This window comes from Lygodium microphyllum, chromosome 20 (genome assembly GCF_053477565.2).
Source record: "Lygodium microphyllum isolate KBCC chromosome 20, Lygodium_microphyllum_v1.1.10, whole genome shotgun sequence".
NCBI classification, from domain to species: domain Eukaryota; kingdom Viridiplantae; phylum Streptophyta; class Polypodiopsida; order Schizaeales; family Lygodiaceae; genus Lygodium; species Lygodium microphyllum.
This window is the reverse complement of record NC_141154.1, coordinates 74369797-74491692: the sequence shown is the minus strand read 5'-3', so window position 1 is coordinate 74491692 and position 121896 is coordinate 74369797. Positions and strand designations below refer to the sequence as shown.

General features: G+C 40.9%; 1 protein-coding gene across 3 annotated transcripts; it reads left to right on the top strand.

The window, feature by feature from the left end:
• Positions 1-6628: 6628 nt before the first annotated feature.
• Positions 6629-68796, top strand: LOC148019023 (uncharacterized). 3 transcript variants are annotated; one of them, XM_087701566.1, is made up of 10 exons: positions 6629-6958; positions 9788-9870; positions 61945-62811; positions 62961-63084; positions 63182-63340; positions 63422-64201; positions 64345-67306; positions 67420-67655; positions 67735-67830; positions 68052-68796. In XM_087701566.1, exons 1-10 carry the CDS (start codon positions 6868-6870, stop codon positions 68471-68473), a joined length of 5820 nt encoding a protein of 1939 aa, XP_087557692.1. In that variant the 5' UTR covers positions 6629-6867; the 3' UTR covers positions 68474-68796. The 3 variants fall into 3 exon arrangements, with proteins under 3 accessions (XP_087557692.1, XP_087557691.1, XP_087557690.1); XM_087701565.1 differs by having other exon boundaries at positions 62961-63090; positions 63425-64201; XM_087701564.1 differs by having other exon boundaries at positions 62961-63090.
• The last annotated feature ends 53100 nt before the right edge of the window (positions 68797-121896 follow it).

Below are 121896 nucleotides of genomic sequence, written 5' to 3'. Positions count from 1 at the left end.
TTAACTAATGCACCACCCACATTCAGTCGTATGATGAGTCGCATATTTTTGAAACATTAGCATTGTGTCATTGTTTTCTTTGATGACATATTAGTTTTCAGTAAAAATGAGAATGAGCATTATGAACATTTGTCTTTAGTTTTTAAATTATTAAAAGATAATCATTATGTGTTAATCGAGAAAAGAGTGAATTTTTCCGAACAGAAATTGAATATTTAGGACATATTATTTCATCAAAAGGTATTAAAGTCGACCCTAAAAAAATAGAAGCAATTTTAAATTGGCCGATACCCACAAATGTGCATGAATTACGTTCTTTCCTAGGTCTTGCTAGCTTTTACAGAAAAATTGTGAGGAATTTCTCATTACTTGCATTACCTTTAACAAAACTATTAAAGAAAGGTATCGTGTATAATTGGTCTGACAATCAACAAAAATCCTTTGATTTGCTGAAACATGCTTTAACTCATGCTCCTGTATTACAATTACCTAACTTCAATAGACCATTTTTCTTAGTAGTTACTGATGCTAGTGGATCTGGAATAGGAGCAGTCCTTATGCAAGATTCTCATCCCATAGCCTACTCTAGCTGCAAACTCAAAACAACTGAACTTAAGTATTCTACCTATGACAAGGAATTGCTAGCTGTAGTATAAACCTTACGTCAATGGAAACATTATTTAATGGGATTTGAATTCATGATCAAAACTAACCAACAAAGCATTAGACATCTCCTTAGTCAACCACAAATATCTGACCGACACATTAAATGGGCTGCTTTTATTCAAAGTTTTCATCCCCTTATATAATATCAACCTAGAAAAGAGAATGTTGTTGCTGATACTTTGAGTAGAAGACCGACAATTCACAATATTTCTGTGATATCATTTGATTCCCTTATCCCAATGAAAGATACTTATCACCAAGATCCTACTTTTCAAGCTGATTGGAATAAACTAGTTGCAAATAATTGGATTCTTATTGATTCATTGTCTTACACTAATGGATTTATGTTTTATGAAGAAAGATTATTGTGTGACTGTTTCATTTCGATCATTTGTTTTGCATGAAATTCATTATCCCCCATACCAAGGTCATAGAGGAATTATATCTACTTTGCGTACATTGATTGAAGATTTTTATTGGCCACACATGGACACTGATATATCTAATTTTGTATCTGAATGCCTAATTTGTCAAAGAGTTAAAAGACACCATGGTAAATAATATGGTTTACTAATGCCCTTATCCATTCCATCACGACCATGAGAACTGATTTCAATGGATTTTATCACTAATTTACCTAATACTAAAGCTAATCATGATATGATTTGGACTATTGTAGATAGGTTTAGCAAACAAGCATATTTTATTCCATGCAAGAAAACCTTAACTGCATCTCAAGCTGCTCAATTGTTCTCGAAAACTGTTTTCACTAACCATGGTTTACCAAAAGTCATTATTTCTTATCGTGATTCTAGATTATGCAATAATTTTTGGATTACTTTGTTTGCTAACTTAGGAACAAAGATTGATTTTTCATCTGTATTTCATCCTGAAACAAATAGATAAACAAAAGCTACTAACAGTACCATTTTAGATCTTTTGCGTGTCTACACAATTTCAAAACCGCACACATGGGATACATATCTACATTTACTTGAGTTTGCATATAATAACACACCACATACAGCTACAAAGAAAGCACCATTTGAAATTATTTATGGATATCGATTGCCTACACCTGTTACATCATTGTCAAACAAAGTTCAAACTGCTGATGATATTGCTAACATGCATGCTACTATTTTTTATGAAGTTAAAGATATGATTGCCAAAGCCCAGCAATCATACACAAAACAAGCAAACAAGAAAAGAAAAGCTATGAGTTTTAAAGTTAATGATTATGTTTGGTTAGGAATTGAAAAGCGAAGATTACAAAGTGTTGATAAACACCCCGTTGTAAAATTAGCACCTAAATTTTATGGACCATTCAAGATCATACACAAAATCAATGACAATGCATTTAAACTAGAATTACCACAACATTGAAAATTCCACAACACCTTTCATATCGATTTATTACAACCTTTTAGAGGACAACTACCTGTACACCCTATCTATGAAAACCCTCCTTTGCTAGACTAAGAAATTGAAATTCTTGAGCCTGAAACTATTATATGACTTTATAACCACTAGAATTGGCCGTAGATATTCTAGATATTTGGTTAAGTTTAGAAATTATCCTGTTGAAGAGGCCCAATGGATGCACGCTAGAGACCTAAGTGCTTTTCCCACACTGCTAGCTCCACATTGAGCTAATAGCAATTGAGGACAATTACTATCCCACCCCGGGGGTATGATACCAAGAGGCATATTTCACGGTGGATTCTGTGAGGTTTTGCGATGGATTCCGTAAAATTTTATTGCCGGGGCTCATACACAAGGTGGATTCTTTGTGCGAAAAGTCAATGGGGACGCCTATCCTTTTCAGGCGTCTTGTTAATTTAATGTGTAAGTGGGTGATTCCGCAAAATACATATTTAAATTAATAAACGTTTATGAGTTTAGAGTGCGCACTCGTAATAAATTAAGGTTAGGATTGAGTTCTAACCAATTTATTTATTTTGTAGCTGAAGACTGCTAGGTATTCACTTTTGTCGGTTTAATTGTATTATTTTTCTAACAATTGTGAATGCTTCAGTTGATGTGTAAAGCAAGCAGTGGTGGCATTGGGAAGCATTGGAGCATAGCGTGTATTCAAATTATTATCATTTTTTTATGGGCACGCATCTTAGGCATGACACCAATATTTTGACGCGCTTATTTATTAAAGTGCTTGATATTTATTTATTACTTTTGTATGCGCATGGGCGCATGATTTAAATATTTGTATTGGACATTGTATTTGGGTACCGCCTGACTCCTTGGGCGCCCAATAGCTTTAATTCTTTAGTGGCACAAAAGCAAACACAAAAGCTAAAGCGTGCTAATTGTAAATTGGGCTATTTTTTGAGCTTGAAGATGAATAATATATAAAATACATGCTTTGTGGAGCACTCACACAAGGCATGGGGGGAAATTTACCCAATTAGTCTCTTGCTTCATGTCATGCAAGCTTTTTTCCTTGTTTTTGGTGCAAAAGTAGAGTTTTTTTGTTCTTGGGGACCTTCCAACGCTCACTACGCACGCATACAGTGTCCAATCTATGCACTATTAAGTAGGAGGTTGTTGGGATAAAGGCCAATGGCCTACAATTGGCCATTGTATAAGTACACATTGTACAATCAAACATGAGTGGAGATTACAAAGAATAAGGGCACCATGCACTTTGTACCCACATAACTCTCTCAATCCTCTTGTACTCCATAGCTTCTATCTCACATTCCAACATTGCTTCCTCACAGTAGATGGAGAAAAAAAGGAGAGACACAAACGTTACATTTGTACAAGATGAGATAATATTAATGCTGAATATAGCTCTAATCAAATCTTGTCAACTAAATATCAAATGCACTATAGACACTCATTACTATTAGAGATGAAACTATTACTTTAAATGCAAATGTACAAAATGAAAGCGAACCTTGGCCAATTACTTCATGGCCTATAGCTCCTTACTCTTAGGCTTAGTTACATGAAAATATTATAAATAATTTGATTTATCTTAAAATAATTGCATTATGCGCATTGCAAATGCTTGCTTGAAACTTTGTATCCCAACTTCTCCCATGTCCATATAAGTTGAGAACCATTCCTAGTTCCCTAGATTGTGAAAGCAATAACATATGACATAAATATATTCTATTTTGTAACTATAACCAACTTTGCCACTATATATATATACATGATCATGCTAACATTTACCCATCCGTCCATGTAGTGATCTATTGGTAGATAGTACACACAATATTTAACCCAAAAAAATGGAGAGTCGAAATGCTACAAGCAAAGTTGTTATAGATTGATCATGCAAGCTTAGATGTTGTGATAATCACATCCAGATCTTGCAATGATAAAGTGAATCCAAGGATCTAATCACAAGTATTTGATTATGTTGGAACTTGTGCTCAACCATGCTTAGGTGTATTGGTATTTTCTTGTATAAAGATGTAATTAGTAAGGAAAAGGGAGCACATTAAGTAGGTTGCATAGCAAGCATATATTGGAAATGTTGATCTTAGGTATATTGGGTCTTTTTCATACAAAGATGCAATTATTTGAAATCTTAGTTGGTGAAGAAAAGGGAGTACATTGCACAAGCTGCATAGCAATCATATATCTGAAATGTTGATCTCAAAGAAAAAAGGGGAATGAAAGGCTTGAAGAAGAGAGAGAGAAAAAAGTAAATTATGGTTGATTGATTTATAGAAATTAAAAAAAACGAAGCCTATCCTAATGATTCATATATATGACATATGACTTCAAATAAACTTAGGAGACTTAGATACTTGTTACCCGACGTGCCCGAAAAGGGGGGAGAAAAAGGAAAAAGAAAAAAAACTTTCTACAAGCCAATTGGGGGGGAGAGGGAATGTGGTGCAAGGTAGTTGGGTATAACGAGAACAATATTGAGTAGGAGGAGCATGGGGATGGTGGGGGGAGGTCATGCATGGGGCTCCCACCATTATTGGGATGCTCTTCACGCGTATCTTGATCCTTTTAAAAACATCCACTGAATGCTTGAAAGATATATGGGACCAAAAGATGACACATCACAATCATTTTACAATCCACGTCAGGGTGCACTCACATACAAGCAAACAATTTGTGAATACAACATGCCATTGGCACATAGTATTGCTAGTCAATTGGGTTTAGACTTACGAAAGTCTTTAATTATTGTTCTCCCCTCAGGACAGATAACTCACTTTTTGGATTGGGGGGCTACTTTGACTTTTACATGTTATACATTGTTGTTTTCAAGTTGTAGAGGGGTGAGTTCATTACCTACCCAAAGGTTGGTACCATATATGGACTAGAATTGTTGGAGAACTTGGACCTTGTCCTACATCTTATGTTACTATGCAATGGCATCCTTCCTGTTCTTAACAATTATCCATGGTTTGCCTATATCAATGGGTGGGGGAAAAGCCTTATTGAGTCTCCTCATAATCTATGTGTCTAAGATGGACTCTTCATTGATTTTGGTTTGCCCTCTTGCTTGTCCCAAACCTTTTGGGAGTCCACTTACTTGGAGATCCCAACAGTGCTTTCTTGGAGTTGTTATTCATTGATGGTTGACATGATTTCTGTAATAGAATGTAGCTCCATACCTTCTTGTGCTTTATGAAATTTGCTTTGCCTATAAGCACCTACTCTTGAACTAGATTAGGCTTGCCCTTGAGGGAGGCAAGACTAGTCTCGACTATAGTGAGGTGATCCTTTAGCTTAATATTCTCCTCTCATAGCTTGTGAATCTTTGGTACAAGGAACACCTCCCATGAACTTGACCTTTCACTCATTAGTGGGTCAATTGATGTTATAAGAGCATAAAGCATAATACTTATATAAACATCATGGATGAAGGCAAGATAGTGGATGTTAGGGCTAAGACCACTCGTACCATACACATTTGGATCTAACATTGGGTGGGTTCTTAATCTAAAGATAATTGCAATGGCTTGGTAGTGGCATGCACTAGGCTTGGCAGTGTGTCAACACATGGGTTAGGGGCAGAGAGAGAGAGAGAGAGAGAGAGAGAGAGAGAGAGAGAGAGAGAGAGAGAGAGAGAGAGAGAGAGAGAGAGAGAGAGAGAGAGAGAGAGAGAGCAATGCTAAAAGTACTAAACATAAGGCTAGGTTCACAAGAGACAACATAAGAAATTCAAGCAAGGGCGTCTTGTTTATGTGGAAGCATGTGATTAGCTAAAGGATAACATGAATTGCCTTTAGATCCACTTGAGAATGAGTGGCCTCCCCTCCTTGGAAGAAAAGTATTTTTGAGTGTGTGTGTGTGTGTGTGACACACACACACACCGAGGGAGGGATGGTGTGTGTGCACAATGCTAGTACTAAACATAAGACTGGGTTCACAAGAGTGGTTGGAAGATATTGGAGCAAGGGCATATTGTTTGTGCGAAAGTATGTGATTAACCAAAGGAAAATATGGATTGCCTTGAGATTCACTTGAAAATGATTGGCCTCCCCTCCTTGGAAGAAAAATATTTTAGCTCGAAAAAGGTAGGCCCAAGGGCATTGAGCCTATCACATAGCAAATAAAGTCTATTTATACCTGCACTAACCATGTGAGACTTTCACTTTTTTGTGCATTGCCTTCAGCTTGTGTGAACAAGCATGGGTCAGTGGGGCAGCTCTAAAACATGAGTACTTTCTCATGCCACTGAAGTTTGAAGCCACCCTAACATATAAATCTAAGAAAAATAAATCAAGCATCAAGATCAATTGTCCAATGGCAATGCCAATAATAACCAACAAATATTAAAATTACTTACGATAAATAAACGGATAATAAATGATTGATAGATCGAAACAAGCTAGTAATTAACAATTAAAAAAAATCCGAAAATTGGTGGGAAGATTTTCCAATTGTTAATAAAGTCACGGGAAAATTGGTCGGGAAAATGTTTTTATTTGAAATTCACCCAAAAATTTTACAACCTTTCCATGTTCTGCTTCAAAGCTGGGCTGCAAGTTAACTGGTCGCCACAGACACACCCACGAACATACGCACAGAGAGAGCAAGACAGACACAGACAGACAGAGAGAGAGCGCGCGAGACAGAGAGAGGCGGTAGACGAAGAAGAAGAAGGAGCAGAGAAAGGAACGCGCAGGTCACCGACCTCCGTATCGCCATTTCCGAGCAGTCCATCCGGCGCTCTCTGTCGATCTGGCCCCCCCTCTCCCAATGGCGGACTACAAGGGTGACTCCTCTCGCGACGCTAGCTCCGCTGCTGGGTTCGTCACCCCCTCCCGCCTCGAACCTTGGAGCTCGCGAGGTAAAATATCTATGGCTTTCTTACTGTCTGTCCATGGCTTCCCTACCCGCCCGCCCCCCTCCGTAGCCTCCCATGTTTGTCAGATGCTGGTCAATGTGGCGCATTCATGTGTTCTTTTATTTTGGCGCGCTCCAGTATCCCTGTCGAATATTGAGGGTCCTCGATGGCACTCTTGCCAGGGCTTGGCTTGTATCTGCCTAGGGTTTGTTCGATCATGCATGCCCTGCCGTTGTATTTGCTTTGTTCGGAGAACGATGCCGCATTTCTGGAGAGCTTGTTTAGCCATAACGCCATTTTGCAGGATCTTAGTTTCACCTTTTTAGAACTTCCATTCCTGTCTGATCTTGCTTAGCTCATTGCAAAATTAGGGTTGCGTTTTATCTCAGTTGTCGACAAAAATGTTTTTGCACAAACAGATTTTTCATTCTTAGTAGTAACTTGCACTGCTCGGCAAGGCTTTAGTCAAAGGAGGAGGTAAACATGCTCATAGGAGTTGAATATTGAGTGTGGACATAATTCTATTATATATCTTAATGAATTGGAGCTGTGGACTAAACTAGTACGTAGATAGATGCATGGTAGCATATGATAGACTGAACAAGTGACATGCACACGTGTACAATGAGGTGACCAATGGATATGTGGTTGACCAGGTCTCACTGATTGAGCTGTGGACTAAACTAGTACAGATGGATACGTGGTTGTTAATATGATAGGCTGAATGAGTACTAAGTAATGTGCACGCAAGTATAATAGGTGACCAACGTATGGCGCATTGTGACCAATTTCGCTAAAGTTGATGGAGGGAGGATTTACAAGTGAGGAATGATTGTGTGCTGTTTGGCTATGATGTGGTATGGAGGGCTGGGAGATGTAGTGTGGAGATACGGCGAGTGAGTCATGAAGCCGAAGGCATGTTTATCTAGGCTAGAAAAAGAAGTAGCTATCCATGGTCATCGCTCAGGTGTGTTTATTCCCCATGCGGGATTGCTATTTAAACTCAAGGGTATATGAGTTAATGGTTTGCATTTAGTGGATGTGAGTTTACTCAAAGGAGTTGTGGAGGTAACACACACCAAGCAAAGAACTTCCACAATGAAAGGGTAGGAAAAATTATTTGGTCTAGTGGATTAGAGTGTAGAATAATCCAACATGGATTTGGATTGTATGCATAGATATATGGTTTCATTCAAGTACTTGAAGAGCAGAGGCTGCTTGACCATAAGCTAGATGGATTATGTAAGGATCTAAAAGGAGTTATAGGTGCTATAGAGTGGTCATTGACATGTCTATGCTCAACGGGATTAGGCACTAAAGCAAAGGATTGAGTGTGAAGGAGCCTAACGGATAAGTGGTTGCATGAAGACCATGCAAGATGCTAGACTATTGAGTGTTTTCTTTGCAAAAAAGATGTGACATGTTGGATGGAATGAGTGGCTTGGGTTGTATCTAGGTGGAAGAATTGGCTTTTTGCACAATGAAGTTATGTTAAACAGGTGTGGGCTAAGACAAGGTGATTTGCAATACAAAAGCTTTTGTCCCCTTGCTCCTACATTTACTTTCTATCTTTGTTAGTAACGTACAAATGATAGAGGTCATTGTTTGTGTCCTTGATTTTCCCCTTGCAAACTCAAGGGGCTGCTTCCCTTGAGCAAAATTGGAATTTGGTGTCAATGTTTTGAGCCTAAAGGTTGTCTAGTGTACTTAGCAAGCACCTCTTGATTCAAAGCTTAGAGGCTAAAATTTCTAGCCAAACTTGCTCCCCGTGAGTTATGGTAGATTGGGCATCCAAGTATCATTCAACTCGAGGCAAGAGTGCAAATGGGTTAATGTGAGTTACAAATCCCTTGGTGACATTAGGGTTGGCCAATGCTAGGAGGGTAAGGCTGAAGTCCATGCCAACTTCCAAGTCTTCATTTACTATTGTGATGTGAATTATGCATGATACTAAAGTGTGAGGATGAGGAGCTTTCTTTTAAGCCAAGTCTTGCATCTTCCAACAAAATCTAGATTCCCTCTTGAAAGTCTCTTTTTGTAACATGCTACTTCTCTCACATGTGTAGTGATGGGCACATCTTTGCAAGCGTTCAAAAGAGATCAATGGTTCCGTGTATTCATGCTTTAAGTGTACTAGTGCTCCTTCAGGTCCACATTTTAGAAGAGGTCTGTTTGATTGAATTTGTGCCAAGCACAGTCACATCAGTTTACGCATGTGGAAAGAGGTATCACATCGTAAAACTTCTAGGCAGGTTGCTTTTATATGTGTTTTTCCCTAGGTACTACATTCTTAGGGGGGATCATGACATCTGGTGCTCTATGCTGATGCTTCAAGGTAAAAGTGGAAACCAAAAGAGTTCAAGTGTAAGCTTCTGCATTGTAAAATACCAAAGTGCTGCATCAGCAAGCCATTTTGAGCTGTACCGGATTGCATAATGATTTAGTTTTAGAGGAAGAATTGTGTGTTTTCATGCATAACTCGGGAGCTAAAGCCTTATGAGGTCCATTGCCCATTGATCTTGATGTGCTTGAGGTTGAGGAGACCTGCAAGTTAGGATGCCAAGCTATTTGACAATCAACTGATAACCATAATGTGCAACATATAGAGCCTCTGATTGGTTTGCTGAGAGCTATTCATCTGTTTGAGATTACTGTGAAGAGTTCTGAGATATTTATCTGCTCAAGCATACTGTGAAGAATTATCCAGTATGAGGGAGTCAATGTGTTGCTAACAACAGCTGCTTCCTCTTGTCTCTTATCTTTTCCAAGTCTGTTTTTTGTTCTCGTTGAACTATTCCGTTGATGACAATGGTTCTTTTGTCCTGTCTGCAGATACATCTGAAAATGAGATTCCTCTTTCCCCTCAATGGCTTTTTCCAAAGCATGGAGATGCCAAATCTTCTGGTATGACTGGGGTATGGTCTCAAAACCTGTCAGCACATTAGTCTTACAGCTCTTATTGGAGTCAGGTCTCTGATTGCATGTTTGCATGTTTGTTTGTGTTGCAGAATTATTTTGTACACTTCAAAGTTTTTCCAGATTATTGTTTTGCATCATAAGTTATATTCATCCCCAGATTATTTCTGGGGTGTATCCTAGGATTTGAACATAAAAGACCAATATTCATTAGGTGAAATGGACTTCTTCTGATTTGACATTGTGTATGTATGTCTACCCAAATCTTCCTGTTGGTTTCTCAGTCCTCCCCTGGCAAGGATACTGTGCTAGCATGGTCATGACCTGCTTTGAGTTTGTTTCCATCTTGCGATGTACATGTTGACTTTTAAAAATAGGGTCATACCCATAGGTGTGTAGCCAATCATGGAGCATGAAGCTTTTCAATTGCCATTAAGATAGGATAGGTTGAAAGATGCAACTGACTTGCATCTCTTTGGTGCTATTGAGACTTCTTCCCCATGCTATCCAGCTAGTTTTGTAGTTACCAAAGGTCGGGTTCAACATTGGAGCATTTCAACATTCATTCTAGAAAGGGGGGTTTGACTCTCCGAAAACCAAGCAGATCTTTGAGGGCTAACTTAATAATACCCAGCAGCAGCAATTTATTTTGATATACATTTCTTGTGCCATGTATCTTCTTCAACATTGGCTATAATTCCTTCATTAAGTCGACTCAATGGACATAATAAACCAGAAAATTAATGTGGCCTATCATTAGAGTTGTGGTGTTTCTTACATGTCTAGCCTCATAATTATTATTTTTCATTCTTGACCTCTCAAATTGGTACTGATTAGAACACTTAACCTGGTGGTTGATGGTTGTGGATGTTGCAAGTTGACCAGCTTGAGTTGCGTCAAATCTGCCATTAGAACTTGACATTCATGTTCTACAGTTCAAAGACTTGTCCAAGGCCATTGTATGGCTTGTTTCTTACATGTTCTAGCCTCATAACCACTTTATTTCATTCTAGCTCCATAATTGCTTTAGTTCATTCTCGTTTGGGTTTTGATCTCCCAATATGATGTTGATTAGAACATTGACTTGGTTGTTCATGGTTGTTAGTGTTACTAGTTGATTGGCTTGAGTTGCGTCATGAGGACTTGGAAGTTGGCATTCACATTTTGTGGTTCAAAACTTGTCCATGGCCATTGTGTGGCTTGGTGGTAGGCTTCATGTGTGCATGCATTGACTTGTACACTAAGCAATGACGTAGCATAAAATAGGACTCCATGATGCGGTGAGCATGATATGTGGTGATAGTGGTAGACAAGGTAGATAAGGGTAGGCAAAGCAAGTAAAGATCCATGTGTCCATGTGGCTAGTGGGAGTCGATAGGTTGGAGAATCTACTTGATTAACATTTGATGGTGCAAGTTCTTAGATCTTCCATCACAAGCCTTTTCAAAAAGACTTTGCATGTCAGTAAATAAGTGTGCACACACATACAATAAACACAAGGAGAAGACGGCCAACGCCTAAGAGATATTCTAGCTTGCGTAGTCATGTTGCTAATGGGAGTCTATTGCTCATAGGATCCAATTGATTAACGTTTAATGATGGAAGACCCTAGAACATCAATTACAAACCTTCTCAAAAGATTTGGCATGCCAATACATACATGTATGTGCGTGCACACATGACCCACAAAAAGGAAAGACAACAAGTGTGCCTAAGAGATCTTTAATCTCTTTGCACATTCTGTAGTAGGTGTATGCAATAGTAGGGAGAAAGGAGATACCAATAGGAGCATGCAGTGGGGGACCTATGCTTGGGATCATAGTCAATTGGGGTGGATTTTGGGAATGGTGATGTGAATGGGAATTGCTATTCCTTGCCATGATGACTCATGAGAGGGGGCTTTAACATGGGGATGGGGTTGGGATGGTACAACGATGGGATGGCACTAGACTGGGAAGCTAGAAAATGGCCATCCCATATGGGGGAAGCTTGTTGTTGATAGCATATAACAAGCCATCCCCATAAGAGGTCTATTTTTCCTCTCAACCACACCATTTTACTAAGAGTGTATATGATGTAGTGCATTGGTGGACAACACCCCCTCTTAGCTATGAAAGCATTCAATTCTCATGATATATTTATTGCCCTTAATGAATACAAAGTGTGATAGTTTGTGTGCACTAGCATTTTTGTCCACAACCAACAAACTTTTTTAGCATGTGAGTATCTTTGACTTGTGCTTCAATGGAGACAATCAACAATAATGTGTCATATTGTCAATGAATTTTTCAAAGTATTAAGTATCCCTCAATGGATGGGGTATGTATGGGACTACACATTGCGATGCACAAGTTGTAATTCTAATCAACATGCATAGATTCTTTTTTAGAAAAAGAAAGACGATGCATTTTTCCCAAAATATACCTCAAAGAAGAGAGACCTTTGAAATGAATGAATGAATGCTATAAATGAAGAAAGAATATACAAAATAGTCAAGGGTAGAAATTTATTGCTTTGGGGCTGTTTTAAAGAGCTAACTAGTGGATAATGAATTTTTAGCTCAACACTTTGTTGCTATGAGAGTCAAAAGGATGGGCTGCCTTGCCTTTTCTGCCAGGGCCAGATTGCTGCCATGGTTTTCTCTTGCCTTTATGGCTGGCTGCAAATGCTTGATTGTCCATGACCATGCTCAAGTAGTTAAACTTGAGATTGCACTTCTTGCAACAACAAAGAGACCAACTTATCAAATCCAACTCATCAAATGAATATAGATTTACATTATTCTTTGCTAATAAACAAAGAGCAGTGGCAAAATTATGGTAAGACCTTGACAAACAAGCCAATATAGTGGACACAAGTAATGCATCAAGAATGATCTCATTGATATTATCAAGATGTTCCATGAGATCCTTTATATTTCTATCGATTGAATCACCCTTAGTTGTCTACTTAATCTCAAGCTGCTTATGCAAATAGCGAACATGTCTCATTATGCACTTAATAGACAGAGGCAAGGGTCTCCGATAGTATCCCAAAATTGTATTTTGGACCCCTAATGCCATTTTCGAAATGTTAAAACTCAAAAACGCATTTGGAGATTCCTTTTTTTTGGTTGATTTATTGAAAAAAGAATTTTGTTTAGGGGGGAGAGGCATTGAAGTTTATCCACATGTATCTCAATTTTGGGCTAATAGGCAATGTGCTTTAATTCTCAACTTTGAATTCGAGTCTTTAAAAAACACTTTTATTGCATGCGTTTATATGGTATCTCTCTTCATTAGAGCCATATAGAGTGAAAGGATGGAAGCAGTTGCACGAGGATTTACATAACTAAGAAAGCAGTACTAATTCTCAACTCTTGCTAGCAATCAATAGCTACTAAATAGTGACACGAAGGCTTAAAATGCTCAATGTGTCGCGAATTTTTTGATATAAGAGATGAAGACAAGATGAGACAAGCACATGTGACATGAAGGCTTGGAGTTTAGTGTAAAATTTGAGTAAGTGTTGCCATGAAGGCTTGGAGTTTAGTGTAAAATTTGAGTAAGTGCTGCCATGTGTAATGATTTATTAAAGACCTATGTATAGATTTAATGCTAAAATTTGAAACTCCTCACCACGTTTCCAAAATTGGCTGAAATTTCGAAACTCTTCATTTTTTGTTGTCTTTGTTTTCCTCGTTTTTGAAACTTTCTTGTTTTATAGGGTCTCCCATACTTGTTTGTGAGTTTTGTACAACTAAATATGGAGAAAAACATATTTTTTGCACAATAGTGCAATCTAAGTATATGATTGAGTATCCCTCCTATCCCATCTCAATTGATTAGTAGTGGAAGCAGTAGGAGCTTGTGTAGCCCATCTCACATACTATGTGTTTGTAACATGTCCTCTTAGTATCATCCAGGACACGTCTTAGCAGTCCATTGGAAAGGATGTCTAGAAAGCTCCGCTCGGCACTCCCATGGAATGTTACGGGATTTGCGATCTAGGTCTTCCCGCGTCTGCCACGTAGCGAAAGTATCCTGGCCGTTCCCACTTAGGATCGACCGGAATTAGGGCTTTCCTGACCGGTCATTAACTAACAGCAACTAGCGTTGGACCCAAGCGAACTACTTTACGCAGAAAGGCCAGGTCCGAAGCGGATTCACGCTGCACTTGGTTCAAGGAGAATGGGAAACGAGAGGGATGCAAAGCTCAACCTCTCTGCCATAAGGCATAGTCCCATTCCGTTCCCCTAAAACAACGTAAATCAAGTAAGACATAACTCTAGGTCATCGCTTTTACTATTCGTTTTGACGATCATCCCGCTGTTCTTCGAGATTTTTGAGAAAAGTTCCCGGCTAACCGGGACCACCCAATCGTAGGACGGACCCATGGCCCATTCTCCGCACTTTCCTCGGTTTGTTTTAGTTATGTAATTATCTAACACATTAATTTGACACGTAACAATTAGTTTCTTTAATTAATCCGTTAAGCACTGGCTCCTTCACGTAATCTTATCACGTGACATAGAAAAACAATATCAAACAAGTTCTTTATTAACATATCATCATTTTTATCTTTGAAATACAAGGAGTTTCGCCCGTAGGCTTGTCCATAATCTGTCCGAAGGCTATCCAGTAATCCACAGTGATCACTATTTCAAGCTTTTGCCCGTAGACTAGTATGCGGGCCTCGAGATCCAATCCCGAGTCACGTTAGCCTCTTGTGCAGGACTCGGAAGGCGAGGGATTTACGGCCAGAGCCCCCCCTGGCACCCAAGCGTCCTCCTGCTCCAAGTAGAGCTCAACGGAGAGACCTCTCGCGGCGGGTTCGGTCCACGTTCCCGGCGCGGTCAACAACCCCCTTGGTTAGGGTCAGGCAAGCAGTCGTGGGTAACTGAAACTGCCTCTCCCTTCAGGCTTTCAACTTGAAGTATAGATATTCATTTAATTTGTAATTCATAAATCAAACAGTGCTCTAAAATCTCTAGCAAGCACAAACATTTCCATTAATCGACCATGTTGTTTGGTAAACTGCTAAAGAATTATTCTTTCCTTTTGAGTGTATCAGCACTCGTTCCAAGGTGTCTTGCAACTTGGCGAGATTCTTTATATTCTTGGTTAGGGCGTACTTTATTAACCCAACTTGGTCAACCCTAAAGTTCATTAGATACTTTAGTTTCCGGTTTATAACTTTCCTTATTTAGAAGGATAACCAAGAATACGTCCTTTTGCAAGATAACTTGCGTAAGGATCTGCCATCCTTGTTGAGGGTATTTACCCTTTCTTATTGTGAATCAATCACAAGACTATATGACTTCGTACTTGCTACGCAAGTCCTGTGATGAAATAATCTGTTTTAGATTCTTTAAGCTGACGTATGTCGGACCTAGGGTCTCTTTTTCAGAACCTTAGAGACAACCCTATTTCTTTTACCTTACGAATTTATTGACCCTACAATCAAGGAAGGTAGTCAAGTGCTTAAGGTATAAATGTTTCTTTGGTCTTTAAATCATTTCCAAGGCATATTTTGCAGCATGGTATTTCTAAGTTTAGATTGATTTGGTTATCTTTTGGAAGGTAATATTGAGATCACCTCGGCACGATTTGTATTTTTTGTGACAATTGATTTTTCAGTCCTAAACTTTAATGCTTTGAGGTAGGTAAATTCAATTTAATCTTTCTTTTTCCTTGCAAACGAAACTCATGCCAAATAACAATCTTTTCCTTGCTAAGATATGCAATTAGCAATGATAATTTCCTAGTAATTCGAGCAACGTAAAAAAAAAACCTTTCATGAATTTCATGATAATTCGTTGCAAAAAAAGAATAGGGTTAATGGTGCAAGATGCAGTTTTTATACCTTCCGGATTTAACTGAAATATACTACTATAGTAAGTAGATAATCTTGTTCGTAATTCGTTATAATGCGTGATGCTATTCGAAGGAAACTAGGTCCTATACATTGTCATTTATTCAATTAAACTAAACTCCTTCATTGTAAATAACTCGCAAAAAATATATCCTATCCCGAACAATTCATCTTTGCATGATTGACTTAAAATCGATAAAAAACCAAGAAGGAAAAACTTGGTTTTGGGGTGAAATATCCACATGGATACCGAGAGATGACCCTCCCGTAGCTACTCCTTGGACTTTCTTAGGCGGCATTGCAATTGTAACCCTTCGGATGTGAAGGCAGCTTTTACTCTCCTTTTCGGATTTCCACCGTCTCTCTTTCGAGGCAAGGAGTCGTTCAAAAAGTTGACCACGAGAAGGGATAATAAGACCTCTAAAATCTTAGCTTCTTCGAAGAGGGAAAGATTTATAAAGCTTAAGAGAAAAAGGGTCTATAGGATATAATCACGGTGGAAAAAGTTATGTGTGAATGTGGCTTCACAACATCTATGAAAGCCCTTGGGAGATCTTTGGCACTGGAGTGAAAGGACTTAGGGGTTTTTCAAACCCAAAGGAAAATTTGAAAGATAATATAAGGATTTACAGTACGGGGAAAAATGCGTGTAACTAGAAAGGGGACACGGGGTTAAAAAAAAAGCTTAGGGGTGTATGAAGTAAAGAAATATGAGGGGTAAAACTCGGGGTTTCAAAGAAAGATGGGACTTATGGATTTCGGCACGGGGATTAAGGGTTTTTGGAGGTCAAGGGAATTTGGGCTAAGGTGGCTTTCGAGGGATGCTAGGGGGGCAAAGGGTTTCTAAAGGTTAGAACTGGGAGGGAATGAAAAAGCACAGGAAGGGATATGAGGGGGTGAATGGGGAATTGATTGGGGGCCCTTAGGAAGCTTCTACAAGGAAGCTTCCTTTATCATGTGGCAGGGGAGGGGGGGGGGGGGGGGGGAGACAATATGGCGGGGAAAATGAGAAGTCTGATGGTGGCGTTGTGGAGAGGGAAGCTGGAGGCGATAGGCGGCAGCGGCGGCTGGTGGCGGCAGCATCAGGCGGCAGTAATCGAGCAGGGCGGCGGCATATATTCTTCTCCTCTTCCTCCCCCTTCAACCGTGTGGCCCTCCCTCTTTAAATTGAGGAGGGGAGGGAATCCTCCCCCCCTTGCCTGTCAGCTCGCATAGTGAAGGAGACGAGCAAGCTCCAGCGAGGAGCTTGCTGGCTCCTCCATTCCCCCTCTCACGCTCCAGCTCGACACGCCGCCGTGAAGGCGATTTTTTTTTTCTTTTATATATTTAATATATTACAGTGTTGATGCCCTTATTAGATCCATGATTTGAGCTCCTTGGGCATTTAAATTGTGTTAAATGCAATTGTTGCCCCTAGTGTCCTAGGCACTAAGCAACACTAGTGACACTAGTGTTAGGGACTCACTTTGGGTTTCAGTAGCAACATTTATTTACAAAACTAAGAAATGCAAATTAACTCACAATCTTGGACAATGGACACCATGTTGGCTCCAAAATTGGTGCCTCTTTCAGTATATCTCTAACTTAATTGAAGAAGAAGTTGATGTACAATGGGATTTTCCAAATTCCTTTCTATATTCCAACTCCCCTTGCTGTCCAAAATGACCAGTAAGTCTTCAATCTGATTCGCTCCTTGATTTAGGCAGTCAATTGGCCTTCACCCACTTTGATGGAGTTGGAAAATGTCCCAAATTCATTGATTTGCTGGTCCCTTCACTTGAATTTGATTGAAAACAGCTTCAGCCCTGTTGAATCCAAGTTTTGGAGCTTCGAATTTTTGGCATGCTGTGTGAGGTTGTTGCTAAACCCTAATTTTTGCTGTAGATCAGGGTTTATAGTAGAGAAATCTAAAATTTCTTAGCCTCTAGTGATCTCAATGTTGTAATCTTCGTAGCAAGGTTGTAGAATGCTTGGGAGATGAGAGAGAATGCTGAGGAGAGAAAATTCGGACTTCTTTGCGAAGAACTGAAGAAAATCAGTCATTTATTGTTGCTGCCCTGTCTCAATAGCTTGCACAGTCACGTTTTTTCTCTTCTTCAGCCTCTCATGAGCCTTCATGGCCAAGTTTGTCAAATGGTAGCATTAGGAAATGGGTTTTTCCAGCATTATCCATAATTAAATATTATTTTTCAGTCTTTAAATACTGAAAATTAATCTAATAATTATTTTTGTGCCCAAAAGAATAATCCAAGTGGCTAATAATTAAATTGGCTAGGCAACTTTCATTCTGGAGTGTCTGTGTGTCATCTTTGACCATCAGATTGGCGTTAGGTACCATTAAACACTTCTTCTCTAGTTTCACTAACTAACAGTTATGACCAAATGAAGTACCTAACCCAACAATTGGCACTAGATATCAGCAAGTACCAGTGCGGCATAACTTATAGCAACTTTTATCTTTGACATCCCGTGATTTTCTTTTGTCACGAGCTCGTAAATTTACTCTAATTTGAGTTACAACTCACATGTGCAATATTTATTGAAGCATGTGATTAAAAGCCAATCTATGTTAAGTAAGGTTTAAAAAATACATGTCCTCATGATAGCTTAAAATCCTTGCAATTGTCTTTGCTTGCATTGCCAGATGCATCAAAAGCAAAATAGTGGATTGGAATTTTTACAAGGCATCATAGTTAACACAACATTGTGCTCTGCTGCTCAACCATTCTATATCCCCAATACATGCTAAAAATTACCAGCCAACATCACATAACATAACATAACATAAGACCCACAAAAAATCGCAATGTTTACCCGCAAAGAATCTCAAAAATATTGCTAGATTATCATGTGACATGTCTATTTCTTGTGAGCTCAACTCATCTAGTAAAACCAAACCATAGGATAGCCTAAACCAAGCATAAACCATGGCTAAAACATTAATGGCATCATAACAGATGTGTTGTCCACAAAACCAGCTGAATACCAGTGAATATTAATGATCCTACATTGAAAACCAGCATTCGTTAATCAGTCCCCAATGATCATTAATCAATGCAAATGTATGGTTTCAAAGCTGCAGCGAAAACCATACCCATTTGCATACCAAACATAGTGACTAGTACATTGAGTAGTGATCTACTGGCAAACATATTGTTAGCTATAGTACCTTGAATGTATGCTGAAAACATCCGAGATCCACTACATCTAGAAGTGTCCATCAGTGAGGAGCAGAGGTGCTAGCTCCCTCACATAATACTCTCGATCCTTGCTTTGCGTAATTGGAAAGTATCAAGGTAAGGCTGCAACAATTGAGCATGGTCTGCCAAGTCATCCTTCTCCATCCATTCGCATCCATTGGTGAATAATTGTGAAACTTTACCAGTAGCTTTTGGAAGTCTTACCCTTGATCTTCCGTTCTTTGTGTGCCAAAATCTGCTATGGTACGAATATTTCATTGAGCTCCTCAACCTCAAGCTGAATTTCAGCAGATACATCTTTTGGCATTGTGTATGTGCCAGTATGGAAGCAATTTCAGCCTATAGCATGCATTAGTGATCCTCCCCAACACTTAAAATGGTCCATAGTATCTCATAGATAATGTAACCAGCCTTCCTTCCGTGGATGGGTGGTAAATCCTTGATTACAACTTAATTACAACAGCAAACAATAAATGCGAATATGGAAATGCAAGTTTATCTACTGATGTTGGACAATGCACACTTGATTGGCCCCAGAATTGGTGAAGGAATCGATTAGGCACGGAGATTGAGATAGACAATCATTACGTGCAGTGAGAGAGACAAGGAGAGTGCGAGAGAGCAGAGTATAGAGTGAACACGTTTTTGGGTATAATCACGAGTGTACCACTTTAGGTTTTAGATAGATATATGCATGAAAGTACAATGTGCCTAAGGGTGTGTTCACACCCGTGCACATATAAAAGGCACGATGGCCCTTTATTCCCAACAACCTCCCACCTAAAGGCAATGTGCCTTAAGAGGAGAAAAAGAATCAGCTAAGTCTAAGTAAGTACAAAGCTGAAATAAATATATCTATCCAACTTTCATCATCTGTCGGCAATGAGCAAACCGCTTTGTTGGAAGACCCTTCGTGAGAAGGTCTGCAGGATTATCATCTGTATGCACTTTGATAAGCTCAATGCTCTTGCTATCAAGTACATCTCTAATGAAGTGTTACTTCACTTGTATGTGCTTTGTCTTTGCATGAAAGACAGGATTCCGTGCTAGCATGATAGCACTCTGACTATCACAATGGAGAACAGGTAACTCCGTGATTCCAAGCTCTCCCACCAGACGTGAAAGCCATAAAGCCTCCTTGCATGCCTCAATGGCAGTCACATACTCTGCCTCTGTAGTAGACAATGCAACACACTTTTGTAGCCTGGAGATCCAAGAGACCGCTCCTCCTGTGAAAGTAAACACATACCTAGAAGTGGACTTCTTGCAGTCCGCATGACCAGCATAGTCTGTATCCGTAAAGCCAACAACAGATGCTTTCTGCTTTCCAAAGCAGATGCACAACTCCTTTGTGCCTTTGAGGTATCTCATAATACTTTTTTTTGTATCCCAATGCTTCTTGCTAGGGGTTGCCATGTATCTGCTAACCACTCCCACTGCAAAGGCAATATCAGGACATGTAGCAACCATACTATATATCAAATTGCCAACAGCTGAAGCATATGGTATCTTGGCGATTTCAGCCTTCTCATCATCAGATGTAGGGCTGTCCTCTGCACTGAGTTTCACTTATGGAGGCAATGGAACTCCAATTGTTTTCCCCCCCTCCATATTGAAACGCTGCAAAACTTTGGAGATATACTCCTGTTGAGATAGATAGAGTAAACCTTTAGATCTATCTCTGAGTATTCGCATGCCAAGAATGTGATTTGCATCACCCAGATCCTTCATGTCAAAGCTGCCATGAAGACTTTGATTCAATGAATCCAAGGCATGAGTATCCCTGCCAGCAATTAGCATGTCATCAACATACAAAACCAAGATAATCAGGGTGCCATCTGCTGCCTTCTTGGTGTACAAGCGGTGATCCACTTGACTTCTATGAAAGCCTTGGGATTGCATGAATGTATCAAACTTATGATACCATTCCCTTGGTGCTTGTTTCAGCCCATACAAACTTCTTTTGAGTTTACATACCATTTGTTCTCTCCCTTGTTTAACAAACCCTTCAGGCTGCTGCATATATATGTCTTCATGCAGATCACCATGTGAAAATGCAGTCTTTACATCCATCTATATGAGCTCCATATCCTCAACTGCAACCAAGCCCAAAATGGTTCTCAATGTAGTCATCTTGACTACAGGAGAGAAAATCTCATCAAAGTCAATTTCATGCTCCTGCTTGTACCCCTTTGCAACCAATCTCACTTTGTACTTTGGTGAGGAACTAGAAGTGACTTTCATTTTGTAAACCCATTTGCATGGAAGGGTTTTCTGCCCTTTAGGCAACTGCACCAAGTTCCAAGTGCCATTTTTTTCAAGAGATTCTATCTCTGACAGCTTGGCTTTATACCATTTCTTGTTGTCCTGTCTGTCCATTGCTTCCTTGAAGCAAGACGGTTCACCACAGTCTGTCAACATGACATACTCAGCCACATTAATTGCACCAGGAATAAATCTTTCAGGTTGTCTAGTAGCCCTAGACGATCTCCTAACCCAATGGTCATTGTTTGCTGGTTGTTCCTGCAAATTTTCATTTTCAGCATGCTGTCTTGGCATTCCAGCCTGCAAATCAGCATTTACAGCTTGCTGTCCTGGCTGTTTTTGCACATGTAATAGCTCATTTTCATGGTGTCAGGTGACGACCTTAACAGACGGCTATGTAGAAGATGAAGACCAGAGGAAAGCAGTTCGAAGAGAAAAGAGCACGAGCTATCCGTTTCACCTCCCAGCCTTGCCTAGTTCATTGCTTGCCACCCTCATCGTGATCCGATTGCCAGCCGTCAAACCTTGGTGAGTCCTACTATTCTTGGACTCTCTTTGGTTCTAGGCTCCCCTAAACCCCGTTCGGGCGCCCAAGTCCCCGGACGGTCATCCTCGTGCATGTTTCCCTTAATTTACCTTTTAATGTAACATTTTCTTCCCTTAAGAATCGGTTTTGTCCTCGAAAACGATACTTGGAAGGTCTAACTGTAAATTGGGAAACCTTTTCTTTAAAGTACTTACTCGCTCCCATGTTGAGCTTTCTATTGAACAATCTTTCCACTTAACCAAACATTCTTGATAAATAGTATTCCTTGTTCGTCTATTACGAACATTTAATATTCTTTCTGGCTCATGTGGATTAGATTGGTCATTTAATAGCTCCTCAATGTTATCATTTAAGATTAGTTTATCCAAATCACCCCGCTTCTTTCTTAATTTACTTACATGAAAAACTGGATGTATTTTACTACCAGCAGGTAGTTGGAGCTTGTAAGCCAGTTCTCGCACCTTTTTAAGTATTATGAAAGGACCACAATACCTCGGTGAAAGCTTTGGACATTGTCCCTTTTTCATAGTTTTAGTTTGTTCAGGCACCTTAAGATAGACCAATTCTCCTTCTTTAAAGGAGATGTCTCTTCGGTGAAGATCTGCATATGCTCTAGCTCGATTTTGAGCTTTTTTAATATTTTCTTGAGCAAATTTTAACATATTATTCATTTCCTCCAAAAAATCCTTAGCTGCCTAAACCTTTTCCTTATGCAGTCCTAGTTATGCAGTAGGACTGCATAAGGAGCTCTGGGCTGAAACCCATACATTAACATAAATGAACTATATCCAGTGGAAGAGTGCTTGGCGCTATTATATGCAAACTCTACTATCGGTAGATACTCTTCCCAATTAGTTTGCATCTTACTTACATATGCCCTAAGCATATCTTCAAGGATTTGGTTAACCCTTTCAGTTTGCCCATCAGTTTGCGGGTGATCCGCCGTACTCATGCTAAGTTTAGTATCCAATTTCCTAAATACCGCATGCCAAAATTGACTATCAATTTTTTTATCCCGATCAGAAACTATATTTGCCGGAAGGCCATACAATCAGTATATGTTCTCTATGAACAATCTAGCCAATTCTGGTGTTTTAACATCAGTTGAAGTTGGAATGAACCTAGCCATTTTGGTTAACCTATCAACAATCACCCACACAGAGTCGTGCCCCCTCTGTGTTCTGGGTAAAGCAACAATAAAATCCATGGAGATACTCTCCCATTTTCCCGAAGGAATCTCTAGTGGATGGAGAAGTCCTCCCATTTTCAATCTTTCAGTTTTATTAACCTGGCATTTATTACATTTGACCACATAGTCAAGGACGTCCTTATTCATTCCAGGCCAATAGAACTACCTTTTAATAAGACTATAAGTCTTATTAACTCCTAGATGTCCCGCGCTAGGGGTATCATGACACTCAAAGAGTATCTGGCGCCTTATTTCTGTATCTTTCGGGACACATACCCTACCCTTGTAGAGTAAATAACCATTATCAATGGTAAAATTCTTCCACTTGAATCCGGTTTGAGCAACCCCTAATGCTCCATTTCCTTGTTGAACATCCTTAGATATTCCTTCCTCAGTAGAAGCACTTTCATTTGGATCCCCATTTTTTATTGCTTCCCATACGTTGGAATATGCCGGATCAAACTGGCATTTCCCTTTTAAAGATTCAAGCAAGTTGGAAGTGAACTGAGTAAAACTCAATTCATTAATGATGGGCATTCTGTTGAGTGCATTAGCTACTATATTATACTTTCCTTTTCTATATCTTATCTCATAGTCGAACTCTTGGAGGAGTTCGGCCCATCTGGCTTTACGCCCGTATAAATCTGGTTGATCATTAAGCCACTTAATGCTTTCATGATCCGATAAAATCAAAAGTTTGGCACCGTACAAATAGTGCCTCCATTTCTTCATTGCATGTACTATTGCATATAGCTCCCTCTCATAAACAGAATAATTCTGTTTTGCACGGTCTAATTTCTTACTTTCAAAAGCAATTGGTCGATCTTCTTGTAATAAGACCGCGCCTATCGCCTTGTCACTGGCATCAGCTTCAACCACAAATGGTTTATTGAGATCCACAATTAATAATACTGGAGCTGTAGCAATAGCTAACTTAAGTTTTTGAAAACTTTCATTTTGGTCTATTCCCCAATTAAAACTTTTCCCTTTCCCTTTAAGTTGGTCTGTCATTGGAACAACTATTTTGGCATAATCTCGAATGAATCTACGATAAAACCCAGATAAACCTAGGAAGATCTGCAGCTCTTCCAGGTTCCTTGGAGATGGCCGTTGAATAATTGCCCTTACTTTTTCTGGATCCATGTTGATTCCCTCTTTCGAGATAATATGCCCTAAATATTTGACCTCTTGTGCAAAGAATTCACATTTAGTTTTCTTCGCATAAAGAGAATGTGTTCTTAACAGTTGAAATATTAATTGTAAGTGTTCCAAACGTTCTTCTTTTGATTTACTAAAGATCAAGATATCATCCAAGAAGACTACTAGAAAATGTCCTAGATAGGGCCGTAAAACACTATTCATCAGCTTCATAAAGGTGGCTGGTGCATTAGTGAGGCCAAAAGGCATCACCAAAAAATCATAATGCCCGTATCTAGTACGAAATGCTGTCTTGGGAACATCTTGTGCCTTAATTCTTACTTGGTGATAGCCTGATCTTAAATCTATCTTTGTGAAGAATTTTGCCCCTTGTAATTGATAAAAAAGATCTTCCATTCTGGGCATAGGAAATTTATTCTTCACTGTTATTTTATTAAGTGCTCTATAGTCAACACAAAGTCGCATAGAACCATCTTTTTTCTTTACTAATAAAATTGGTGAAGCCCAAGGTGAATTACTGGGTTGTATAAACCCTTTATCAAGGTAATCCTTAATTTGTCTTTCAACTTCTTGATGCTGTGTTTCACTTAACTTATACGGTGGTTTAGAAATAGGGTGTGTATCTTTATTTGTGTCAATTGGGTGATTTATATCACCCCTATCTGGTGGAAGGCCAATAGGTAAATCAGAAGGAAACACATCTTTAAATTCATCTAACAAACTACTTAATTCATTATTTACGTTCAACTCACAAACATAAGAAAATTTTTGCTTTGTATTACAGAAAGTAAAAGTGTTTTGTACAGAAAGAGACCATAACATATATACCTCACAAGCTTCCTTCTTTATCAGCTTTTGAACCTCAGTGGAACGCAACAAAGGATTATCAGATACTTCATGTTCACCTTGAATGACAAAAGTTTTACCATCCCTTTCAAATTCTAGTGTATTATGATGGTAACTACGTTTTAAAGATGGTTCCAATCCCCATAGCCACTCCCTCCCTAGAGCAATATCAGCTCTTTCCATGTTCATAATTTGGAAATCAAGTTTATCTTTATATATTGAATCTTAATTTCCAAATTGGATACCATTGTATTCCATATTTTATTATCTTGACCTTGCATCATACAAACAACATATTGATGCCCACTCTTTTGTTTGTTGGGGAAGTTTTAATTTTTTGACAAGTGCATAATTTATAAAATTATGTGTAGCAGAGTCATCAATCATGACTCTAACTCTCTTTCCAGCTATCAATCCATGCACTCTAACTAAATCATGTGGCCCAAAGGTAGGCTGTCACATAGAAGTTGACATACAACACTTGTGTTGTACATCCGTGTGCAAGGCCTCTAAAGATTTATACCTTTCATGCCCCTTTAATTCTAAGGTCTGCACTACATGGATTTGTTTTTCTTTTCCCTTGCCCTTGTCCTTATCCTTTCCTTTGTCTTCCCTCTTTTTCTTTTGAGGGCAATTCCAAGCAGCATGGTTAGGGGATAGGCATTTGAAACACAATTTCTCTTTTTTGGCCTTATCAAAGTCGTTTGGACTTAACTTTGGCCTTACATATTGTTTCTTTTCAAAAGGTTGTTTTTAACCCTTAAAAATGGCATTTTCCTTTTAAATTTGCCCCCAAATTTTGAGGTTTCCAATTCCTTAGACTTGGGCTCCGTATCAATGAGACTAGTGAGTGTACTTGGACGCATACTATCTTCATTAATTAATGCAAATTTAATTGTCTCTTCCAACGTCTTAGGTGAACTCCTTTTTACTTCTTTTTTACAGGCTTTATCTAGTCCCCTAATGAATCCTCTTGTCTTTTGAAATTCATCTCTTCCTTCCAATTTGAGGATTATCTCACGATATTCCTCCAGATATGTCAGCAGGGGTCTTCCCTTTTGTCTGACATAATCCCAATCTTCCCAATTTCTTTCCATTTCATTTTCAGGAAGGAATTCTTTCAAAAAGACGGATTCAAATTGAGCCCAAGTTTCAGGTATTTTATTTGTCTCCTTTAAAGTTCGCCACCATTTATATGCTTTGGGCCCCAAAGTTAAACTAGCCTCCAGTGCTTGGAGATGTGGTGGAGTATTTTTAAGTTTATGTAAATCTTCCCATTTTTGGAGGAAATTAAAGATTGTATCCTTATTTCTATCTTTTTCCTCCCCATGAAACTGAGGGGGTTTCATATATTTTAGAACTGGATTATCCCTCAACTTGTGATGGGGTTCCTTAGGATCTCGCATAGTCACATCTAAAGCTTTTGATGAAGATGGGACATCCGAGGTTTTTATCTTTTTATCTCTTTCTAACAATAAAGTTAATTGAGATTTTATTTCAGTGAGTGTTTGAGTTAAAAATTCCATTTGAACCCCTTGAGCTTGCACACAAGCAGTAAGATCATCAAATTGTTCTCGGGTAGCAAAAAATTCTTCTCATTGTTCTTCTTGCATCTCTGATTCATGGGGATTTACCATAGGGTGGTTCCCGGAACTAGAACCTTCCATTACTCCCTCTTTTCCTTTTTTTGCCATTAATACACTGGAATTGGAAAGCAAAAATAAGAAATTTGCATACAAAGTAAAGTACTTCCTTGATTTTAATGGCAGGCAACTGTTGCTGGTTTTGTAAATAAACCCGAAGAGTAAGGAACAAATTTTGCCTTTCCGGACTAAAGCAGTGAACCAGTCATGTTGGAAATGAAGTTTTGTGGTAGAAACGGAAGAATCATGGGGACAACCGGTATATCTTCTATGTAAAAAAAAAACGGGTCTGATTGACTTCAGTCAGCCGATAGCGATCTGACTCCTGACTTCAGTCGTGTATCATTTGACGTTTTTCCGTCCGTCTCACGGCAGTCGCCTCACGCTTTTCATCACGGCTGCAATGTGTCACATTTTCGTGACGTGTCACGATCAACGTTTCCAACTTCGTATGATAACCTTCAATGACTGACTGACGGATTGACGGACGACGGGTGACTGACAGACGACTGGCTCTGATACCAATGTCAGGTGACGACCTTAACAGACGGCTATGTAGAAGATGATGAAGACCAGTGGAAAGCAGTTCGATGAGAAAAGAGCACAAGCTATCCATTTCACCTCCCAGCCTTGCCTAGTTCATTGCTGGCCACCCTCATCGTGATTCGATTGCCAGCCGTCAAACCTTGGTGAGTCCTACTATTCTTGGACTCTCTTTGGTTCTAGGCTCCCCTAAACCCCGTTCGGACGCCCAAGACCCCCGGACGGTCATCCTCGTGCATGTTTCCCTTAATTTACCTTATAATGTAACACATGGGCAATAGCTGGCTGATCATTTCCAGCATCATTTCCTGCATTTACAGGTTCATTTACAGCAAGTATTTGCTGTTGTACAGCGGGCACATTTTGATGTCCAAAAGGTATTTCTTTCCGGAATACAACCCTACGGACCTCCTCAGTCTTTTCGGGTTGTTTGTGCATGTGATCTTCTCGGAAGATAACGTCATTGCTGCGTACTATTTTTCTTTTCTCGGGATTCCACAATTTATACCCCATTTCACCCTCATCACCATATCCTAGGAAAATGCATTTACAGGACTTTGGCTCAAGTTTGCTGCGTTTTTCTTTACTAATGTGCACAAAAGCCTCGCAGCCAAACACTTTCAAATGAGCATATGATGGTGGCTTGCTCGACCACGCTTCCTCTTCCAAAGACCTGTTTGGTGACCGATTAATCAAGTGAACGGTTGTTATAACAGCCTCTGCCCAAAAACCATGGGGTAATGCAGTATGAGATAGCATCGTACGGTCCTTATCTTGGATTGTCCAATTCATATGCTTTGCAACTCCATTTTGGGGTGGATTATGAGGGGCAGTTAGCTCCCTCTTTATTCCTTTGCTGTCACAAAATGCCTGAAAGGCTTTGGACATATATTCCCCACCATTGTCAGAGCGAAGACACTTAAGTGTCTTATCTTTTTGATTTTCAGTCAATGCCAAGAATTTTTTAAACTTGTCAAGCACTTCATCCTTGCTACAAATAGGGTAAACCCATACTTTCCCTGTAGCATCATCGATAAAGGTGACAAAATATTTCTTTTCCCCTAAAGATAATCCTGGCATTTGACATACATCTGAGTGTACTAACTCTAGAGGAGAAGATTTCAAAGAAAGAGACTTTTTGTGAGAAGTTTGTGCATGTTTGCCATAAATACAATGATCACAGTGCTCAAAATCATCATAACGAAGACAAGGCAAGTAACCCAAATGAGAAAGCACTTTCATTCCTTTTTGACTCATGTGTCCCAACCGGCCATGCCACAAAGAAATACTTGGCTACTCGGTCACGGCAACAACATGGTCACGCACACTAGATACATGGAGTGGATACAACTTATACTCTTTCAACCTCTGGCAATAACCCTAGATCCCTTACAGATCTTCCATTTTCCATCACCAAAGGTGGTATGAAAACCATCATCATCTAGCTGCCCTGTGCTGATCAAACTCTTCTTGAGCTGAGGTACATGCCGTACATGCTGAAGTGTAAAGATAGAGCCATGCTGAAACTGTAACTGCACATTGCCAATACCTGCAATCTCACATGCATAGTTGTCTCCAAGATGGACAACACCATGTCGACCCCCTGTATATGTGGAAAACCACTCACGATGAGGGGTGACATAAAATGAAGCACCTGAATCAAGAATCCAGGTATGCATGTCATCATCTGTATCTGCAAGTAGAGCATGTGTACCAAAATGTGAAGAGACAAAGAGTACATCACTCCCATTGTCACTGTCATGAGTCTGCATTCACCTCTTCAATTTTTACACTGCTAGTATCTGCAAGTAGAGCATGTGTACCAAAATGTGAAGAGACAAAGAGTACATCACTCCCATTGTCACTGTCATGAGTCTGCATTCACCTCTTCAATTTTTACACTGCTTTTCTTAGGCTGAATGTTCTTTTTCTCTTCCTTGCAATCATCTGTCTTCTTGCCTTTTCCTTTCTCTTTCTTCAATTTGTAGCAGTCACGTTGAAAGTGACCCTTCTTGCCACAATGATGGCATTCAACATCTTTGCCACGTGATTTACTGCGTCCCTTGCCATGATATTTGCCCTTTTGCTGTGATCTGCCCCTAGTATGCAAAGCACTGGAAGACTTGCTGGATGCATTGTTCTGTTGATTCATCTCTTCCATAAGTAGAGCACTCTCTACATCAGCATACAAAAGGATCACATTAGAATTAGTCATAGCAGTCCTGGATGTATCCCAACTCTCTGGTAGAGTGCAAAGCAAGAAAGTAGCCTTAAATTCCTCAGCAATCATAAATTTCAAGGCAACCAGCTGGCTGAAAATGGAGTTAAACTCACTCAAGTGAGTAGACATTGCTGTACTTTCTTTCATATGCAAATCCATAAGCTTTTTCAGCCAATACACTTTACTTGCAACGCTCTTCTGTGCATACAGTTCTTCCAGTCTAGTCCATATAGCATATGCAGAATCCAAACCTTCAATGTTGAAAAGCAAGGCATCAGAAATCAATAGCTCTATGGTTGAGGGTGCAAGCTCATTCAACTCATTCCAATTGTCCTGATCCATGTCCGCAGGCTTTGCCCCTTTGGTTTTGATCGGCTTTGCCTCCTTTTGTAACAAGATATTGTAACACTATTTTTGCCACACTGCTTTATATGCATCAAATTACTGCTGTCATTGCTGCCAGCCATGGTTTTCAGCTCAAAAGTGACAAAAAAAAAACAGTAAATGCAGGCCCAAATTATCACCCAAGTGACCAAGGTACAAACAAGTACCAATCAGCAATAAATGACCACGCAGAAGTACAGATTTCAGATCTGTAATTCAGTTTTCTGAAGCACCAAACCAAGTGCTACAGCATTATCCAACTGATTACAGCTGTTCCAAAAGGCATGTTCATCACTTTACATGAGAAATCCCAAAATTTCAGCTGCAAATTCTGTTGAACGTGTACCCACGGGCATAAATTTTGACACGAACGGTCAAAAGCCCCAAAATTTTGTGCTCACAATCGTCAAACATACATCTGTATTTCCTCTGTCATGCATAGGACTGTTCAATTTTGCTAAAATAAAGCAATTTCAGCAAAACCCCCAAATTTTACCCAAGTGTTGATGTCCAAATTGCGCGGAATTCAACCTACATGTATAAAAAATGACCAAATGTTGCACAAATTTTGCCCAAATTGCAAAAGCCTCAAATTGCATGGGGTCCAATGTGCCTCAATGTCGAGAAATTGGGTCAATTTCAGCCCAATTTGTGCATGTGCATGAAAAGCCCTAAATGTCGGGGACAAAATGTCACCAATTCTTGCAATTTTTTGAGACAAATATCACTGTTGCATCTTGCGCGCATGAAATTTGAACAAATCCCCAAATTTTCCAAGTCCTGCATGCACTAATTTCAGTGAAATTGAAATAAATTCACTAAAAATGTAAAAAAATCCCAAAATTTCCGGGCAGATGTGCACCGACTTTGCAATTTTTGAGTGAGATTGTCCACTTCTGTGTTGAGATCCCTAGATTCGAGAAAAGGCCTAAATTTCTAAGTCAATTTTGCACAGATCTGAAGTCTTGTGCTTACGCGCGTGAAGCCCCGTCAGTGGGGAAAGCAATTTTCAGAGAGAAAAGAGTTGAATTTTTGGGAAAGAAAAAAAAATCTGACGAGTCAACGAACCCATCAGCCGTGCAATTTGACGCACGTCCGTTGGACACGGGGCCCGATCGCCGTCCAGTGACCTCGTCATTGGTGTGGTCTCTCGCCCGCATATCCTCCTTCTGTGACGCTTGGTCGCTAGTGTGTCCTCTTGTCCGCGTGCTCTCCATCTGTGACGCGTGCGTGCTCTCCGTCTGTGACGCTTGGTCCACGCTTGCCGCAGTGTCATTGCCTGTAGCTTACACCTGTGACTCTCTTGCTCGCCTTTGAGCTCTCGCTCAGCCTGACGACCGTTAGTAGCACCTTACGCTCTGATACAAGTTTGAAGGAATCGATTAGGCATGGAGATTGAGATAGACAGTCATTACGCGCAGTGAGAGAAACAAGGAGAGTGCGAGAGAGCAGAGTATAGAGTGAACACGTTTTTGGGTACAATCACGAGTGTACCACTTTAGGTTTTAGATAGATATATGTATGAAAGTACAATGTGCCTAAGGGTGTGTTCATACCTATCCACATATAAAAGACACGATAGCCCTTTATTCCCAACAATTGGTGCCCCTTTTGGTATTTCTTTAGCTTTATTGAAGAAGAAGTTGATTTACAATGGGATTTTTTTGATACCCTTAGCAATCCCAAACTCCCCTTGCTGTCCAAAGTGACTAGCAAGTCTTCAATCTGATTTGCGCCTTGATTTGGGCACTTGATTGGCCTTCATCCATTTCATAGACGATGGAAATGCCCCAAATTCAATGGCTGGCTAGTCCTCCACTTGAATTTAGCTGAAATTCACATTCAACCTTGAAAAATCCAAGTCTTTGAGCTTCTAATTTTTGGCTCACTTTTTGAGGCTGCTGCTAAATCTTAATTTTTGCTGTAAATTAGGGTTTACAGTAGAGAAATCTGAAATTTCATAACCTCTAGTGATCTCAATGCTGTAATCTTTGGAGCAAGGTTGGAAGATGAGAGAGAACGTTGATGAGATAGGAAATTTAGATTTTCTTTGCGAAGAATTAAAGAAAATCTGTCATTTACTGCTATTGGCCTATCTCAACAACTTGTAGATGCAAAGAACTAAAGAAAATTAGTCATTTATTGTTGCTGCCCTGTCTCAACAGTCTGTAGATGTTGTCACTTGCCGTTGATTGGTCTTCTTCTATCCTTGGCTGCCTCAAAAGGTCCTCCAATGGTTGCAAATCAGACCAGCAGTATCTCCTCTCTCTCTTGCAGGCATTTTTCAGACTTGCATGGGCATTTTTGACAAGTGGTAGCTTTCCCAGATGGTTTTTTCAGCATTATCCATAATTAAATATTAATTTTCAGTCTTTAAATACAGAAAATTAATCTAATAATTAATTTCAATGCCTTGAAAAATAATGTGAATGACCAATAATTAAATTGACTAGGCAACTTTCATTCTTGAGTGTCTTTGTGTCATCTTTGACCACATCAGATTGGCGTTAGGTATCATTAAACGCCACTTCTCCAGTGTCACCAACTAACACATGGCCAAATGAATGACACAGGCTAACAACTGGCACCAGATACCATCTAGTACTTGTGCGACATAACTTATTGTAACTTTTGTCTTTGACATCCAGTGATTTCCTTGGGTCTTGGGCTTGTAAATTTACTGTAACCCTAGTTACACCTCACATGTGCAACATTTATTTAACCATGTGATTAAAAATTAATCCACATGTTAAGTGAGGTTTTCAAAAATATATGTCCTCATGACGGACAACTTTGGATATAATCGCTCTTTACCTTTTATTTTTTTCAATCGTGCCTTTTTAAAACACAACGATATATAAGCGCCCTCTGCAAAGTGCAAAGCATGCCCGTGCCAATCAGTTACTCTCTTTTGCTTATTGTGAGATCTTTGAAGTGCATGCTTAATCTTTTGATGAGTTACATCCATGCTTTTCTACATAGCGATCTGTCTTCACGATCTTATCTTTTGTGTGTAAAATAGGAGGTGCATTCTGTCATGAGGACATGTATTTTTGAAACCTCACTTAACATATGGATTAATTTTTAATCACATGGTTAAGTAAATGTTGCACATGTGAGGTGTAATTGGGGTTAGAGTAAATTTATGAGCTCAAGACTCGAGAAAATCATGGGATGTCAAAGGCAAAAGTTGCTACAAGCTATGCCGCATAAGCACTTTGTGGTATTTGGTGTCAGTTGTTGGCCTAGGTTATTCATTTGGCCATAAGTGTCATTTGGTGATACTAGAAAGTGGCGTTTAATGGCACTTAATATCAATTTGATGATCAAAGATGGTGCAGAGACACTCGAGAATGAAAGTCGACTAGTCAATTTAATTATTGGTCAGTCACATTATTTTTTAGGGTATCGAAATAATTATTAGATTAATTTTTAATATTGAAAGATTGAAAATTAATATTTAATTATGAATAATGCTGGAAAATCCATTTGAAAAGGTTGCTACTTGTCAAAAATGCCCATGCAAGACTGAAAACGTCTTTAGAGGTTGGAGAGACATTTTTAGTGTATTCAGCTTGCAAGATAGAGAGAGGAGATGCTGCTGGTTTGATTTGCAATTATTGGAGGATCTTTTGAGGTAGCCAAGGGTAGGAGAAGACCAATCAAGAGGAGGTGACAGTATCTATAGGTTGTTGAGATAGGGCAGCAACAGTAAATGGCTGATTTTCTTTAGCTCTTTGCATCTACAAGTTGTTGAGATAGGGCAACAATAGTAAATGGTAGATTTTCTTCAGTTCTTTGTGAAGAAAGTCTAAATTTTCTCTCTCCTCAACGTTCTCTCATTTTTCAGCCTTTTTATAGCCTTGCTCCAAAGATTATAGTATTGAGATCACTAGAGGTTGAGAAATTTTAGATTTCTTTGCTTTAAACTCTAATTTGCAGCAAAAATTAGGGATTAGCAGCAGCCTTGGGAAGCATGCCAGAAATTGGAAGCTCCAAGACTTGGATTCAACAGGGTGAAAGCTATTTTTAGGCTATTAAAGTGGAGGGACCGGCAAATTATTGAATTTGGGGCATTTTCAATCTCTATCAAAGTGGGTGAAGGCCAATTGATTGCTTGAATCAAGAGGAAAATCAGATTGAAGACTTGTTGGTCATTTTGGATAGCAAGGGGAGTTGGAATACCGAAAGGGATTGGGAGAATCCCATTGTACATCAACTTCTTCTTCAATTAAGTAAAATAAATACCGAAAGGGGTATCAGTTTTGGGGCCAACAGGGTGTCTAATGTCCAAGATTATATGGTAAAGTGTGTATTTTATTTTTGTGAATTTATTAATTACTGTAAATAGTGCTTAATCAAGTTATTTACCACCCTATCCGAGGAGAAAGATTGGTTTCACTTTCTTATTACCCTCTACCACTTCAAAAGGAGCCTTACTAGTGGAACTATGCACCGTGTTGTTATATGCAAACTCAACTAATGGCAATTACTGTTTCCACTGCACCTTGTGGTTTGATACATAGCACTTCAAAAGATCTAACACTTTGGAATTAGCCTCCTTAGATTGACCATTAGTTTGTGGATGGAAGGATGAAGAGAATTTCAATGTTATATCCATGTTTTCAGACAATCTTTTCCAAAACAAACTTGTCATCTGTGGATTACAATCACTAATGATTGACTCTGGTATACCATGATACTTAAACACATGTTGCATAAAAAGATGTGCCCTATGATCAACTGTGATCTTGTTCCATAAAAGATTGAAGTGGGCTTGCTTATTGAACTTGCATATGATAGTCCATATTCCATTATTTCTTGTAAGTGTGTATGGAAGGCCTTGACCATAGTAATGCTTTGCCAAGGCCTATCAGGAATATGTAAGGGTTGTAATAAACCCGACATCTTTTGCCTATCATACTTAACTTTTTGGCACACTATGCATGTCTTGACAAACTACTCAATATCATGTCTCAAGGTTGGCCAATAAAAGAAGTGTTTAATTGCCTTAACTGTGGCGTCAATACCTCAATGACCTGCATAAGAAAGAGCATGACTCTTAGTCATTACTTTGGCCCTCAGCTGCTTTGTGACACATAATGTTCCATGCATCATCAGAAAGCTCTCTCCAAGTACGAAATGATCATGCCTCTGGCTATTGCAAAGATGATCAAATACATTTCCAAAGTCAGAATCAATAGCATATTAATTCTTCATGGCTTGCGACTCAGTGTGATAAACCATATTGACAGTCAATAATTGAGTCTTATGTGACAATGGATCAGCCATTATATTATTATTTGCCATCTATGTGCACGATCTGAAAGTGAAACATAGACAAAAAGTTTGCCCACCGTATATGCCTCTCAGATAACTTTGTCCGAGTAAAAAAGTATCGCAAAGTCTAGTGGTCTATTTGCACTTGAAATCAACTCTTGAAAGTTAATGTTTCCATGTAGAGAGTGCATGAATTACAACCAAGAGTTCTTTCTCAGAGACTTGCAAATTTCTCTCTGCACCATGGAGAACACAAGTCTCATAAGCAACCACATAGCCATGTTGCATTAAAACAGTCCCAATGTTGTTTCCACATGCATCACATTGTACAACAAATGACTTCTTGAGATTAGGCAACACAAGCACATGATTCATAGTCATCTTTTCTTTTAATTGCTGAAATTTGCATTGTTGTCTATTTGAATGGCATATTCTTCTTTTGCAAAGCATACAATGAAGAAGCAATTTCAGCAAAAGTTTCGTATATACTTCTTGTAGTAGGAACCGTAGTATGGGGGAGTTTTGGAATTGGGGAAAATGAAAATGAGAAAAACCGGTGTTTCTGAGTTTCAACTAAATTTTGAAAATGGGGAATCGGCTTTCGGATTGTATACTAAAATAAATATAGTATTATGTGGGCATGTAAATATATCAATGCCTACAACAACATGTACCCAAATTTTATACAAAACTTCGAGTCTTCATGTTATATGATTGAAATCATGATTCATTATACATGTCACGACTCACGAGGGAAGATTAAAGACTCAAGAATCAAGACTCAATGGTTGAAACTTAAGACAACTTAATACGATTAAGACTCAATTTTTAAAACTTAAGGCAATAAAATGAATTATAATTTATGACTCATGGATCATTTGTGATCTAAAGAGGAGTGAAGTATGACATCAAGAACAGTGGAGATTGACATAAAGAACAATGGAACAATAATAAAGATGTATAATAAGTGAAATCAAGATACAATGATTATGTAACTACATCATGTGAATAATCTGTTAAAACTCCAAAGTCTAGTGAGCACCAAGGATTGTGTACTAGTCTCTAGACTCTAGTAACAACTGAGTAATAAGTATCTACTATCAAGATCAATGAACAACTGGCAATTGTAGTTTGGACTTTGCAATGCTAAACAGACTCTTGTATATTATGAGTCATGACTCATGACTCATCCGGACTTTGAGGATCTGTGCATTATCTCCTCGTTCAACTCCGAAGACCCTGATTGAGAGGTTGATGAAGCAGCCTCAGCCTAGCCTCAAACTCTAGCTCTGACTTTGCTTGTGATGCACGACCACGTGTGGCTCTTGCTCTAATCCTCCTCTGTGCACGAGTCTCATGCATTGGCGATGATAGCTCCTCATAGAGCATGGAGTAGATATCCTGTTCCTCCTATAGTATCTGTAGGATGTTACACACCTTCTCTATATTAATCTTATCAACATTTGCTTGTAAAGGTAAATGAGACAAATTTATATCATAAGAGAGAAGATTCAACATGTTCAATGTTTATACATATCACAGTTTACAATCCAACTTCTAAGAAATGTGAAGTGTCAAGGTTAAAAAGTTAATTATACATAGTGCTAATCATTACTAATTTACTTGTGAAGGCTTAGGAGACAGAGTAGTCCTCTCAAGAAGCTGGAGATTGCAATGACAAAACTTGCTACCTAGGTTGCATAATGCATTAGATAATCGAGATCCAAAATATAAAGATCATCGATTACATACCAAAGTAGGAGCACAATTGTCGTATTTTTTCCACCAAGAGATAGGTTGAAGTTGTGTCTCTTAAAGCCTAGTTGTGGGTTGGCCAAAATGGAGAGAATGATTGCGGAATGCTAGCAAATCATGCTGTACTCTCCTCATCATATCTATATCATCTTCAGTGAGGTGCCTCATGTACTCCATGAAGCTCTCCTCTTAACTCCTCGCTAGTGTATTGCTTCTCTCTGCACCAAAGGGGATGCAAAATATGTGCGACAACATGGATTGGTTTATGAAATCAATCCCATTGTGCATTCCATATTGCACGAATCTCATCAACCCTTCAGATTGAAGGATGATGGATTATAAATAAAATAAGTTAAAAACTTAGAAGTTAGAATAATGATCAATCATCAAGGAGTCGTTAACGCCAAATAATTATATGCGTAAAAGCTAAACAAGAACTTACTTGTCTTGGAGCAAAAAGTTGTTGCAAAGCAGAGCCTCACTAGTTTTATCCATATATTCATGTGGAAGGCCCGAAGTACTCCCCTTCATATCAGTGATACGCAATACAATGTAAATAGGAGTGAGACTTTTCACCAATGCGTCAATCTCAATCCACCAACTCTCATTTAAAATATTGCATCTAAAAGCAAGAGCCTTTGGAGAGACTTTCTCTCTCCATGTGAGCCATTCTTGGCGTATGATGGTCTGTATCAAATTTGAAAGGACTCGTATCAACCTCTCCAATACAATAAACATATAAGCAAATCTAGTGGTAGAGGGCCTCAATAGCTCAAGTGTGCCATTGGCTCGAAACATTCTTGTGACGGATGGTTTCTTCTTCACAAATCTTACCATGCTTGTCACCGTCTTGAAAATGACATCCACCTAAGATATTTGCCCAACATCTTCAGTAAGCAAGTCAAGGCAATGGGATGCACATGGAGTCCACACTATGCTAGGAAACTCCTCCTCAAGCATACGTCCCATAGACATATAATTGCTTTCATTATTTGCCACCACTTGCACCACATTTTGGACTCCTACGTCCATGATGACTTGTCGCATGTGCTCCCAAATGAAAGCTTCTGTGATGGCCTGACCCGAGACAGAGGTATCAATGACCTTAATAAACATGGTGCTTTTACATGAAGACACCAAAACATTGTAAACATTCCTTTGGCGCATATCTGACCATCCATTGCATAATATTGTGCATCCATATTTTACCCATGTCTTCTTCAAGGGCTCCAATGCTTTCTTCTTTTGAAGCTCTTGTGTGCGTAATGCATCCGCAGATGTGCCTTCTCACTCACACCCTATGCGGCTCATTGCCTTGATTTAAGATTATCTTCTTCCATTGATGTGTAGTGGCCACATTGAAAGGGGTAGCACACCGAATAAATAAGGGTGTGAGCTCTCTAGTGGCCTTCACAATTACTTGCCTTTGAAGTCTTGCATGGACACTTGTATCATGTAAGAAGCCCTTTTGCCCACCACCACTAGAAGATTGCAATGGGGTCCTTTTTGCACTTGGGACTCTATACGGATATGGATGCACTTCTTTTTAATGGGCGATCAAGACCTCGAATTTGGTTAGTGCTACTAGACCTCCTAGCCTCTCCTTTCTCCACTTCTGCTTCATTAGCTCGATATGGTGTTGGATGAGAGGATTCATCCTCTTCTAGCTCAATACCCATACACTTTCGGCACCAAAGATGGAGACTTACCATTACTTCTACCGGCACATTTGCGCAAGGCCCAATGTCTTTGTTGGGAACGTATGCCAAGTGGTCTTTTCATGTGCGTTACGCTCCCTAATTTCTCCAATCCACAATAGTTGCACCGCCACGTATTTGATCTGTGAGAGCCCTTGTATCCCTTGATTGGAGTGACGTGCCTCCAATATGAATCCGGTGCCATGATATGATGATTAGCCTTTATGTAATGGATTATGGAAATAAGAAGAGAAGAAGAAGAGGAGAAGAAGGAGGCGGCGGTGGAGGCGAGAGTTGGAGTGCTGAGTGCAGCCTGCAAGATTGGGAACGCGATTCTAATGTGCCTTGCATAATGCGTTTTCTACCTCGGATAATCCTGAAACTTTATGGATGCTGAAACGCCGGTTTACGTTTTCGTTTCGAGATACTATAGGAACATAGATCCATAAAGTTGCGGATCTCATGAACATTTCGAAGATGTGGCCATGAACGAATTGCCTCAACCTTAGCAAGATCCATATGAATGCCACAGCCGATACAATGTGGCTCAAAAAGTGAAACTCGTGCAAAAAGAATTCACTTTTCTTGTCATTAATCAACAGCTAATGCTTGCGCATCTCATTGAATATTATTGCCAAATGCTTACGATGCTCGGTCTCATTCTTCGAAAAGACAATCGCGTCATCAAAGAAAGTGCTTACAAATTCTCTATGTTGTCGAAAGATGCGATCGATCATTCTATTGAATGTGGCAGGAGCATTTGTAAGCCCAAATGGCATGACAAGAAACTCATACGAACTAAAAGATGTTCGGAAGGTTGTCTTTAATACATCCTCACTCCTAATCTGAATTTGATAAGTAACCAACTTTCAAATCTATACGGTTGAAGATGGCTGCCCCTTGCAATCTATCCAAGATATCATCGATCATAGGGATCGGGAATATGTTCTTTATCATGATTTTGTTCAAAGCACAATAGTCGATGCAAATATGCCATGACCCATCCTTCTTCTGCACTAAAAGCACTGGAGAACAAAACGGAGATTAACTCGGTTGAATCGGCCCTTTCTCTAATAGCTCATTGACCTTACTCATAAATCTCTTGTTGGGCTGCACAAACCCTATAAGATGGTTTATTAGGTGGGCTATTGCTAGGGATCAAATCTATGCCATGATCCTCAGGCCTTTCAGGTGGCAAGTGTCTTGGAAGTGATTGAGAAAAGTAGTTAGCATATGTTTACAAAAATGATATGTGATCTTTATCCAAACTAGTCACATTCCCAAGATTTCCATTATCACTCTTATCCTTAGTAAAAACCAAGTAAGCTGAAAGATGATTTTTCTATACTTTGGAAATAGTAGAAGCAGATACAATAGGGACAGATTTCACTTTCAATTTTACATCCAAAGTATGAACTTTGCCTCTATGGAAGAGGGTCACAATCTTATCACAAGCATCGATCACTGCATGCACACGATGACACCAAGGCATACCAAGCAAAATATCACATCCTTCCAATGGAGCAATAAAGAACACTTCCCTGTTCACATAACTCTGAATGTGCAAACGAAGCTTTCCAATGATAGGAGTGACTGACTTTGTGTGTCCCTTGCATGCCATATCAATCACACCCATGGGCCCCATCTCATCCTCTTTGATACCTAGATGAGCTGCCATATTGAGAGATGAAATTTGATTGTGCCCTTGGACTTAAAAAGATCAATCCATACCGATCTCTGATCTTGCCCCATGTCCTTTAAAGTTCAATGCTATTGTCATTGGGTTGATTTGCCACTACATTAGACACTGAACTAATAGTGGTTTTACCTTTCTTCCCCTTATTATCATCCTTTTCAGTTTTCTGTTTATTAGGACAGTTGTGTGCCATGTGTCCTTCTTGTTCACAAATAAAGCATTTATTTGCAGCCGTTCAGCTCCTTACATCGTGTATCATTTTTCCCTCTCTTTCTTTGCGATCTCTTTCTCTTTCTAGCCCTATTTTCAGATCTGCCATGATTTTCAACTTTATTTTTAGATTTACCCTTTTTCTCAACCTTGGCCTTAGTGACATGTGGCTTGGCATCACTATCTTGGAATCTTGCATCCTTTCCATGCAGCAATGTGTCGTTGTAGTAGCAGTTTCTATAATTTGAGACATGCTGGAAACAATGGACTTAATGCAAAAATCCCCAATACCCTTTGGCAAACCACAAATATGCTTCACCTGCTCATGGAGGGGTACCGTGCGATAAGAAGTAACCAACAACAATGCATCTCAAAACTTTTTATTATATTGATCCAAGTTTTTGCAATCTTTGGAATTCAATTGATTCTAAGCTGTCATGATGTCTACTTCAGAGGTACATGTCAACCAATTCGAAGCAAACATTTGCTAGAACTAGGTTCAAGTGGTAGGTGACTTCCCTTGAACAAGAAGTTTAGACCACCATTGCAATACATTTCCCTTCAAAAATCTCATAGCTTTTTGTATCTTAGATGCCTTTGTAAAGTTGCCTCCAGAGTAGGCTGCATCAAATTGTTGAATAAAAACAAGCGCTTTTAGCTTATCTTGTGCACCATTGAAAGGCTCAAAGTTCACGCTTTTTCCACCTTCATCATAGTCCCTCGGCGAACCTATGGGAGTCAAGTTATCATAAATGGGCTGTTTCAAAAAGGGTGCATTGGCTGTATTTGCATAAAAACCAGCACTATCTGAAACACCTACATGACCAATACCAAATCCTTGTGCTCCATCAGTCCCTGGGGGTGCCGATACATATCCATATGGCTTGCTTTGTGCCCCAGGCATCGTGCCTATGCTGCCATACATGGGACTAAGCATTCCACTTGCATTACCCATATACATTGGGTGTTGTGAGCCATGCATTGTCTGTTGCATACCATAGGGATTTTGTGCCATACATTCCCGTATGCGGTGCCTGTGCAATCATAGCATGAAAAATGGTACCACCACCAAAGTATCCTTGTTGTCCCATGCTTGCATGTGTATAATTGCCTTGCTGCCCATGTTCCCACGGATTGGCACTACCAAGTTGGCCATGCATTTGCACTTGCTGCACCATGGATACCAACTGTTTGTGCTTATCAGGCATTTTGGGCTATTCTAAAGAAGGCTTAGGCATTTCCTTCGATTCTTGTGGCTGTTCTGAAGCTGTAGAAGGTGTCTTCTTCTCTTTGCCTTTGCTGTCCTTCTTTGGGGCATTCAAGAATCGAGTAAATTGGGGATCCTTTGCCAATTCAACAAAAAGATTTGCTGCTGTACACATTTGATCCTTGAAGCTATCATCAAATTCTTCAGCCCCTTGCTTGTCATTAGCCTCTTTATGCATTGAAGTGCCAACATTTGGGCCATTTCCCACATTTTCAGCATGCTGTCCATGTTGAGAACCATGCCCAATATCAGTCATTGGATTTACCCCTTTACCACATGATTGACCAAGGAGTGATGTATCTTCTCCACTTGATCCCATATCACCATGTGAAGACATGCTTGTTTTAATTCACTGTTGAGAACAATTTCAACACTAATGCAATAGTCCCAAGTTGCAATCAAGTGCCATGGGTCCACCGATTCAAAGGATCTAATGGTATTCGGGCAATGGATCCTTAAAATTAGCTTTCCTTCCATGGATGGGTGGTAATTCCTTGATAACAATTTAGTTACATCAGCAACATTTATTACAAAACTAAGAAATGCAAATTAACTCACAATCTTGGAAAATGAACACCATGTTGGCTCCAAAATTGGTGCTTTTTTCAGTATATCTTTAACTTAATTGAAGAAGAAGTTGATGTACAATGGGATTTTCCGAATTCCTTTCCGTAATCCAACTCCCCTTGCTATCCAAAATGACCAGCAAGTCTTCAATCTGATTTGTTCCTTGATTTAGACAGTCAATTGGCCTTCACCCACTTTGATGGAGTTGAAAAATGGCCCAAATTCATTGATTTGTTGATCCCTATACTTGAATTTGATTGAAAACAGCTTCAGCCTTGTTGAATCCAAGTTTTGGAACTTCCAATTTTTGGCATGCTCTGTGAGGTTGTTGCTAAACCCTAATTTTTGCTGTAGATTAGGGTTTACAGTAGAGAAATCTGAAATTTCTCAGCCTCTAGTGATCTCAATGCTGTAATCTTCGGAGCAAGGATGTGGAATGTCTGGGAGATGAGAGAGAATGTTGAGGAGAGAAAATTCTCTCTTCACGAACTGAAGAAAACCAGTCATTTATTGTTGCTGCCCTGTCTCAATAGCTTGCACATGCTGTTGTTTATTGTTGGAAACCCTCTCCTTGCTGTTGCTTGCAATAAATGCTGTTGCTAGTAGCCCATATGCTGTCACTTGCAGTTTGGGGGTCCCTAGGAGCTGTTGCATGTAGCCAACTTGCTCTTGTCTATTGGAAAATGGAGAAAAAACAGACCCAATCAGCTCCAACAGCTCCCCACGATTCACAATAGCAGAATGGTTACGTGTTTTCTCTTCTTCAGTCTCTCATGAGCCTTCATGGCCAGGTTTGTCAAATGGTAGCATTAGGAAATGGTTTTTTCAGCATTAACCATAATCAAATATTATTTTTCAGTCTTTAAATACTGAAAATTAATCTAATAATTATTTTTGTGCCCAAAAGAATAATCCAAGTGGCTAATAATTAAAATAGCTAGGCAACTTTCATTTTGGAGTGTCTGTGTGTCATCTTTGACCATCAGATGGGCGTTAGGTACCATTAAACACCACTTCTCTAGTTTCACTATTAACAGTTATGTCCAAATGAATTACCTAACCCAACAATTGACACTAGATATCAGCAAGTACCAGTGCGGCATAACTTATAGCAACTTTTATCTTTGACATCCCGTGATTTTCTTTTGTCACGAGCTCGTAAATTTACTCTAATTCGAGTTACAACTCACATGTGCAATATTTATTGAAGCATGTGATTAAAAATTAATCCACACGTTAAGCGAGGTTTCAAAAATACATATCCTCATGACAATTATCTTACTAAGGAAAGCTAAGTAGTCACCCTAGAGAGGATAGGTATCGGACAAAGGATGCTTGTTGGCTGCCCAGAGGCCTAGCAAGCCTTTCAAAGGTGGATGGAACCACATTGAGCTTTTGTTTTTGTTTTTTTTTTGGGAAAGCTAAGTAGTCACCCTAGAGAGGATACTTACCAAGGAAAGCTAAGTAGTCACCCTAGAGAGGATAGGTATCGGACTAAGGGTGCTTGTTGGCTGCCTAGTGGCCTAGCAAGCCTTTCAAAGGTCGACGGAACCACATTGAGCTTTTGTTTTTGTTTTGTTTTGGAAGAAGTTAAAAGTTCATTTTATGGGTAGCGGCCGATTAAGTAAGAGTGACCATCATTTTTATCATCATGAGATATACATTCATCAATGATTGTGAAGAAGGAAGGTGGTGTAATCTGCCGGTGAAAACAACTTAGGATTTGTCAAATGGTGCTTTGCACAATGGGATGTATAGTATGCTATACGATGAAGAATTCTCATGCAGTATGTGTCACTTGGATAGTGTCCCTCATGGGAAAATTGTTCACTTTTCGATGCACCCTAGTGTAAAGATGATGAAATCATGCGATGCATAGGAAAAGATACAATAGGAGGGAAGGTCGATGTTGAAGACAAGTGTCGAAACTTGTAGAATACTAAGAAGGGTAGGAACCCCCTCTCAACTTGGATATTGATGTCGAAGAAGAAAGAGGAGCTTGAGGATATGGGTCTTCGTGTGGTGCTGAGAACCATGTGGATGAAGATGATGAAGCATCCCTACTAGAAGAGCAAGGATAGAACTCACCATGATAGCATCAAGAGAGATGTTGCAGGATCTGCCACCACGGGAGGGAAAGCCTCCATGCTAGTAGAAGAGCAAAACTTCAAGTAGATGGAAAACATGAAAAGAATGGTGTACAACTCTAATCTCTTGCTAAGGAAGGATGGATGCAAACTTGCATGTTAGCTGTGCATTGAAATTCAAATTATTGCAAAAGAGATCAAAATCTATAAGCATAGAGGTTAGTATTGAGATGCTTTAAAAGCGAAACTAAAAATAAAAGAAAGCAAAGCTAACTGCAATGCAATGAGTATTTAAGTATGTAGCGGAAGTCTAAAAAGAGAAAGGCTAAGTACGTGGCTACCATTGCGCACGTCCACTAGTAGGGATTTATCAACGAAACACTTGATGAGGTGGTGAAGTGGTCCTAGAAGGTGTAGTGGATACCCTATGAATGAATGCATAAAGTGCAATAGGTGAGCCAGTAATAGACCAATGAGCTAATCCTTTAGAAGTAGTTAAGGAGATAGGCTACTGAGGCTATCCGCGTGTCATGTCTAGTAGCCATTAGGATAGATGGAGTAGAGGGTATAGCGATGGAAGATGTTGTCTCACTAGATTGGCCAATCGGAGTGGAGATAGTTGTAATAGTTTGTTGTGGTTTTCTAGATGTGAGACCTTGGGCCTTGGTACGACACTCCTTGTCCACATGGCCCGATCTCTGGCAATATGCGCAAAACTTATCTTTCTTAGGAATTTACTATCAAAGGGGTCGTGTTGCTTTGGTTTTGTTGGAGGAAGGGGTGTCATCCTTGTTTTGGCTTGCCTTCAGATCTTGCGAGTTTTTGCCATTGTTGGTTTTTCCTCTCGAAGAAGAGGCAACCAATCCTCACCCCTTAGAATGGATGTGTGGGGAGAATTTCTTGTGGACTTGATCATGCATCCTTGTGTAATGTAAGAATTGACACTCAAATTTGTAGAAGGTTGCAATTTGGGTAGTGAGATAATGTGTTGGATAGAATGGAAGTATTTGTCGGGCAACTTGTTCAAGAAGACATGACTTGATCCCTGTTTGATTTCGGGGAGCTAGTAGTGGCAAACTTAGTGAGCAATTGTTGATATTCAGCCAGCTTGACTGTTAGATGTTTCCCTTTCCTAATAGAAAACTCTTGAAGCTCAACATTGAGATTGATATGTTGAGTGTGATCTCTTGCCACATAACGGTCAATGAGATGACTCTAGTACTTAGAGACGAGGGGAAAATGTTATAATTGAGAATGAAACTCAAGAAGCAAGACCTGCATCAACTCAACATTGGTTGTGGCATTGCAGGCTCTCTATTGACAGATGTGATTAGGGTGAGCTAATTGAGGGTCCGTTGTACCAATGATGAGGTCCCAAAGTCCGTAGGATTGATGCACTTGTTGCATGAAGTTCTACTAGGTGTTTAAATTCGACCTGTTAAAATGGGTCTTATCCGTGAAGGCATTCTTGGCTATTGCAACAGGAGTGGTAGTGCTAGGAGATAGAGAGGGTGTGTAATGGGGATAGGGTGGATAGGGGGATAGGGTAGTGGAGTGGAGAATACGTGGGAAGGGATCCTAGAGTATCCACCATGCACATGCTACGAGAAGTGTGCACAATGGTTTCAAATGTGGGCATGGGTGGATTGGATATGGACATGGTAACCGCACGAGGAGTCGAGGGTGGAGGGATAGGGACATGCGGAGTAGAGGGTGCAAATCCCTGTGTAGAAGTGACCCAAGGGATGTGCAGCAATAGTCCATTAGCAGAGGATGGATATCCTTGTGTCTAAAAGGTTGTGTGGGGGGGTTGTGAATGTTCAGGGATAGTGAGGGGGATGCCCAACACAGCCATCGCAGAGGGTAAGAATGTGGTAAAGTGGGGGTATGTGGAAGATATGATGTTAAATGTCCCCCTAACAATGAACCGAGAGGTGGGGTGAATGGAGAGTGGGTAGATGGTGGGATGGGAAATGAGAAAGTGCTAGGAGCTGAGATGGAAGAGCCAATCCCTAGTGTGCTTTGAGTGGAAGTGGAGTGCAATCCAAGATTTTGAAATGAAGATGTAAGTAGATTAAAATGTGGAGGAGATAGTGGCGGGACAGGAGGGAGTTGAGAAGTGTGGTTTACTTGCTCAAATGAAACAGATCGTAAAGATATACTTGATGAAGGGTATTTGCATCGAGAGTCTCCTCTATTAAAGTTAACATATTGAAAGTCATTTGGATCTTGCACAACAAAAGAAGAAATAGGAGAGGGTTTTGGCTCATATGATTCAAAAGGGTTATATGAACCTGACATAAGGCTTGGCTGAAATGAAGGAGATGGATCGCCAGATGTGCCAAATTTTGTGGTCCCTCTAAGAGGAGAGAGATGACTAGTCTCACCAATCGGTCTAGACTGAGTAGTAGCACTCGTTGGAGTGGTGTAAACTTGACTGTACATGATGTGCAAGTACTCCTCAAACTCCTCATTTGTAAGATGACCAAAACGAGAAGAAGAAGTTGGTAAAGGTGAAGGTGTGTCTACCTTCTGCTTGAGACCATAATGCCTTCTCAGAGCCTCCAAGGATGGAGAAGCTTGAGAGGGTGTTATAGGATGTAAAGAAGAAGGTGCCTGAGACATTATGAGTTTGAATTGAGTTGCGTGTGAGTCTCGCACAAAGACTAGCCTTTACAATCATTACAGGATACTCTTTAGAAGAGCACCGGCTCTGATACCATGTGAAGATATGATAGGGTTTACATTGAGGAAACACAATATGTATGACTAAGACCGAAACACAAAGACTTAGACAGTGACAAGCAAAACTTAAACCCTAAATGCAAAACACAAAACTCAAACACAGATAGAAGAAACTTTGAAGTGAATGAATGCTGTTAATGAATGTAAGAGCCCAAGGGTAGAGCAATGGAGTGTCAGAGAGCGATGTCCATCGGAATGGATTCCAAGTGTTTTGACCACCAGTGAGAGTGTGGAAGCGAGGAAACACACCAAACATTGATCATTAAAGGAGGGTCAGAAGATTGAGAGGAAGGTGCAAATGTAGTTGTAGGAGGGCCATCGGCAAGTAGGAGATTGTTGCCAGTTGTAGCTTGAGGGAGAAAATTCCAAATGAAGGCTGCACACTGTGCTTGATGAAGAGGGATTGTTACCACCTGTCGCTTGGCTGATGGAGAATCAAAGGCAGCAAGAAGGCAATTTGGGGGCTGGCGATGGCAGATGGATCAAACACAGTAGAGGAGTGAGAACTTGCACAAAAGGGATAAGGTTCAATTGCGGGTAACTTGTCTATTTATAGATGTTGAAGGGTGTCCCAAAAATTAGGATTTTGGGGGACCATTGAAGCTCTCTCAAACCACTCACCACTTTTGCGTTTTTCATTAATTAAGTGTGTTTTGGGGTTGTTTAAAGATGCTAATTAATTGAAAAGCATGTTTCAGCTCAACATGATAGACTTGAGGTAGTAGCTGATTCAGGTAGACATAAAGTATCTAAATAGAGAGCAAGAGGAGGAAAAGAGACCAAGCTTACGGACATGTATTTTTGCAAGCCTCACCTAACATGTGGATCAATTTTTAATCACATGTTTAAGTAAATGTTGCACATGTGAGGTGTAGCTAAGGTTAGTGCGAATTAATGAGCCTAGGACTTGAAGAAATGCGTAGATGTCAAAGGCAAAAGTTGTAGTTAGTTATGTCGCACAGATACTAGGTGGTATTTGATGCTAGCTATTGACCTAAGTTATTTATTTGGCCACAAGTGTCAGTTGGTGATACTAGAGATTAACGTTGATCTGATGGTCAAAAATAGCACAGGGACACTCGGGAGATGAAGTGGCTTAGGCAATTTAATTATTGGCTAGTTAGACTATTGTTTGGGCATCGAAATAATTATAATATTAATTTTCAGTAATTTTAGACTAAAAATTAATATAATAGTGTGGATAATGCTGGAAATCCATTTGGAAAGGCTGCCACTTGTTAAATTTTCCAAAGGGAGGTTCTTATTGATTTGGTTCAAGGTATAATATTATTTGCTACTCGGAAGACCAAATTAATAATATATTTGCCTTGGGTCATATGGTGGTCAAGAGTAGAAAACTCTTCCTTGGACCCCATTTGTACACATGCTTGATTCTTGGACATCTCTATCAATTTGCTCAACTCATGCACTAGTCGGTCCAGTAAGCTTGACTAGCATATGACCAACCATGGTAGTCTTGTAGTCACAGGGAAGCATAAGTTCTCTAGCTTGCAAGATTGGTACTTTGGTATTGCTGGGCCAATTTGTTGCAAAGTCTTTGCAAAGTTCTCTTTTCAATAGGCAAGTGTGGAAGAGAGAAAGGTGTCCAATGTCCATACACTTTAAGAGTGAGGTAACATGATAGAGATGGAGGGAGGGGTTTGGGATAAGTGAATGCTCTCATCATGATGTACAAGATATAATATTATAATGGGATAAAAGCAAAGTAAAATCATATTATCCCACTAACTAGATCTCACTAAGTTTGACAAGGAGATCTAGCTAAGTCTAGTCCTATGAAGTATTGGCATCATGTTGCCATCGGGGTAAAGTAGGCTTGTCTTGGTGGTTGCTCTATTGTTCTAATAATCTAGCCTCGTGTGTGGGTGGATGCCTCTTATGGTGGGTGATGATGGCTCTCGAGGGAGGGGTGTGTGCATGCACACAGATGTTGGGAATAAAGGTTTTGTGCCTTTCAAATGTGCTCGGGTGTGAACACACCCTTAGCACTTGTACTTACACATATATCTATCTAAAAACCTAAAGGTACACACTCGTCATTGTACTTGAAACGTGCTCACTCTCCACTTTGCTCTCTCGCACTCTCTCTGTCTCTCACTGCGCGTAACGACTTTCTGCCTCGATCTCCATGCCTAATCAGTCCCTACAAACTCCTCGAGGTCAAAGGCAGCTCATGTACAGCAGCTGAGGCAGCTCATGTACAGCAGTTGAGTGTGTGTCCGTCGCCAGACAAGGAGGAGGAAACAGTCGTAGGTGACCAGTGAGAAGGGCAGGACCAGGCAGCTGGTCCAGCGTGGACCAGAGGGCAGCAGTGGGCAGCAGCAGGTGTGATGGGCAGCAGTCGCAGACAACTGGACTTCGTGTCCAGCGCTACAGCCTGGTGACAGTGACTTCATTGCTGTGCTGACGACCAGCGGGCGACAGCCAGGGCGGGACGGCTTCTGTTGATGACAACTGCAACGACTTTTGCTGACGGTGACTGCAGCGACTTCTGCTGACGGCGACTGCAGCGGGCCGTCCGTCACGCGATGCTTGGCAGGTGGTGGGTCAATGGACCCGTCAGAATTTTTTGAAAAATTCAATCTTTTTTTTGACATTTCTTTTACCCACTGACGGGATTTTGCGCGCGCAAGCACAGAATCTCAGATCTGTGCATAATTGGCCCAGAAATTTGGGGCTTTTCCCGAATTTGGGGATCTCAACACAGAATCGGACAATTTGACTCAGAAATTGCAAAGTCGGTGCACATTTGCCCAGGAATTTTGGGGCTTTTCACATTTTAGTGAAATTCTTTCAATTTCACTGAAATTAGTACACGTAGGACTTGGAAAATTTGGGGATTTGTCCAGATTTGGTGCGAGCAAGATGCAACAGTGATATCTGTCTTTGAAATTGCAGGAATTTGTGACATTTTGTCCTTGACATTTGGGGCTTTTAATGTACATGCGCAAATTGGGATGAAATTAACCCGATTTCTCGACATTGAGTCACATTGGACCCCGTGCATTTTGGGGCTTTTGCAGTTCGGGCAAAATCTGTGCTGCATTTGGGCATTTTATGTACATGCAGGTTGAATCCCGCGCAATTTGGACATCAATACTTTGTAAAATTTGGGGGTTTTGCTGAAATTGCTCTATTTTGGCAAAATTGGCCTGTTCTATGCATGACAGAGGAAATGCAGATGTGTATTTGATGCTTCGAGCACAAAATTTTGGGGCTTTTGACCGTTTGTGTCAAATTTTATGCCCGTGGGTACATGTATAACAGAAATTGCAGCTGATATATTGGGATTCCGCATGTAATGTGATGCACATGCCCTTGGAACAGCTGTAATCTGTTGGATAATGCTGTAGCACATGGTTTGGTGCTTCTGAAAATTTAATTACAGATTTGAAATCTGTGCTTTTGGGTGGTCATTTATTGCTGATTGGTACTTGTTTGTACCTTGGTAACTTGGGTGATAGTTTGGGCTTGCATTTGCTGGTTTTTGGTCACATTTGGACTGAAAATCATGGCTGGCAGCAATGACAGCAGTAATCTGATGCACATAAAGAAACTTGTACCTTGGTAACTTGGGTGATAGTTTGGGCTTGCATTTGCTGGTTTTTGGTCACATTTGGACTGAAAATCATGGCTGGCAGCAATGACAGCAGTAATCTGATGCACATAAAGAAACTTGAAGGCGCACATAATTTTGCAGTGTGGCAAAAATAGTGTTACAATATCTTGTTACAAAAGGAGGTAAAGCCGATCAAAACCAAAGGGGCAAAGCCTGCGCACATGGATCAGGACGATTGGAATGAGTTGAATGAGCTTGCACGCTCAATCTTAGAGCTATCGATTTCTGATGCCTTGCTCTTCAACATTGAAGGTTTGGATTTTGCATATGCTATATGGACTAGACTGGAAGAACTGTATGCACAGAAGAATGCTGCAAGCAAAGTGTATTGGCTGAAAAAGCTTATGGATTTGCGTATGAAAGAAGGTACAGCAATGTCTACTCACTTGAGTGAGTTTAACTCCATATTCAGCCAGCTGGTTGCCTTGAAGTTCATGATTGATCAGGAATTTAAGGCTACTTTCCTGCTTTGCACTCTACCAGAGAGTTGGGATACATCTAGGACTGCTATGAGCAATTCTAATGTGATCCTTTTGTATGCTGATGTAGAGAGTGCTCTACTTATGGAAGAGATGAATCGGCAGAGCAATGTATCCAGTAAGTTTTCCCGTGCTTTGCATACTAGGGGCAGATCACAGCAAAAGGGCAAATATGATGGCAAGGGACGCAGTATATCACGTGGCAAAGATGTTGAATGCCATCATTGTGGCAAGAAGGGTCACTTTAAACATCACTGCTATAAATGGAAGAAAGAGAAAGGAAAAGGCCAGAAGACAAATGATAGCAAGGAAGAGAAGGACAGTTAGCCTAAGAAGAGCAGTGTAAAAATTGAAGAGGTGAATGCAGAGTCACTCATGACAGTGACAGTGGGAGTGATGTACTCTTTGTCTCTTCACACTTTGGTGCACATGCTTTACTTGCAGATACAGATGATGATATGCATACTTGGATTCTTGATTCAGGTGCTTCCTTTTATGTCTCCCCTCATCGTGAGTGGTTTTCCGTCTATACAGGGGGTCGACATGGTGTTGTCCATCTTGGAGACAACTATGCATGTGAGATTGTAGGTATTGGCAGTGTGCAGTTACAGTTTCAGCATGGCTTTGTCTTTACACTTCAGCATGTAAGGCATGTACCTCAGCTCAAGAAGAGCCTGATAAGCACAGGGCAGCTAGATGATGATGGTTTTCATACCACCTTTGGTGATGGAAAATGGAAGATTTGTAAGGGATCTAGGGTTATTGCCAGAGGTTGTAAGAGTGATACTTTGTATCCACTTCATGTATCTGGTGTGCGTGACCATGTTGTTGCCATGATTGAGTAGCCAAGCATTTCTTTGTGGCATGGCCGGTTGGGACATATGAGTCAAACAAGAATGAAAGTGCTTTCTCGTTTGGGTTACTTGCCTTGTCTTCGTTATGCTGATTTTGAGCATTGTGATCATTGTGTTTATGGCAAACATGCACAGACGTCTCACAAAAAGTCTATTTCTTTGAAATCTTCTCCTCTAGAGTTAATACATTCGGATGTATGTCAAATGCCAGGATTATCTTTAGGGGAAAAGAAATATTTTGTCACCTTTGTCGATGATGCTACATGGAAAGTATGGGTTTACCCTATTCGTAGCAAGGATGAAGTGCTTGATACGTTTAAAAAATTATTGGCATTGACTGAAAATCAGACAGATAAGATACTTAAGTGTCTTCGCTCTGACAATGGTGGGGAATATGTATGCAAGGCCTTTTAGGCATTTTGTGACAGCAAAGGGATAAAGAGAGAGCTCATTGCCCCTCATAATCCGCCCCAAAATGGAGTTGCAGAGCGTATGAATTGGACCATACAGGATAAGGTCCGTACGATGCTGTCTCATGCTACATTATCCCATAGTTTTTGGCCAGAGGTTGTTATGACAGCAGTTCACTTAATTAGTCGGTCACCAAACAGGTCTCCAAGAAGCGTGGTCGGGCAAGCCACCTTCATATGCTCATCTGAAAGTGTTTGGTTGCGAGTCTTTTGTGCATATTTGTAAAGAAAAACGCAGCAAACTTGAGCCAAAGTCTTGTAAATGCATTTTTCTAGGATATGGTGACGAGGGTGAAATGGGTTATAGATTGTGGGATCCCGAGAAAAGGAAAGTAGTACGCAGCAATGGCGTTATCTTTCGGGAAGATCACATGCACAAACAACCTGAAAAGATTGAGAAGGTCCGTAGGGTTGTATTCCGGAAAGAAATACCTTTTGGATAGCAAAATGTGCCTGTTGTACAGTAGCAAATACCTGCTGTAAATGAACGTGTAAACTATTGCCCATGAAAATAAGCCATTACATGTGCAAGAACAGCCAGGACAAGCTGTTAATGTTGATTTGCAGGCTGAAATGCCAGGATAGCATACTGAAAATGGAAAATTGCAAGAATAGCCAACAAACAATGACCATTGGGTTAGGAGATCGTCTAGGGCTACTAGACATCCTGACAGGTTTGTTCCTAGTGCAATTAATGTGGCTAAATATGTCATGCTGATAGACTGCGATGGACCGTCTTGCTTCAAGGAAGCAATGGACAGACATGACAGCAAGAAATGGTATAAAGCCATGCTGTTAGAGATGGAATCTCTTGAAAAAAATGGCACTTGGGACTTGGTGCAATTGCCTAAAGGGCAAAAAACCCTTCCATGCAAATGGGTTTACAAGATGAAGGTCACTTCCGGTTCCTCACCAAAGTACAAAGCGAGATTGGTTGCAAAGGGATACAAGCAGCAGCATGGAATTGACTTTGATGAGATTCTCTCTCTTGTAGTCAAGATGACTACATTGAGAACCATTTTGGGCTTGGTTGCAGTTGAGCATATGGAGCTCATACAGATGGATGTAAAGACTGCATTTTTACATGGTGATCTGCATGAAGACATATATATGCAATAGCTTGAAGGGTTTGTTGAATAAGGGAAGAAAAAAATGATATGTAAACTCAAAAGGAGTTTGTATGGGCTGAAACAAGCACCAAGAGAATGGTATCATAAGTTTGATACATTCATGTAGTCCCAAGGCTTTCATAGAAGTCAAGTGGATCACTGCTTGTACACTTCATAGAAGTCAAGTGGATCACTGCTTGTACACCAAGAAGGCAATAGATGGTAGCTTGATTATCTTGCTTTTGTATGTTGATGAAATGCTGATTGCTGGCAGGGATACTCATGCCTTGGATTCATTGAAGCAAAGTCTTCATGGCAGCTTTGACATGAAGGATCTTGGTGATGCAAATCACATTCTTGGTATGCGAATACTCAGAGATAGATCGAAATGTTTACTCTATCTATCTCAGCAAGAGTATGTCTCCAGAGTTTTGCAGCGTTTCAATATGGAGGGGGGGAAAACAATTGGGGTTCCATTGCCTCCATATGTGAAACTTAGTGCAGAGGACAGACCGCCTTCGCCACTGGTGGGGCGTCTTTGCCTATGTAGTCATGCCATTCGGGCTAACCAATGCCCCCACCACCCTACATCTGATGATGAGAAGGCTGAAATTGCCAAGATACCGTATGCTTCAGTTGTTGGTAGTTTGATGTATGCTATGGTTGCGACACGACTTGACATTGCCTTTGCAGTGGGAGTGGTTAGCAGATACACGGCAACCCTTGGCAAGAAGCATTGGGATGCAATGAAATGTATTATGAGATACCTCAAAGACACAAAGGAGTTGTGCATCTACTTTGGAAAGCAGAAGGCATTTGTTATTGGCTTTATGGATACAGACTATGCTAGTCATGCGGACTGCAGGAAGTCTACTTCTGGGTATGTGTTTACTTTCACAGGAGGAGCAGTCTCTTGGATCTCCAGGCTACGAAAGTGTGTTGCATTGTCTACTACAGAGCTAGAGTATGTGACTGCCATTGAGACATGCAAGGAGGCTTTATGGCTTTCACGTCTGGTGGGAGAGCTTAGCATCTCAGAGTTACATGTTCTCCATTGTGATAGTCAAAGTGCTATCATGCTAGCACAGAATCTTGTCTTTTATGCAAAGACAAAGCACATACATGTGAAGTACCACTTCAATAGAGATGTACTTGACAGCAAGAGCATTGAGCTTGTCAAAGTGCATACACATGATAACCCTGCAGACCTTCTCACGAAGGGTCTTCCAGTAGAGCGGTTTGCGCATTGCCGACAGATGATGGGAGTTGGATAGATATACGTGTTTTAACTTTGTACATACCTAGACTTAGTTGATTCTTCTCTCCTCTTAGGGCACATTGCCTTTAGGTGGGAGGTTGTTGGGAATAAAGGCCTTGTCCTTTTAAATGTGCTCGGGTGTGAACACACCCTTAGCACTTGTATTTACACATATATATCTATCTAAAAACCTAAAGGTACATACTTACATATATATATCTATCTAAAAACCTAAAGGTACATACTCGTCATTGTACCTGAAAACGTGCTTACTCTCTACTCTGCTCTCTTGCACTCTCTCTATCTCATTGCGCGTAACGATTGTCTGCCTCGATCTCCGTGCTTAATCGGTCCCTACAACAGAGATGCTGCACCTCTCTCTCTTGGGTAGAAGTTGTGGTGAGGAAGACCACGAGTATTCTCTGTCTAGTTGGATCTAAGATGTTGTACCTCTATCTCTTTGAAAGGTCTCTTGTTTGAGCTCTAAAAGAAATAGCTGCATTCATCTTTGATCCTCATACAAACCACAAATTATAGTGGCCCAAAAGTCATCTTGGAAGAGAGATTGATATCTCTCCTTGATCTCGTAGTATATAAATAGGCCACCCTCTTATGAGGTGTGCTAGAAGTATATCTAGTATTGACTTATCTTTAGGTGCTGTGCAAGACTCACCTAGACCATCTCAATATCTAGCCTTGGAATGCCCATTTTCATCACGTGGTTCGATCGAGGATGATTGAGCCTGAAGTGGGGGCAATCAAGGTTGTAGTTGAATTGTGTGATTTTGTCACTCCTCACTGCAGGTAAGCTCAACTTGGTGCACTTCTATGTGTACTGCGAGACATTAGGTGTCACCCTTTTTGGCGAATTATATGCTTGGAATATGTGAGTGCCAATGAGGGCACCTTTGCTATAGGAGCGCCCATAGTCTCTTAAAGAGAAGTTGTTACTTGGAAGAGAGCCTTTGTGACCATTGGTGTCGCAATGAGCTCTGTCATGATTTTCTCATGTGGTGTAGACAACTTACGCCAGGCCGTATGTGCTATCGTCGCAACTAGTGGTCATAAGTGACATGAAATGGTTGTTGTGATCCCTTGGGATGTGGAAATGTTGTGCTCAATCCAAACTGTGTCAGGGGGTAGGGTTGTGTCTTAATTTCTTGGTCTTTTATACACGCTTATACACACAAACACGCATACTCAAGTTTCACACCCATACAAAACGAGTCCACATCTACACTTGTATCACACAGCTAAAAAATCAGGCTTGAGAGTGTAAAGAAATGCTTGAGCATAGATTGAAAAAAATGGAAAAAGCACGACAAACAATGGAAGTCAATTCAAATGAATGAATGAGTAAATGAATATGCCAAATATGATACAATAGGGTCCTCGGATCTCCATGTCTCTGAGGACTAGGGACTAGGTGAGCTGAGAGTGGTGTTGGAGACATTACGGAACAGCTCCAAATGTGTCTTACTTGTGTGGACCCCAAAATGCAGCAACAGCAGTCCCACCAGTCTGAATAATGAGGTTGATGGCAGCAGAGGAAGCAAAACATAGTCCTCCACAATTGGTAAGATGTCGAAGTCATGGTGGCCTGCAAAATGCAGGCAGGTGGGTGAAAAGCGCAGCTGTAATGATGGTGATGATGATGTCAGCTGGTTGTGGCAGCACACGTGATGACTTCAGCTGGGTGGTCTGTTCGGAATGAAAAATGCAGCTGTACAGATTGGATAGTGCAGGTGGCAGCAATTGAAGCGATGATGACAGGAGGCAGCAGTAATCACAACAATGACATCAGATGGTAGGAGTTCTGGATGGTCATGACGGGCTGGACAGCACCTGGCAGCAGGTCCTCCAGCGATGGCGATGCCCTTCAACAGGTGGCAGCTGAAATGATGATGACAGCTGATTGATGATCAGCAGCAGCCCCAGATGGATATGGGCATTAGTGTGAGGGTAGAGGGCTGGTGGCTAAATAAGTGATGAACGAATCAAGGATGGTTGGGATGCCCCCAACCCAAGGTATTTCTACAGGATTTTGGTACATATTGTCCTATTATTGAAAATTAAAGCCATTTATTCTTGGTGATATTAATGTTTTTTGGGGCTGTTTTGAGAATAAAATAGGGATTAATGTGTTGGCAAAAGACATCTCATGGGTGCTAGAGTTTGTGTGTGTGTATATGTGCATCCACATGTGTGTGCATTTCCTGTTTTATGAATCCCTCTATCCCTCTAATTGCAACTCTCTTTTGCATTTACTTTAAAATAAAGTCTCTAAATGAATTTTAAGTCCAAGATTGTTAACTATACAAATTATATGTACACCTTTTTTAATAGGATGTAGCATCAAACGTAGGTTTAAGATTTATTAGTGCAATTAGTACCGTACTAGTATTGGATGGTACTAATTGGACGCCAGAGGTTATGACAACCTTGGGTAGGTCTAGGCAATTGCTTAAGTGCTCGCCCATAGTTTTCAGCCCCAGAGGACTAGTCTAACTAAAGCTTGTGTTTTTGCAGCTTGCTCTTGCATTTTTCAGTTTTGTATGTGTTGACGAGATTTGCTGCTATTTTAATGAGGAAGCTAGCATTTTGATTGATTTGCTACTTGCTTTTTGCCAAAATGGTTGACATTTTGCTATGTTTACAACCATTTTCAATCTTTCTTTTTTCCAAATTTGCTCTTTATTAGTTTGTATTTTTAGTCGAGTTTGCATTTTCAGCTTGATTATCTCAGAGGATAGATCACGTGTCAGTTGTCATGTGTTTGTTACTATACTCTCTTCGCTTTTGTTCTTCTTGATGTTTTGAACTATATGGCTTGAATTGTTGAACTTTTGGTATTGGACAATGTCTCCCAAGTCATCTCCCCAACCTCTTAACTCCTTTTATCTTGTCTATACCTCATCTCAAATTGTACGCTCATGTTGATCTATTTATGAAAAGCTAGAGGGACATGACTATCTTTACTTGAAGTGTTGTTGTAAAGGCTTGGTTTGTGTAGAAGCGCATATGGTACATTGTTTCAGGAGCCATCTTATGTCCTTGGATACCCTCTCTATCCTAGAAGATTGGGATGAAGGTAACTATGAGGCAACAATGCTTACTTGAGACCTGGATGTTTTGCATGCCTACTTTGATATTCTCCGATGCATTTCTAAAGAGGTTCTTTTGGCGCCTACCTCTTGTTAGACAACTCAGATCTCTCTAGAAGTGTGGGAGAATTTATAGCTTATGTATGAGTCTCTATTGACCATACGAGTTGTTATGTTTATGGACATTTGGATGGGTGCTAGTAGCATTGGTCACAATAGTTGTGAAGTGACTTAGTGGGAATGTACTAAGGGCACTTCGGGGTTAGGGCAATTGAGTCTTATTTATAGAACTCAAGGCATTATCGTGTACACTCATCGTGTGATTAGTTGGTGATATGTGATGCCAACTCTTGGGATGTGGCCGTGAGCCACAGTGTTGCTAGCTCCTAGGCTTGGGGGTGAGGCCATTTGGCTCTATGGCTAGGATTTGAGTTTAATGTTTGGTCCCTTTTATTGTGGATATGAGTTGTGTTGTGTCTCATGTGTAAGTTGGGTTCTAGGGGAACATTTCATTGGTATTAGAGCGTCAACTTGCAATTGAAGGTGAGATCCAAGGGCATACGCAAAACCACTTTCGCTCACGGAAGCGTGAGGGCTCATGCTTGATATGTAGACCTTTATCTCGTTTAGGGTGGTATGGGACATTACTAGCGAGAGGGGCGTGCATGGGGGACATGCGTTGCGGGTGGTGGGTATGACGACAAGGTATGTTTCTTGTCTGGTAGTTGTGCTTGGGTTTTTCTATTGGGGTGATGCTTGTGTGTAAGAGTTTCGATGGTTCTCGTGATTTGAGTTCGGGGAGTTGCTACTCTAGGGCTAGGGTAGATCATCATTGGAAACTACCATTCATTTTAATGTTAATGTAACATTAGATGCTACAATGATATTATCATTTAATGTATATGTTAATATTAGTATTGATTTTAATGTTAACATTATGTTTAATGTAAAGACAAAACATTATTGTCAATAATAAGCATCGGGGAGAGAGAAAGTTTGTCATGATGATGAGGTGTGAGAAACACACACACACAGAGATAGTTATATTAACATCTACAAAAGGTCAAATTGGCTTGTAAGACCAAAATGGAACATTTGAAAAGTCAAGGAATTTTCCAAGTCTTAAAATAGCTGTCATCTGATGTTATGACTAGCTAAATGGAAAATAAACAATAAACAACACATAGTTGATGAGTACAAAATGATGTCTAAGCTAGATGAAATGTGGAATTGCTGAGGAGGCACTTTCATCCCAAGATCTCTTTCAGGGGTGTATCTAGTATAGAGAGGCTGAAGCAGTGAGGTATGTTTCCTTGATGACAGTGTAGTAGGTGTGGACTAGGTGGGTATGGTTGAAGCGTTGTGCATCTCTTTGTGGCTATGTCTAGGTTGGTCCCTTGTGGTGGGGCAGTCGGTTGATCTGATGGGGGCTTTGTAGTGGAGGGACTAATCGATGCTCTATAGAACTCTGTGAGTATGTGCTAGTGTGTGGCTTTGTGTCTTTGCTCCTAGGTGTGTAAGAGGTGGTCTCTGTGGTGGCGTAGCTCTAGTAAGAAGAGCTCGAGACATTTTTGATTTGGGAAATCCATCACCTTGGATAGCAAATGTAGTTTGGGGGTGGCAGTGAGTCAAGCGGGGAACTTGGCGGCGGGTGTGGATTGAGCGACAGTAGTTCAAACATGGGGGGGTCTCAACATGTTGATACATGTGGTTTTCCTTATGGTGATTGTGGGATTGCGTGGTGGTAAATGCACTTTGTTTGTAGTCCTATTTCTCTCAATCCCCCCCTCCCCCCTCTCTCGTAGCTGAGATCACATGCAGATCTTGAGACCAACTATAGCCTATAGTCTCCACCATAGTTTTTTGTAAATAGTTCTGTTAGATTATGCTTTCCTTTTCTTTCTATTGATGGAACACACTAGAAATTGTTCTACTCTAGCATAGTCCTGTCGTGCAGCTATTCTCAGTATTGTTTCATAGGCCACTTACTTACTTTAATGTTATCTTCACTTTGCTCATGAGATGACACTAGACATGGATTCTAGATTTTGTCTCATAGGCCACATCGGCCTTATATAGTCAACACACTTCCCATTTTCTCTTAATCTTTTTGCTCTCTTGCTTTATTCATTCTTTCTCACTACCATGGCTTCTCATGGAGTCTCTCTCTTTGATACGCTTGCTCCTACTTAATCTCAACACATGGAGGATGCTCACTAACCCAAACACGCATAGGCAATATCTCGAAGTTTCTTCTTCTTTCAAATTCGATGGAAATGGACATTTGTCGCTTGTGGCGATTCTTCAAACTCAAGTCAAGGAAATGTAATGGCAATCGATTGAGCTGCGGACTCCCCATTTTCTATTTGTGCTTGCTTTCATCATGACGCTGCCTCTTCAATTCAAGCCCGATCCCTTTTAAGGGGAGAAGAAGAAATGTGATGAGACAAACGTCGATTCATGATTGGCCAAATTGATTGGCATATTTTGATTTGTATGAGCTCCATGATGCTCAGCGGAATGGGCAGATATAAATCATGTTGCAGGTGAAGGCGTATGCTTGGTGGGTGGGGCTATGCTCTAAGGTGGTGACGTGGACTGATTTTCAGTCCATTTTTTGAAAATGTTTTATGAGTGATGATTGGACTGAAAATTTTCAAAAATTATTTTAGCTTGATATGGAGAAAAAGAGCTTGGATGCATATTTACAAGAGTTTAAAGATCTGTTGCACAAAACAATGGCCTTGGACAATCCTCAAGCATTGCTCTATACGTGATATCTTTTTGCAATTTGTTTCATTCGCTTGAGGATGTCTACAGGTATGCAAAGTATTTTGATAATACTTAGTGTGAGTAGGGGCAGCCAGTCAACAAGGGGTTCCCATTGAGTTGTATCTTTAAGTCAAAGAAGTTAGCTACCCTAGGTTGTGCGTTTGCTTGTTTACTACTGTGTCAATGAGAATTTTGTTCTTTTAACATGGATATTTGTCATGGATATGAAGAGTTTTTAAACGTGTGATTAGTCATAATATGGATTTGATAAACTCGAGTAAAATATTTTTTATACCATTGTTTCGATACTTTGGGTATATTTAGTGGAAAACATTTAAAAGTTGTATACAAGACAGATAATTACCATGGAGTTGATTCACATATTTAGGTCCATGTCACACCCAAGTTGATAGACTTAAAGGTGTTTGAGCTGAGAAAGGCCCATTTAAAGGAGAGAGAAAAAGGTCTTCAAGAGAGAGAACATGATTTTCCCCAATCAATGATTGTCAAGTCTTTAGACTTCTCCAAGTTCATGGAGTACTTTTAGATGTACTCCATAAACTCCCTAAAGTTTTGACACAAAGTTAAGAGTGGTAAAATAAACCAACCATGCACTATTAAACTCCACTATGTAAACTTGTGCAAGTGAAATTTATTTAGGCATGGCTTGGCTCTTAGGTATAAGAAAATCAATACTTATAAATGGATGGGGTTTTGGATGATATCTCAAACTGCTACATGTCAATCCTTGTAAACAAATCAATCGTTGTAAAGAGATGGGGTTTTCGGTGATATATCAGACTGCTATATTCTTCTAGATTCCTGCGTTTCATTGTAGAGTAGTTTGTGTGGTTCACTCAGGGTAGGAAAGAATTCTTGTCATCATGCTTTCACTTACTAATAATGAGTCTTCTGTAGTGGTTTTTCTGCCAACAAGAATCTTTTTTTTTTCCTGGTTTAGGCTACAGGGGGGTTTGTGGGGGAGGGAGATTTTGCAGTGTGTTATGTAATCATGAAGCGATGATCAATGATTTAGAGTTGGCATGGAGTAGACTGGTTTCGATCTTTTCAAGCAGTTGTAGTTGTTCTCTTGTATAGATACCATATGTTTGCTTGTAGATTTTGGCTGAGCATGTTTAACTAATTTTCACTTGTCTTCTTGTACAGGCTTCATAGTGTATGCCTGTAGGACTGGAACTTCACATTCTCATTTATAGAACTGTTTGCTTCTCAGGATGTGCTTGCCATACCCCATCAAGTCGGGAGTGGAGTTGCTTCTTCAACCAAGGAACGCTGGCGAGATGGGGTCCGAGATACCGATCGCAAGGATTGGTGGCGCACCAAGTCTGTGGAGTCTGACAGTGCACGTAAAGAGTTATGGCTTGAAGAGGAGCGGGAAAATGGAATTGTTAACCGACATGAAAGGTGGAAGGAGGGGGATAGGGATGGACGCGAGCATCGGAAGGGAGACCGGTGGCTTGATACCTCTCTTTCAAAAGATGTAGGTGAAAGTAGACGAGACACTACCTTTGAAGCTCGCAGAGATAGCAAATGGAGTAACAAGTGGGGACCAGAAGACAAAGATTATGAGGCACGTCGGGACAGATGGTCAGAACCTGACAAAGAACTGGATCTGCATCAGGAAAAGTACACTTCTCCAATGAACATAAAGTCAGAGAATGAGCGTGATCATACCTCTTCCCGTGAGAATGTTTGGCGACCTCCTTCCTTCAACTCCCGAGGCCGAGGAGAAGCTCCACCTTTGGGTGTTTCACCTCCAAAGCATGCTCCAGGATTTGGTACAGGACGGAGTCATAATGATAATCCGTCTAGTGGCTTTTCAACAGGTAGAGGCCGAGGCATTTCACCTGGTCGTGCTCTCCGCAATGGCAACTTACTTTCTAGTCCAGTGGGGGCATCTTCCATCAGTGACTTCCAAGGTTTTTGTTATTCAAGGTCCAAGCTACTAGATATTTATCGACAAAGCAGTACCTTGCCATCATTTACAAAGTTTCCTGAGGGCTTTGTGGAAGTTTATCAGCTCACATCATCCCCACCGCTGAAACCTTTGGCCCTTTCCACTCCTGACAGAGAAGAGGAGGTATTTTGATTCCTAATCATAGTACTAAGTAAAACAGTTCCTACTAAACCGCTGTATGTTCTGAGATGGACCAAGTAATCTTTTTGACTTAATGTATTTCTAGAGTACTGTCTGGTCTACCTAGTCTTGATTTTCAATCGATTTTATAGGCTGTCCTAGAAGGTATAGGAAAGGGAGATATTGTAACCAGTGGAACTCCTCAGACTGCAAGCAAGGATCCAAACAGTATGAGAAACTCTGATGAGACTGTTCGAACTCGTGGACGTGGGAGAGGTCCTGGTAGAGATTGTTATAAGTTTTTAGCTTAGCTTCTCTTTTACAAGATAGTTATACAAGACCAAGTTTATAATGTGTGCACTTTATCCTCCAGGTCTTAGGGAGCAGAATAGTGATTTTGTGGATGGTGAGACGGCTGAGTTGCAGACAGTTAATGATCACAGTGCCAAAGATAGTATGGTTTCCAAATATAAAGCTGTGGCTGAGTCTGTTGAAGGTGTTGAGGCTTGTGCTTCAGGCACAGATTCCGAAGGTAACAGATTATTGGTGGCTAATGTTATCCTATGCTTTTGCCATGCAAGGGTTTTAAAATATTGTCTTTTCCTGGATTTAGTAGGTGCAAGGGATGCCAATATTTGGAGGCGGAATAGAAATATAGATGGGGATGATTTGAGTTGGAAAAAGGATTCTCGGAGTGATGGAATTTGGAGACGCAGCAGGTCTGGTGATTTCAAGGATGAGAAAACTGGAAGGAATGACAGGGTCTTTGTCAAAGAAGACACTTCTTGGTCTTACAGCCCAGTTACCGGGGATGCAGTGACAAATAAAGAGGGGTCTGGACGAACTTTAGACAACAGGACAGAAGAAGCAGACGCAGATTTCAGGGTGAGTGCTATGATGCCAAACTCAAGGAGTGAATTCAGTGGAGTGTCTAAACCTGGAATTTTGGCTAGAGGTGAGCAACATTTAGTTCATGGAAGCAATCAGTTAGTGGCAGGTGGTGGAAACATAAATGCATCCTCTTCCAGAGATCAGGATAGGAAAGAGGGTGTGAGATGGTCAAATTGTGTAGCATCACCAGAAGATCTCTCTCTGGTGTACACTGACCCGCAAGGTCAAATTCAAGGACCTTTTTTAGGAGTCGACATCATTGGCTGGTTCGAAGCAGGCTTTTTTGGCATAGATTTGCCGGTTCGTCTTGCAGATGCCCCAGAGGGAGCTCCTTTCATAGCATTAGGCAACATGATGCCTCATTTGAAGCCAAAGCCTCGTGTTCCGCCTGGATTTGATCCTCTCAAACAATCTGAGGAGCCTAGCGCAAAAGTCAATGCTCACCAACGTCCAGTTCATGCTTCCAGCAAAACAGGGCCAGGAGCCTTTGGACAAGAATCAGGTCAGCACTTGTTTATCTTTGGTGTCTAGTGAGTTTCATACAGACCTGGATATGGGGACATGCCAAATTGTTCTATGCCTTATTAATGGTAAAATCTGAGTCTCGCAAGACTAATGTGCTTTGCTTAAATGTTTCAATTGCAGAAAGTTTTTTTGAGCCTCATGGAGGTCAGGCAATCCAACTGGATACAGTATTTGAAAGAAACATTCAAAGGTTGTCAGGCTTTCCATCTGTTGATGCAGTCACTTTGGAGAGCTCGCAAAGCAAAATGCCTAGCCTTCTTGCTAGGAAATGGTCAAGCAAAGATATGGGAGAGATATCATCCTCATTGACAAGTCATGCCCGCTCTACATCTTTTGATTACAGTGTAGATACCTTTCATCCTACATTGTCGAACTCCAATTGCACAGCCACGGAGTTCAGTGCTCCGGATCCTGGCCTGCCCTCAAATCTAAGCCTGCAATATGGAGCACTGGATCCTTTTAAAGCCCATCTCTTGGAGCAGCAGTCCAGGCAACACACAGTGCAACAGCTGGGCCATGAATCAATGAACATTCCGTACCAGTCACAAATGAATCAACTTCAGCAAAGAATTTTGTCACCACTACTTCTACAGCAAGCAATGCCAGGGACAGCAGTTTTGGGGCAAACACCCTCACCCTCAGGTCTCACACAGGATATCAACTTGGGTGCATTGCATCATCAACTCCCATTAACACAACCATCACCACAAGTGCAGACAGCTCACATTCCATTGTCATCATCTGGCTCTGTTCTGGACCAATTACTGAGGTTGCAGCAGCAACAGCAGCAACCATATCCTCCTGTTTTGGTGGAACAACTGCGAAGACAGCAACAGCAGATGGCAGTGTTGGAGCAACTTCAATCTCTTACCCATTCTGGTGTACCTCCAAATGTCCTTGCTGAACAAATATTACGACAGGCACAGGATGGTGGAAAGACAGAGCCAAACTTACATCACACAGGGTATGGAAGTTCTCCTGTGGAACAGTTCCTCCAAGCAAGAGTTCCTCAAGATTTGTCATCTGAACTGATCAGTGAGAAGCAACAAGACCTATTGCAGCCAGTATGGCAGATCCCTCAGCAGCCAAGCACAACTTTAACAGGAATTCTCGATTCGGATGAACTCAGGCAAAATCCTTCACCTGCACCTGTTCATGAAGTTTCAGCACAGAATGTACACACACAGGAGCACCTTTTGGAAACTCAGGGAGGTTTTAGACCCGTGCAAAGACGATCCTCTGAATGTCCTGATGTACATGCTGGTGATGCGATTAAAAGGGAGGTGTCTGAGTTGCCTGTGCAGACATTACCAGACGTCATTACCAACATGCTCTTGCCATTAGAGAAGAGCCCCTTGCCTGGGCCACAAGTGCCACTGCCCAAGTTAGGAACACAGCATGATGAGAGACCAACAAGAGTTGGCAGGCAGAACAGCTCAAGTCTTTTTGAGATGTCGCTACCTAGTTCCTTGGATATTGAGCAATCTCTGACCCAGGTGCCATACTTGGAACGCCCAGAAGTACGGGAAGAATGTGCTAAGAATGACAATGTACAAATGACAACACAACCATCCTCTAGTTATGCGTGCTTGCCAGAAAATTTGAAAAATTCTGTGCAGTCTGAAAACAAAATTGAACTCTCCTTTGAATCATCTCAGCATAGGGAATTAGATCATAGTGAGTCCCTTGATACTAAGAACTTACAATCAGCAAGTGTAGGATTGAGAGAAGAGAACTTAGTCAGTTCTCAAGTAACAATGTCATCTCCTGTAGCACCTCCATCAGCATCATCAAACCAAAAGGTTTTGGATGTGCCGACTTCAAAGCAGAAACCATATGTTTCCCAAACCCATTTACAGCCTGTGTGGAAGGTCTCGGAGGCTCCAAAACCAAAGTCCCTGCTTGAAATTCAACAAGAAGCCGAAGTCGAAGTGGATGTGTCATCCAAGTATCGAGACGAATCTTTGGCCAATTCTTTAACAATGGCCAAAGTTAATCCCTGGACATCTGTAGATTCCAAAATCTCGAAGTCCTTCCTAGAAATCCAAGAAGAGACTTTAAGAGATGCAATGAACAAGAAAAGTGCACTCAGCTTGCATGATTCTAAGGTTGGTGGAACAGAGAAATCTGATGATTCTGCACTTCCATCCAAAATGCCCCAAGCCAATTTGGTTCGTGCAGATAGTGAAACATCAGCAATAAGTACTGCAAAGAAAAAGTCTGAAAACAGGAAAAGTGTATCAAACGTGCACGATTCCAGGAGTCTTACAGCTGAGAAATCTGATGATTTTTCCCTTGCATCAAAGGTAACTGACCTGCATGCATCTTCTCGTGCTGATGCTGAGGTGCCAGCAAGCACTGCAGTCAAGAAAAGCTCTGAGAACTCCATTAAGTTAGGTTACCTTGATGGCAAATTGGCAGTTGCTGCTACTCATTCCTCTGAAACAGATGACAAGGACTTTTTGGAGCCTAAGGAGGTGAAAAAGAGCAAAAAGCGTAATTCAAAGGGGAAAGTACCAGCTAGTAAGGAAGTGCCTGTATCGGTACCAGACTCTGTTTTACCACCACCACTTCCATCAAAAGCATCAGCAGCACGGCAAATTCAAGAGCCTGTGAAAGAAGTTTTGCCTGCACTACCACCAGGTCCTTCCTTAGGCGACTTCTTTTTGCCTAGGGAGGAATCCCCAGCCCCTCAATCGATGCCTGCCTGGACTGTTGATGCAGATAGACACCGTAAGTCTGCAGTATCCCTCAAGGAAATACAGGAAGCAGAAAAGAGAGCCAGAGAAGAGCATGGAAAACAGCTCCTATTAGCATCTCAGCAGCTGGCTCAAGCCTCGTCTATTGCCAAAACATCATCCTCATCTAACAACACTCGAGCAGCCTGGCAGAACTCTGCAGCCCAACCATCATCTCTTTCTCCAGCAAGTAGTGTTCAGAGCTCCTCACAATCACAGGTCACAGTGTCTGTTGGCAATTCAAAGTCCAAGAACAGCCTTGATGACGAAGAGTTGTTCTGGGACTACACAGAAGTATTTAAAAGTAGTGGAGGAAATCGAAGGCAGTCCTCTAAATCCGAATGGTACAGTTTTATAATTACATCAAAGACGGGCTTGATTTATGGACACCTGCCATGCTTTTCATTTGCTCTGTAATGTTATAAAACCTGACAATTCACCATATTCTGATCATCAGGCCTGAGAATGGAAACATGTCTTCTAAAAAGGGTCAGACGCCAAAATCTATCTCGAAGAAAGAGCCCTTGGACACTGTTCAACCTGCCGGCCAAGTTGGGATTCCTGAGCCGGGCCCTAATGTTAGCACAGACTTTCCATCCTTATCAGGTGTATCTGCACCCACAAAATCCTCAGTGAGTACAGCTAAAGGAAAGAAACAGAAATCCAGCAAGCTGCCAGCACCAACTGTGACAGGTCAGTGGAAATTTGTTATTTCTTCATTTGTCCAAACAAACAAACAGTTTTGTGTTGCTTACTGGTTTTGTGTGTTCAGTCCCATTAGATTATTCAGTGGATACTGCCACTGCAGACTGTCAAGCTTTCCACGAGTGGTGTGAAGCACAAATAAAAAAGCTTACAGGGAGTAATGGTATCCTTATGTTTTTTTGCTAGAATGTCCATACTATAAGTTCAGGCTATGAATTTAGAATTTGCTTTTTGGCAATTCTGTGAACTTTCAGAAATAGTCTGAGGAGTACCCTCAATCATTCATGATTGTCTCACAGAACTGGTTCAAGTCAGTACCTTACAAGTCATTTACATGCTTATATATTTTGGAATTATCTTTGTATCCTTGACTATCTGCTGTAGACATGAGTTTGCTAGACTTTTGTATTGCTCTTCCAACTAGCAAGGAGGCAGGGGAGTACTTATCTTGCTATCTAGGGCGTGGGCCAGATGTTGAAGCTTTTCAAGCTGAATTTCTGCGACAGAAAGATCGACTGCCTCAAAACACTTTGGCCCAGCTTTTTGCTCCAAGCGAAGCAGTAATCAAGGACAGTCTGAGAACTGGCAGCACAACCACGGTTACAAAAGGAGTATCTGCTGAAGGGTTACTGTCCATGTCCAGCAAGTTTTTTGAAGGGGACGACCTTGACACCTCAAATTCTGTCAATAGAAGCAACAAGAAGAAAGGCAAGAAAGGCAAAAAGGTTGTTGATCCATCCTTATTAGGTTTCAGTGTCACGAGCTCAAGGATACTCATGGGCGAAATTCAGCATGTTGAGGATTGACATGAGGGATGTCCATTTGGGTCCAAAGGATGAAACCACTGAGGTCCAGTGTTCAAGTTTGCAGGATGCGTCTCACATGTTTAGGACTGATGAAAATCTGATCTGGACTCCTGTAGAGTATGTATATAAAGTTTTGGACTGGAATCCTTGAAGCAATTTTTGAGGTTCTGGTCATGTGCTCAGCCAAATTTTGTTCTTGGATACTAATTTTTTGAATGCTTAATCCTCGCCGCTTCTAGAAACTTGGCCATGATTTGAAAGATGGACTTCACATGAGTACACTCAGTCCATATTAAATATGCAAAGTGCAGAGTTGAGACAAACTCCTAGTTTGTGGTTTCACACCCAGCTTGAGTGACTTAAGGCACATATTTATTTAGCTATAAGTGAAATGAGCATGCTTGGATTTGATTTTGTGTTATGTATTTCAGTGTTGCGTTCTACTGGTGGCACGTTGAACTGGAATCTGCAGATTTTTGCTTTATACATTTATGGCTATGCAGTTTCAGTGATAGCGATTCACCCAAAGTATGGCAAGTCATGATGTTTGACATTGTACGTGAAACTATGATCAATAATATAAGCACACACAGGATGTAAGGAACAACTTTAACAATTAAGATTTTTGCTCATTGGTACTCAGTTATCAGACATTGATACTTGGGCCAGCCACATGTTATCGCAGTTGTGGATACATGTTAAACTACGTTATCAGTCATTGATACTTGTGGCAGCTATATGTATCCCCCACGCAAGTTGCCTTAGTTTCTTTGTATATTTCTTACAGTACACTCCTGTATTTTGCTTCCTGGACAAATTCTGTAGTCTCAATGACTTACACCTTACATAGCATATGCATCCAGACATCGATCAATGTGTTGTTAAAGGGTAATTACATGTACCGTAACGTAATGACTGACTAGCAATTGCACCCAAAAACTGATTGTGGTTCTTTAAACAAAAGTGGTTTAGGACTTAATAGACTTGCTACTATATTTACAACAATGCCACTTGCCTATGTAGAATAGGTTGTGTAATGCCTTCCAGATATGCAATATGGGCACCACAACTTGACACTTTGCATGTCTAAACATGAGCAAAGTGGGAGAGAGTTGACCAGTCACACTTAGTTAACAGTTATTCATTGTCTTGGGTTATTATGCTACAAACGAATCTTGTACTGAATTTGTTGGTAATGTGATAAAAAATAGTTGCAGTACCCGGAAGTTAACATCAAAGGTTTGTTATTGTCTTGCGAGGCTTGCTCTGAGCTTATGCTAGACCAAATCATTAATGAAAAAAGAGCTATAGCAGAATCAAATACAATGTATTTACTTACACGTGCATCCTGCACAATGGCTTCTGATGTGATTCATAATAGTTCATTGGTTTGTGATTATGGATACTCATAGTTGAAGGTTGTATGCTCACTGTTGGATAAAAAACATGTCTAATGATCTTGATGCTGAGGTTTTATTAATGATAACAGTCCTCAACTCTTTTGTTATTAAGCTTGGATAAGGTGGGTGGTACGTATAGCTGTTGGATAGTTAGCAATGAGGCTCTAGGAATGACCTGGATATTCCAGAGTTTGCATGCATGTATGCTATATTTGATTGGACATTTTCTGCTCTCATATGTGTGGGATTACATGAATGAGCAGTGCCTTGACTCCTTCACAAGCCAAATTGGCTGAACATGTAGGGCTTGTGCACATCATGAGAAATTAACATGCACAACCTTGACAAGTTTGGGTGGCCATATGTAAAGCCCTAAGAGAAGAAAACAAAGGTAACATGTCAGAAGTTATCAATGATCCCTCCTATGGTATACACCTTAGGGCTTGTGCACATCATGGGAAATTAACATGCACAACCTTGACAAGTTTGGGTGGCCATATGTAAAGCCCTAAGAGGAGAAAACAAAGTTAACATATCAGAAGGTATCAATGGTCCCTCCTATGGTATACACCTTGATGGTCTTTGCCTAGGGTGCCTATTCCGTGACATTTGACTCTACTAGTAAGATATTAGTTTTGAGCTAGGAAAACTTGGGGAATTAAAATCTTAAGTGCTATGGCCATATTGCAAAACATTGGACTACCTTTATAAGTTGCCAAATAGATGAGTTTAGCATAGGATGTGTTAGGTTTTGGTTGAAGTAGTATGTTTAGAGTAGATGGACGAGTTTATCATAGGATGTCTTAGGTTTTTGGTTGCAGTAGTTTGTTTAGAGCAATTAGACATTAAAAATTCATTTTGTGCTAGGGATGAACATTATGGATTGTTTGGTTTTGACCTTTACTTACCATGTAAGTCACCAACAAAAAAGAGAGCACTCTTGAGACTAATATCTATATTCTTAATTCCAAGCTTTCCCCATAAGACCACAAAAAATCATCTTCATTATGATAATACAGTATTGCTCTTATGGATGGGTTTTCCTCTCCCCCTACTTCTAAGGTTGACAACTTCATAATTATTCATAATTATATTAAAGTATTGCTCTTATTGATGGGTTTTCCTCTCCCCTTGCTTCTAAGGTTGACAGCTTGCGACTGGGAGCCATGTGTGTACCAATTTGGCAAGCAACTTTTGAAGAAGTTACACCTCTTACTTACTGTAGACAAAGTTAGTAATGTAATTTTTATTATAATATATCTCAAAGTGGGCCATCTCATTCCGTAAGCTCGAATGTGTGAAATTTAGACTTTTCTTTTTCTCTTTGATGCAAACCTTGCTTTTCATTTGAACTTTTTAAAGGCATATCCTTCAGTGCTTTTTTTTCAATGGTAAGCACAAGCTCAAGGTGGCTTGAAATCCAACATTTGTTTCAATTCCCCCAATGTCAAGGAAGAAGTGTGTGGAACCAATTGTTCTCTAGACCTCTAGAATGGATTATAGTGCAACCTCTAGATTTGGGGCCTCACAACATGAAGAAGTAAAGAAGCAATGTAAATAATGATTGGAGTGGTTGATTTTCGAAGCTCAAATTTCCATTGAATGGATGGCCTTCTAAAGTGCAGCATTTTGCATGGTAAAGGACATGAATTTGGAAGTATCTCTATCTCTATCCCTATCTTGCCTTTGTCTAAATACTTTGCTTGTTGCTTTGCCTTCTTGGCTATAAGTGGTTTTTTTGAATGTGGGTATAATGGTTCCCTTATCATAGATATCAAAAGAATAGTCTATGAGTGATAACATGTGTAGATTGTTACTAGTAGTTTGACGTTTCGCATGTGAAGCTTGCAAATGTTTTTCATCCTAAGATATCTCCATTGTTTTGTTAGTAAATACATCTTTGTTGCATCTCATAGTATACTTCCCCTTTTGGTGGTCTAAAAAGGCTTCCCATTTTTGCACTTGATTTCCTCACATCGGTAGAGATAATAGACAAGAACACTTTAGCTTTGTTCAAGAAAAACATAATATTGAACATCCAAAGGTACATGTCAACTAGAGGAATATCAAATTGCTTGATATTGTCTTGGTTCTAACCATTTCATATGCTTCTGACATGTTTTTCAAGGGTGCACATGCAATGGAAAAGAACAATGTGCTTAAATAGGAGGATTTCTAAGGATGAATTAAGCAACATTTGAGTGGACGATAAAGTCAAAGAAGACTTGCACAAAGGTAATTACAATGTCGACAAAATAGTTAATGGTTATGTTATATCACATCTCTTGGTAAACATGTGCTTGGAGACTTGAGAACCAAAAAAGAGTGATAGTCCTTTCCATTTCTTGAGAACCAAAAAAGAGTGATAGTCCTTTCCATTTCTTAGATAGGGTATAAGCATACAAAGTTCTCACTAAAAAACTTTCCTTTTGAATATTAAGGACATTTTACATTGTGTGGATATGGAAAGCACATTATAGAGGCAACTGGAAGGGCAACCTTTATGTAGAAGATTAGATTGAAAAATAGTTATGAGGTTGGCACTTTTTCCATGTATTTTTAAATTCTAGTTATAATGGCCTCTCTCTTTGTGACTTGGAAAATTACTAAAAATATGGCACCATATTGTCATTTAAAGCAATAGGCATGAATCATTACATGTAAACCTTTGTCATTGTACATGCTTGAAACATTTCTTTGTATTTGCACTTTTAAGTCACTCTTCCGTCTTTTGTACAAAATTTTGGACTCCCACCCACCTCATTAAAAATTCACTTCTTGTTACTAGTTCCCTTTCAACTAATATTAAGTATGTTAGAGATAATGAAGTTTACCCCTAAATGGTATCCGATCGACATAAAGAGGGCTATCAAATTGGTTGTAACCTCGATTTATATCCCCTTTTTTCATGTTTAAGATTTTACTATCGCTTACAATTTGTCCAAAATGGTAGTGATTAGCTTGAATTATTTGAGCTTTACATTTTAGGAATCTTTACATTCAAGGAATTTCCTTGGCTAGATGATTATGATGATCAATACCTTATAGTGCATTTGGTTGTAGGGCTAGTTCCACTTGTTGATACCCCTTTATGAGATTGGCAAGCCTAGGATGAAGTTTGCAAGATCTCAATATCAATGCCTATCTTGATCATCAACTAGATTTACTTTTTCAATGTTTGGACAACTTTTAGAGGGTCTTTTTTGGTAAGAGTCATGTGGGATGTTTGGTCTTCATTGCTTGCATATAAAAGTAAAGGTGACTATAATTTTAATAAGTAGGAGATGAAAAGGGTGTGCCACACGATGGAAAACTGACCTATTCAACATTTGACATGTCTCACAGGTCTATGTGTGAAAGCACTCTAAAGGTCATTATTAACCCCTTCTAAGATGGAAGCAATAGAAGAAAGAAAAAGTTCAATAAATTTTTTTGAAGTGCAAGTGAGTGTAGGAGCAAGAGTTTGAAAAAATGGACAATGCCAAAAGACATAAAGTCTTTCCTTGACAAGGATGTCCTTGGTAGAGATGTCTTCTTGGAAGATGATATTAGGCTGAGTGCCTTGAGTGTGCTTGACTCTTAAATTGGATTAATTAACGACAATTTAAAGATGGTTCCAATCCCCATAGCCACTCCCTCCCTAAAGTAGTATCAACTTTTTCCATATTCATAATTTGGAAATCAAGCTTATCTTTATATCCTTCGATCTCGATTTCCAAATTGGATACCATTGTATCCCATATTTTATTATCCTGCATTCCTTGGATCATGGAGCTATTGGTAGATTCATGCAGCTAGACTACAACAAATGGGTTGTCTGGTAAGCTCACTACATTTGATTGGAGAGTGTACATTGGCTATGTGAGAGGTAGCCATAGTTTGGTTACTTGAAATGCTTGAATCAATAAGCAGTCTGCAAGCTCGATAGTGTTGCTCGCGAGAGCGGTGGCATTTTGGTTTTATTGTCAGGCCCAATGATTCAAGCAATTAGGCATGCGTGCTCTAGGTTGAGCCATAGAATAGGAACTCGCATTTCAAAACGTCACACAGATTAGTGTAGGGTGGTGAATTGAGAGGCAATCAGTTTGTATTTGTGTGTTGGATCTTTCATTTTTGTTGCATGGATGATTGGTTGCAAATTGTAGATAGGTTTAATATTGTGTGTCAAATGTAGAGTTTAGGTACTAAGGTGCTAAGGTTAATAAAAAAGTAAAGAAATTAAAGAAATTTCAGTCTTTGTATACTCCACACAATTGTAAGTAAGGGGCTTGCAAGTAGGGGGTATGAGAAAAATCCATTGAACATGGAGTGCAATTCATATTTGCTTTTTTCTAGATGTAGCTTTTTTGAGTTTTGGCTTCAATCATTTGCCCTTTTTTGAGTTGTGCTTTTCATAAGAGATTTTGGAGTAAGGAAGCTACAAGAGCAAGATGGGGCAAGAGGAGATAGATCACAATTCAAAACTTGCAGTGTAGAGGAGAGTGAGGAGACAGATACACATATGTTTTCAACACCATGAATGATTGATTCTTGATGTGAATCTTGGTGTTTAGTTTCACATCCTTTGTAGGAGTTTGAATGTTCGTTATATCTTGAGGCCTTTCCTCTTTCGTGTGGAATAAAATATCTCCTAGTTCTTTAGGCCAATAAGCATCTTGCACAAATGGACATCAAAGGCCATGTAGGCCACATTAGAACACAAAATTTGAATTTGGGTAGTGTAGCCTATTTGAATGGCCTAATAAGGCTCTTGTAGCCTTGTCGGAGCCACCGACCTTCTCACCAATTGGCCAATAAGGTTGCCATGGTTAAGTGGAATTGAGGCTTGCCATACCTTGTCAACATTGGGACAAAGGAGGAAGGCCATGAAGGTCATGTTTGAGAGGTTCTCAAGTGCAAGACATCCATCTAAGAGCCATAATGATTAAAATGAGATCCATAAGACTTTAAGCTTAATGCTCGAGAGTCATAAGGGGTTCGAGCCATAAGGCTTTAAGCTTAACGTCCAAGAGTCATAAGGCGTTCGAGCCACCTAATGGGCCTATTGAGCTTAACATCCAAGCCACCTAATGGGCTTATCGACATGTTTCAGGGTTGAAGGGTTTAATGAGCATTTATAAGGCTTGAAGGGTTCAATGAGGGGCTTTAAGCTTGAATGTCCATGTAGGGGGTTTAAGGAAGATCTTATAGATAAATACCCTAGCATTTGAGCCATTAAAGAGTAATGCCTTATGTTTATAAGGCTTGAAGGGTTTAAAACACTACCCTCATTAAAGAGTAATGCCTTAGGGGCTTATTGACACGTTCCAAGCAGGAGGCCAACTTTGCAAAGCTTGAAAAGCTAAGCACCTCAAAAGCCAAGATAGGCGAATTCAAACTCACAAGAATTATTAGACCATGCAAGCCTAGGGTATTGCCAAGTAGTTGCCTTGGCCATTTGACAAGTTGTAAGCAACTTTGTCATTACTTTTTGTGGGGCATACTTGTAACCCTTCAATGGCCAGCTTAGTGGTTGCCAACCCAAGTATTAGTACTCCTCGCAATGGCAAAGGTACATGCACTGAATGCCATCACAACTAGGGGAGAATGAGCTGACAATCATCCTCTCATCTCATGCAAAGCTAGATTGCAATAGTGGAAATTGAGGGGAGTAGCATGATCACACTCTCTATAGCCCCGTCCATGGGTGCACACCACTCTTCATGAGTTGCAACCAACAAGTGGGTATCGACTCACTCACTAGGCATGCACGTTCTCACATCTCACCTTGTTGTGGGAAATCCACATTGCATAGGGTCACCACGACATTAGGGGTACCTAGCTCTTGCACCAACCCATGGCATGCTAGGCAAGTGGAGGATTAAGGCAAGGGATGTTGCACTCAAACACTAGGAAGATAGAGTTGAGTGGCATTGTAGGAAGGGTTGAGAGCAAGAAAGTGGTGCAACGGACACTCTTAAGGGTCAAGGCATAGAGGTGTGAAAAAGCAAAAGCTCTTGGGCTACTCTACACACTTAGCTTCAACCATCTATGATAGGAAATCACACATTGCCAAAGGTTGGGGCTTGGGACAACATTGAAAATCATTGATCTCGGCTAGTTCACCCACAACATTTCTAAGTCCTAGTAGTAAGGAGAGCCTACCACCTTGGGATGGTTATCCCAAACTTGTGGCAAATGCAACTTATTATTAAGAGGAATTGACCTTGTTGCGAGAGTGAAGTAGTAATAATACCCTCTCGCAAATGCAACTTATTATTAAGAGGAATTGACCTTGTTGCGAGAGTGAAGTAGTAATAATACCCTCACTAAGCAATGGATGGGTATGGGAAGCATGCTTTGAAATTGGGCCAAACTCCCACTGTTGATGGAAGGCCATTGAGGACACAACAATGAGGAACACATGGGCAAGTGTCGAGCGAACTTGACCAAGGCTTGCAAAGAAAGACAAAAGTACTACCCCAACAAGACAATGAGCATACACAACAACATAGCTCGTGCATTGGAATCTTATTGAAAAAAGTTAAAAAATGCGATTGAACACCTCGAAGTAGGTTGTGAGGCCAAAAGGAGCATTCTGAGAGTATTGTCTTTGTCTATATTGACTAGGGATACCAAGAAGGGGTAGTGTCTAGCACCTTGAGGATAACACATGAAGAATCACATCCGCACAAATTTAGACTTGAAACTCTAAGACAAATGCAAGTCTTGTTGTCACAAGTATCACCCACCCTCAACCGCAGGTGAGGATAAGAACGTCCTGGGAAGCATAGCAGGTATTCTAAGAGCTAAAACCCTTGCATCTTGACTAAGTACTATCAATAGATGTTCATTACATCAGAACATTCTAAGGTTCAAAAAACCTCAATCATCACCCAAGTAAGCTCTTCATTCAATGTGCCATTGAGCACCTTAAATCCTCAATCTCTTATAAAGGCTAGCCAAGCAATTGCAATAGGAGCCACAACCTTAGGAACTCTTGGCAAGGAAGGGCCAATCACAGTAGGGTTAATTGCAACCTGTGATAGTTGTCAGCCACGAAGAAGTAACAACCTTGACACAACAACTTGCCCTTGTTAGATGACATAATTGGAGTGCAAATACCCTAAGGTCTAATAGAACCATTTCAAGCATGATTCTAGGGAAGGACAAAAAGATTACCTAAAAGGCCTCACAAGTAGAAACTAAAACATTCCTGACTAGCCCATGTGAGCACTACTTGATCTCTAGGGACTTGAGAGAGTTAAACTAGGTCCAGACACGTGTAACTATTAGCCTGAGTAGAGACGGGTTAAATTGTCAAACAAGAAAGTTGATGTAGAGTTTCGAAAGTGTTACATTACATGTTTTTGAGCTTTGATGTTTTTGCTAAAACTTTAACACTACAGGTGATTTTAATGAAATTAGTAAAAAGTGTCATTTTATGTATGTTCACATTGGATGGAAAGGATTGAAAGCTCGTTTGTGCATTATTCATTGTTAACTATGTTTGGAAAAAAGAGATTGTCTATTGAAAGAAGTGGGTGTACATGTCAAGCAATTCAAAAAGCAGGGGGAAGAATCAACCAATCACTAGAAACCAAACAAGAAAATGGAACTTAGAAACCATAGGGAGTCGAACCACAACAATACTAAGACAAGGGGGAAAAAGCAAAAAATGAGACTTGTGAAGTACATAAGTCAAGTGAACCCTAGTGGGCCAAGTGCCTAGACGAAGCATCTCTTACAGGAGAATCTGCTACTTTACCAAACCTCATTAGCATCATCGAAACCTTAGTTGCACAAGAACAAAGATTGACCATGTCACTATTGAGATCAAATGCTAGAGACCCAAGGATCGAACCCTCTAGAGTTTCCAGTCAAAATCCTATGGCTTCTGACACAGGATGAGCAAAAGGCGCGGATAGTGCATGTAGGTAGATCAACACATGAGATCATCATTGAGATAGAAGAGTAAAGAAGGCTAGGGAAGGACCTATTGCAATAGGTCACAAGATTCACATAAGCACAATGAGTCAATAGGCAAAGCAAAGAGGTCAAACTTAACCAAATGCAATGCATCTTGGCATTCACAAAGCACATGGGATGGGGGGTTAATGCCGACATAGAATGAGTGCTCAAAGCAGACCTCTCACTCCGACTAAACTCTTAACTCTAGACAATTCAATCAATGAGTGGAATAGCATTGCACTAACTACCTCAATCCTAGCTAGATTAGGAATCGCACCCAATACCAAAAGCTAGACTAAAATCCCAATAGTCACAAAACAAGTTGAGAAATACAAGGAAGGAGATGAATCATATAGTACCATCATGGAACAAATTGAGTAGGTTTGTGAGGTCAACAATCTTCAAGATCCCTAGTCAACAAACACAGGCTTTTGGATTGTGCTTAGGGAAAAAGAGCCGAACTTGGTAGACAATGTCGAGTTCAATAACTTAAACACATTCAAAGACCTTTTTCATCAAGAGGTTTTTTGAAGCAAGGTATGTAGATAACTTGATTGCCAAGATAATGAGTGCTGGTCAAAAGAACAAAGAAGAAATCCGCAATTATGTCACCCATATCAAAAGCCTCTATGAGGGAATCTTGAATGAGTGAGAATTTGAACGAGAAGGTAGTCTCCATTGTGTTTATTAATGGAATTTAGAATGAGGAGCTCTATAAAGCCCTAGCTACTAACTCAAGTCTGCAAAGGGACATGCTAGCAAGAGTCTTTGAAGAAGAAATACACATGTATGACTTGTTGAAAGAAAGAAGCTCAAAATCCATTCAACCAGCAAGTGCTACTTCTAGCTATGGTAAGAGAATCAATGTTCACAATGAATGATCTATCCTTGATACTTAAGGTAAAGGGAAGAGTATGGACCAGTCGTAGGAAACAACAGATGTGAAACTAGAATTGGCTAAGCTCCAAGAGGCAATGTGAAGACGCACGTGACCTCATGTGCAATGCATCTATTGTTGGGAAAATCATCTTCTAGCTGAATGCCTTGACCCTCAGCAAACGCACTTGCATGAAATATGGTAGGTATGGGCAAGAAGCAATACATTGCTGCTTACCAAGGAGGCTGCCTTATCAACAACCCCACCCACAACCATTTTATTAGGGAACAAGTAATTCAATTTTAGGAGAGGAGCTCCACTAGCCTGCCAACACCTAATGAGCAAAGATCAATAGCCCCTAGGGTTGATATTGAATAATGCCCCAGTGCACTTTGTGGAAGAAGGATTGGATGAGGTGACATATGTGAACCCTTACATCACCTATGATGAAGAAGGAAATCTAGTTTTGATGTATTATAGGCCAATGCCAATTATGGCTTTGGGTAGGGGATGAGGTAGAGGTCTAAGAGGAAGCCAGGGCCAAGAGCCCCTCACTTGTTGGACATGAGATCATGCAGAGCATATTTCATCATGATGTCTCGAGAAAGAGAAAGCTAACAAGAATAAAGGCAGCTTGAGATGTTTTGAATGCAATGTCACACACTTACATGCTAACTGCCCTAGGCAAAATCCTTCCACTAGCTCAACGATTGTGCCATCTGTGCCACTAGGACTCTTCAGCATTGAAACACTGGATGATGATGCCATCTATTCTACTAGCTCAACGATTGTGCCATTTGTGCCACTAGGACTCTTTAGCATTGAAACACTGGATGATGATGCCACCCCAATTCCCTTAAATATCATGACACGAAATCAAGCCAAGCAGGCTAGTATTTCATTACTTCGACCTAGCAACTTGGATGCAATGTCCATAGGGAAAAAAAACCAAAAAGGAGGAAGAAGAAAGTCAAAGCCACAAACTTATGCTCAATATAGATAGTGCATAAGTTAAACCAAAAAGGAGAGAGAGAGAGAGAGAGAGAGAGAGAGAGAGAGAGAGAGAGAGAGAGAGAGAGAGAGAGAGAGAGAGAGAGAGAGAGAGAGAGAGAGAGAGAGAGAGAGAGAGAGAGAGAGAGAGAGAGAGAGAGAGAGAGAGAGAGAGAGTTGGAGAGTGCCCAATCCCAAACAACAAGTGGAGATTGTGAATAAGGTTAGGGACTAGGTAAGAGAAGCCTAGGCACACCTAAAGGATGAAAAACCAGTCACATCGAGAATGAGATCAATGAACTTTCGAGTGTGAGTCTATGTAGGGACAAATGACAATATGACCCTTCAAATGCCATTACAAAGGCAGAATGAGATTGCCATAACAAGGTGGCCTGTTCATGACCACTGGCATCAACCCTCAGAGGAGTTTGAACTAGAACCACATATTAGTAGCTTAGTCACCACACTCACCTCAATCCTAGTGGCCCTACCATTAGGGTAGTTGCTTAAGCAAAGCCCAACACTATGGGAGGCTCTAAAAAGATGAATTGAGGGACCTAATCAACTAGAGATAGCCACCTTGCCAAGGCAGGACACACAAGACACACATAATACCAAGCCTAACTCTAAACCCGATGCCAAGGATCCTACAAGTGAACGCCTTTTGGGAGGGAAAGAAAATGCATGCAGTCCTCCCCATCATTGTGCTAGGTGATGCAACATGAAAGGGAATCATTGACATAGGAGAAGGGGCTAGTATTCTAAGTCAAGCAGTCTTGCAGGCCTCGGGTAACCCATTGATAGAAATGACATGATTTAATGTCACATTGGCTAATGGGACGATAGTCAAACCATTCAGAGTGTTGACGGAGTGGCCGTTAAGATCGTAGGGATCCAATTCTCTGTGAACTTCAGAGTCATGAACGGGGTAGACTAGCATATCTTGTTGAGACGTCCATGTATGTGCAATGCCTAAGTGATCGAGGATTGGGGAAATGGGTTGATGTTCTTTGGCAACTGCTCGGAAATAGTTAGAGTAGAGATGGATACCTAGAACACTTTTACCCATCAATTTGGACACTATTTGTGCATTGCTTAGAGGGGATAAGAAGATTATGCCTAGTCATGGACCTCTTACAAATAGTGTGAGTTTAACTTTGAGTCAAAAATTAGCTTTGATACTGATCTAGAAATCCCATCACTTCCTAAAACTCGACGTACCAAAGGGGACCTCCTAGTCCACATGTGGCACAAGAGGTTAAAGGAAGAGAGCAATAGAACATGAAAGACTTTGATGTTAAAAAGCAAAAGAAATTGCATGATCTCTTGAAAGGGTTTCACCAAATTTAAAAAAGGAGACATGATAGTAGTATTACTAGGGGCTAAATCCAAAGGCAAACTTGTGAACCAATAAAGGATACGACGAAAGTCAAGAAATTTTACTTAGCCATAGAGGTCGTGAAACCTAGACCTATATTCATTACAAATGACCTCACTAAAAAAGAAGAGGCAAATCTAATTAGTTTCTTGAGAGAGTTTAGGGAAGCAATTGCTTGGTCACTAGAAGAGCTGGGAGGGGTTGACCCTAGCATATGACACACAATATTCCTATGGTAGTAGATGGAGTGCCAAGAAAACAACAACCATATGCCATGAGTCTCAAGCATGCACACATTATCAAAGAAGAAATTGACAAACTGTTGAATGCTACATTCATTTACAAAATAGAGCACATGGAATGGGTATCACCAATCATGATAGTATTGAAGAAAAAATAAAAATATCGAGTGTGTATGTGTGTGTGACAAGAAAGTAAATGCAGCAACAAAGAGAGACAACTATCCGTTGCCATACACTGTGCACATGCTGGAGAGAGTTGTAGAGGAAAGGAATCTTATAGCTTCTTTGATGGATTCTTGGGCTATAGTTAGGTGCAAGTCCATTTGGATGACATTCACCACTAAATGGGTCGTATTTGCGTAAGTAGTCATGCCATATAGATTGACAAATACCCTTGCCACTTTCCAATAGCTAATGTGCAACACGATATTCAAAGACATGCTTTGAAAATGGTTGGAAGTGTTCAAAGATGATCTATATCTCCATACCAATTGGGTTGAACATCTCAAAAAACTTTTGAGTGTTCTTCAAACATTGTAGGCAGTAGGGCCTCAAAGTGCCAATTCTGGGTAAAACATAGATGCATCTTAGGGCATGTGGTTTCAAAGAGTGACATTCTTATTGACTTTTCCAAAGCTTGAGAGTTATTGTTGATTTTGCATCACCGACAAACTACAAGGGAGTTCAATGCTTCCTCGGCCACACAAGATATTATTGATGGCTCGTGTTAAACTATGCACTCATTGCACAACCACTTTACAAACTATTGATCATATTTGGGTTGAATGCCAATGTGCTTACGAAGAATTGAAAAAGCTCTGACTGCTAGACCAATCCTAGGAGCCCTAGATTGGAGCATAACCTTCCATGTGCACATTGATGCTTTTGTGCCAACCTGGAGAACATAATTTGGATTATCTAGTGAGTTTTGCTAGCCACCAGCTCACAGATATGAAAATGAATTGTTCCACCACAGAGAGGGAAGGATTAGCCATGGTTTTCGCTATAAAAAAGTTTTGACACTATTTACTAGTAACCTCTTTGATTTTCTTTGTTTACCATTAAGCTTTGGTGTACCTTGTGATGAGCAAGCCTTGTGCTACCGGGCATATATCTAGATGATTATTACTTCTTGAATATGACTTCTTAGTAGTTGTGTGCAAGGGAAAACAACATCACATGGTTGATCACCTTTCTCACAATCCTAATTTGAAGCTGGTTGAAGAGGGCATTGTGGATGATCTATTAGATGCACATTTGTTTGGGATTTTGAAAGATGAAGTCCTTCTTAAGGTTGACATCACTTCTTATTGGGTTGATGACCTTGTTGAGTTATTAGAAAAAGGAATATTGGATAGACCAATAGAAAAAGCTAGACTTCATTGCCTCATGATCAAAGCATGGCCATATTAGTTAATTTTCGGGACAATTGTACTGCTTAGGTAGATGGGTTGCTAAGACACTATGTTTGCAAACATGAGATGCATGAAGTCTTAAGAGAAGTGTAGGATGCAAGAATTATGGGAGACCATTTTAACGGAGATTCCATTGCTTGAAAAATCTTGCAATCCCAATTGTGGTGGCCTACCTTATTTTGCGATGCTACGAGGTTTGTGAAGCATTGTGGTGAGTGTGCCAGCGCACCAAAATTTAAATTAGAAAGGATAGAATGGAGCTTAACCTAGTAATAAAAGCAAAGCAGCCTTTTGAAAAATGTGAAATTGATTTTTTCAAACCTATAAGCCCTATAGCACAATACTCGCAGGCAAGATACATCATTATTCCCATAGATTATTTGACCAAGTGGGCGAAAGCTAAAGCTATTAGAAAAAACAACACAAGGACCATAGATAAATTCTTATGGGAATAGATGATCTGTCAATTTGGTTGTCCAATTGAGATAGTAAGCGACAAGGCACTCACTTTATTCATGAGGTGATTGCACACTTGGCATCCACCTTTATGATCATTCATAGAAAATCTCCCCCCCTAATATTCCCAAGCCAATGGCTAGGTAGAGCCAACAAAGAAAACGTTGATCAATGTCATGACCAAAATTGTCTCAACTTCTTGGAGCCATTAGGACAATAAACTCATGGCCGCTCTATGGGCATACTAGACATTATACAAAAGGGTGACATGCTAATTGGCCTTGAGTTTGACATATGATACAAACGTAATCATGCTTGTAGAATTTTTTGGTCCAAGTCTAAGAATAGCTATTTAGGAGAGATGGGAGGGATGAGAAGCATGGACTAACTGCTTCCTTGAGTTAGAGTGATATTCTAAAACACGATTACTAGCTATCCATGCACTCATTTGTGAAAAGGCATGAGGAAAGGCTTGGCTTGCGCAAACATGTTAAGCAACGAGATTTCAAAAAAAAAAGGTGGGGCACATGTGCTCATTTGTGAAAAAGTGTGACGAAAGGTCTAGTTCACGACAAATATGTCAAACAACGAGATTTCAAAAAGGGCGGGCTTGTGCTATTGTACTACATTAAGGGGCATAAGAAAAAAATGAAATTAAGAGGTCTAAGTCCATTCCACGTGTATGGCATTAGCAAAACCGGCATTGTTGAACTCGAGATGCTTGACAACGAAGGCTTAGTGAAAGGTGAGAAGGATCGAAGCTTGCTTGGAAGTGAGCTATGGCGGAGAGCAAGAGCAAGAAGAGAGAGAGACACAAATGGGAACTCCAGCAACCACAATGTGTGGTTGGGCCTTCCTTTATTCAAACTATCACTAAAAGAATAAAGAATAAGTGACTATGACGGGCGCCACCACCTGCAGTGTGCAGTGGCAGGTACTGTCAGTGTAGTAATACACGAGCGGCTAGGCGGAGGCGCCTTTACCCCCAACAACCTCCCACTTAAAGGCGAATCTGCCCCAGTGAGAGAGAAAAAGAAAAGATAGTACAACATGTACATATGTACAATAGGATGAGGAAAAAGAAGTCATCTCATCCAATGCCCATCAATCTCCTGAGGAAGGCAAAGCGCTTGGTAGTGAGGCTTTTCGTGAGCAAGTCTGTAGGATTCTGCTCAGTCGGAATCTTGACAAGGTCAATAGACCTATCCTCAACGACCTCGTGAATGAAGTGATACCTCACTTCAATATGTTTTTTCTTCACATGGAAGATCGGATTCTTAGCCAATTGAATGGCACTCATAGAATCCGAATGTAGTGTAGGCATAGCATTTGTCATAGCAAGGTCTGCAATCAAACGGCCTAACTAGATAGCCTCCTTGCAAGCCTCTGTGGCTACAATATACTCAGCCTCTGTAGTAGAAAGGGCTGTAAACTTCTGCACCCTGGACATCCAAGAGATTGCCCCTTCAGCATAAGTGAATACATAGCCAGAAGTGGACTTTCTACTATTTGCATGTCCTGCATAATCAGAGTGAGTGTACCCCATGACTCCTGTATCTTGGCTGCCATAACAAAGACACATATTTGCTGTGGCCTTCAGGTACCTCTTGATAGCCTTCACGACATCCCAATGTTTCTTGCCAGGTGTAGCCATATAATGTGCCACAACCCCAACTGCAAAGGCAATATCTGGGCGGGTGGCTATCATGGCATACATAAGACTGCCCACGGCTGATGCATAGGGAATCTTGGCCATCTAGGCCCTCTGCTCATTTGTTTGCAGACAACTGGCCTGTGAAACCTTCACACATGAGAAGGTAATGGACAACCAATAGGCTTAACATCTTGCATGCAGAAGCGCTCAAGGACTTTATGAATGTACTCCCTCTGTAACAGATAGAGTAGTCCCTAAGATCTATCACGCCTAATGCGTATACCAAGTATATGAGAGGCCTGTCTGAGATCATTCATCTCAAATCTCTTTTTGAGCTGAGCGTGAAGAGCATCTAGCTCCTCATGAGCTGTCCCTGCTAAAAGCATGTCATCCACATAGAGTACCGAAATCAGTAAAGAACTGTCACGGGCTTTCTTCGTGTACAAGCATGGATCCATAGCGTTGCAGCTATAGCCTTGTGACTACATAAATGCATCAAACTTATGGTACCATTCCCTAGGTGCCTACTTCAAGCCATATAGACTCTTCTTTAGCTTGCACACTAGGCATTCCCTACCATGGTCTGCAAAGCCCTTAGGCTGCTCCATGTAAATCGCATCATGCAAGTCTCCATGTAGAAAAGCCGTCTTGACATTCATCTAGTACAAGTCCAGGTCAAGCTGTGCAACCAAGGCCAAGACTAAGTGTAGGGTGGCCATCTTGACCACAAGAGAAAAGACTTCATCAAAGTCAACACCATGCTCCTTCTTAAAACCCTTAGCAACCAATCGAGCCTTGTATGCCAACTTGGGGTGTCTAAGGGTACTTTTCAGCTTGCACACCCACTTGCATGGCAAAGCCTTCTTATCCTGAGGCAAGGAAACCAAATCCCAAGTCTTATTCTTATGCAATGAGTCAAGCTCAGACTTCATAGCACTCTCCCAAGAGTGACAATCTCCCCTGCGCATAGACTTATCATAAGTAAGAGGCTCTCCTACATCTGTAACAGTACATAATCCATAGAGGGTGCAAAATGGTCAGGAGGTTGTCTATCTCTAGTAGAATGCCTCAATCCAGGCTCTACTGCCTGACCGACATCCTATCTAGCATTAGCATGTCTAGCATCTGGGCCATGAGCATTAGGTGATGCTACGCGGTGTCTAGTTGGCCACCGTGGAGTGGGCTGAAGGGGAGCAAGTGGCTCCTCTTGAAAGATAACTCTGCGTACCTCAACCACTTTCTTAGGCTGCATATGCATTTTGTCCTCATGAAAGATGACATCATGGTTGTGGATCACTTTCCGCGCCTGCGGATCCCATAGACGGTAACCTATCTCTCCTGCATCTCCATAGCCAATGAAAATGCATTTGATACTTTTGGGATCCAGCTTATTGCATTTGTCCTTGGGCACATGGTAGAATGCCGCACATCCAAAGACACACGAATGATCATAAGAGGGAGGCTTGCCTACCCATACCTCCTCTACAGCCTGAAAGTCAATGCCACTACTAGGCGACTTGTTAATGAGATGCACTGCACTAGTAATTGCCTCAGCCGAAAAGTGTTGTGGTAAGCCAGTCTGGCTAAGCATGCTACGGACCCTTTCCTAAATGGTCCTATTCATGCGTTCAGCCATACCATTTTGGGGTGTGGTGTAAGGGGCGGTCAATCGACACTTAATATCCCTCTCATCACAAAACTGCTCAAAAGCATGTGATCCATACTCACCCCCATTATCTGACCTTAGGCATTTGAGCCTCTTCCCAGATTGGTTCTCTGCCAATGCAAGCCAACACTGAAATGTGTCTAAGACATCGGATTTTCTTTTTATGGGATAAGCCCAAACCTTATGTGAGTAATCATGTATGAAAGTAACAAAGTACTTCGCCCCACCAAGTGACTGATAGGGCATGGTCCCACATACATCTGAGTGCATAAGAGCCAAGAGCTCACCCATGCGTTTCTTACCAGACTTTTTATGCATATTTCTAGTTTTCCTTCCATACAAACAATGATCACAAGAATCAAAATGCGAAGAGTCAAAAGGCGGAAGATACCGCAAAGCACGGAGCATTTTCATTCCTTTAAGAGACATATGCCCCAAATGAGCATGCCAAAGGGATACACGGGGAATAAAACCCACAGACAAAACATGATCCAATGTAGCTCTTGATACAAGTAAGGGATAGAGGCTGCGAGACTTGGCACTTCTTGCAAGTACAATCTTTCCACGAGTAATCTTCCATGCAGAGTCTCCAAAAGATACAAAATACCCTGCATCATCAAGCTGTCCAGTTGACATAAGGATGCGAGTCAACGCATGTACATATGGCATACATCATGCAAAACAAAAGAACTGCCAGAAGGAAACTACAGCCTAACATCTCCAATACCCACAATGTCAAGAGACCTGTCATTACCAATACGCACAAAACCAGACATGGTACGATAGGTATGAAACCGATCTTGGCAGGGTGTCACATGAAAGGACGCACCCAAATCCAAGAGCCAGCATTGCGCATACAGAGAATGTATCTCAGAAGTCTATAAGGCATTGCATAAAGAAGCTATAAGTATGTAATCATCATCTGAATCAGTGGCTTGCATGCCATTAACCTCTTCTATCTTCACATTGGACTTTGCAGGTACAATATTGCACTTAGAAGACTTTTCCTGCACTTTTTCTTTGCCCTTTTCCTTGCGCTTATCATCATGCATTTTATGGCACTGCAGCCTATTATGTCTTGCTTTCCCACAATAATGACAGGTAAGATCAAACTTCTGTTTACAAGACTTACTACGACCACGTGACTTGGACTTGGACTTTTGGGAGTCCTTGCCCTTATGATCATTATCATGCCTACCATTTCTGCCACCTCTAACAGTCAATGCATGTGAAGAGTGGGAAGCATAAATGTTTCTCCTGTTGATTTTCTTAGTCAATAAAGCACTCTTAACATCTTTGATTTTCAGCCCATCAATCTTGTTCGTGCATATGGCAGTATGGAATACATCCCATGATTCAGGCAAGGTGCCAAGCAGAAACAACGGGTGCAAGTTGTCTTTGAACTCAATACCCTATGACAATAGAATTCATGATAGCATGAAACTGATTGAAATGAGATGAAAGGGAGGTCCCCTCCTTCATGCGAAGGTCCATTAACTGCTCCAGCCAATACATCTGCTGCACATAAAGCTTCTAAATCTTCTCCCATAAATCCCATGAACTCTGATTCTCATCTTCAGCAACATTATGATGGACCTCATCTGAGAGTGACAAAATAATGGTAGACTTGCATAGCTCATCAACTTCCATCCAAACATCATCATCCATATCCTCAGATTTGACACCCTTGAAATGCAAGGGTTTAATCTGCAACTTCTGTATCAAAACCTTCCATATTTGGGACTTCCAATACCCATAGTTGGTACCATCCAACTTGGCAATGTTAAAGAGAGATGTATCTTTCAAATGACCAGCCATACTGTCTCAAATCAAAGCAAAAAATAAAATTGCAGGTTGCTGTAATTAGCAAAAAATGCACTAAAATCACTGTTAAAATTGACTGAAAGGGTGGATTTCACTAAGAGAAGCACTTGTCCACCTCATAAAAGTGCTCAAAATCTGCAGATTTCAGCTTGCTATAATAAATGACAGCAGTATGTAAAACTGTCCCAAAAATGAAGCAATCACTGATACATATGTCACTGCAATTGCTAGGTAACAAGATACATCCAACAGTGAGTTTCCAGGGGCAAGAAGGTACCAAGAATTGTCAAACCAATAACCTGTCAGGCAAGAGACATCTTATAGGTCCAGAAGTCATGCATGTAATGGGTCTCGGGGTAAGAGAAGAGACCAAGCACAAGCATAATTAATAGAGCAAGAGGCTCAATACATAACCATCCAAGATGCATACAAATAGGTGCTTGCCCCAATAGGCATATCAAATCAGCCCACTACAGACAAACTGTAGACATAAAGCTCTCAAGAGAGCAAATGCATGTAACTGTCCCACAAGCTCAAGCTCATCTGTAAATAAGACTTTGTGTACATCCGAATATACCAAGAGGTTCGCACTGGAAGTGAAGTCAAATGCAAAGAGAGCAAGCAATGCTCTAATACATCAAATACATAGCATGAGGCATGCCAAATCCTAGTAGGGTACATCCGGAGCATAAATCCCAAGCTATCTCAGACCTGTAAAGCATAAACATGAAAGCATGCAAAGAGCATGTAACTGACAACCAAATGTAATTCCCAGTAGATCCAAAATGCTCAAATACATTTGAAGATGAAGCTCCAAGTAATTGTCAAGCATGGGCAAACCAAGTGGCATCTATATTTGACCAAAGCATAAATGCAAGAGGCCCAAATGTCAAGCAGTGACAATAGGCATAGACCCGTCCAAAGCATGCCAAATTGAAGCCAAATGCCAGTAAAGAACAACCAAATTGGAGCTTAATACAAGCTCAAAAGCATTCCAGAACCAAAGGCAAGCTCGATTTCGTACCCCGAAGGTCAATACTTCATTGCATATCCCAAAGATATAGCCCGAAACCAATAGGCATAACCAACCATGAACTAATAGGCTTCAACCCACTGTGGGACAAGAGTGATTTATTGTTCAAAACAGAGTATTTTCAGCAAGAAAATCAGTCCAAAATGATGGCATAGCATTACCCCAACATCCACCAAGCATAGGCATCAATGGTATAGCATACAAGTATGAGATAGTGTATGTAGATGAGCTCCAGGACTTGTACACTTTTGCTGCAGACCTAGACAAACTTGCTACTGTATATAACAGCAAATGTGTGCTCAAACTAGAGCTCCAGAGCTCAAGAAAATCATCAATACATTGTTTACAGCATTGTCAAGCATTGCTTTAGTGCCTGATGTAAAGAGTAATGACTAGGGAGCCAAAGCCTTGTAGTGAAGAAGCAACCCAGACCTGCAGGAAAACAGGCGCAAATTGGCATGGCTAGACAGTAGCACTTCTGTGCTTCAATGTGGCTGATGGGGGGCTTGGGATGGTGGTAAAGTTGGCCTACAATAGGCCCAAGCTAGCCCCAAAGAGCTCTAGGGAAGATAGGAGGCATAGGAGCTCCAATGAGCATGAGATATGGCTGCCCCCTTCCTATGAATACCCTCTGTAACCTGTAAGCCAATAAAGAATTGAAAAAAAATGGAGAAAAACCTCTGATGTAATGCCTTGAGGGTGCCTCAATAGGCCGAAAAGGTGCTCGGGAAGCCGAGGAGTGATGGGAGCTCGGGAAGGTCGGCTATGGCTGCCGGGAAGGAGACCCAATGCTGTAGGTATTTGAATGGAAGCTAAGAATGCCACGAACCAAGATCGGGAAGTTGGGAAGCCTCGCTCTGATACCAGTTGAAAGGTGAGAAGGATTGAAGCTTGCTTGGAAGTGAGCTATGGCGGAGAGCAAGAGCAAGAAGAGAGAGAGACACAAATGGGAACTCCAACAACCACAATGTGTGGCCGGGCCTTCCTTTATTCAAACTGTCACTAAAAGAATAAAGAATAAGTGACTGTGAGGGGCACCTGCCACCTACAGTATGCAGTGCCGGGTACTGTCAGTGTAGTAATACACAGGCGGCTAGGTGAAGGTGCCTTTACCTCCAACACTTAGGCTTTTTTAATGGTAGTTAAATAAAAAAAGATTATCCCCTAGCGCACCCTATGCACAAAGCCCCAATGGCACTACCATCCATTCCTATGAGGGAAATTAGGACCACCAAAATCGACCCTGAGGATAAATGCCCCATACTTACGGCTTATTTGAGTATCACCCTAATTGTAAGGATATTTCATCATGTCACTAGCTTGATCAATAAAAGTGCTAATTGTGACATTTGACATATGATGGATGGATAGAGATTGGGCAATCACTACTCACGCCTATGACAACAAAAGTAAATCCATATGGGGGACCTCCTTAAGAATTATTAGAAAAATGTCAAATCACCTTAACCATTGAGATTGAAAATCTACCTGCCATCTTCTACATGTTGTCTAACATTGAAGGAGTTGGTAATGAGGTACAGTTGGGACACCCCATTTAAATGACTCACCAAGTATATAGTTGACCTCGAACTACAACATATCCATTTGGAGCTACCCAACATCAAGATTATCATGACTTTTAGCAAGGGTAATAATGCGTCAATGGAGAAGGTAGTACCACTGATGCTCCCCACACATCCCTATTCACCCTGTTAAAAGAGCAATGATTCTCTCCTCAATGAATTCCTCAAAGCTCAGGCAGACAATGATAAGTGAGTCAGTCATGTATATCCATCCAATAGAACATCCCAACATAGATCAACCCCTAACCGAGTATTGTGGGGATGTAAACAGCGTGCTCCAAATCCAACTTGGTGGGTTCCTAAAACCTTCCTCAAAGCATAAGGAAACTACATTAGCAAGAAGCTCATTTGGTTTTGCTGAAGCCCATTCACAAAACTACCATGATATTTCCATATATAAAATCCTAGGATGCCAAACCTCCATAATTAGGGAAACAAGCACCACAACCACCTTCAACAAATCATGGTCCTCGAGTTGATCCCATACAAGTTCCAACCTCTAAACCCCTACAACTAACTTGCAAAGAATCACAATCCAATGTGTTGCTAGAACCTCATTAATTGACTATCCCTCCTTGCAAGGAAATGTTGAAGATCGCTAGAATTGTGTCCCAATCTTATCCACCAGACTAAAACTACTCATTGGATGGTAGATCCCACCTGTGCCAAAAATCTCCCTGAATTCAATGCCTATGATAAGCCAAAGCCAAGCATTCACACCGCTCAATCAGATCAGCCACCACAAAAAGCCAGATGTTCCTCTCGGCCTTAGACCTTCTTTTACAAGAGATAATCTCTCTTGGAACTAGTTGCAGCATGGCTGCAGATACTAGTGACAACATAGTCACATGTATTTGACGACATCTCAATAATATCTTCAGCAACACTAGCTACAAATGACTTGACCTAGGCCTCCTTGATGAAAACACCAAAGATGATGTGAGGTCTCTACCATGATCATGATGGGAAGAATATGAACTCATATTCACCAAGGATGCTTCAATCATTGAGGAGCTTATTGCAACTCAAGTTTCATAGGAGCAAGCTCTAAAAGGAAGATTAATCTCCTCCTTCAAATGAAGCTATGTTGAGAGATGAACTAGCCAACGAAGAATATGAAGAACATGATCAAGTTTGTCAAAGATAAATCCGTGGGAGATATCTACTATGATGCTGCGTGAAGAATTATTGTTTTCTTTGTTTTGATGATCAAAAGAATAAAATAAAAGCTTGTTAATGTTACAAGATAGATTTTATTGCAAGAGAATTCCCTTTCTCTTGGTGTTCCTCTTGGGGCTCCATGTTTTTGGTGCGCAGCCGGGGAAACTTGCCATCAACAAGCACCAGAAGAGGCTGAAAATGAAGGAAATGGCATTGCCAAGAAGAGGAGAATTCAATGGATGTTTGTAAAGTTCCTTCTTCCAGTGAAGAGTTAGAATTTCTCATAATCAAAGCCACTTTACACAAGAAGTTCATCCCACAATGGCGGAAACATATCACCATCATGATGCATGCTCTATGTGGTGGACAGTTTCCTCTTCCTATTGAAGTAGCACAAACTTGCATCTTGGTGGCAAACTGTCTGGGAACAAACTGAAGAGCAGAAACAAAGAGAATGACCATCCATGGAATATTTGGCATTCATTGAGAAGTTTCCAGACATCATTAAGTGGGAGATTGTGAAGAAGCTTCAGGAGTCTTGGTCTATAGAGGTTCACGAAGACAAGAAGGAAAAGAGTTGGAATTTGTTTGTGGATGCTCAACAGCAAGATACATGGGATGCTTGGTGTACTGATAATCTTCTGTTTGTTCAATTAGCAACCCACTGGAAGTTGGTAGATAGAGTGTTCTTTACAACATACACTGTTGAAACCATCAGAAGCTAGCACTACTATGATGATGGCACCACCACAATGCTTAGACGTATGCATTTTGACAGCTTCAGAATCGAATACCTTCCTCTGTGCAGTGGCATGAAAGCAGAATTCAGAGATGTTGAAAAGGAAGAAGTAGAAGAAATGTTGGCAAGAGAGTCCTCCAGAGACTGAAGCCTTCTGTTATCCCTCTGTGGAGCACTAACAACATAGTGGAGCCAACCCCCTGATGAATGACGCAATAAAGAGACAAGCGTTAGAACGAGTCCAGAGGTACGTGAGAAGAGAGAAGGCAAAAATCAAATTTGAGAACGAGCTTGCAGAGCAGAAGCCGCCTTTGACGCCCTTGCGGAACTCTTTATAGAAGTCCCAATGGCACATCAAGCCCTTCCTCCTCCTGCTGGAGGTCCACTTCCAAGCGAGATTCATCCTGGAAATATTGATGACAGGCCAGCGAATGTAGTTCCATTGCCAATTTTTAAGGGAGAGTACAATGAAGATCCTGATATTCATGTAGCAGAGTTTATGGTAGCATGTGTGGCTAACAATGCCAGAACCCCTGAGCATTGGTTAGCAATATTCCTCACCACTTTCAAGGGCACGGCGTTTCAGTGGTATGAGAGATAAGCAGCAGGAACTTTTGGCACATGGGACGACCTGAAGTTGGCCTTCCTCACTAAATTCAGGCGTGAAGGTTTTGAAGAGCGGATGGGAGAGGAATTTATGAATTTAAGTCAGTCCTCTGGAGAAAGAGTAGAAGCTTATGTCTCACGAATGGAATCCATCCTGAAGAGATGGACTAACCATAATCTAGATGATGGCATTCAGAAGGGAGTGTTTCTCAGAGGATTACAACCAGAAGTCCGTAAGTTTGTGGAGCTGCAAAGACCAGCCACACTGCAAGCTGCAACAGAAGGTGTAAGACTGTACGATGAAGTGGAAGCTAAACTGATGATGAATCCAGGAAGAGGAGTCCTACCTCCTCTGATGCCAGGAATGATGTACCCACCAAATGCAATCCCAAAGACCGTCCCCTACCCCTACCAACAGATAAGGCTCCCTTACCTTCCACCTTGCACCTATGCTAGACGGGTTGGACGCACTAATGCACCATCAACTGTGCACCCTGGCATACTCCCTCTGCACCATCCCCTTGTCGCTTCCTAAACCGGGGTGTGAGACATGGGTTTTCATGTTGCTTTCCTTGAGTGATATTAGTCATGGGGCGAGTGATTACTCTTTCATTCCATATGAGTGATTGTGCGTTGAGTGCAACATTCCTCATCATCGGTGAATTTCCTGCGATTCCTTCAACCAGCTACCTCCCTGGGTACTGCCACGTGGTCCTGCCACGAAGGATGTGTGCTGTGAAGATACCTTGGCACTTCCTGCAGCCGACAACGACAGTGGACGTGCCATCGACAGTTAACCTTGATTCTCGACAACATGGGCCAAGTTTTTCTAACCCTATACCTTGTGTTGTCAGTGATGTTCATGTTTTAAGTGTGGGGACATTCGTGGATGGTCTGTTATGTGGTATTAGATCCCTGTTGCTCGGTCAACCTTATCCGTTAAGGTATTTAAGTGTGGGGACGCGTCCCTGCGCGTCTACATTGCATACTTCCCTGCATATGCCTCATTTTACTCGTGCATGTACGCCATGAATTTCTGTTACACTCTTGGGGTCCCTTGCCCACCCACCCGTCCACCGTCACCCCTCCCTTGGGGCTGTTCCTCCTCCATTTTTCTTTCTCCCTTATTTTGCTGTGTTTTCTCGTAACGCACCCTCCGTTCAGTGGCATCCCCATCTACCTTTATAGCCCTGTTCGTCCCTTTGCACTATCCAATTTTCCTCTTTACCTACCCCTGTTCCGATGCACGGTTTTTGAGTTATTAATTTTTGACGAATTTTGCGTAAATTGGTCAGTTTTCCATGTGAACATGCTTTTCTTGTTTCGGAACCGTGATCTGACATCATAGCCCTAACAACCACTTTCCCCCTGACATTTTTCCTTTTTACTTCGTGTCCTTCCGATGCACGGTTTGTCCAATATTAATTTTGCAATTTTTCGGGACTTTTTTTTGTGTCTTTTTGACATTTTTCCATGTGAACCTGCCCATTGGAATTCCAATTTGATTTGACAGCCGTGTCCACCGCGACTTTCCCTCCATTTTTCCTTTTTCCTCCACCCTATTTCGACTTCTGGATTTTTAATTATTAAATTTTAAACGTGTTCTTGAGTGTATTTTTGGTGTTTTTTCCATGTGAAGGCCTCCTAACCCTATTGGCAATGTGTTTTAATGTGCCAGGCATGTGAAACTTTGTCCCCCGCACATTTTGCATTTTTACTGCACTTCGTTCCGGTGCACGGATCGTTCCGTATTAATTTTCGAATCCCTTTTCGGGTCCGTTTTTCGCGTTTTTTCCATGTGAGCGCGTTGTATGTCAGTCGGAACGGTGTTTTGTCGAGAAACATTATCGGGCACATGCTTCTGCACATTTTTCCTTTTTCCCACACTTTGTTCTGATGCACGGATCTTTCGATATTAATTTTCGTTTGCGTTTTTGGACCCGTTTTTTTTTGCGTTTTTTTCATGTGAATGCCCTGTCTTCCCCCCGAAATCCCCGTTGCACTTTTTCTTTGTCTTTCCCCTACCGTCTTGCACCATTTTATTTTTTATGCCATTTTGTTTCAATGCTCATATTGGGAGATATTAATTTTTCCTTGTTTTGACGTGTTTCGTGTGACTCGTCCCGCGCGTGAACGCGCTCGTTTTCGATTTTACGCGTCTCACCCCGCCCCGGTCATGTACACGTGCCTCGTACCGACATCCCGACGCCATTCCGATCCCGCCACAGCAAATTTTTTTACCCCACCCCGCGCACGCGCGTGGGACGGGGGCACGCCTTTCATTTTTTTTCATTAATTTATTAATTAATTAAAAAAATATTATTTCCCCCCCTCCGCGGCCGTTACCTCTCCCCTCTCCTTCCCTCCTCTCTCGCCTCTCTCCTCTTCTTTTCTTTCTTCTCTTTCTTTCTTTTCTCTCTCCTCCCCCCTCTCTCTCCCCGTACCCTCCATCTTCCTTCCTCCTCCTCTTCTCCTCCCTCCCTCCTCTCCCCCCGCCTGGGCCCCCGCCACTAGACGCTGACGTCGTTTGGCCCCCCGCTTGGCGTTTCCAGCCCCCCACCACCAGCCGCGCTGACGCCGCTCGCCTGGCTGCTGCTTGTGCTGACGGCCGCCGCCCGCCGTCTTGTCGACGCCCCCGCCTCCCTGGCCTCCTGTTGACGCAGGCCGCCTCCTAGCTGACGGCCGCCTCCCGCCGTCCTGTGAACGCCCCTGCCTCCCTGGCCTCCTGTCAACGCTGGCCGCCTCCTAGCTTATGGCTGCCGCCCCGCCGTCCTGTGAACGCCCTCACCTCCCTGGCCTCCTGTCGACGCTGGCCGCCTCCTGGCTGACGGTCGCCGCTCGCCCTCCTGTGAACGCCCTCGCCTCCATGGGCCCCCACTGGCCCCTCCTTCCTCTCCCACACCTCGCCCGCCTGGCTCTGCCTCCCGTGCCCGCCACCGGCATTCCCATATCACCTCCCACACCCCCATCCACAAACCCCCACCCCCCATAAGCCTCCATTCCCTCCCCCAATTCCCCAAACCCCCCCACGCACACCCCCACCCTCCTTAGCCCCCAGTCACACCCCATTTCCCACCCACCTTCCAACTTCCCCTCCAAGCCCGCATTCCTCCCCACGAATCCCAAAAACCTCCCCCCCCCCCCCCCCCCCCCCCTCCAGTTATCCAACTTCCCCTCCCAAGCCCTCATTCATACCCCCATTCCCCCACCCCCATTCCTCTCACTCCAGCCCCCGTTCACATACCCATTCCCCCATACACAAACCCCCCTCCTAAGCCCTTTTCCCACCCAACCCCCCGACGCGCAAACCACAACACCATCCTTGAATCAACAACCAGAACAACCGTTCCCCCTTCTCGGCCCCTTGTCACACGCAGGTTGTGTGTGTCCGCGGAGTTGCATGTGCGTGTTCGTGATCGCGAGTTCGTGCGCGCTTAGTAGTCGTTCACGTGCAAGGATGCGCGTTCTGCCTTGTCCGTGCAGTGGTGTGTTGAAGCCCGCTGTTCACACGCAGTCCTTATCAGCTGTTCACACGCAGCCGTGTATTGCCCTTTTGATTTAAAATCCTAAAAAATCCTAAAAATACATTTAAAAATTCAAAAATTCATTAAAAAATCAATTAAAAATAAAAAAATTCCTAAAAAATTCCCAATATTTCTACAAACCATTGACATATTTTTCCAAACTAAAATATTGAAAATATTTACAAAAAAAAATCGAAAATCGAAATTCTTTTTCAAAACCATGAAAAAACAATGAAAAAAATTCCTTAAAAATTCATAAAAATGTTGAAATAATGTCAGAAAAAATTTCTAAAAATTCTACAAATTCTTTTGTACATTTTGCCAATATTTTCTTATTGAAAATGCTTTCCTTAATTGGCAAAAGTATTAATTGGAGCCAAAACCCTAATTTTAAAAAAAATTCCATGAAAAAAATCATTTTTTATCCCACAAATGAGTTGAAAAAAATGAATTAAATCGGATCCTCTTCTTTCACTTGATGCTTATAATTGGTTGCTGAAATTTCATGTCCACATCATTTAAAAAAAAAAACAAAAAAACAAACAAACACATCAAAACACATTTAAAAAAAAAACAATACAATAAAACCAAACTTTAAAAAAAAAAATCCACAAAACCAAACAATCATAATCTTAAATCCCAATCAATCCATACCCCCAACATTTCCATTCTTTTTCTTTGGTCACACGTCGCATTTGTTTTATTATTTCTTTTTGGTCAATGTGTTAGTTGTTTTTCCGTTTTCTTGTACGACAGGACGACTAGTCTTAGTCGGCCTTTTGTCAGTTTTGTGGATTATCGGTGGATTGCGTCTCTCCCTTTTCAAGGCAGTCATCTTAGACTTTGCAGACAGACCTACACATTGCCAGGTTTTTTCTCTTTTTTCCCTCTCTCACATTGCACCATAACACACATTTAAATTGTAATTAAAATCAATTGACCGTTGCACATACACAAAATTACCAGACTGCACTCCATAAAATTGTAATAAAACAAACCCGAACGTTAATTGTAAAAGGAACCCCCCCGTTGCACGAGCACCATTGCACCATAACCCACTTAATTTTTTGTAAATTAAAACCCATTCACCAATGCACAAGCACACGCGTTACATACATCTTTAACTTGTAATAAAATGAACCCCCCCGAAGTCACGCATGCATGCACGCAAGTGCCACAGATCATGTAATTATAACAATGAACTGCATTAGTAGAGACCCAGTCAAGTAAAGTCGTGTCTAGTCTGAGAGGGGCTGGGTTACGTTTTCGACTCACCATGCATTAACGGATTAACCATTAATAATGAACTATGCTTAATTGATTATTTAAACAAAATGAGTCGTTAGTTTCACCCATCCACTTCACCGCACTGTAGGACGCTGAACGTTTACGGGGATTGGGTTTTCTTGGTCAAAGATGTCGGTCATATTTGTTCATGTCTATTTTCTTAGTCTAAGTCTGTGATTTTGTTTGGAGTTTGGTCAGTGTCTGGGTTACAGTATGTGTGACACTTTTATTTTATTTTGTGTGCTTGTTTACGAGGATTTGGGTGCTTGCATGTTGCATCGCATGAAGCTTTCGGTCGCATATGTGCGTAGGTCATGTCGAATTTTCAGTAGGATGTGGTTTGCTTGGGGTGGTTTAGTCCAGCCAGTCTTGTCCTCAATCTTTCTCCTGTCGTTGGTCTTAGTGGTGGTTTTGTTTGTGGGTTTTGCAGGTTTTCTCTTTGATTCCTGGTTTTGTGAGTGTGGTCTTTGCTATAGTCTGAATGGCATCATCTTCTTCTTCTCCTCCGATTGTGGTACAGCATGTTCCCCTCGCAGTCCATGATTATTCTCTCCTTCTAGAGGCGGATTGCATCTGACGTGCAGGCCTCAGACCATTCGTTGCCCTTACATTGCCGTCGGTAGATGAGAAGCTTTGTTACTCCTTCTTGGCTTCTTATAAAAACCAGTCTGGCTTGGTTTATAACCGTACCTTCTGCTTATCTACAGCTAATATCCATGAAGCGCTATGCTTGCCCCTTTCTGCTTCCTTTGTGTCCAGCGGTAACCAGTTACTTACTGCTGAAGAGATAGTTACGCTCTTGAAGAAGGAAACTTCTACCCCCTTGCTTCTCAATCAACTTATTAACAGTTCAGGGGTCTCTATTGCTCCTATCTCTTCTCCAGTATGGAAGCAGTTATGTCAGTTCCTCCAGGACCGATTTATGACGAGTAAGTCAACTTCTAAGTATCTTTCCAAGGAACTATTCACAGCCTCTGTGAAGATCCTAGAGGGTGCTAGGTTCAACTGGGCAAGCTTCTTACTCTCCAAGATGGATCAACATTTCCAGCGTGTACGGAAGGGTCAGATCAGTAATGTTTCCTATGGTGCTTTCTTATAGCGCATTATCACTTTTGCACCTCCTCTTGGTGGTGTGCCAGTGCTTGCTTGATTCTGTTCCTTTACCGTCGTAGCCTCCACCATCAGTTCCTTCCCCTCCACCTATGCAACCAAATTCAGAAGATGAGGAGTCCCCTGTTATATTTTCTCGCAAGAAACACCTTTGTACAAAGGGTCCTTTCAGCCCTCTTATACTTGCTTCCCCTGTACCTGTACCTATTCTTGCTGTGTCGGGTAGTGCCCTTCCTTCTTTCCTCTCCTGTCCTAATTTATTTTCGGCCCAAAAGGAACGACAAATTGATCAACAGATGCCTTCATCCTTACATACTATATTATCTGGACCTATGCTTTCACAACTAGTTTCAAATGTCCAGTCCACTCTGGAAACCTCCCTTACCTCTTGTCTTCAGACAATGTATACTAGTGTTTATACTTCCTTGCAAGACAAGGTGGATTCCTTGACTAGTCAGTTGACTAAGGCACTAGAGGATTTGTCTGCAGAAAGGGCTACACTTGGTGATATTAATACTCAAATGACTGCTGCCACATCCTTAATGGATTCCCAGAAGGCAACTATCCAAGAGTTAGAATCTAAGGTTGCTAAGTTGGAAGAGGAGAATACATCCTTGCAGCTTGAGAAAAATTCTGCCCTTGAGGAAATGGTCACTTTGGCTAGTAAACTTGGTACTAGTGAAGGTCAGTTGCAGCACTTTCAGGCAATTGTAGAGTCCCAACAGAAAGTTATTGAAGAAGTTAACCAAAAAGTGGCTGTTCTTTCTGTTCCTCCTCCAACTCCTATTGTCCCTTCAGTCATATCTTCCAAAGGAGAGCTTGATTAGTTGCACCATAAAGCTAAATTATGTGATGGGTTCTCCGCTAAAGTGGAACACCTTCAGCAGAGGATGAACTGTGTGCAGGAAGATTTTACCCGCTATACTGAATTGGTGTCACCTCCTCCATCCTTTTAGATCAAATATAATCAGCAGAGGTTTGCCCTGTACATCTCCTTAAGCAATGTGGATTTGGAACCTCCAGAGGCTGGGTGGTTAAATCTTTGGTCTGCGGGTCTCTTGAGAGCAATTTTTGATAGATTTGTGGATGAGTTGGTTTCCCATGAGGTTCAGTTATTATCTTTTATGTATCTTGTCGGACATCTGCAAATTCCTGATGAAGAGGGCTTGAATGTTTATGTGGGGGATGCGATCTTACAGGCAGTCATGTATGTGCACTCAGTTGAGCTCTTGTTAGCAGAAAGTTTGAAGTATTATCATGAGCAGACGTCTTGGTGTAAGGGACATGCTTGGCATCCACCTTTGGAGGTTGACGCTTTGGAACCTCGTCGTCTTCGGAGTGTTTTCCATAAATTTGATATCCAACCATTACAATCTCAGTTGTTGAGCTTTATTGTTGATCATCCGTTATTTACTGATTCCTTTTTTCAGGACCTTAATTTCCGTTGTTCTATCTATCCTTTGGATCCTGGCGATCTCCTTTCTTATTCTCTTATGGCGTATCGTTTCCCTTTTTATATTTCCCTTCTTTCCTCAAGTCCTGATACCATTCCGCTTTTATCTTTTACCCCTTCTAGATTTCCTCATATCCCTGTTTTTACTACATGTTCATTTCTTCATGATCCTACATCATCACCTACCCCTTCTGACCCTCCACCTTCTGTTCCTCCTATTCCTTCTGTTTTCTCAGTGGATTCCCTTCATACCTTTTTGTTGAATTCTCCATCTTTGCCATCTTCCTTATCCCTTCATTTGCATTCCTTTTATGATTTATCTTATCCTCCTTTACAATGTTCTCCTCTCATTCCATTGCCCCCTTCATCTGATTATATCAATCTTCCTCCCCAATCAGTGCTGGATACTCCAGGATATGACAGTGACATACTCCGTCGAAGACAATGGACGCTACATGATTGTGTGACAGGACCGGTGTTTAACTGGCCTTTCATTCCAAGGTCTTGGGATACATTTGCAGCATGTTCGAACTCTTACCTTCATTTTGCCAGAGTGCATGCTACTTCTGAGGATACCACTGTTCGCCTTGCAGCTCATTTTTGTTGGTATCTTGCTTTCATGCATCAACAGTTAAAGTTGAATACTCGAAAGAGTATCCCTCAGTTGCTCATCAATCCAAATGTAGATGTGACTGTTGCTCAGATGGATGTTCTGTACTACTTTGCACAGGTCTTCCCTACCAGGTTCCTCATCTTATTGGAAAGGATGTGTCGCTTACAGTTCCTCCAGAATGTGCCTCAGCATTTTGTTGATGAGAGTAAAGCTTTGGAGCGTTTAAAGCTTAGTATGTAGTTTAAGAAGAAATACCTTCATCCTACTTAGCAATGGAGCTTTTTCCTCATTGTATCATTCCTCCTTTATTAATGGAAAATTTCCTTTTGCTCTCCAATTTTTGGGGATCCATGCCATTCAGACTATATTTGTATATGGGTATTTTTTGTATTGGGTGATGTTTTTTTCAATTGTGTGGAGCTGATAAAGATAAAGTTGTGAAGATTGATGCAGTTGGTTATCACATGGTTGCAGTTGCAGATTTGGATGCAGAACTCTTATATCCTTTAATAGTTTGAGTTAGTTTGGTTTCTACAATATTGGAATGGTTTTTTTTTTTGTGTTATTGGTTTTCCTTTCATATGTGTTTTAGATCCAGGTTATGAAGCTGATATGTTGGGATTGTGATCAAAGTGGGTGATTTATGCTGAATTGAAGATTCTTTTTAGTAGATCATAGAGCTTTTATTCTTCCATTTTCTGAGGTCGCGAGGACGCTTCCTTATTAAGTGTGGGGATATGTTGAGTGTGGAAATGATTGGTTTTTTGGATATGTTAAATTAAAAGGGCAGTACCCGGCTGCGTGTGAACAGCTGATAAGGACTGTGTGTGAACGGTCGGCTTCAGCACACGACCGCACGGACAAGGCGGAACGCACGTCCTCGCGCGTGAACGATTGCTAAGTGCGCACGAACTCGCGATCAAGAACACACACATGCAACTCTGCGGACGCAGACACCCTGCATGTGACAAGGGGCCAAGAAGGGGGAACGGTTGTTCTGGTTGTCGATTCAAGGATGGTGTTGTGGTCTGTGCATCGGGGGGGTTGGGTGGGAAAAGGGCTTAGGAGGGGGGTTTGTGTGTATGGGGGAATGGGTATGTGAACGGGGGTTGAAGTGAGAGGAATGGGGGTGGGGGAATGGGGGTATGAATGAGGGCTTGGGAGGGGAAGTTGGATGACTTGGGGGGGGGGGGGGGGGGGGGGGGCGGTTTTGGGATTGGTGGGGGGGAATGGGGGCTTGGAGGGGAAGTTGGAAGGTGGGTGGGAAATGGGGTGTGACTGGGGGCTAAGGAGGGTGGGGTGTGTGTGGGGGGGGTTTGGGGAATTGGGGGGAGGAATGGGGGCTTATGGGGGGTGGGGGTTTGTGGATGGGGGTGTGGGAGGTGATATGGGAATGCCGGTGTGGCGGGTGCGGGAGGCAGAGCCAGGCGGGCGAGGTGTGGGAGAGGAAGGAGGGGCCAGTGGGGGGCCAGGGAGGCGGGGGCGTTCACAGGACGGCGGGCGGCGGCCGTCAGCCCCAGGAGGCGGCCAGCGTTGACAGGAGGCCATGGAGGCGAGGGCGTTCACAGGACAGCGGGCAGCGGCCGTAAGCCAGGAGGCGGCCAACGTCGACAGGAGGCCAGGGAGGCAGGCGCGTCCACAGGACGGCGGGTGGTGGTCGTTAGCACAGCAGCAGCCAGGCGAGCGGCGTCAGCGCGGTTGGTGGCGAGGGGCTGGAAACGCTAGGCGGGGGGTTGGAAACGCTAGGCGGGGGGCCAAACGATGTCAACGTCTGGTGGCGGGGGCCGAGGCGGGGGGAGAGGAAGGAGGGAGGAGAAGAGGAAGAGGAGGAAGGAGATGAGGAGGAGGAATTTAGATGGAGGGTACGGGGAGAGAGAGAGAGGGGGAGGAAAGAGAAAAGAAAGAAAGAGAAGAAAGAAAAGAAGAGGAGAGAAGAGAGAGAGGAGGGAAGGAGAGGGGAGAGGTAACGGCCATGGAAGGGGGGAAATAAGATTTTTTTAATTAATTAATAAATTAATGAAAAAAAAGAAAAAAGAAATGGAAGGTGTGCCCCCGTCCCGTGCACGTGCACGGAGCGGGGTAAAAAAATTTACCGTGGTGGGATCGGAATGGTGCCAGGATGTCGGTATGGGGCACGCGTACGCGACCGGGGCGGGGTGAGACACGTCAAATCGAAAACGGGCACGTTCACGCGCGGGATGAGTCACGCGAAACACGTCAAAACAAGGAAAAATTAATATCTCCCAATCCGGGCATCGAAAAAAAATGGCGTAAAAAATAAAATGGTGCAGGACGGTAGGGGAAAAACAAGGAAAAAGTGCAACGGGGATTTCGGGGGGAAGACAGGGCATTCACATGCGGAAAACACAAAAAACAGGTCAAAAAACGCAAACAAAAATTAATATCCAACGATCCGTGCATCGGAACGAAGTGCGGAAAAAAGGAAAAATGTGCAGAAGCACATGTCCGACAACGTGTCTCGACAAAACACCGTTCCGACTGATATAAAACGCGTTCACATGGGAAAAACGTGAAAAACGGACCCGAAAAGGGATTTGGAAATTAATACGGAACGATCCGTGCACCAGAACGAAGTGCAATATAAACGTAAAATGTGCGGGGGACAAAGTTTCACAGGCCTGTCACGTGAAAATGCATTGCCAATAGGGTTAGGAGGCGATCACATGGGAAAAACAGAAAAAAGACACTCAAAAACACATTTAAAAATTAATAATTAAAAATCTAGAAGTCGAAATAGAGTGGAGGAAAAAGGAAAAATGGAGGAAAAGTTGCGGTGGACACGGTTGTCAAATCAAATTGGAATTCCGATGCAAACAGGGCAGGTTCACATGGAAAAATGTAAAAAAGGCACACAAAAAAAGTCCCGAAAAACCGCAAAATTAATATTGGACAAACCGTGCATCAGAAGGACACGGAGTAAAAAGGAAAAATGTCAGGGGGAAAGTGGTTGTCAGGGCTATGATGTCAGATCACGGTTCCGAAACATGAAAAGTGCATTCACATGGAAAACTGACCAATTTACGCAAAATCCGTAAAAAATTAATAACTCAAAAACCGTGCATCGAAACAGGGGTAGGTAAAGAGGAAAATGGGATAGCGCGAAGGGAAAAACATGGCTATAAAGGTAGATGGGGATGCCGCTGAACGGAGGGTGCGTTGACGAGAAAACACACCAAAATAAGGGAGAAAGAAAAATGGAGGAGGAACAACCCCAAGGGAGGGGTGACGGTGGACGGGTGGGTGGGGAAGGGACCCCAGGAGTGTAACAGAAAGTCATGGCGTACATGCATGAACAAAGTGAGGCATATGCAGGGCAATATGCAATGTAGATGCGCAGGGACACCTCCCCACACTTAAAACCTTAACGGATAGGGTTGACCGAGCAACAGGGACCTAATACCACATAACAGACTATCCACGAACGTCCCCACACTTACAACATGAACATCACTGACAACACAAGGTATAGGGTTAGAAAAACTTGGCCCATGTTGTCGAGAATCAAGGTTAACTGTCGATGGCACGTCCACTGTCGTTGTCGGTTGCAGGAAGTGCCAAGGTATCTTCACAGCACACATCCTTCATGGCAGGGACCATGCGGTAGCACCGAGGGAGGTAGCTGTGGTTGAAGGGATCGCAAGAAATTCGCCGATGATGAGAAATGTTGCACTCAACGCACAATCACTCATATGGAATGAAAGAGCAATCACTCGCCCCATGACTAATATCACTCCAGGAAAGCAAGATGAAAACCCATGTCTCACACCCCGGTTTAGTAAGCGACAAGGGGATGGTGCAGAGGGAGTATGCCAGGGTGCACAGTTGATGGTGCATCAGTGTGTCCAACCCGTCTGGCATAGGTGCAAGGAGGAAGGCAAGGGAGCCTTACAGTGCAGTGTACAGAACAGGGTGACATGTCCTATGTTGATGGCAGAGACCCACCCCGTGGGTGCATAGGAAAATGGAACATACCTGACTCCAAAGGTCGTAACGTCCCTCAATCCTCACCTCTCGGTAATTGATTGAAGAAACTCCAGTCACACTCAGCCCACCCTCTGTCTCATGCTCTGTTGAAAGATATAGGAGGGCAGCCATGTCCTGAAACCCATTGATTTAATCCTCACGATCACTTGTGCAAAGGTTATATGCCTTGTGCGCATTTGATGGTGCAATGGTGCATCCCACCCTGTGATATAGTGTGAGAAGGAAGGCCAGGGAGCCTTATGGTGCAGTGCACTGATTCTAACATAAGCTTCTTCCTTTCCCAACTAGAAATGCCAGGAGGGTATTGTTGGGTTGCCAACAGATTGGCAATGTCTGCATACCAGGGGGTTACAGTTTCTACCAGGAATAGGGAAGCATCAGGGAGGTCTGGATCATCCTGCTCCTCGTATGCAATCTGTGGGATACACGACAGATGATCAACCAGAACATGGAAACGACCAGGTTTGGTAATTACCTCAAAGTCAAACTTCTGGAATAGAAGGAGCCATCTCATCATTCGTCCTTTCACGTCTACTTTGTTCATCAGGAAGGACAGGGCCTCATGATCCACATAAAATTTAAAGTGGGTAAACAGTAGGTAGTGACGAAACTTCTCTAGGGCAAATACCATTGCCAAGCACTTAAGCTCTGTCATGTGTAGTTCCGTTCCCTATCAGTGACTTTTCAGCTTGAGTAATAGATGGGTTGATCTAATTTCGAGGGGCCCTTTTGACATAGGACAACACCTAGCCCTTCAACTGATGCATCAGTGTGTACATGAAACTCCTTCATCCAATCACGAGGCTGTAAAATAGGCGCTTGTATCAGGCATTGTTTTAGAGTATTAAAGGCTTCTTCACAATCATCCGTCCAAAGGAAATCAGCTTCTTTCCTTAGGAGCTTGTGCAGAGAGGCTGCCTTAGTTGCAAAATGTGCAATAAATCTTCTGTAATAGCCCACATGGCCAAGAAATCCCCTCAATTGTTTGAGGTTGGTGGATGCTGTCAGAGCTGCGATCTTTTCGATCTTTGCAGGGTCTGTTGATATTCCTTGTGCAGAGACAATGTGGCCCAACAGAACTCCAGAAGAGACCCCAAAGATGCATTTGTCGGGGTTGAGGGAGATCCCATACTCCCGGCATCGGTCAAAACATTGTTCCAAATGTCCCCAGTGTTCATGGATCAAACTATAGACACAGAAGTCATCCAAATATACCTCAATAAAGTCATGCAGATGATTTTGGAATGCGGCCATCATGACTCGCTGGAAGGTAACAGGGCCATTGCAGAGCCTAAATGGCATCACTCGGTAAGCGTAGGTCCCCCATTCTGTGGTGAAGGTTGTTTTGGATTGGTCTTCTTCTGCTATCTGCACTTGGTTATATCCGCTGAATCCATCCAGAAGGGAATAAAGCTCATGTCCTGCCACTGTCTCCAACAGTTGGTCTGTGAAAGGGATAGGAAAGTGATCCTTCTTGGTCTTGGAATTCAACTTGCGGAAATCCACACATATACGAAGCTTGCCATTCTTCTTGGGTACAACCACGATGGGTGAGACCCATGTTGAGTGTGGAAATGATTGGTTTTTTGGGCTGATTTTTTGCTGTTTTTGTTGTTGAATGGTTGTTTTTGGTGGTTGATTGTTTGAGTTTGAAGATGTTTTGAAGTGTTTGAAGTGGTTTGAGTATGTTTAAAAGGGTTTATGTTGGTTTTTTATGAAATATGTTGTTCTGAAGAGTTCTGTAATTTTCTCTGTTTGGTTCTGTAGGGCCTGGTTTTCTTCTGTTTTGTTCTGTTTTGGTAGTTGAGATGGTTGAATGAATGTTTTGAGAGATGATTGAAGTTGTGTGAAAAGGTTTATGAGAGATTGAATTGGTTTTGTTTTGGTTTTTATGATTTTTAAGGGTTTTGTGATCTTCTGTAAAGTTCTGTAGCTTCTGTGCTTCTGTAGCTCTGTAGTCCTGTTGCTCTGTTGTTCTGTGGTCTGTTCTATTTGTTTCTGTTGAGTGTTATGATGGATGTACGGATGTTTTGGAAAGTGTTATTGTCTTAGGAAAAGGATGAATGGAAGCTCTATCCAAGCTAATTGAAGTGAAGAAGTAGCATGCTGAAGATTTACAGAAGATTTACAGAAGGTTACAGAAGGACAGTGACAGAAGACAGATCTCACAGGACACTATGAAGTCTCTGGTGACCTTTCATATCTGACATACCTTTTGGGAGGTGTATCCACGACCTAATGAGGATTATTGTGAGTGATTGTAGTGAGGATATGATGTAGTATTGAGAGTATACTATTGTGAGAGAGATCATATGCAAGAGATAGTCAATTCTATGTAAAACATTGTATCTTTCTATGAGGGAGAAGACTATGAAGACAATGAAGATGAATACTATGTGATTTCTTTCCATCAAAAGTTGTGTTCTCTTTGTCTATTAATGAAGAATATGAAGAATATGAAGAACATGATCAAGTTTGTTAAAGATAAATCCGTGGGAGATATCTACTATTATGTTGCGTGAAGAATTGTTGTTTTATTTGTTTTGATGATCAAAAGAATGAAATAAAAGCTTGTTAATGTTACAAGATAGATTTTCTTGCAAGAGAATTCCCTTTTCCTTGGTGTTCCTCTTGGGGCTCCATAGATGCATGCTAGAAGATAATATGATGTTGCATCAGTACCTAGATCGAGTTCTTAATGAAGAAAAGCTTCATATTGCTAGTCAAATTAGTTCAACAGACCTTCTTATTGATGTTCTAACCTATATTACCCATATCAATATCTATCAATAGGATATGGACCATTACGCTCCCATGGAATACAATTTGCACTTCTAGGAGTGGTGGTTACAAATATAGTTGCTATGAACCCTTGCACAATCCTGAAAATATTGCAGTCTATTCGGAAGAAGAGGGGTTTGCATAAACTCTGCATAAAGTTTATAAATTGAGCTTTTTTTGAATCATTTTTTGACTTTTTTGACACGCAAAAATTTCCTTCTGTGAGACATGAAGCTTTAGTTTTTCTTAACAAATGGTACATATATGTTTTGTCCTTAACAAATTTAGTATTTCTTAAAAATGCACCACAAGATCTGTTAGACCTTGACTATGGCAGGATAAGGAGACAAAGTTGCATGCAAAAGGTTGACGGAATCCTAGACATTGTTTTCTAAAGGAGAATTGATGCCAAGAGGCATATTCCACGGTGGATCCCGTAAAATTATATTTATTGCTGGGGCTCATACACAAGGTGGATTCTTTGTGCGAAAAGTCGATGGGGACGCCTGTCCTTTTCGGGCATCTTGTTAATTTAATGTGCCAGTGGGTGATTCCATAGCGGGTGATTTCACAAAATACATATTTAAATTAATAGAAGTTTATGAGTTTAGAGTGCGCACTCGTAATAAATTAAGGTTAAGATTGAGTTCTAACCAATTTATTTATTTTGTGGTTGAAGACTGTTAGGTATTCACTTTTGTCGGCTTAATTTTATTATTTTCTAACAATTGTGAATGCTTCAGTTGATGTGTAGAGCAGGCAACGGTGGCATTGGGAAGCACTAGGTGATAGCGTGTATTTAAGTTATTTAGAAAAAATTATCATTTTTGATGGGTGCGCATCTTAGGTGTGGTGCCAATATTTATTATGACGCGCTTATTTATTGAGGCGCTTGACATTTATTTATTATTTTGTATGCGCATGGGTGTACGATTTAAATATTTGTTATTGGACATTGTATTTGGGCACCACCCGACTCTTTGGGTGCCCAATAGCTTTAATTCTTTAGTGGGACAAAAGCAAACACAAAAGTTAAAGTGTGCTAATTGTAAATTAGGCTATTTTTTGAGCTTGGAGATGAATAATATATCAAATACATGCTTTGTGGAGTGCTCACACAAGGCATGGGGGGAGATTGTATCCAATTAGTCTTTTGCTTCATGTCGTGCAAGTCTTCTCTCTTGTTTTTTGTGCAAAAGTAGAGTTCTTTTATTCTTGGGGACCTTCTGGCACTCCACTACGTGCGCATACAGCATGTGATCTATGCATCAAGAACAAGCAGACTATAATTTGAGTAAAGAAGTAAAAGGATATCACTACTTATGGTACAAAAAGATCCACAACCTAAAAGAAGTGGTTGCCAAAAATCTAGATGCCATAGAATTAGTAGACGAGTGTGAATTGCACAAGTATATGGAGAAATTTGAAGGGGAGATAAATTATAAGTAGTGCACAAAATTCTCCCAACCTACGATGTTGACAAGCATTGTGGATTGATTATAGTGAGAAACAACCATGGATGGTGGGAACATATGGAGATCCCTCTTAATCCAATAGTGATGCACAAAGATTTGGGCCTACCAGATAAGCAGGAGAAGCAACCAAAGAGAGATGTGTACGCAATGCTAGGGATAGACAAGTAGAAGGCCTTCACCAATCATGGCATTAGCTTGGAGGACATCCTAAATCCCTCAATTAGGATTCAAGCTAAATTAACAGAGGCAATGGACAATAAAAACCTCAATGCCTACATCATAAAAAGATGCAGCAAAGGCATTGAGCTCTGATCTACAAGAGTTTGAGAAATCAGGGACTATGTGAGCATAGTAAGCAAAGAGGCAAAAAGGAGGAAGGAAACAACCAAGGCCACTCTAGAAAGATTCAGTGGGGTACTAATAGCCATTATACAAGAAGTCACCACCAAAGAATCACACTCGAGAGGAAAACCATCAGCACAAGAACCACAAGGCATATCAATGTAAGAGATATCATCCACCTACACTAAAACTCTAGAGTAGGGACCCTGAAGGAGCAAGAGGAAGAGGAACTTAGGAGATTGCAATAGGAGGTAGAGGAGATTGTGAGAAGACTTGTTGTCATCACATGGTAGAAGCTCCAAACCAAGAAAGCACCTAGTAAAAGAGCTGCAATTGAAGCCCCCATGACAAGCTCAATTGGAGAATAGGAAGCAACTTAGACTAGGCACATAATAGTTGATATTGAAGCTCAAGTCATGGCACTAGAGTGACCACTTGAGTTGAGGAGTAAGAGGTTCCAAGATCCATAGAATAAGAGGCTAGAAACCCAATAACAACAACATAAGCCACAATTCATATTCGTTAGAAGAAAAGAAGGGAAAAAATTAGTCATCAAGGTATCAACCAAACAAGAGAAGGGCATGAAGGAGGAGGAGAAAGAACTCGAAAAAGCAAAAGAAGCCTCTAAAAGAGAGGAAAAGAAATGAAGGCAAAAAAAACAAGAGGAGAAGGAGTGCCTTAGAAAGCAAGAGGAGCAGGAAGACATAGCCTTAGCAATTAGAAGATCAATAGAGCAACCTGCAAGAGTAAAATAGCTCACTCTAATGAACCTCGCCATCTAAGAGGGTCTTTAGAGGTAGGCACCAGTGCAATAGGACCTATAGCTAGGCCACTAATCATCTTGGACAAAGGCAAGGCTCCACTAGAAATTACTCCCCCTTGTAGACACAACAACACCAATCCTAGCCCCCATAGTAGACGATTTGGCTAGAAGTAGACTAGAGAGCATGGTCTATTAGCTTGCTACATAGGCCATCACTCTCTCATGGGCAATATCAGAAGAAGCCACGGCCAATGGTATCAAATTTTTGGAATTATTACAGTTGCAACGTCTAGTTATAAGGCACCTAAAACGCCAAGAATGGAAGGATCCTTGACTTCTTTATCCCAAGGAACTCTCTAAGCCCAACACCAGGTTTCGAAGAGCTATTAAAAGAGCTAAAAGAGTAAAGGGATTAGCTAGATGAGGAGAGGAAGCAAGCCTTGGAAGCTTTAGAAAAGGAAAAGAGAGCCCATGCCACTTATTGACGACAAAAAACAAGAGATATTTTCAATCTAAAGAGAGAACTAGCTATAGTGAGGGAAGGCAATGACAAGGAAAAATGATACGAAGAGTTGCAGGAACAATGTGAAGTAGAAAGAGAAAATTGAGTACAACTTGAAGGCCACTATGCCCAAGCCATGAAAGATAAAGCTAAGTTAGAAGCAGAATTGGAGGAGGTGAAGTAGGTCCAAGGACAAAGTATAAGGGACATGGAGGAGGCAAAGCGAGCCAAAGAGGAGGCCCAACAAAAGTCTTGGTAGCTATTGGAGTTGGAAAATGAGATAGAAAAATCGACACATAACTATGCTCAACTCCAAAAGCAGTTAAACCATTAACTATAACGAAGAAACATCCTTGTCCAAACTTGGCAAGAACATCAAACCATGCTAGAAATCCTTGCTAAATGGAAAAACCAAGGGCTAGAGATAGCAAAGCAAAGGGTGAGTCTTTGGGAAGAAAAGAATGTGGACACATTGCAAAACATGACCACCCATTTAGCACAAGCAGAATGTGAAAGCAGCCTCGCAATAGAAAGAGCCAAGGAAATTTAAGCAATGATGTAAGTTTTGCAGCAAGGTTTCATCAACACATTTCTTGATGTGTGGAAGCCATGTGAGGATGACACGAATGGAGAATCTCAAGAAGAAGCTGTAACTCACTAAGAAAGCACTCAAACATAGTTTGGAGGTGAAAATTCCCCAACAAACAACACAACATGATGAAGGGAGGACATGTGCAAAGGCATGGCAGAGTTCCCTTTTGCCATGCCCTTCCCCACTTCACTTAACTTAGGGCACCTCAAGGGCAAGACATCCCAAGAATGTCAATAGACCTACCACCTTGAGTTTTGCATTGCAACTTTTCCCCCCTAACATTAACCATGTCCTCAAGTGTGAGAAAACACTCCAAGCCTGCTTTGGGTCAACTCACCTCCTAGTTACACCTGGTTGAGCACAAAAGCCACATCACACTAAGATAGACACCCTCTTAAGTAGTGTACACACCCTTCTATGGTGAGAACATAGTTTGAAAAGTAGCTCAATGCAACCCATAATATTGGGAGCCCACATCATCTTGATCCTTTTCTCTTCTACCTCAACTATGAGCCTATCCTTGAAGACTAATCCATCCCATTCTTGCCATGCATTGGCCTCAAGCACAAGGATACTACTAGTTACTCTCTACACCTCCAAACTGACACCAACTGTACATGGATCCCATTGGACATCGAAGTAACATGGGACTGGCACTCGACTAGGAGGCAGGTAATGTTAGCCCCTTTTAGGATGGAAGCGGGGAAAGAAAGAAAGAGTGCAATAAAAAATTTTGAAGCGCACGTGAGTGCAAGAGTTTGAATTGGATTGAACAAGGAAAATAATTCAAGTTGTATGAGCGCTAGGCTCCCTCTTGTGTAAGTTGTAGAATTAGAAAGTTCACAATGTCATATAGAATGATTTGTGCTTGGTAGCCTTAGAAAGAATACAAGACATGTGTCGAGAAAGGGCCATTGTTGAACCAAAGAGGGGGTGGATGCCCAAAAAAGAGGACATGTATAAGTGAAAAAATAAGAGGATATGCTTATTCTTGGAGTGTGCAAACTTGTGGCTCTCTTCTTGCTCGTGTCTATCTTGTTATGTGAGAGAGGGATTGAGAGAGAGTGAGAGTGTGAGTGAGAGTGAGGGACCAGCTTAGAGAGGCTCTTACTTCTCTTCTCTTCGTGGGACAAGCACAATGGGTGGAGCATGGAGATGGAGCCTATGTAAGTGCATCCCTTGGATTGTCAAGCTATTGGTGGATTCGTGTGGCTAGAGTACAACAAATGGATTGGTTGGTAAGCTCACTATATATTCAATTGGAGAGTGCGCATTGGCTACATGAGATGTAGCTATAGTTTGGTTGCTTGAAATGCTTGAATCAATAAGTGGTCTGCAAGCTTGGTAGTGTTGCTTGTGAGAGCAGTGATAGTCATCAATAAACCTATATTATATACAAGAAGTTTTAGAGGTATGCTGCATGGTAGATTTCAAAATCATGCCATCTAGCACACCTCCAAGACCTACAAAAAATTTAATTTTGACTGTCTTTTTAAATTTCTTCTTCTTCCTTGGTCTCTTCTCTCCTCCATTCTTGGCAATCCATTATGCCTCTTTCTCTTCTTGTTCTTCTTCTTGCCTCACCTTCACAAAATCAACCTGTACAGAATCAAAAGATGCCACATGCTGCAATTTGCAAATTTCTTTTTAATGTACGTTGCTAAAGGTAAGCTAGGTTTGGTTGTCCTCCATGAGCTTCTAAAATGCGTGCATGACCTTTCTCTTTCACACAGAGCTGTGTTGAAGTGTACTAAAATTGTGGGGAATCTGAGCCATTGATAGTGATTGTGACACCATACTTTGGCATTTTGTGTAGTGTAGATTTCCACAAGATCTTCCATTTGCCCCCTTTTGATTTTGGTGGTCTATAGAGGTATGGACATGTTTTGGACAAGTGGGCCATTTGAGTTATCATAATTCCCAACCATATTCTTAGATGTTGTGCAATCCATCTCACAGGATAACTAGTTACTAGAGTTGTAGCTATGCAGGACTCCCTTCTAAGGTATAGTTGCAATTGCCTCTTGAGGTTGAAAGCCTAAGTTTGATACCACATATTTTGCATCAATACACCATCTTAGAAGATACTTAAAGAGAAAGAGGAACTAGATAGATGACAATCATATTAAAAATTTACTTGGTAAGGGCCTTAATGTAGGCAAAGCTATCAAATCTCTTTCCTTGATTTGGCAAGAAGAACAAAGAGGAGAGACTTGCACTAATCCACTTGCTGTTTGTTCATACTTTTTTGTCTTTTTGGGGTGGAGGAGGGGTGGGTGTGTATGCACATACATGTGCGTGTTGGTTGGTCTAGGTTTCAACTATAGACCTCCTCTCCTCCTCCTCCCTCTCCACAGTTTCTCTAGGCATGATGGGTGTATAGGTGGCAAGTAAGCAGACGTCAAGTGGGTAGGTGGCAAATGGCAAGCAAGTGGGTGCAAGAGCAAGGTGATGAGCAAGAAGACTAGTAGAGGAGTGGGGTGATGGGTAGTGTGCTACTAATATTGGTGCAAAGCATTGGTTTGGTGTTGCACTTTGCATGGCTTAAGCACAGAGAATCTCATTTTAATGATCTAGAGCTAAACAAATATGATGATCTAACAAAAGCACACATGATTGGCAAGTGGACTAGTGAAGAGTGAGGCAATATGTAGTGTGTCAATAACACTAGTGCAAAACATTGGCTTGAACTTGCACTTTGTGTGTCCTAGCATGGAGCCTATCATATGAATGATTTGGAGCTAAAGAAAGCTGATGATCTAACAAAGGTACACATGTAAAACAGTTTATCCTTGGAATCAAACATGGCTTTCTTATACAACACACAAAGATGCTATATTGTGTGCTTTAAAGGTTGCACTATTTTTGGCAGCAATAGAGAACACATGTTCTCCCTCTTTCATGTAGTTTTCTATTCATTTTCTATACTCTTATTGCTATTTGGCATTGATATCCCCAAATGTGCATTCAAAACTCTGCACACAACAACTTCCAACCCTCGGTTTTGAAGGACAAAATTATATTACACTTTGAAGGGCCAAATTTGAGTAGTCTATACATTGTGCTAACTTAAGAAGGGTACCCTACATTAGACAAGGTGGCGGGGTGGTGGCGGTGTGTGTGTGTGTGTGTGTGCACATGCATGTCTGTTATTTGGTCTAGGTTTCAATTATAGATGGGTGTATATGCAGCAAGTGAGCAAGCAGCAAGTGGGCAAGTGGCGAATGGCAAGTAGGTGGGTGGAACAACAAGGTGATGGGCAAGCTGACTAGTGAAGGAGTGAGGTGATGGGCAGTGTGCTACTAACATGGGTGCATTTGAATTTAACATTTTGTTGCAAAACAGAATCACTTCTTTTGTTATAAAAGGAAATCACAACTTCTACTTCCTCAAAAGTCAAAGGGGACTTCCACAATGAAGCTTGCGACAAGAAGGGTGGCAATTGTAACAAAAGTTATTCCCATCTCAAACAAAAACCTTTAATAGTAGTTATTATGCTTGAAGAGACCAACATTATAGAGGATGATATCAATGGGGTAGGATTTGGCACCTCCAAGCATGAAAGGAGGTCTATTGTGGTAGAAAAGCTTGTGCACTTGTCAATGAGGCTTTACATAAGCAAGTCATTTTGCTACACATCCAAAGAATACCTTTCTTCATATCATTGAGGGAAAGTTTGATAAGTTGTTCCTAGGCCTCACATTCTCCAAATTTATAAGAATTTTTTAAATGTTGTGTAGTCTTACATTTTAAAAAAATCAATACCATTTTATAGTAACATTCATCCATCATAACCTGATTTTTTCGACTTGCTAAAAGCATGTAACTTTAGATAGTGGTGCATGGAAAATTTATCAAAGGACTTAATAGTAGAATTTTTGCTTGACTCGGGTACGATCGCTTGAATTAGAAAGCATGGTCATACTAAATGTATAAATCACCCTTCTCATTAAAATAAAAATATGATATTTGAGATAATCTCGTGCGAAATGCCCTAAGTTGTTACACTTTTAATGCCAAAGGGTGACCATTGGTGATGCATGAGTTCTCTCCAAGGATGGATGGCTTTTACCCAAAATTGTTGGGCTCCTTTTCCTTCAGAGGTTTCTCCTCATCACTACTACCCTCCTTCTCCATGGAATTATCAACACAAAGCTGCTAAATTCTGACTTTTGACTCTTTGGAGCTTTCTTTTAGGATTTCTTACACTTCTTCCCATTTACCCCCCTCTAGGGATTATCCAACTTGGACAATAAGAGAAATTCCCATGTGAGATCTTGCATGGAAAAAGAATTGTGCACCTATGGGGCTAGTCTTTCAAGAATGGCTACAACAAGGTAAAAGAGGAAGACGTGACATAACTTTCAACATCTTGTTTGCCATGCTCTGTACCACTCAAAGACTTTCCACCATTTGAGGCATGGTCTTTCTTTGGGGGAACTAGGTTAGAAAAGAAATCTTGAGTTTTTCATAAGTAGGAAGCTAAGTGTTCTCATACTTTGCTATCTACACTTGAGCCCTTTTTGAAAGGGTCGATTGAAATGTTGCCTCCCATTGCACTCTATCAATTGAACTAGGATAATTGATATGATAGACCTTTAATAATTTTCTCAAAGATTTTGAGAACTTGATACATACAAGACTCATCGATGGTATTGATGGTACATTGCCTTGACCATCTTTGCCAAGTTCATTGCTACCTCGACCATTGCCACCACCTCCAAATAGATATCTAGGAGGCTCTGTGTCCCATGTAGCATCCTCATTAGTAAAAGAAAAATTGGGGTCAGGACCATGGACAACGAGCCTTGTCTATAGAGCATCACCATCACTTCCATGCTACCACATATAAATGGATGTGAGCAGAGGGAATGATGAGCCTTGAAAAGTCATGCACATTCATCTACAATTGGGAAGAATGGATCATCATGGTTGTTGCCAGTTGTAATTGCATACAAACTTACACACATTCATACCTAACATGGGGTGTGGAGAAATTCCACTTCATTTCACTTAGAACACCCAATGGCATAGAGATGAATGCAAAATTGGAAAGAGATGGATAGAAAATTCACAAACTCATTTGTTGCTCAAAATGCAAAGAGACATACATTGAGATTCAAAACTCAAAATCACACTTTCTCTAAATACATGACTATGTTCCAATTGCTAAACACAATGAATATATTCAACATTGCTAAACATGCATAGAACCAAACATACACAAACACAACCAACTCAAGAAAATGATGTTTCACATTTGCACCTTGTCCATTTTGGCACCCACTTCATTACACTTAGTACATAATGCAAAATTGGAAACATATGATGAAATAAAATCACAAACTTATTTGTGGCTCAAAATGCAAAGAGACATACATTGAAATTTAAAAATAAAAATCACATTCTCTCTAAATACATTACTATTCCAATTACTAAATACAATGAATACATTCAGTATTTTACATAAATTATACAAGAGATGACCTTATACACACTTACTAAACATTCCTAACATCAAGATCACAACAAAGATCACTAGACTTGTTGTTGCGATAGTAGCCTAAGCTTGCTTACAATTAAATAATGTTGCAAATCCATCAAAGGAAGTCTTGTTCCCAAGCTAAACCAATCACCTATGAGATGATTGATAACTAGATCCACCAACTCTAGTTGAGGGAGTCCTACAGTAGTAATTGAAGTACTTTAAGGGTGCTCATGGAGGGAATATATAATTACAATGGAGTGGCCATGATAGTTTAGTTGATCTAGGTGGTCTAACACTCCTTGAAATTAAGGAGATGGATGTCCTAGCTTGATTAACAAAATCACAACATATTGGATATGTTTTGACACCTTGTATTCATCCTATAAAGGATGGAAGGAGCATCAAGTCACTTTTGTGAGCAATGATGAGCTCAAGCTCCACCTCATGTTTAAGTGACTACCCTTAGTGTGGAATAAAAAATTAAGCCATCATAATGAGACAAATGCATATATAGAAATATTTTGGATAAAACAAAAAATGTCTTACTTGCATAACCCCTTACTTATGCAAGCTTCATTTATTACCTTTTGACTATGCTCTAATGCTTTTGTATGGTGCATAACTAGGAATGAGTACTAGGTATGCTACTCATTCCTTGACACAAAGATGTGCACGCGAGTGTTATCCATTCCTTGCCACAAGCTCTCTATAATTTGTACACCTCAATACAAGTGCCTTTCTCTCTCTACTTTTTCTATTTGGTGTCTTAGTTCTCATACTACACATTTATTGGCTACTCATTTGCTCCTCCTTGTAGTCCCATTGGACAAAGTGCATGATACTTTCCATATCTTGGAATTTTTTAAATAATACCCCTTATTGAATATATCTTAATGTGTGTCTATAAACAAAGTACACTAATCCCAAGAATCTCTCTCTCTTTGATTTCGTTGAGGATCTATGCAAAAAAAGTCAAACCATATCTTTATGTCAATTTACTTCAAATACAATCATTCAATTTGATAACCCTTATTAATACTCTGAAAATGGAAAAACTTGACCTTGAACCCACATGGAAGAACTTTACCTATTCCTCTAATTTGACCCAAACCAAAGGTTAATAACAATGATGAAAGTACAATTACGCCAAACTATAAAATCACAACTTGAGTCTTTTGCAAATTATTTTGCAATAGCTACTTTGATGTTGCAATTGCACTTCTAAACTTCAGCTTCCAGACATGAAGTTGTTGAGCGACTGTATTTCATCCAAGATTGGTTTGCAAGAATCTTTAGTGAGTTTTGCAAAGGTTCGTGACAATGGTTTTGTGAGAGGTGTGGAGAAACTGTATTTCATCCAAGAAGCTTCAGTGAGTTTTATGAAGGTGCTCAGTGAGGATACTCTCATATTGAGCAATCAAAAATGAAAGTAAGGTCAGTCTCACTAGCAAGCTATTCAAAGCATCGAGAAGCAATATATTAGAAGATGAAGAGGCAAGGGGAGTGCTCTTGAAATCAGCTCCTACATTGAGAAAGGATGATTATTCACATGGGAAGCCTATCATTATTAATGTAGATATGAGCCCAATTGGGATTGGATGGGCAATCAGGAAAAATGATGATGAAGGGCAAATATATGCAATTTGGTTTAGTGCTAAGGTATTGACCAAATGGCAGAGAAGGTATCCATAGGTAAAAAGAGAATTATGGGGAATTGTGACAACCCTTAAATGTAATAAGGAGTATTTTATGGGTGCTCGGGTAGTCATTGAGACTTATTGTTTGATGATATTGAATATGATTACTAGTTGTGCTACCCCAAACATTGCTATGCTTCGGTGGATTGCATACATCAAATCTGTGAACCTTGAATTTGAGCATATTGCAAGAGAGAACACATTGGTAGACATGTTATCTCAGGCATGCTATGAGAATGAAGATGGGATGATGAATGAGGAAGAAGAAGAAGACTTTCTCGTTGCTAAAAATGATGTTTTGATTGGTGAAACTGAATTGGCAAGTGTTGTAACTACATGTACGCTTAATGCAAAGACATCATTAAATGCAATAAACAAACCAATTAAGTATAAGTGATGTAATAGTGAATTCAGTAATTTAGGGAGTTGCTATAGCACTAATAGAAGCTTCGATAATAAAGAGAACACTTTAAATGCTATGTATCTTGCGTAGAAGTGATTTAGATTTGCTATTAGCTAGCAATCACAAAGTAGAATGTTGGCATGATCTTTAGCCTCATTAAGGATCCACACAAAAGTAAAAATTATATTAAGGCAGCATTTTGCATGATCTCTAGCTACCACAATATAGATAAATGATATATGTAGCAAAGGGTGCATTATGGATAATATCAACATGATGGCTTACATGGCTAAATACATTGATGAGCTTTGTATATATTGATATTCATCATGCTATTCAGCATTGTGAATCCCTTGCAAGTGCCTTGCAAGCTATGAATATTTCGAGATACAACATGCTATGTAATGACCAACATTGTGAACCTTGCAAGTACTTGCAAGTACCTTATGAAGTCATATGACACACTTTCATGTCTTGAATAATTGAGATACATTTGAGCTTTTTGTAGCATTCTTTACATTGCCTTTGTTAAATTCCCTTACGTTAAGATATATCTTTGTAGCATGATTTACATTAACTTTGTCAAATCCCTTACATTAAGATATGGATGGATTCAAAAACTGTGAGATAGAAGTCTCGAATTCTCTTTGAAAAATGCTTTACATTTCCATTTGGAGTCTCAAAGTTAAACCCCTTACATTAAGATGTCGCTTAAAACTATTGTGAGAATGAAGTCCACAATTCTTCCACTCGTAAAAATCATGTAGATTCAAGTTAGTGAAACTATAAAAAATAAACATAATAGATAACAAACAAACAAGCCTAAGTCTAGCAAAATTTAAGGCATTAAAAAGCTCAATATGAATAAAAGTAGCAAGTGATACATTACAACACTTCTACTAATGAAGAATACTTCTAATGATGCAAGTGTATAGTTCAATGGATATTATGAAAACAAGCTTTAAATCACAATACAAAGTGATCTTGAAAAAAACCTATAATGTGTTTATTCTAATTGATCCACACCATGGCCGTGTGATCAATTAACCTACAATGTGTTATTATTCCACACTTTAAAAAGAGCCCAAACCACAATAGGCCCAGTTACTTTAATTGAGACTGCTTGCAAACGGAACATATATTACAACCTACATGTTGTAATTGTTGCACTTTAAGAGACTATTAACCTACAATGTGTTATTATTCCACATTTAAAAAAGAACCCAAACCACAATAGGCCCAATTACTACTTGAGACTACTTGCAAATGGAACATATATTACAACCTACATGTTGTAATTATTGCACTTTAACAAGAGTGAACTTACTTTTTAACTTGATCATCACAAAGTCCAAATCATGATTACTAGACAAGATTGGAAGTACACTTTGATCACAAAGTCCAAATCATGCTAGGCACAATTTCTTTGCTTGAGACTACTAGTAAATAGAACATATATTACAAGTTACATGTTTCAGTAACAAGATTCAAAGCATATTAATACTTTTAAATTAATCATAAACCATATTGCTAAGTCAAATGTAGCTATTATTGTCAAGTTCAATGTACATTTTTTACATGGACTATTGGATAAACTTTCATAGTTCAAGTTCTCGATATGTTGGAAGATAAACTCGTATGTTCTATAGATATAAAGGACTCCTTGCATGCTTAGTTGGAGCAATATAACAACTTATTTGTTGGCTCTCTACGTGTTAATGTTGATTCTATTTGCATAGACTTGATTTGTTGAGTAGCCTTACTAGGATTGAGATGTTTTGGACATGTTATAGCACAATTCATTATAAGTTTGCATCGATAACTTGCAAAAGGATCCAAAAGGCTCTCAAGCCTCGCCTTTGTAAAGTCATCCCGACTGCAAGTCATACCAAAGTCCAATGACCATTGTCAATCTCTTTAACTAAAAACTACCAAAAAATTTACAATTCCATATATACTACGATAAGCTAGTCATACGAATATATAAAATCCTACATTTAACCTTAAATTCACACCATATTAGGGTGTTTGGTTAGCATCAACTAAGGAAATTCCAACCCAACATGTTTGAGTTGGAAGGAAAACCACTCAATTTCAAAGGAAAGTCCAACCTAAATCAACACCATGAATACACAACACACAACCAAAGGATTGACTAGTTAGACATTCCATATAGACAAAACTCGACAAAAAAATATTTGATGGAAACGACATTAAACTAAAGTTAAGAACCTCAATATATAATGGCCAAAATCAAGAATAACCCCTTTCAAATCAAGTTTCTAGCACAACCCACAATCAACAATAGTATTCAGAGGTCACTTCCTCACCAATTCATATCCAAAAATTTCCATTGGGTTATTGACCATTTTTAGGTTACAAAGGAACAAACCAAATAGCTGACTCAATTTATA

Coding starts and splice junctions, on each gene's coding strand:
- LOC148019023 (XM_087701564.1), top strand. CDS start 6,868: ATGGCGGACTACAAGGGTGACTCCTCTCGCGACGCTAGCTCCGCTGCT. Junction 62,812..62,960: donor CTCCTGACAGAGAAGAGGAG/GTATTTTGATTC, acceptor TCGATTTTATAG/GCTGTCCTAGAAGGTATAGG. Junction 64,202..64,344: donor AGCCTTTGGACAAGAATCAG/GTCAGCACTTGT, acceptor TTTCAATTGCAG/AAAGTTTTTTTGAGCCTCAT.